Source organism: Amblyomma americanum, chromosome 6 (genome assembly GCF_052857255.1).
Source record: "Amblyomma americanum isolate KBUSLIRL-KWMA chromosome 6, ASM5285725v1, whole genome shotgun sequence".
NCBI lineage: Eukaryota > Metazoa > Arthropoda > Arachnida > Ixodida > Ixodidae > Amblyomma > Amblyomma americanum.
In genome coordinates, this window is record NC_135502.1 from 110859133 (window position 1) to 110961985 (window position 102853).

The 102853-nt window shown below is 44.8% G+C and overlaps 2 protein-coding genes across 2 annotated transcripts; both read right to left on the minus strand.

Moving 5' to 3' along the window:
- Positions 1-626: 626 nt before the first annotated feature.
- On the minus strand, positions 627-44174 carry LOC144093991 (uncharacterized). The gene is made up of 15 exons (XM_077627810.1): positions 44036-44174; positions 41310-41395; positions 39671-39880; positions 37063-37353; positions 32393-32559; positions 30042-30194; positions 25562-25694; positions 16336-16493; positions 14873-14980; positions 10620-10700; positions 10223-10373; positions 8021-8133; positions 6756-6938; positions 4187-4340; positions 627-853 (listed from the first exon to the last, which is right to left on the minus strand). Exons 1-15 carry the CDS (start codon positions 44047-44049, stop codon positions 717-719), a joined length of 2139 nt encoding a protein of 712 aa, XP_077483936.1. The 5' UTR covers positions 44050-44174; the 3' UTR covers positions 627-716.
- An 8898-nt stretch (positions 44175-53072) lies between these two features.
- LOC144095448 (uncharacterized) lies at positions 53073-63457 on the minus strand. The gene is made up of 6 exons (XM_077629185.1): positions 63276-63457; positions 55869-55934; positions 55742-55771; positions 55611-55628; positions 53823-53854; positions 53073-53280 (listed from the first exon to the last, which is right to left on the minus strand). The coding sequence occupies exons 1-6, from the start codon at positions 63455-63457 to the stop codon at positions 53090-53092; spliced, it is 519 nt and encodes a 172-aa protein (XP_077485311.1). The 3' UTR covers positions 53073-53089.
- Positions 63458-102853: the final 39396 nt, after the last annotated feature.

Genomic DNA, 102853 nt, shown 5'->3' on the forward strand with positions numbered 1-102853 from the left:
ACTTTCGCCGCCGAGGTTTAACAAACTTGCGTCATTTCTCGCGCCATTCGAAAATCGCGCGCCTGGGGAAAGCGAACAGCTGCGTCAATCAGATAGCGTCACACTGTGGCGCAAGCGCTATGTGACAGTCTGGCTTCAGATTTTTTTTATACCTGGACGCTATTAGAAGTTTAGCAACAGGTAAGATTAAAGAGTTCTCGTTAACTGCAGATCAGCGAGCTAAGTTTTGCCTGATGGTGGTGATGGCGGTGGTGATGAAGTTTATGGAATGATGATGATTGTTATCAACCTGGCTGTGTTGTGATCCATGGTCAAAGCAGAGATCGAGCTAACGTCTACAGAAAACGTGTCTCATGCAAGATCTTCTACGCAGCCTTACCGAGAACGAGAGATAAGCTTTAATGAGAAAAAGCATGGATGTGCCGAAGGAATCAGGCCTGCTGTTCAACACTGCGGGGAGGAATGGAAACAGCAGAAAAAGACAGCAGTAAACATGGGTGATGGTGATGACAAGGTAATGGCAATGCCAAAAGCATTGGCTTTTGATGCGGGAGCTGGACACTACCCCGTTTACTTGTCTTTACTTGTCCGGAGGCTCGCAAAGCGAGCGGAAAGATCCGGCCACGACTTTGTTTTTTTCTTTTATTCGATGATGACTTAAGATGCTCGAGGCGCGCTGAGATTTCGTGATGCTTCCCTGCTGATCCCCGAGTTGACTACTGGAGCTCGATGGGGCGTTCTTCGTTTTCGATGAGACGGTCCGACCCTCTCCTGGTGAGATAAAACCGCATCGCGAACACTCCGCAGACGATGCCGGCGAGTGTGAAGACCAGCGCAATGGCGGCAAACACTCCTGCGTTGTGGGAGACATAGATATGAGCGAGAGTTGCGCAATCACCACTGCGAAATTTGTTGGCGTAAAAGCGGGAATATCCAGGAAACGATATAAGTGAATCCCTGCGGGAGACAGGCATGAAGTTCCGAAAAATCATCGCTGACGCTCGGAACTTGCATACAAGCTGAAGTAGCTCTTTTTCCACCTCTAATTTCAATATTAGGAGTGGGCGCCCGAGCCACTGCGTCCCGAAAAGCAGCTGATGAGTTCCACTTTGAGAAAATGCTTCAGTCTATCTTTATTTGTTTGTTTCTTTGTGTTTTCTTCACGAATCCACCAACACCGCGGCAGAGTACAAGGACGGTGCACGTTGCAAGAAGAGCGTTACAATACGCACCAGAAGGTTAATGACACTGTGGACATAGTTCACAAGGGAAGCAAAGATGGCAGTAGTAAGTATTAAGATTAGAGGCTGCCATCTCAAGTCACGTGCTGGTGGATGAAACAAACATCAATGCACACACGAGCCAAATCGTTATGACAAGGAAGATAGAAAAAGTAAGTATCTTAGTCTTTGTACTTAAAGCTCCACAGACAGAGAAGTGTGTTGATGGGATTAACATAGCCAGTGCATCTATAGGATAAAAAGCAGCTTGCAGCCTCAAGCTTGCACATGATGGCAGTCTACTGAAAAACAGCTAGTATTATTTCAGTACAATCAATGTAGCCGTGCAACACCTCATAAATGATAGAAAGATCCCGTTTTTCTCTGCGGATGGCAGAACAGTGAACCGTAATCAAAGAAATTTCCTCTGCTCATGTGTGAGTCATAAACAATACGAACGTTTATGCTGACCACGCTTTATTTCCTGTGACGTTGCAGCCGAAATAGAACTTGAAATTGCTGAACAAATTCTACGTGCGGTCTTACCAGAGTGCGAAACAAGTGCACTATGCAGCCACCTTAAGTGGTGTTTTATTAGGGTTGCAGACGGACACAATCACTGTTGCTTTGGGGTGCGGCTTAACTCACCACGAACTCATCAAAGCTGCTGGCCTAGTGTTGTATGAATTTTTTTTAGGCAAATAACGTTCGTGTTATAAATACATTCTCTGTTTTGCAGTTGTCAGGCATTGAAGTGCAGGCTACTGTGATGGCAGCCAACCATGAGTATTTTCCTCAAGGCGTTTCAAACGTGAGGACTTTGATGAGTTGGCTGCTCGCTCCATTTGTGCCTTCTCACTTCACCTCGTGACGTCTGCTGCAGGAATTCTTTAGTAGATTCCCTTTAGCTTTGGTGCAAGTACACTGCGCGCCAATCTTGTGTGAGGGCTGCAGAAGGGCGCGCTGCGCAGCGAAAGGAGGAGAGTTCCCGCTGCTGTAAGGCCTTAAAGACAGTCCCTGCATAGAAGTTTGTTTATTGGGTTTAACGTCCCAAAGCGACTCGGGCTATGAGGGACGCCGTAGGGAAGGGCTCCGGAAATTTCGACCACCTGGGGTTCCTTAACGTGCACTGACATCGCACAGCACACGGGCCTCTAGAATTTCGCCTCCATCGAAATTCGACTGCCGCGGCCGGGATCGAACCCGCGTCTTCCGGGCCAGCAGCCGAGCGCCATAACCACTCAGCCACCGCGGCCGCCCTCTGCATAGAAGTTTAACTGCGTAAACTTGCACGCACGAGCACCTACGATCATCAGGCGACTGTAGTAGGGTACAACTTAAGAAAATAGGAGTTGGTAACCCTGGCCCATAGTTCGCGGTGTCATATATCCCTCCGCTGACTAATCACAACAGTAAAGGGAATCAGGTTTTTAATGTTTCAATATATCAAACAAGCAGGAGGCATCGAAATTGTTGAGCTTATAATTTAATTTCACGGTTCGCTCCTTTTTTATGTAGCTAGAGAAGCTTTAACAACGAACAATTTTTTTTTTCTGTCGCGGGCTAATTCTGTGCGGCGGTCCTGTATCTGGTCGGAGCTTAACTGCAATATTAAGTTGTTACCGCCTATAGTTGGTCTAATTTCTCTTCTTACGGTTTGCGACAAACGGCTAGAGCGCTTAACTCAATACTGGCGCACAAAACATCAGGAGCAAAAAAAAAAAAAATGCTGTGCCGTTGTCGGAATGTATGCATAAGTTTTCACATGGTTGGAATGAGCTTACTTTGTGTTCGACAAAAACACGACAAAGCTCAGAAAAATAAATAGGCGGCATCGGGCTTTCCATCTTATTTCTTCTTTCTCTATTAATTGCGCCCGATTGTTGGTGGAATAGAATGCGGCAAAATTTGATTGCCCGCAAACAAATGGCTACATCTTCGGCTCGTGCGCAAGCATGTGCTTTAACTTCTGTCCACAGCCGTTAATGAGCCACTCATCCAAGACTGATATGAAATCATGAAGTTCAGGGGAGCAACCGACAACTGCAATGTGAAGGTTAATTGCTGCTTAAGTACAGATTACAGGTTTACAGCGTTTTTCTATGCACGACAGAGCACTCGAACTAATTTCCTGAAATAATTCGCTCTCTTTCAGTAAACTCATTTTAATCAGCAATTGAGTCCACATGATGTTACGTATGGAGTTGCATCGTATGCACTGCATTATGTTTCAAATTATTTTTTCGCATTTTTATGGCAAAGCATGTACTATATTTCTTACCATTTTAGTTTTAGTTGCGTGCTTGCAGCCTGCTGTAACATTTCGTATTATGCTTACTATTTTCCCCCACTCTTGCAATAGCCACACTAGAGCCTGCAGTATCAATAAATAAATAAATAAATAAATAAATAAATAAATAAATAAATAAATAAATAAATAAATAAATAAATATATAAATAAATAAATAAATAAATAAATAAATAAATAAATAAATACGCTAGGTATCCTAAGGCTGCATTTTGATCTGCAACATTGAATTGAGATTTTTTTAGAAAAGGCATTCTACGAAACAGATTAACACAGTGCAACGGAACGAGGACAAGATAGAATAAACACTAAACACAGCACGGGCGCTGACTACCAACTCTTTATTACGTCATGAAAAACCAGCATAACTTATACCATTTTCCTGGACCACGTGATACACCGTCAGCCAGTGGACACTGCGGACATTGCGGGCATTGTGTTAATCTGTTTTGTAGAAAGTATGAGTTTACTAGCCCACACCTGAATCTTCTTAGAAAAGGCAACGAGACAGAAAGCACAGTAAACAAAGAAAGGGAAGCTAACCATCAGAGCTTTCGAGTCTTTCTACATTTTCAGTGGAAAAAAAAGCACCGATTACAAGCAGGGGATGAGAGGCAGATAGCCTCGACATGTGACTTGTTATGAATTAAAAGCATACCAGGGCTGTAACCGGTGGCTTCAGCGGGAGCCGCGTTTTCCCTGCTTCTGACAATGTCATCCATGGCCTTCTGAGGCTGGTAGTAAAGCGTGTTCGGTGTCTTCGAGAACCGCACCTCAGCGAACGAGCCCTCCAGCGCTTTGAAGGACTGCACCTGCAAGAAAGAAAACAGCTCTGCCTCAGCGCATGAAAATTGTAGTATAAACTAACGAAGATGGTTTGATGGGCTAGTTGCAGTGGCATGAAGTGAATGAAGATGTAGAAAACAGGAAAGACGAGCCCTTCTTTCCGTGTGCTAATTGATTCTGAGTTTTCGATTCATAACGCCCTATTCATATCGCAGTCGCCAGACCAAGAACGAGAGTAGCGCTTATTGCATTCGAAAATCGTACGCTGTCAGCCAACCTGATGAGTATCTTAACACTGGTAAGAATTGTGACCATAGAAACCTGTATTTATGGACTCGCCAGTTACAATAGGAAGGAAATGATGAAATTTGCAATACTGCAAGTTTAGGCTACCACAACGTGCCAAAGCGTTGGACGAGAACCGGCTTATAGCAAACCCCCTCCGACGGCACTCTTGCCAGCGCCCTCGGCGGAGGAATGGGACAAGCTCTTGGCCAGTTCAAGGAAAACAACGCAGGCGGCCCTCATCACGCGAGCTCAAGAGGTCGCCCCCGACTGGAGGCCGCCCTGGACTCACCCCAGCCCCAACTAATCCCTTCCCTTTTGTGGCAATAGAGTTGTAACCACCACCACCCAAAGCATTGGAACAGTTCTGTGCGCCTAATTTGCCTAATTACCCCAACCGACCGAGTTTTTCTAAATTGCGACATTGTGCGTGCTGGCATAAAGTTTCGTTTACAAATACAGGTACACACCGGACTCTCGAAGGAAGCCGGTAACGTGCGGTGGTGCTCTTATACTAACAAATGGTACTCCGGCAGGTTAAGCGTCGCCCAAGTTTTTGTCCTTGTTTTGTCATGCTAAGCCGGCCTGTTATAAATGACCACAATAAGTAGTTGTCCACTTGCTCAACTTTGCCATTCTCGCTTGAAACAACCTTTTTGAAAATGATACACTTAACCGCTCCGCACGCTGTTGAAGAAAAAGCCCTCAAGATGCTATGAGAGCTAAAGCAGCATGTACTCACACCCAGCAATTCTGGACAAAAGCATTTTTGAGCGGGAGACCGTTTAAGAACACAATTTTTTTCATAGAATGTACGATTTCACTATAACAATCAATATACCCGCAGATCACCCGACGGCAGTCTTTAATTTCGTTTTCTATTAACGTTTTTGCTGCCGTCCAAAGCGTTCCCCATTGGTCATCTATGGCAGTCTTAACTGTTCGATGGGATTGATGGAAACGCTTTAAAATAAAGATTTTGCTACCTTTCAGAAGAATGGACCTTCAATATTTTCATAAGAGTATCTTACGATTTTCCAATTTTCAAAATTTTTGTCCGAGAAAGTTGGACTTGCCAAGTTTTCGCGTCTAAGCTGAGCACTGAATACAATAACATTTCGCAGCTCAGAAAATAAAAACAATGCAAATAAACACAAGCAATTTGGAGCTCGCCAGCTGTCTAGTGCTGCTGAGAGCAGGCGACGCCAGCGATACTGCCGAGCAGAACCGAGCTCTGAGCTCTACTAGAGCTTGCATGCTGGGTTTCGCTGGACAGGGAAGTGAACAAAAATGTCCTGAATGGTGAGCTCGTCCTGACGCGCGATCTGCTCAATCACTTGTGGGCCCATTCAGACAAGGAAGAAGTGAGAGCCCGTCCGTGTGCATCATAGTCTATTTTGATTAATTAAAAGAATTGAGTAAAAGTGGCAAACAACTCTTTGATCAAACCAGTTGCGAAACCCCGCCTGTGTACCGACTAGCCCCAGACACATGTCCAACATTCTTGTACAAAAATTTTTAATATTGTGAAATTGTACGGTTCTTCTATTGAAATATTCAAGACAATGGTCCATTCTTGTCACATGTAGCAAAATATTTCTCTTGCAGTGTTTTCATAGCATCGAGCAGTTAAAACTGCCATAGAAGAGCAATGCGGAACGCCCTTGACGATAGCAAAAAAAATTCAAGCCTGCCGACGAGAGATATCCGCATATATTAACTGTTAAAGTGAAATCTTACAATATATGAAAAAATTGCATTCATAAACAATTTCCTGTTCAGCAATGCTTTTGTCCAGATTTGTTGGGTATGGGTTAGCAGATGGTGACGCCGCTATGAGCTGGACTGTCAGCTATATACTGCTGGCGTCTTGAAACTCCGGTTCCTCTGCTACTTTCGATTTTTGACCAACAGTTAGGAGTTGCGCCGCATGTGGCGTGACAGTGTGCTAACCTCCGAGTTCCGGCTATATCCAGCCACTGAGCATCAGTACATAGGACATGCGGGGAGTTCCAACTCGTATTGTAAAATGCTTTATTTATTAATCCTCTCTACAGCACTGTTCAATTTTTTTAATACTGATCACAATCATAAGATCGGCAAAGCGCCTCTGGTTGTTTATATGCTTGGTTCTAACGATAACAGACTCCACTTACTTCTGCATGGCCGCCTTCGCTTTCAAGTACGAGGGTAAAAGCGAAGCTTCCTTTCTTGACCCTGTCTTGGATTTTTTGAACGGCTTCATCGATAGTGACGATTCGTTCTTGCTGCAGCTCAGTCAACGGGGCCAGAATCTCGAAGAAAACTGCTAGCTCATTTTTCTTCCGGTCAGCCTTCATCTGTCGGCGAAAGAGAGTATTTACAATGGAGTAACCGAACAGCTGGCACAGCATGCAACCTCGCCTATGCTGGGACGTTTTGTCAAACATTGTTCCCATTTTATTCATTATTTTTTATTGCGGGTAAGCAATGCTCCTCTTCAACTTTAGTGGTGTTAAGGACTGGTAGTATATAATGTACAACTGCATAAATAAATGAAAATATTTATCCATATAAGCGTCTTCAGTTCATATGATTAAGTGAAGGGCTCACCGGCCACTGCCTCCTTTGGCTTGAAGAACGTTTTGTAATCACTGGTTCAATGCTCCGTTTTTATTAATTCTGTTCACATAACGTAGTTATTTTCATGATCGCTGAAGCCCACTCAACTATTCCCGAAATGATCTACTGCCGTTAAGTGCCCTGTCTGTCATTATTGTACTTTTAATCTCTTTAATGTCTCTCTATATATTATCGTTCAGTACTTTCTTCATTGCTTTAGACCGCACGCAGGCACTGCCTGTGAGGAGGGTAACAAACAGGAGAAAGAAGCATAGTCAAAGTACAGGGTTCGTTCACTTCCCATTTCTTGAAGATGAATGGTCACACTCTTCAATTCTATTCACGGACACTGCCTTTGAAGAGTATAGAGAGAAAAAAATACGAATCTATTTTTACTGCATTATTCGACATTTACGTCTCGCACTTCGAACCATATTTTGGAAACGTCTCAGAAGATGCCTGCTCACTCTTGCCTAAATCATACTCCTCGAAACCATTACGATCGGCGGAAACGTTGACAAAAACGGCGTTTATAAAAATTTCCTTCTTTCAAGAACAGCAAAGGGCAAGAGAACAGTTTGGAGTTTAAAAATCATTCCAGTTCATTCAGACATTTTTGACGTAGCCTCTGAGGACGTGTTTTTATTTTGTGTGGTTTTTGCTCTTTTGTTCTTGTTCCTAAACGTTTATCTTCTTCTCCTAGGCTTACAATGCACCGGAGTTTAAATTAATCTTAATAACAGCACACTTATAGCCCTTTATAGACAAAAAAGCAAAATATTTTTGTCTGGCTTTGCATTAAGCCAGGGCACATACTTACGCCAATAATCTGGACACGGAGTATGGTGTCAATGTCTCCATAATCTTTTACAGATGCTCGTATAGCATTAGCAAACATTGCCCGGCTTGCGCGAATCGTTTTAGCATCCTTTCCTGAAACAACACGAAACAAAAAGGTGTTTGAAAAGTTTTCTGATTGAGTACTTCCTTGTAGAATTTTCTCCAAATAAATGTGTCACTGAGGAAACCGCGTTGTGGTGCAGTTCTTCCATCATAGAAAACACTGCAGTCGAATACAACTCAATAGAAGAATGCGGCAAATTACCCTCAAAAGAGGCTGTCCAGCCAATGGGATGGACTGATTTTCGTTACGTCGTGGTTAATCCGTGGTTAATCCCCTTTCGCGATAGCGTGACAGGGGACTAGCCATAAATTAACCACGGCGTCATGAATCCATTAGAGTGGATTAACCACGGATTAAGCGAAGAGTCAAGAAAATCGATTGATCTCATTGCCTGAAGTGCCTCCGCTGCGAGGTGTTTGTCGCTTCTTTCTTGAGTTGTATCCGAATGTAGTTGCATGGACAGCTTCAAGCGTCATGTACGCACGTCAGTTAACGGTGAAAATGAAATGAAAGCACAAACTGATTAATATGGGCCAAACAAGGCTGCTAAAGCTGGTCGCATTGTCTGATTAAGCGCCAAGATCTCGCTGCCTGCTGGATTGATGACAAAAGTTACTTACGCCCATCACCACAGTTCTTCAGGAGACTCGATTATAGACCAGCATTGATTTGTGACGTAAGCAAGATGCGGTGACACTGCTCTCACCGGCTGGGGGTAAGTTCTGGGGTCTCGCCCCGTGACCATACGTCAAACTGCGGCATACTGTGCTTCCATGCAATGCTTCACTTAATGACTGAGGTTTGATTTCGGCCACACGGTTCTCTTTGAAGCTTTGAGGAATAAACTAAACTCATAACTGGTTTCTCTCTTTCGCAAATTTCAAATGTGCCGCTAGGGCAAAACTTCGAACGCCGTATTAGGCTACTTCGATACAGATCCATCGCAGCGATGAGTTTCCAGCTATTAATGCAGCTATTATGTTTGATAGCAAACAGCCGCATTAATTCGATTATAGTTGGCCACAAATGTAGCTCTAGCCATTAATTGAGACGGCGCATGAGAGTGAAACACGTCTTGACTTTTCGCCTTATTCTGGCACGGTGGGGAGACATTGAGTGGTTTTGTTTCTTAAGTTTTTTGAGGAAAGGAAATGGCGCGGTATCTGTCCCGCATCCCGGCGGACACCTGAACTGCGCCGTAAGGGAAGGGATAAAGGAGGAAGCGAGAGAAGAAAGGCAGAAAAGTGGGGCCTTAGTGGAGGTCTCCGGAATAATTTCGACCACCTGGGGACATTTAACGTGCACTGATATCGCACAGCACACGGGCGTGATAGCTGCCCTCGGGCATGGGCGATGTCGGGAGCAAGTTGTGGCAGCGATGTTCGAGAGTGCGGGGATAAATGGATAGGAGAAAATGAAATTGGAAATAGTTTTAGCTAAGGGGTGCGTGCAATCGCAGAGCTCGAACGGGTCTGTCTAAGCGATCCATCTTCAAACAAGCCTCGGGCTCGGCTGTCGTCGTCTCTTGTGGAACCGTTCGCGTGCTTCTGGTACAGTACCGAACAAAAAATTACGGATGATACTCAAGGCTATTTACTCTCTTTGAAGGCGAAATCATTACTTTTTAAATTTTATCTTTACTTTCTTTCTAATGACATATCTACTCATTAGCATACAGTCGTAAAAGAACGCACACACTAGGTTGACATTTATCTGCCAAGAAGCAACACTGTTTTGTTGCCTATAGGTTACCTGCACGCCTCGCGATCGCAAGGCTCTTTCTTTCATTGCCCGCACCTTCGGAATCTTTTTTTTTTTCATTGCTGATGCCGTAATTCGGGTTTTTCTGAACCATTTTTCCTCCACGACGAAAACGACGGCGGGTATCGTTGATAATCGCCCATATAAGGCATCCTCCTTAAAATGTAGAACTCCTTTGCTCCTACACCTTTCTGCGGCTGCGATACTCAGCGTAATCTACGAACAAAGCTTTCTGTTCTGAATCAATCGCAGTCAAATTACACTGTTAAAGCTTGTGCAGATGTAGTGCCTAAACGTACTTGCATGCATATAGAAGCCTTCATTAAGGCACATTTAAAGGACTGTTTGATCACGTACCGTCGAACGACACCATGAAAGCCCTGGCTTGGTGGCGTGGAAGGCAACCCGGCGCTTCGTACACGGACAGTGGTGGTTGCTCGGAGGAGAACATGAAGTAGTTCTTCATCGTCACGTGCTGCCTGTACTTCAACGCTCCTTCCTCTGAGGCCTTAGGCAGAGACGGTGAAATGAGACTTGATTCGAGCAACGGGCTAGCAACATCATTTAGAAAAAGTTACTCTATGGCAGAAACAATAATGCGTCTTTTCATGCTAAAGATATTGAATCATTTTGCGGCCCAGTGAAGGTACACTGCAAGATTACTCTAGGAAATTCTTAACTCAGAGTTAGTTCTTGTTTGAAAGTTGTTCTGCAAAACATTAATTGGTATTAAATTGGTTGAAGAGATGTCTACCTGATAAGTGTCCTCGTAAATGCTTTCTTGAACAGGCACAAATTCAAGGACACGTTCACCGAAGCGCTCCGCTTCTGAATCCTGAAAAAAAAAAGTGATGTGAGATAGGACAAAATTATTCATTCAAGTAATAAATATCTACTAGCAACTTGCGTCAAAAATGCAAGAATAAAAACAATTTTCAGCCATTCTGCCTAGACTTAGGTGGGACGATGCGATACATGAGGTCGGTTCTGCTAAATAGTGAGCAAAGTGCACTGTAAGTTTGTCGTACATTCCTGGAGCATTCCTGCGAGGAACCGTAGGCTTCATTTGTATACGCTGTGGGAGCATGATGCAGGACAGTGCTTTCCTCCGACATGTCCAGCTCAGATCCTGATTTTAATTAGTTGATTGCAGTTAGGTAATAAACACTAAATTTTAAAATCCGATGAACCCAAAATATCCACTATAGATGGAATCTTCTTGTATTTTCGTGAAATCGGAATGTCTAAGATTTACGAAATATCAGCTTCTCAGAAACTGTTTCCATGCACTAAGAATTGAAGGAGCAGCAAAGTTCCCCTTGCATTCAAAAGTCACTTCCACCCAACAATCAAAAATAATTGCTGTACTTCCCTTGGAAGCGACAGTCAACAAAAAATCAACTACGGACCAAGGCCAAAGACCCGCCGCGGTGGCTCAGTTGTTAGGGCGCTCGGCTACTGATCCGGAGTTCCCGGATTCGAACCCGACCGCGGAAGCTGCGTTTTTATGGAGGAAAAACGCTAAGGCGCCCGTGTGCTGTGCGATTTCAGTGCACGGTAAAGATCCCCAGGTGGTCGAATTTATTCCGGAGCCCTCCACTACGGCACCTCTTCTCCCTTTCTTCTTTCACTCCCTCCTTTATCCCTTCCCTTACGGCGCGGTTCAGGTGTCCAACGATATATGAGACAGATACTGCGCCATTTCCTTTCCCCAAAAACCAATTATCAAGGACAAAGAAAATTATTTACTGAAGCGTCGATAAGGCACACTCTTTGGATGAAGCTTTTTAAAGATCAGTACAATATCTGGCAGGCGTTCATTAATCTTGGAGCAAGAGGAAAAAGTGGGTCAAAGAAATACTGAAGACAAAGTTTGCCAGTATTGAGAGGGTGCCACCTTCTAATAACAAAGAGACGGCTCTCACTGAAAAGAGGGTTTTCGTAAAACAAATGCGACCAAATCATAATTACAGGTGTCGGCATCACTGGCCAATTTCGTAACTGAAATGCGTGCGTGGACACAAACTTTAATCCCGGATCTCAGAGGCTATGCTGCACCATCATTTACTTCAAAGCATTGACAACCCGTCCTACTCAGTAAGGGCGCGTCACCAGCTTGAATCTACCGGTGGGAAGTTTTTAAGACCACTTTTCTCGGCCTGAAATGGGTCGTCTGCACCGGAAATACGTCAACATACCCAGAAAGAACCAAACCCGCAATTTTTACTGAAAACAAATTTTGGATAAAGAGGCATCAGTGCCTTCTTGCTCTGCAAACTTCTAAGTAGATTTCTTGGGAAAATATTGCGGGCATTATGCAAGGCATTATTAGCTGGACAGTTAGTCCTAAACGAATCGACACGCCACCTCGTAGGCACCAGCTAAGACACTCGATGACTTTCCCCAGTTCAACACTGCGTAGTCTGTTATTTTAAAGCTTAATTCAAGAGGCGCTGAAAATTTCAAGTCATGGGGTCTCCGCTAATATTCTAAGTATGAGTAGACCATAATAAAGCATTCAGCATCACTAGAAAACAACGTTGGAGGACTCCTACGCTGCGCTAATGAGTTGACGCGATAGAGTACGCCGTCTGGTGCGTCGTCCGACGCTGATGCGACTCTTGGATTTTTTTTACAAGATTATTTTTTTAGGACGGCGATATACACCGATACTTAGCATCAGCAAACATTGGCTTTCCATCCTGAGCAGTTTGAAACCTTTTAAGTCCTTTTTAATTTTTCAATTGTTTGAATTAATAATTTATCAATTACACACTCTAATTTTCGTAATTAGCATCGCAAAGCATTGGCTTTTCGTTCTGAGCATATTGATACCTCTGAATCTCAATTTTTTTAACTTTTTAAATTTTTATTTCCTTAATTCATCAATTAATTAGAATGATTTCAATAACTCGTAATTATCTCAATCAATCAATAATCACTTCAGCTGCAAATTAGAATTATAATTTTTTTTCCCGCAGCCCCTGATTACTTTCGACACGCGGTGCGCTACCACGCCGAGGGCTTTTCGACCGAACGGGCTGTATATGCTATCGCGTATTAGGATATCGTTCTTGCGAATTATGGACAAAAAAAGATACACAAAAGGTCTTCGCTCTGCTACAGCCTACTGATGCGCAAATTCAGTGTGGCGACAGGTTACGTAAGGTAACTCGACGCTTTTCAAAACGCTGCATTTCGTGTGAGCATCAGACAAAGTTTCGGTGCCCTCTCTGAATATGGCTCAAGTCTTGATATGGTATCTTTTTGTATGGTATCAGATTCGGCCTCCGGGCCTTGGGGGGGGGGGGGGGGGGGATCACACAGCCCGGGCGTGGTAGTAGCGTTTCGGTGGAGGCAAAACGCAAGACTGCCGTGCGCTATCTCACTAAAAGAACATGAAGTGGTGCAATGTGATTTGGAGTCCTCAAGTACGACGACTCTCTCTTTTCTTCTTGCATTCCCTCCTGCATCGCTCTCTTCGTGGTGCTGCTGAGGTTCCCACCGAGAATTGAGACAGTTACTGAATCTTTCCGTTCACCACGACCAATTTGAGAATTTAAAGTACGAGGGGAGCTTATATTTACTTCGCATTCACCATCATATACATGTCGCTGATATAGTGTATACCCCTCCCACTGTAGTTTAAATTTTTTCCGCGAAACGCATGGGAAGTACGTTTCTTGAACTACTTTTGTAAGTAATTGGTGCCTTCAACACTCAAGCAATAACGACATTTAATCATTTGCTGCAAGACCAGTTCAATAAAGTGTGCTTAGTTGTACAGTGCCACTAAAGATAGTGTCGAAGTATAAGACCTATACAGCATGGCGTTACAGATGACTGGCAAGGAGGAACATCTAGCTATAGGTATCTGGCTTTTGTAGTAGCCGGCGTCTTCGCTTGGGCCCCATATGACAAGTGAGCATGCAAACAAAAGTTGCGCTGGCATGTCGCGAGCATATGGCGAATACCGAACGGTAAGTGCAGGTACCACTGGACACATGTCATAGGATCTGCGCAGCGATGCGCCAATCGGCGCACGTGAAATCGCCAGGATGTACTCGGAAAGCGCGAGGTGGAAGCCAATAACACATTTCTACATTAAAACAAAAATCGAACCTGGACTAGCTCCAATTCAGTGGTAATTTTTTATTTATCTTTCAGGTAACTGATGACCCACCTAAAATACTACTGCTACCTTAAAGTTATAGTCCAATCAAAATTCTGAATTTGTTTCACTTAAGACGGACTTTCAAGGCTTTTCTTGAGTAAGGGGAGTTTCAGTGTGTTTAACTTCATCATTTTCACCTTATCTGAAGTAGCCTGCGAGGTAAATCACCAATCTAAAAAATTCTCCCAGTTATAGATTGGTTTAGTGGTTTATGGGGGTTTAACGTCCCAAAGCGACTCAGAGTACGAGGGACGCCGTAGTGAAGGGCTACGGAAATTTCCACCAACTGGGGTTCTTTAACGTGCACTGCCGTCGCACAGTACGCGGGCCTCTAGAATTTAGCCTCCATCGAAATGCGACCGCAGCGGCCGGGATCAAGCCCGCGTCTTTCGGGCCAGCAGCCGAGCGCCATAAGCACTGAGCCACCGCGGCGGCCCAGTTGAAGAGTATATTTTCATAGATAAGGTCGATTTGTGGCTGGGTGACACTTGCGCTTTTGTCAAGCAACCGCACGGCCATGAAGATGACTGGCCGGTCCCGGCCAGTTGCTAATAAACCTAAAAGAACGCCACTGAGTGTAGAAATATCGACCGATTCTCTGCATTGAACAGAGTGACGACGGTGCCTAAGTTGGCGGTACTTTCAATCAAAGCACATAAGCGTAATTCTGGCGGACCGCGTTTAGATACGACCTAGGTATACCAGCACTTTCCTACCTGTTCGTTGTCTTGACCAGACTTGGAACTTATGGCGTTATTATTATCACTAGGTGGCCTTAGCGATCCCTGCATTGTGGTCAGCCCCTCAGACTAGAGCAAAAAACAGGCACTCACCGTCATAAATGATATCTCGTGTCGCCTCGTTTTCTTCTCCTGCGTACTCTCGTTCGCTTCCTTACTGAGTGCCGTCCAAGTTTCCACTTCTATGCCTCTGATCTTGTACTGTAAAGGGGCAACGGGAAACAGGTCAGCTCTGGCTTGTTCATTGCGGCACAGTCATAAAAACACGTGAACACCCATCTCTCAAGCTTACTGATTATTAAATGCTCATTGAAGTTATTGGCTCATAAAATTCTAGTGAGCTAGAAATTGGAATACGGTGCTGGTTTCTGGAGTCCGGGTATCGAACCACTCATCTCCTATTTGAAACTAGTCCAAAATGGTGCCAGTCGTTTTATACTTTCTACCAACCCTCAGCAGTAGCGCCATGACAATCTGTTTCTCCTTACCTCAGACTTCTCACACCAGATTAGTATATTTGAAGTATCTCTATTTCACGAAACTTGTCACACCCGCCAAAGAAAAGCTGTCAACATGACCGTGGTATCTTTGAGCATGCAACAATGAAACCTCTAAGTTGTAATCCCATGTTGCCACAAATCATTTTTTCATGACTCTTTCATACCTAGCGCTTGCTTCAGGTGGAATAACCTTCCTCGTAGTATCACTGTAATCCCAGACCGTGATTCATTTTGTTAGGTTTTTAATTTTCTTTATAGCTATGACACCCTGAATGCAAATAAACAAACACGATATCAAGTAAACAAAATTATGTAAACAAACCCGCATTCATGTAAACTGTTTGCAGTTTATTTCGTCCTTTAGGGTAAGCAACGAAACCAGTTACTGCGTCTTTCCTTTCTTCATAGCGAATTTTTTTTTTTTGTCTCAGTGGCCGCTTTCGCATCTTGAGCAGCTGTCGCCGTCAGCTGAACAGTGCCACCATTTTATTTCAATTGGACAGCACGCTCGGCGTCCCTGGCCTGTTTTGAAGCCAAAAGCTTCACTACGCTAGGTAAAGCAGTCTTCGGGTAGGCTGCACCACGACCTCGAATGACCTTCAGACCAACCAAGGAAAGCCGTGTATGACCGTGTGGTGCACTTATGGTGTGGCACCCTTGACCCCTGACCATGACCCATGACCTCTAGTTGACCTTTAACCTTGGGTGACCTTTGGGTTGACCTTTGAGCTTAAGAACATCCGATGGAGTGATGTGAAGCCACGTGATGACAGCCGATGGGGCTGCCATTAGACCATGTGATACCCCGTCGCGAGCGTGTAGCGGAGCTGCCATGGACGAGCCTCAGATGCTTAGCAAGCGTCATTGCTTTTCGCTTAATTCCAGGGTTAGCCAAGTTAAGCCACGGACATTTTTTTTCTTATCTTTACGTGCTGGCGTGTTCAGCCGCTTGCGTTTCGAATGCTGGACAGTTGCGGCCCCCACTCCGTATTCTATGTCCTGTTAGCAATTGTTTGTTGGGGCGTAATAAAAACTCAGTGCAGGTCACCGCCTTACCTTTCCGTGAAAGCGATGCTCCTCGCTGAATCCAAACAGTTTTTCTGGCTCCAACATTTCGATCCCTTCGGTGCTGTTGGGTTCCGCAAGAAAGAAGTCATTTGTCAGCTTTCTGACTACGCAGTCTCCGCTTGAAGGATGTGTCACGAACGCAGCCTCTAAACAAGACAAAATAAATAACACTTATTATTAACAGGGATGTCAATGAATAATAGTTAACTTTCGTTCTCTTTTATTCTCGCGCTTCTTGTCGACTTATCGTGTTATACGCGTTGTCGTGTTGCATGTGTCTAAAATAGGTTTTCGCTCAACAAGAGGGCAGCGAAATAGTACGGAGAGAATAGAAACAGTCGCCCGAGATGAGATAACGTCACGGTGGGTCCTTCCCTTTCATTCACCATATCCTCGCGCCCTGCATCAATATTAGGCTCACTCTATGCCATACGACAGAAATGTCACGTAAAAAAAACCTACAAAATGAATATATTTAGACCATTATTATTTCTTGTAAAGCGAGGCCTTAAAGCCAGAACGCTGCCTTTATTTCAAAAGAAACAAAAAAAAACGAAACAAGCGTGTTGCCACATCAGTAAGTGCGAAATTGTAAAAACTACCAAAGCGGACAAGTTCTTTAGGGCAAATCCCCTTGTGAATGTAGGCAAAATAACGTGTCTAATGGCGTGCACAGCAATGTTCTACTTCAAAATCACCTGCAAGTGAAAGGCAAGATCGGTTCCATCGCCATCTGTGATATTTGAAAACAGGCGGTTGGAATGAGAAGCGCAGTTTCGTAGCTATGGATAGTCCTCCCTCTTCTACTCCCCAACGGCACCGTGAGGGCAATGGCGTGCTTGAGATGTCCATTCCCGCCTCCCTCCTTTCCCTCACGGCGTGAATTATGTGTCCACCTAGAAATGAGGCAGTTATTGCGTCTTCATGTTTTCAGAAACCAATTTTCAATTTTTTTTTCAGATGCCCCTACGCTGCAGCTGCATAATCTCTCTCAGAGAGAGAGAGAGGGAAACAACTCTATTTGCCACTTGAGGGTTGGGAGTTGGGCAGGTGGGCCGAGTGTGACCCCCAGGTGTCCGATGGGCACTGAACCTTTCTTGAACGTCCTGCAGACATCCTGAACGTCCACAGGACGTCCAAGAGAGTTTCAATGCCCATTGGGCGGGGGCGATCCACGAGATCCACGACACGAGTGCCAGTTGTGTCTTCTTGTCTGAGCTTGCCTCTCAGCGCTGTAGCCTTTCCGCCCTCAATCCAAATTCATTTTATCTGACTCACGAGGGGCCTGTAGGAATTATGAGCTGGGCTGGATAACGCCTACAAGGCACGGAATACTTCGAAGAGCAGCTCCGCATCATGACCCCACCATCCTATTTCTCATCTGGACTCCATGCCATCAGGGCTTACCAGGGAACGAGGCCGCCAACTCGCCCGCCTGCGCACTGACTAACCGGGCCCCCGACGTCGACCCTACCAATCTGGATCAGGACTCCTATCCTCTGTTAACTTTCAAAGATATATTCGCTTATTACCGGGACTCGCACCGTCAGTACCCAGCTCCTCTCAATGGGCTAGGGAAAGCTGGCGAAAGAATACTTCTTAGACTCTTTACTAACACTCTACTGTGCCCGGCAGTACTCAAACCTTTCTATCCTTCCTTCTCCGGCCTCTGCTCTTTCAGCGGTGAAGTGGCTGACGCATTCCACGTGGTCAGGGCATGCCAGCAAAATCCTTCTCTTCCCCTCATAACCCCTTACCCTCCCCGAGAGGACTGGGAGGCGGCCCTGCTCGGCTGCCTGGACCTCACGGCCCAACAAGCCCTGGTTCAGCGAGCTCGAGAGGCGGTATAGACCAAGGGGTCCCTGAATAAAGGGCTCCACCTAGCATTGTAAGGGGAGCGGCCTACTAGAGGCTGCTTCCCTGTCAACCTCTCTGTAAATATTATGCTTTTAACCACCACCCTTTGCACACAGGTGGTTGAAATCGCTCGGCTGCAGTGCGGAGTAGCTGGGCTCTAACCCAGCCGCGGCTGCCGCGTTTCGACGGAGGCGAAACGCAAAAGGCGCCCGTGGACAATAGAGAGCTTTAGTTTCATGTACGTAGAGGGTTCACGTACGCAAACGTGAGAAGTCTACGAAGCGTGCACGCAGGTGGTTTGAAACCCTTATAGTTACACGTACGCGAAACACGCCGCGCGTTACGCCTAGCGCCATCTACTAAGAAACACAGACACTGGTAGCCAAAATCATCCAAGACAAGTCATTAAGCGAAGCCATTCATAGCGAGACCGTTGCTATGACGACGACCAACGCTACTTCGTCAGGCTTAGCAGCTGAAAAATCGCCCTTCTGTCTGAAAAACAAAAGCTATTTGTCGCTTGAAACCTTATGCGAGGGTAAGAATGGGAAAATCGAAGGCGAATACAGCAGTTTAGAACACCATATCGCCTCGAGGGATTAGCGACGAAGCTGTTATCGCCGTGAAGCGGCGGGCAGGGTGCCGCCATGTTTGTCAACGCTACGTACGCAAGCAACGCAAAGACCGCAATGTAAAAATCCGATTCTCACGTACGTACGTGAGACTCGCTCATACCCTTTGCGTTCTGCGCATGCGCACTGGTCACCCGTAAGAGCTCTACGTACGTGAAGCCTCTACGTACGTGAAACTAAAAGTCTCTAATAATCTATTTTTTTATCACGAACGGATTACTAGCTTCATTATGAGAAAAGCCGGCTGTGTGTGTTAGTTTGTGTGCTCGCAGATGGTACAGAAAATCCTAGCGATAGCAAGAAAAAAATAGATTGACGTCGTCAAACCGCCATAGGACGCACACAACAAGCCGAGCGCAGCCATCTCAGACAATCATATAACATGTAGCTCCCACTGGCATACCTCATTGTGACGATAGCTTTGCCGACTACATTCGTACCAAAATTGTGAGCAGCGGTTTGCAGTACAGCGTTCCGGGTGGTGTCATACGAGTTCTCGTTGCATACAGCTTACATGTGCTAGTGAAGTTGGAGGCTAGCTTGCGACAGGAATTCAAACCGACGACATATGCGCCTTCAATCGTATGCCTTCCCAGGCTCTTTACCTCTTCCTTAAGGCGGTGTTGAGGTGTACAACCAGATCTGAAACAGTTACTGCGCCATTTCCTTTCCTCAAAAACCATTCTTCGTATAAAATTGTGATGCAAACGTTCGTTGTACACCATTGCGGGTGGTGTCACACGATTTCACGTTGCATTCAGTAGCGAAAAAAAAACATAGTTACAATTTTATCGTATCAAGCCAAAATATAGCAGATTTAAAGGGCCTATATGCTACTTCTCTGCGTATTATGACACAGTTATGCCCTCTCCTTCCACCAGGTATCGTTGGAGACGTCACCGCTGGCCTTCAGTTCTTTTTTAATTTTTCTGCTATCATGGGCGCTCTTCATTGCGTTAAATTTCCATCTGTTCTAAACTTTTATTTACTTGCTGTCATTTTCAAGTTAAATATTCTCCAGTTTCATGTATTACCACATGTTTTTATAAGCTGTGTGCGGAGTGCGAGGTTAAAATAACGTCACCAGGTCTGCCCAAATGGTAGTTATCCGCGGACATAATTATGGGATGAAACACCATCAGCTTCCACTCTATTTCAGAGCGGCGCAGTCCGCGTCTTCACGAGTTTCGAAGAGATATAGGCTCAGAGCGGTTTGGTTTTTCGATCTTCACTGTAGACACTCCAGAACGACAAGCCAACTTGTTGAGACAGAAATTGTTCGCGCGAGCCTACAAAAATTTGCGCTTACTGTTGTCGACATTTCTGAAAATTTGGCCCTGTTAGCAGGCTCTGCAGTAACTCAGTGGACTGTGAACGTCACAATGTGCTGAATTAAACGACTGGAGCACCTCTCAAAACCAGCACATTCCTGAAAAGCATTTGGTTTTCAGGATGATGTGGGAAAAGAAATCCCTGATGGATAATTGACGAATACAATAGAGTGTTTTCATACGACGAATCGAGGTTCTTGTCATGTGGGAAGTATGGGATTTATTACATACATCCCCTCAAACGTAATTTTAACGCAAAGACGCCCGTGTGCTTTGCGATGTCAGTGCACGTTAAAGATATCCAGGTGGTCGAAATTATTCCGGAGCCCCCCACTACGGCAGCTCTTTCTTCCTTTCTTCTCTCAGCCCATCCTTTATTCCGTCCCTTACGGCGCGGTTCCGGTGTTAACCGAGATAAGTGAGACAGATACTGCACCATTTCCTTCCCCCAAGAATCAATTTAATTTTATTTAATAGACCTTGCTATCAACTTCTAAAGTAAAACCGCAGACCCGCGAACGTAACAGTGCGGAGCTGATTCTCCACTCCAGAGGATTTTTCAAAAGGTTGTGCTCCCATATGCAGGCACTATGGACATGTGTTTCAACAGAATTCCGACCCGAAGCACTCTTCTAACCTTGTGAAAAATTGCATGAAGAAGAGAACGGTCGATTTTATAGAATAGCCAAGCCACTCTGCTGAAATTATTTCAGTCGAACATCTCTAGATAAGCGTCTCGCCTCTTCCGAGGGACAAAAAAGCCAGCTTCGCCGAGCTAAAAGTGGACCAACTGCTGCAAAAGTGGAGAAACGTAGACTCGTTCACTGACAGTTTCTTAGACTCCCCGCTTCGGCGATGTCAAGCAGTGATCGACGGAAAAGGCTTGCGTGTGAAGTACTGAAACATTAGGTTATCGTGAAAAGGCAGTCTTCAAATCATTTCCTCATTTTGTAACCAAAAAAAAACATATTGTAGCCAATGCCTTCACGCAGCGCAGAAACCAGTTCTTCAAGAAATTTCCTAAGGGAACAAACTGGGGCGTAAAATGATTTTAAAAGTTTAAAATGATTTTAAATGTCTGAAATTTTTCCCCCACCAACCTCGTGTGCAAGTTTCACTGGGATCAAGAAAGTTAAATCCGAAAAAAAAACTGAAATACTGTATCGTTTCGTTCACTACTGTAGCATACTTCTCTCAGGTTGCGGGCAAGTTCGCGACAAGTATTCGAACAGAGTTTTCCGGGTTTTTCCCTCGGACCTTTGTGAATTCAGCGTTTGTGGAATCAGCGTTCGGAGGCGTTCGGAGGTTCGGAGGGTTCTTCGTTTCATTTCTCAGTGCGCAGCCTGGGTCGAGGTCGAACGCTCACGATGACACTCTAATGCTATCGCCTTCACAGCACATCTAAGTGACCTCTGAATTTCTTTAGAGCGAGAGCTCTACTTCTCCGCGTACAACTTCCGATTTCGATATGGATGACACAATGACCTTCAACGCCTCACAAGGTCAAACCGAACTTAACTGCGTTGCGGTACGGCCCAAGATTATGACTACGTGATTATGGCCAAGAACATGACCACTTGATGACCACGTGATCATATGACGATGACCACTAGGCATTTGACCTTGACTTTTGAACTTTACCCTTGACCGTATCATTAGATTTGAGACAGTGGACCACTTGCTTTACAGAGCTTTCACTCGTATAACTGGGTTCAAGCCACGTTGATCCCCAGTCATTTTTTGGTTGAAATTAATCCGCAGATATCCATTAATGTCCCTCTTTCTCCTTGCCTTCTTTCAACTCCTCCTTCGTCCCACCCATCACGGCACGGTTGAGGCGTCACCTGAGAAGTCAGACAGTTACTGCGTCTTCGTTTTCCTCAACACCAAATCTCATTAGCAGAATTGAGCGACCACTTTTCCGAGTGACCTCACAATTAGGGATTTTGAATTGAGGTTTTTTTACTGCATTTGTTTTTGAGGTTGCCAGAACAGCGCCCGTTGCTGCAAGAATTCTGACATTATGGCAGCACGCGACGGAAAGGCCGCGACGCAGTGCTGTACTCCGAAAATCGCGTGTCTAGATGCTATATGTATTATTGTGCAAATAATGTATTTGTGTATGTTACCTCTCCCCCTATCCTTTCTTGCGGTCCCCACACCTCTTTCATTTCATTTCTCCATTGTGCCTGCTATCCTTTACTTCCGCTGCCCCAGCTCAGGTGCCTCCGTAGTGATGGCAGATGCCGGAGCTAGCAAAAATCTTTTCCTTCCTTTTGATTTAATATTTATTTTTTGTTTTAGAAAAAAAAATACTACTAATACTACCGTATGATTCGCTGAGTTGGTGTTTCATGCGAGCAAATCACGCCACGGTGCTGATGCCGATATGGCGTGTGTACGTAGCATTGCGAAGAAAGAAAAACAAAATACGCGCACCTGTGTACTGGGATCAAATGGCCCACTATCACTGACTCGTGCAGACAGAAGACTGTTGAAAAAATAAGGACGTAAAGCTGGGCGAGTTTTTTTTTTCATTATAAAAAAAGCGCGAAAAAACACAAGGGGCGAACTGGTTTCCGTGCACGTACAGAATGTACATACGTAATGTAGGTGTAATCTAATGTATATGTGTACTTTGAATCACCAGTTGAAGTTCAGCGCTCGTGTTGTCATGTTAGTTCCGTCTTCGTGCTTGTCGCTCTGCTTTCACACTTGAATTCAAGAGGTGAGAGGAAGATAGAGCATAAATGCTCCGTAGCCATCATGGCTGTGCCAAAAGCCAGATACCCCGTGTCCCGTGCCTTCCGCTGCCTCGAAAGGGGCGAAAGCTGCCAAAGCCTATTTTTTTAAATCAGGGAAGCATTTAATGGCTACCGTTTCACTTCCCCTTGTCCTAAAATTTGTTTCACTCCATCAGTCCACCCACATCTCGAAAAAAAGAAAAGAAAATGAAATACAAGCGGAAAAGTGCAAGTTTGTTTGGGATCCAACCCCTCCCCCTCTAATTAGGGGCAACCGGTGCCCCTAACTTTTTGGCTTTTTTATTTTAACACGGTATTTGTTTGAACGTGGTTGTGCACAATAACGGGCTATATAGAGCGGTTATTCACAAATCTGCCATTTATTAGCTGCGCTGCACAGACGTGACGAGAAACAAACATGATAAGTGAAGTAACAAACAACAAGCGACACTAAAAACGAACTAAAAGGAAAACAACGGGGCACAGGCCATCAACAATTGGTATCATTCTGGTTGAAAGTCACTTCCCTCAAAAAGTTCACCTGGAGCATGATCTGATCGTAATTTGTATTAGGGGAAACGGCATGTTCAGCGTTCCAGTCCTACATATGCGTTTTAGACAGACTGCGCAGACCAAACAGAAATATCTTAGCGAAGGCTTCGTGATCATGGCGAGTGGTCATGAGATATCGCAGATTATGGAAATTTAAAAAGGAGTATTTCTTCAATGGCCAACGTCGTGACACTGAGGAGCGGACTAATTAAAGCTAACGCTCTAAAGAAAAATTGATAGACGATCAATACGATCCATGCGGGAGGGAGTGCGTTGGCATTGCGACTGCTACTCGGTGACCGGTTTGTGTAGACGAACTGAATTCACGCCCACCAACAACAAAGTATTTCCTCCCTCCATGTCGGACCCGTGTCCATGCTTACGTCACAGCTTTCCTCGCCCACCGCACAGCCGAGATCTCATACGGCCCCCTCTCCTCTCTTTTTTTTTTCTCCGTTGCGAACAAGGGTACACCCCAAGTTTCGGTCTTGTCACCCTCTCCTCTTCAACATAATTCTCTTCTCGCCGGAATGTGCTCTGCGCACTATCCAAACTTTTGCCGGTTGTTGCCCTCTGGATGACCACCAGCAAACTTGGCGATTTGGGCCGCCGCGGTGGCTGAGTGGTTACGGCGATCGGCTGCTGGCCCGAAAGACGCGGGTTCGATGCCGGCCGCGGCGGTCGAATTTCGATGGAGGCGAAATTCTAGAGGCCCGTGTGCTGTGCGACGTCAGTGCACTTTAAAGAACCCCAGGTGGTCGAGATTTCCGGAGCCCTCCACTACGGCGTCTCTCATAGCCTGAGTCGCTTTGGGACGTTAAACCCCGATAAACCATAAGCCTTGGCGATTTGGAGACCAGTCTCCAGGCGGGTGTGGACGCGATGGTGACTCACGGCCGGGCTATCTTGTTGAGCTGCTTCCCGACAAAATCGGATATTTTGCTCCTTCTGCCTCACCCTCTACCTGGTCGGCATACCCATTCCCGTCGTCTGTATACCCATCGCATCCCGACGACTTCCTTATGTTCTAGATAGGGCGGTAGCTGTGTCCTTACTGATCACGTGTTCGTCCCCCATCTGGAGTTTGCCCGACCTGATGCGCTCGTCCATGGCAGAGTGCAGCTCTGAAGCCGTCTAGGGCCGAATTAGCGAATACGGTCCCGTGCTGCCGTCTATGCACAGTGACGTCACAGTCATGGCCAGTAACAGGTGCGGCGTGATCACGGGGAAGCTTCAAAACAGCGGTATTACATTCGTACACGAACGGCACTCCGTACCAAGCGTAAGGGGTCATGGTAACAGCAGTGTACTTCCTTCGCAGAATTACCGAGCCCTGAAAGTAAAAAATTATGGCACTCATAGATCCGGGCTCCACCGCGCTTACAACTGGCGGGTAGCTTCTCCGTGCCTCTCGCAAGCACGCAGCACATGAATACCTTTTCTTAAGCTCATTCTGAGGTTCAAGCAAGATTTCTTCACAAAACGTTAGAGATAACTGCGGCTACCCGCATTGGAGGAATGAGAAAGCATTGACGGTCCCTCGACACTCGTCGCCTCTCTTTGACCCTCATTGAGTCCATTGACGTTTCCTTTTGATTGATTAACTAATTATTTTATGTCAATCAAACTTTTTGTTTGATTAATTGTCGCTCATCAAACACATTTTAAACTTTATTTTCACTTCTTTGCTTATTTTTTCGTTATTTTGACGTCCACGGCTGTTTTCCTGTCCACTCACTATATCAACGTCCACGCTATTTCGACGTTTTTTATATTATTGGCACTAATTAATTAACTAACCATCCTATTGACATCAATCTTTTTGCGTATTCTCCTCACATCGTCCTCTATCGATCACAACAATTCGTTTGATGCTACCTCTTCTGAGAACGCCACAATAACTGCGGACACGTTTTGGTTACACGCTTTGGTGACACGACCCCGTCGACATAGCCTAGAAATGTCTTCGCATCAAGGATCAGCATGACGCTATGGCAAACGCATAAATGCTGATGGCTCGGCACACCCGATCCTGGAAACAAACTTGCAGCTGTCATCCCGCTTGAAGGAAGCATTCGAGAGAAAGAGACGATCATACCTGCTCCAAAGTCGAGGACGATCGACAGCATGGTGTCCAGGCTGCCGGAGTCGCTGATAAGCGGCCAACTTTTTTCTTCTTCGGAGGGTATTATGTCCACCCTGGCTAGGCGCATCATCGCGTCGTACCAGATCTGCGCATCCGTAAATGGCCGAAATGTAAATCTTGGTATCGTTATGAAGAATTCGGAGCGTTCATTCTTAGTATACAGTGGCTCAATTGCATAATAACAGCGTTTCCAGCGCCTAGAGGAGAAAAGAGCTAACGGTTATGCGAAGGAATGCGCTAAAAGCGGAACAAGAAGACAACACACACACGCACGATACATGCGCTTGTGTCGTGTGTGTGTGTGTTGTCTTCTTGTGTCGCTTTTAGCGCATTCCTTCGCATAATGATCAACAAACTGGCCCCGGTAATAGCTTAGCTAACGGTTGCAGCGCGTGGTGGTTTTTGCTATAAAAGTTTTAAAATAATAAATTCTAACGTTGACTTTTCATTGGTCAGCCAACAAATTCTCGGGGTACATGACAATAGGTGCTAAAATAACTAAACGGGCTGGTTCTCTGGTTGGCTTCATTTCACAATATTTAATGCAAGTGAAAAACAACAGCAATAAATTTGTCGGCTTTATGGTTCTGCAAATAAGCTGGCGTCACAAGATTAAGTCCATAAGCACGATTATATGCTTCATTTTCGTCGGTTCTGAGGAGGGCACTCCTTGTACAAAAAAACGACGGATTCGAAGTTTCCTTGGACAATACGTGCTGTTCTAGCTCCCAATGACAACATGAATTACAAAGCTTCAAAACTGATGCAGTCGCCATAATTAATAAGCTTTCGCTAAGGGCACGCGTTGGAAAGTGCCACGTCTGGATCCTGGACTTAACTTTAGATTCTGTTTCTAATGATTTACTGGTTTTGGCAACAAACCAACATGATAAATACCGTGATAAATAAAAAACTGCGATAAATACGTCGGTATGGTTTGTGCACGTGGATAGTATAGGAAGGCAAACATTCGGACATTAAGTATTATCAGGCGCGAAAGTTTACCGGATGCAGATGTGCAGAAAAATAATGGCTACTGGTCCGGAGTTCCCGGGTTCGAACCTGACCGCGGCGGCTGCGTTTTTATGGAGGAAAAACGTTAAGGCGCCCGTGTGCTGTGCGATGTCAGCGCACGTTAAAGATCCCCAGGTGGTCGAAATTACTCCGGAGCCCTCCACTACGGCACCTCCTTCTTCGTTTCTTCTTTCACTCCCTCCCTTATCCTTTCCCTTACGGCGCGGTTCAGGTGCCTAACGATATATGAGACAGATACTGCGCCATTTCCTTTCCCCCCAAAAAAACCAATTATTATTATTCATTTCACATGCTTGGATTGAGATAGTCTTATGTAAATGTTTTGGACTTTAGCACAGTTTTATTGCCCTCACCTTTGCGGCAGTTTTGGTTTTTAAACGGGGATTTGATAATCTTCATATCGCGCATGAAATTAAGGATGGAGCATTTGGAGTAGTAAATAAAAAAGTAGCCTCCTCTGCCCATCTGGTGTGCAATGAAGAGTGTTTTCCACGGAAAATTGCGGAAATGCCCGGGATTTATGAGAACGTTTTCGTCTACCTATACCTGGTTAACCCTGCTCTCAACACGTCGACGTACCATTCAGGGCCAGAATAAATTTTTATTCGAGAACACGCTTCCCGTAAACTTTTGCTGCGTATAGTACCTGACATAGCTCGATAAAAATGCTGCTAGATAAGTGAAATTAGCTAATCTACTTTCTAATTTTTGTTTCGAGCGCGGAAGATTACACTGGGGAATTGAGGGCCGTAAAGATCTAAAGGCAAACGCAGGTTTCAAATTTTTTTTTTTTTAAATCGGCATAACGGCTTGAAATATCGAGCTTGAAAAATACGCTTTTGAAAGCTCGTGGAGTTGGCTTTTCCGCTATTGACATTTATAAAATGGCGTCGCTGTGCGCTCTACATCGTCGCCTATGTCGCGTTACGTCACTCGCGTTACAAAATAAGCAAAAACTGCTCCTATATCAAGCTTTGTTAATGCAAATCACAAATGCGAGCATTATAAATGCGATGTGGAAAGCCAAATTGACGAGATTTCAAAGGAGCATTTTCCACCTTCAAAATTTCAATACAGAATTCTGATTCAGTATAAAATTAAAACTGTGCTCGCCTTCGATGCTGACGGCCTTAAATTTCTCAAATAATTTTGCGACCTAAAGCAAAAAATAATTTATTTATTCGTCCAATTATCGTTTAGACATGAACATAATTTCCGCTTTACAGTATTAATTGGAGATAATGGGGGTGGTCTTCGCCCTGCAGTTAATTTACTTAGGCTGATGATGATAACACTAATACTATGATCTCATCATTGCAATATTATTAAAATATATCTGAAATGGTGTCATTCTTGCTTTCTTCTCGGCTGTACGGGCTTAAGTCTTTTCCTCATTTAGAACCATTCACGCAAACTTTGATAGGGAAAAAAAATGTAACACATTAAGACAGCAGCACTAACGAAAGAGGAAGTAAACGAAAGAGGAAGTAAAGAAAGTCTTGGGAGCAATGCAGAGGGGAAAAGCAACTGGTGAGGATCAGCTAGCAGCAGATCCGTTGAAGGAAGGAGGTGAGATATGTGCTAGAAAAACTATCCGCCCTGTATACGCAATGCCTTATGACCTCGACCGTACCAGAAGCTTAAAAGAACGCAAACAATCTTAACTGATAAGAAAGGAGATGCCGAGGACTTGAAAAATTACAGACTGATCAGCTTACTGTGTGAACGCAATAGTGTGAACGCAACCTTAGAGTTCAATCAACCAAATGATCAGGCAGGCTTTCGTAAAGGATATTCCGGAATAGATCATATTCACACTATCATTCGGGTGATGTAGAAATGCGGAGAATATAACCAAAGCCTAAATATAGCCTTCATTGATTACGAGAAAGCATTTGACTCAGTGGAAACCTCAGCAGTCATACAGGCATTGCGGAATCAGGGAGTAGATGAGCCTTACGTCAAAATACTGGAAGATATATATGGGAACTGCACAGTTATCATAGTCTTCCATAAAGTCAGCAATAAAATTTCAATAACGAATGGCTTCAGGCAAAGAGACACAATCTCGCCAATCCTATTCATCTTCTGTTTATAGGAGGTATTCCGAGGCCTGATTTGGGAACACTTGGGGATAAGAGTTAATAGAAAATACATAAATAATCTGCGATTCGCTGATGACATTACCTAGCTGAGTAACTCAGGAGATGAACTGCAAAGCTTGATCAATGAGTTAGACAGGTAGAGCAACACGGTGGTTCTTAAAATCAACATGCAGAAAACCAAAGTGATGTTCAACATCAACCAAAGGACCAGCAGTTAACAATTGGCAATGAGGTGCTGGAAGTGCTAAAGGAATACGTCTACTTAGGGCAGGTAGTGACAGCTGATCCGGATCATGAGAGGGAAATAACTAGAATGATAAGAATGGGGTGGACAGCATATGGCAGGTTCTCTCAGATCATGAATAGCAGGTTAGCAAAACCCCTCAAGAGAAAAGTGCACAACAGCTGTATCTTACCGGTACTCACCTACGGGGCAGAAACGTAGAGGCTAACAAAAAGGGTTCAGTTTAAGTTAAGGCAACGCAGCGAGCCATGGAAAGAAAAATGATAGGTGTAACGGTAAGAGACCGGAAGCGGCAGAGTGGGTGAGGGAACAAACGCGTGTTAATGACATCCCAGTCGAAATCGAAAAGAAGAAATGGGCTTGGGCAGGACATGTACGGCGAAGTGGAAGATAACCCACTGGTCTTTAAGGGTAACTGAGTGGATTCCAAGAGAAGGCAAGTGTAGCAGGGGGAGGCAGAAGGTTAGGTGGGCGGATGAGATCAGGAAGTTTGCATGCATAGTGTGGTCGCAGCTGGCAAAGGACAGGGTTAATTGGAGAGACATGGGAGAGGCCTTTGCCCTGTAGTGGGCGTAGTCAGGCTGATGATATTGATGATGATGATGGTGATGATGATGATAATGATGACAAGCTCAAAATGAGAGGGGAGGTCTAGGTTTTCTTAGCAGCATGCAAGGGTACCTCTTTGTCACGGGATTTTCACTTTCTCGTTAGGGTATTTCTCACAGGATTGTTAAGTTTTCATGCCTAAAGTCTATCAGGCACAGCCCTCAATCGGGTAATCATTGCTGCGCCTGAAATTTAAAACTAACTTGTGCATGAATTATTTGTAGCGAGAGTAGAGGAAATCTTAGCCGCCTGCCTGTCTCCATCGCTGAGATTCCAGACGAGACACTTCAAAGACTGCTGTATCATCCACCGTTGTTGTTTTCTTGCACTTTTACATTACTGAGCACAGTTTTTTGCCTGGTCTCTCAAGACTTCTTTCTGTGTAATGCCCTTGGGAGGGGAAAGTACTCAGAAAAAAAATATATGATAAATTCCTTACCTCTTTGTACGAAGTGGACGTGAATTCTCCGACGTAGGACCCCGTTTCATCCAGGGTAAATGACAGCTGCTCAACCCGAAAACTGAACGTCTTCGGCGCTTCAGGAACATCTCTGTCGCTCGCTTCGTTTTCGCAATACATTTGCCGCGGTGCCTAAAGAGAGAGCACAGCAAGCTATTACGTTCCAAATCCAAATCCAAATCCCCTTTATTTTCAACCTACAACTTGAGGGTCCCCCAGGGAAAAAGCTGTCACAGACAGCTTGACGGGACCCTGGGGGCCTACAGGCAGCATCGCGCAGTGGACCTCACAGCACAGTCAAAAAGATACATGAACATGAAGCTCGTACCTAGAGCAAATGCAGTGTTTACACTTCTTAATAATTATACATACAGCAGATGTCAAAAATGAATATGAACATGAAGCATATACAGATAGCAAATGCAGTGTTTACACTTCGTGAAGAGTTATAAAGTAACATTTCAATATAATGTATTTCATTTCAATACATTAAAACAAAAAGCCAATACACGCTAGCATATTATGATGCAAGCAAGAGTTAATCGATTAAAAACCAACCAGTTGCCCGTCGCTCGAGTAGTGGTGTCAGTTCTTATTGGTCAGCGCCATTAATTTGGATCGCAGTAATACTCATTGCCTCATCAAAAAAATTTCTTAATTCTTGTCTAAATCTGTTAAGCGGGGCAGTAAAGCCAATGTGGGTTTTCAGTTTATTATACAGGGATGGTATGCGGTAGTCAAGAGTGGACCCGCCATAATTTGTACGTGTACGCGGCACTGGTTTTAGTTCCTTACGTAAGCTGTAAGCATGCAAGGGAGGGTGTGCATTATTTGGAAGGTTATGTTTGTGCATATAGAGAGACAGTTTGTAATCATATAATTTAGTTGCTTTAAGCATACAATCTGTACAATCAGTTAATTCATTACGGCCTGTGTTGCCGCTGTGCCATTAAGCACCAAATACTACTACTACCATCCGTACAATCATTACTTTCGGCATTGATTCATCATGATCTGCCTCAAACCGATTTGACATTGTTGTTAAAGGTAGCACGCATGATGACCACAGTAACCGGAAAAGGACCGCCCGTCACGAATCACACTGGTGCGCAAACACCTTCGCCCCCCCCCCCTCCCGCCCCCTCCCTTACCTACAATGAACGCCTTTTCAAGCAAAAATAACGTGCATTGTTACTCACGTCTTCCAACGCCTTTCACAAAACTGTCCATTTTACTGTCATGCGGGTAACCAAAATATAGTGTCGTCCTCTTTTTAACCACTTACATTGTCCTATTTGTTATAAGAAAATTTTTAGACATGTAAATGCTCATACGTTGAAATCCTGAACTATTCCGACCAGAACATACCACAAGTGATGAATAATACGGAAGACGCCCATATTGACGCTCTTGCACAGAGAGTTAGTTGGAGTAATCAATGCCGAGAAGAACAACTTGACTGGCGACAAGTAGAAAAGTAGGAAAGAAACCACTTTACTGGAGAAAGGATTAGTGAAAAGTGGCCGGACGTATGCGTTCATTGAAAACACCGCTCCCGCGCGGAATATCTGCACAAGATAGTCTAATTTTCGCCACACACGGTTTAGCAGTATAAGATCAGGCGAGTAATGTCTCTAAGGTATCAAGTCATTTCAGCTGGCAGCGTCTTATGGAATAGGGGTACATATACGTGACTTCATTGCCGGACATTTCTAATGAAATGATTATAAAATTCCTTCGAAAACAGGGCCAGTTTATTACAATTGTTTTTATTTCATTCAATTATTTTTCGTAATCTGTCGTTTTCTACTGGTTCCAGTGAATTCGCACACTTGTCATTGTTAGACCGAGCCAATAATAAAGAAGAAACGCACGATATATGGCTTTGTTTCAGCCAGTCACAAACAATAACAAAAAATTGTGTAAATTCGGAACGCCATCTCAGCGTCATACCCATGTCGCTAAATTGATGCGGACATGCTCCACCATTGCAAAGCCTTCACTGTAGGATCAAGGCGTCCGTAGAGCAAACCTTCCTGGCAACGGTACAAAGGGACACTGATGTAGTATGCGCACAATCAGCTGGGTTGCTTGTTCATGGTTTTTGATATATACATATTTATCATATTACACCATTTGCATTACACCATGAGCTATGTAAAAGTTGAAGTTCTAATGAGAGCATAAGCTCGTGCATTCGGTACATTTCCATGTCTTGGTACCTGGCGCCCAAGCATAGTCTACCGATGATGCTGAGTGCATCTAACACTATTTTGAGAACGATGCCCTTCAAAAGATGGAAGTGGGAAAATATTAGGCCAGATGCTTACCTCGAAGTCCTCGTCGGAGAACTCCGGCGTGGAGTCGTACCAGGCGACATTCCTAATTGTGTTCCATGGAACGACGTGTTCCTGGTCCTCAAGGTCGGCGAATGTTCCTTCTTGCTCTATGCGTATGGGGACAGTTACTTCTGCGTTGGGGAACATGAATGACTCGTCTGAAAGGAAATAGTTCAAACATATAAGTCTGTAGTAAAGGAAACTGGGCAGCGAAGCACAGTTCTCCAGCCATCGCGCATTAAAGGGCCTATAAAAAAAGGAGATGTGAATGACCCTGGTAGTTACCGATCCATATCGGTGCTAAACGTTGTAAATGCGGTTTTCGGAAAAGCAGGGCCTGTGCGGTTGAAAAATTATCTAAATGAAAATAATAAAATTGTCTCCGCAACACGGTTCTAGCTCTCACAGGTGAACGTCATCCCCTATAACGCATACATTCAGTCATGTTGCGAAATCGCAGCACTATGACACTGGAAGAAAAGGGTTAGATTTTTTTCACTAGCGACTTAAAGAACAATCAGCAGTGAGTTTGTGCACGCAACTTATCATTTTGGCGCCGAACAGTTCTAATATAAATTTCTAAGGGTCCTGTTTTAGGGCCAGTTTCGGTTTCGCTATACGTCAATGAGCTATTATGAGTTATCTGTACATATAAGACCGTTATATGTGCTATCTATACCCCACGCATTCAAAAAGAGCAATGCTGAATATAGGAGCTATACACAAGAATAAAGTAATGAACCTGTCAGTTTAGCTAGTAACTAGCCTAACACTTAATAGCTTTAAAACAAAATACGTAGTGTTTCGCTCTGCCTATTGGTATGTCGTATCAGGTTCATCATCCCAAAGCGGCTCAGGCTACGAAAGACGCCGTAGTGGAGGGCTCCGGATAATTCCTACCACCAGGGGCCCTTCAAAGCGCGCTAACATCGCACAGCGATGACATCGAAATACGACCGCCGCGGCCGGGGTCCAATCCGCGTTTTTCATGTCAGCAGCCGAGCATCATGACCACTGACCCACCGCGGCGGCTTGACACGCAGTTTAATAACCAATTTAAATGACTGCCTACTGAAAGAACTTGACTCGGTAAGATGTGTTGTATTATATTATAACCTGATTTTCACAACATATATTAATAACGTCTTTTTCAAATTAGCATGATTACGTTATGCCTTATTGATAGAACAGATGCTCGGTCGAGTTGGTATGACATTCTGTTGAAAGTTGAAGGCAAACGCCCGTCCTTGAGCGCCTTCCGTTTCATCGCCGTCGAGTACGCGCTGTTCATCGCAAAATGCATTATTGTGATGGAGAGCACACTTTCATGCGTCTGCTTTTAAAATGATTTACTTTTCCGTACGTCATTGAAATTTCCCGTAGTGTCGTAACTCGTGCGCTTCCACTTTTGACACTCAATTGGATTCAATTATACGCCTCCATAAATGGGCTTTAGGCCTTGCGACGTCTTCTAACATGTACCCGCCAAGCCAACTTTCAAGAAGTTGGTATACTTCTATTTCTCCTTGTGCTTCAATTAAATGTGCCTATTGAAGTCAATAGCATTATCTGCCACTGTTACCCTCTCACGGTCAATCTGTTTACTTTGCCAACTATTAACACTAGGACAGCGAAGCAACCTAATCTTTCATCTCCCTCTAGCGCTAAATCTTTATAGCGAACGCCTGTTACAGTTAAGCGGTGCCAAAGTACGGAATAATATGCCACTTGAAGTCAAAACGTCCGGAAGCTTTGACTGGCCTGTGGAAATAAATATCTTGTCTTGATAATATGTAGTTCCATGCATTGTTCCTAAGTTTCCCTTTCTATCTGACTAACATTATTTTGTGTAATGTCTTGTTATACCCGTGTATTATTCTGCTGCCAAGCGTGTGTGACAATGGGCCTCTTCTAGCTTCGACAGTGAGCCCAATAGATTTTGATGTACTGCTTATATTGTAACTAAAAGGAATAAGAGATGAAATCTGTTCTCATTACGCAAGAAGCCTGGCGAATGCGACCGAAAGTTAAGCTGAGTTGTGTTGGAATAGGAGAAACGTGATTAACGTGACTTGGTCAAATAGATGAAAGTTTTTTTAAATAATTCATTGAATGCACCGAGCTGCTTTCTTAATTTCCAATCTCGCACAGAAAACTAGCTAGCCTAGCTGCAGTCACAGCACTGTAGCGAAAATTTCTTCGTATTTCAGTCAAAATGGTATGCGAATATCAGAACGATATGAGTACAAAGTGCTACAGTGGTGCTCAGTGATCAAATAAATTCATGCAGAGGAGTTTAGTAGAAAATGAAGATCATACGTTTGGTTTAGTTTATGCATAGTTTAGATATGCGTGCTTTAAATCAGCTGATATTTTAGAGCAGTAGTGAGTGCCAGCAATAAAACTAGTCGAGAAATGGAAACCACCACGCACTGTCTTCCGCAATCAGTATTAAATGGGCATGTGCTGCATGCATTAACATAAAAAAAATGAAGAGGGGTTTGAGGGCAGATGTGAGCCGAATATTAAACTAGCTGTGCGAGGAAAACGGTATGGATACAGTTATTAACGCGATTAGTTTCGAAATGGCTTATGATTGATGAGAGTTTAACGTCGCAAAACGACTAACGCTAAGGGGGACGCCGTGGAAGAGGGCTCCGGATAGTTTCAACCACCTGAGGTTCTTTAACGTGCACTGCCATCGCACAATGCACGATCCTCTCGCATTTCGCCTACATCGAATTGCAACCACCGTGGCCGGAACCGAACCTGCGTCTTTCGGTGAGCAGCCGAGCACCGTAACTATTGAGACACCGCGACGGCTTAAATGGTTTGTAGGCCTTGCTCCTGATAAATGCACGTGAGAGAAATTCGCTCGAAGAAAACTTGTTCGCTGCCAGTGCCTGCACATAAAGCCAATGCTGCAGCATCGGTGTAGCCAGGAATCTTTTCATCTAGTCCTCTAATCTTTTTCTGCGGTGTTCCGCTTTGATCGGCTCTTTGTTAATATCGCTGCTAGCTTTATCTTATCTGCGGTACAGCAAGGCAGGAACAAAAGATTTCGCAAGCTGGCGCAGCACTGATTCCCCCTGCAGAGCGCGGTGGGAGGAGTGAGATTGTGGACTTTTGACGGACTGGGGGGTTTTTGCGGTTCCAAGCAACTAAGGTTATGGGGGAGGCTGCAGTGGAGGGCTCCGCATTAATTTCGATCAACTGGGGTTCTTAAACTTGCGATCGCATCGCGCCGCTCTAGGGCGCGCTTGCCTTTCACCTCCTTCGAAATACGGCCGCCGGGACTGGGATCGAACCCACGACTTTGGATCAGTAGCCGAACGCCAAAGCCACTGAGCCATCGCGGCGGGTGGAGGAGTGGGAGTATATATCAAGGATTTTGTACAAAGGCGATTTTTTTTGCACATGCAGATTACAAGCAATAAAAAAATTTGATCGCATAATTATGTGTGCGCTGTTTCATTCGTTGCTTCAATCATTTATTTATTTATTCGGCTGAAAATATTAAGGATTTGACCAGCCCAATATAAACATGCGAAAAACTAACCCAAATTGAAGCTGTTGGCTCTTCAATGACTGTTCAATAACAGTTGGCTTCCTTTCTGTGTGGTGTTCATTAATTATGTAATTAAAATGCGCCAACAATAAAAAGAATATTTTTGATACTAATATTAATAACGCTGAGCACGTCTTAGCCTTGGAATAAAATGGACATGTTTATTTCTTTGCTGGATTCATGATAGGCTTAGGCGCTTGTAAAGCCTATAATACTGGTATCAGTATGAGTAACTAAAAAAGGCACTTTAATGACAAGTTGATTATCTGTCCTGGCCGCATGTTAGAGCTGAAACCATGCCTAGAAACCATCAGCATAAATAAAGCAAACCTGCATTGTGAATTTCGTTAGCGCTTTGAGTTTGTTCCTTAATTTTCCGGCTTTTCTCGCTATTTTTGTATTTGTCCCATTACAGTGTATTTATTGCCCACCTATTCCATGATCATCGGCTTACTGGCTCTGAAAATTTTCTGGCGCACTTTTTTTTTCTCGCGGCAGTTCTTTGCTCTATTCTTGCCGCTGCTACTGTCCCTTTTCTGTATAGGTATCTCATCTGAGCTACCTGCCTTGTTTTTTGTTTTCTTTTGGTGGAATAAATGCGATTGATTGATTGATTGATTGATTGATTATAATGGGTTTAGCGCCCCAAAGCGACTCAGGCTATGAGGGACGCCGTAGTGAAGGGCTCCGAAAATTTCGACCACGTGGGGTTCTTTAACATGCACTGACGTTGCACAGTACACGGGCTTCTAGAATTTCGCCTCCATCGAAATTAGACCGCCGCAGCCGGGATCGAACCCACGTCTTACATAACCACTGAGGCACCGCGGCTGCCATGATTTATTTATTTATTTATTTATTTATTTATTTATTTATTTATTGACTGGCTGACTGACTGACTGACTGACTGACTGACTGACTGACTGACTGACTGACTGACTGACTGACTGACTGACTCACTCACTCACTCACTCACTCACTCACTCACTCACTCACTCACTCACTCACTCACTCACTCACTCACTCACTCACTCACTCACTCACTCACTCACTCACTCACTCATTAATTGAAACAACGAGATGAGATACTCACTAGCTGACCAGTAGTAGCGCATGCGGTAGGTGGCATGTTCGGACTTGTCGTAAGCGCAGCTCTCGAACAGGTTGGCGGGCAAGTGACGAGTCTCCTCGCCCGTGGCCTCCCGCAGGAAGCGGGCGCGGTAGGGTCCGCCGAAGTGCAGTGCCTCCTGCGAGCTGTCCATGCGCGAACGGTGGGGCCGATCGTCGCGGTACTTGAAGCCGAAAGGCAGCTGGGTGCCGTGGAAGTCGGCCATCTCGGTGATCTCGCAGTTCTCCTGGCTCTCGGGGTCAAGCGACGGCTTAGCTGCGCCAATGAGCAGAGACAACGCCACACGCCGCGCTATGACTGCGTTCTTGTTCTACCGACAGCGCTCAGCGCAAACGCGATCGCTGTGCGATGGCATGAGAGTCGACAGTAACTACACAAGAAAACGGTATGTAATGCAATACTGATAGATGATTGTGTGCACGCTAAGTATGGTTGGAGATTTTTCTTTTTTTCAGGTGACAAAAGTCGTGGCATTCCTCATCAGAGGCATTACTGTGTCCACTCATTTGATGTGCTGAATAAAGACCGCTTCTCAATTCTTGATCTTCTCGGTCATGGTCATTGCCTTGGACAATTTTTGATCATTATATATATATAAAATTTGTGCGGGTAGGCGTAATGAACCACAGTTTCATAAATTAAATAAACGTATACATAGCAAGAAACAGAAATTCCCATTGTTTGGTATGTATCAGTCTTGGCTACTGTCCTCTCATGAAGAGAGGCATAAGTTTTAGCTTTTAGCGAACCCACTGTGCAGATATTTTCGGCACAATTAAACCGTAGTAGCGGCAAGCTTAACAGTTACCTTTTGCAGAACTTTAAATAGTTATAAGTAGAGAAGAAGGCTTAATTGCTGCATTAAAACTGCTTGAATATCATTCGCTGACAGCACGTGTGGCTATTATTTCTTCTCTCTCTCTCTCATGAGAAAAGATATTCGCCTAAAATAACTGAACATTAAAGCTGACGCACCCTTTGTTGAAGTTGAACAAAAATTCGTTCCGATTGAGGTGCTTTGACTGAAAGGGGGACCTTTTCTTTTACATAAGTACTGACTCGGTTTTCAATTTGAGTTGTATCTTCCAATTTTACACTAAAACACAATCTCCACCTCCACAAAGAAAGCTGCAACGAAATGATTCTCGTCATTGAAAACTAGATAAAAGAGGATCTCTTCTTTTTTTTTGAGACACATAGCATTTGCAGTGCGTTGATAGTGGCGAAATACTTCCTGTAACGTTCAAAGTAGCGTCCGTGTTGAAGTTGTTATGAATCTTCTGAAGCCTCTTTCAAGTTGAATTCAGCCTTTGAATTTTATTCTCTCCAGCCTCTTGCGCAAATAAGCAGAGACCAGTTTCGAAAGCCCACTCACACTAACGCACTTGCACACATGTATTTTGTCCACATGTTGGACTTTTCTTGCGCATCTCTACTTTAAAAGTGAAGGCAGAATAAGCCTGACTTGCCCAAAGAACTTAGCAGGCTGGCGTAGAGTCCCTTTTTTTTCTTCTCATTCCTCCTACTCAGTTAGCTAGTCAGCTCCAGCTTGGCATTATCAGTTTCGACGTCTCCACGAAAGTTGGCCTCCTTATTAGAACTGTGTTCTTTTACACTGCCATATTGCTTAAGGAGCAACTGATGTTCTTGGTGAATTTAAAATAGGCAGCTATGTGACCGGGCACTTTCGTATTCTCTTCATCCTGCAACCACTGCGCGCTGATGCGCATTTCCTGTAGCTGAGGGTCTTGGAGAACAGTTCGTTTTTAGGCTGATTTGGTCTCTGTTGCGGATACATTGTGTTGCCTTCGTCCGTCTCCATTCCTGCATTTTCTCACAATGCCAGTAAAGTTGAAAAGGCTTTCTAGTTGGCTGTGCATTATGGTGGTGCAAGGCGTGTTGTATTTTCGTGGAAAAAGCGAACACTGAGAACGACACCGACAGACTTGTACGTTGTGTATGATCCTTACTACAGCGGTACGCGCTATGCTACCGCAGTAAAGAAAAGATTGCAAGAGGCGTCAGGTTGATGAATAGTATATTTTGTAGTCTTGGCTATTTCGGTCTGTTTTTTTTTTACCTCTTTCGCTTGTAAGTTCCAGTCAAAAAACGACTGAATCATGCCCAGAATATCAAAAAATCTTTTGTCCTTTTGTCGCAAAGATAGGTTCTTCTGCAGTAGTTTATTATTATTGTCCTATAGTTCTGTCACTTCGGCAAGCGACAGGACAGTACTACACAAAATTTCGTTGTTACAAGAGAAGTATTTGTTGTTACTACAAGTTGAAGCCCAAAAACACAAGAAAAAATCTGTTGCGACGACAAAGTTTTCTGCAGTTTTTTTTAATCAGATCGTTTTTACTTTCAGCATAATTCCCAGTGTTCGCTTCTTTTGAAGCAGTACACCACGCCTTATTCCTCTTCTGGCAGCATGCGCATCTTTTGTGGTTCACATTCCTCTTCCCCTTACCCAGTGCAGAGTATAGCAGGCCTGACATTCATTTTTCCTGTCAACCTCTCTGCCTTTCCCGTCAATAAACCCTCTCTTTCTCTCTGCTTTGTCGTTTCTTACCTCCGGGCCTGTCGGAGCTGTAAGAGGTCACCGTCTCCCTGAAATAGTCGTATATGTTGACAATCTTCTGCCCGCGCAACACAGCCGAGAGCTTGGCGCGCAGGTTCTCGCTGTCGAAATACTCCTCTATCCAGGCGGTCTGGTTGTGCACCAGGTCTATCCACTCGTACTTCATGATGTAGCTCTCTGGTATCACAGGGGGAAGCGGACCTGCAATGAGATATCGGGTGCCATGATTATTATTCGTCAAAGTTTAATACTATATGTTCTTTGCTCGATGGTCTTGGCAGCTTTAGTGAGAAAACTGGTGAGCGAAAGGAAACATTGGTGAAGGATGAATGCGGCCGCAATGGAGGTTTACTGATTTTATTCCTGTATGCTGGCGAAATTGTTGAGGCCAGTGCTCACTGCAGCATAACAATAGGCTGTTCAGGTCAACTAATGCTGTACACTGGCATAGAGTTTCCAGAAAATGGTACAGTAGTTTTAATAGATTTCGTGATTTCTGCTCCTCGTTTCGCTTACAGTCTTTTCGAATAAAGCAACAAATGATGATACCAGTAAAAGAGTGCAACATCATTTGAACACCGCAGAAGTGCCTGCACAGCACAAACTGCAAGAAAATCAGGCTATGAAAAAAAGATAAGAAACAAAAGTTGGCGCGGGCGCTGCGAACATTAGTCGATGTACATACAAACACGTGGTCTCGGACAGCTGTAAGCTAGCGTCGTTCTCAACTCACTTTAGTTCTGTGCACTAATTTTTGTTTAAAGAAATGATAGTGATATATACCAGGTGTTTCAGGGTAGACTTTAGGTAATGTTCAAAAACGGGATTTTTGAGATAGAAATATGGCTTTCACGGCATGGTATTGCCAGCGCTGACGCACACCAGATAAGCCGGGAAATAATCTTAACTATTAAGCTAGTTAACCAATTTCTAATAGTTAACTTTTTAAATATTACAGTTAGGCGCCTGGTTGCAATTACAGATCTGTAGCCAGTCGTTACCAACCGCCATACTAGTTTTTAGAATTTCGAAAACGCTATTACCCTCGCCGCTGTGGCTCTACAAAATTTGGCTATTCCGACTAGCTACGTGCACTGGAGGGGCTTTGCCTGCATGCTCTTCAAATGCGCATCTATTTTTCCACGATATTGCCAGAATTTGTTGGGTAACAGCGCCGAGGATAATCCCGTTTTTGAAATTCTAAATCTGATATGACGGTTACTAACGACCGGCTAAAAATCTCTAATTGTAACCAGGCGTCAAACTCCAATAGTTAAAAAGGTAATTTTTGAAGATCAGTTAACAACCTTACTAATCAAAATGGTTCACCGATTTTCTGGTGTCCGCCAAGCCTGGCAACGTCATGCCGCAAAAGCTATATTTTCAGCTCAAATATCGTATTTTTGAGAATTGCGTAAATTCTTTCCTGTACCAGCCGGCATACTTGCTTCTTTCAACTTTATATTATCAAGACTCGGCTTCGCGCTTGCTAGGGAAATGAGCAGAGTGCAAAAGCATAAAGTGTCTTCCGAGAATATCTTCGCAATACAAAACGTTAGTACCATTATACCACTAGCTTCGTGTAGCCGCAAAACCAGATGCAGAAGCTTCAACGAAGGGCATTGCTCACCGCATGAATAAGTTGGTTCCTCGCACACCGACAAGTCCTTAATAGCCAGAGACGAGCAGACGACGCTGAGCACCGTCGCTGCTTTGCTGTGTAATGAAAGCAAAAGATTCCCACTTCATGTAAGAGTAAAACCTAATCGCATAATACATACAAGTGGCTGGCGGTTGGCCCGATCTCTGCTAGCGACGCAGTTTTGCTGTGACGGGAAAGTTTTATTTTATGAACAATGACCGATGAACAGCTTAGAGGTGAACAAGCAGAACAAAAACACTTTGAATGAGAACAAAAACGAGCACCACTTCATGATTTTTCACTCTCTAACCTAGCGTCTCGAAAGTCGATACCAAGTTCGTGCCATTCAAAGCAGCCTCGACCGGTCACTGTGGGCGACATTAATTTTTCAACTGAAATAAGTTACTATGGCGGTACGGAATGTTCAGGATGTTCTGAAAGTGATGCTGCATTCGCGTTTGCGGGACCAAATAAAATGCAAGTCTGAAATTATAGAAAGTGAGATCCTTCGCCGGAAAAAAAAATGCATTTTAATGTGGTTTTAGAGGAACAGCTGCATATACATCACATGGCTGCAATACGCTCTAATCACCGGCAAGAGTAAAATACTCGTATGCTACTGCCTAATTAACTCAACTACATTATCACGCGTTTCTCGCCAATAAACTGCATTAAAGAGAGACTGGATGTTAACCGCAGCGCAGCGCTGTACAGATCTGCCTATATCAGTCTGCCGTTCACAGGAGCTACATGATGCGGGATGCCTTTAATCCTGTAACATTGGCTTCCCCGCCCCCACCCTCTTTCCAGATTTCACTACGTGTAATTTTATTCTCGTCGACTTTTGTCCAATCCAGGTAATGCAGTGTAAAGGATAATAACCGGTTATGTTATGGCACAATGTCAAAACACCTGGTTGCAAATTATCCATCTACTCTGGTAGAATCAAGCACTTGGATAAGAGATAAGTTGAAAAATTTCTTGCATGAAATTATCTATTCTGGCATTAAAGAGACGGAGTACAAATCTGAGAATTGTCGCAGCACACAAAACCTCAGTCGGTAGAGAAACATAATTTAGTTGAGTTCCGCTCGTAAAGCATAGGGCGTGAAATGTGTTTCCTTAAGGTTGAACAGGTGCTTAACATAAGCTAATGGCGTCTTCGACTGGTCGCTCCCGCGATCCGGTTAGGATCTGGCAGAGTGGGAGCCGCTTTTGCTCTGAGCTCATAGCGAGACTAGTCAAGCCGAATGGTCAGCGAGTTTTTAGAGCGGGAACGCAGGAGGCAGAAGGAGCACGTAACTTCCGGAACCACTACGCGGCACCGCTGCTGGTGTTAACAGTAGCCGCACGTAAGGTCCCTTGATTACCTTTAGGCGCACGTGGTCGCACAGTTTGCATCGCGGTCACCGCTTAGCCTGTATCGATCGCTACCCCGGCTTTCTGTCCCACGGGACGCTCAATTTTCGAACATTGCCTCGTGGATAGCACTCGTGCTCGTCTGAGCTGCTGCTGGAATCGCTGTTGTCACGCGACAGCAACATAGACCGTGTTCCTGGCGTAGTTATCCGGCGCCTCTTGGACATTTTGCCTCACACAGCGCTGCACCCGCAAAACACAACGCAGCAAGGACGCTGCAACTGCGTGACTGCGTCAAAAGCCTACACTTGCTTCTGCCTACGCGTTTCCCCTGGCACCGCTTTCGCGAAATGCCGGAAGTGGATCTGTCATGTGACCTCATCTCGGGGCCGCTGCGTCTTTTTTCTCGGAGCGCGTCAAAGCGCTCTGAGCTGGAGGCGAGCACTCAGAAAGAACCAGCCGAATGTAGCCAGAGCGTCCGATTTCGACCAGCCGAAGGTGCGGTCGCCACTCAGAGCGCTCTAGAGCGATCTAAAGCGACCAGTCGAAGACACCGTAAGTAAAGAATTGAAATAACAAGAAAACTGAAATATGCAAAAACGACATAGTGGCGGTAGAAAGCTAGTGCAAAAAAAAATTAGCTCCAAACGAACGAAATTCTGCGCTTGATTAGAGTGCTGTACAGCCTATGCAATTAAACAAGAGCTACTACGGAGGTGCATGACATTAAACGCGATTATGCCGCCGCGGTGGCTGAGTGGCTATGGCGCTCGGCTGCTGGCCCGAAAGACGCGGGTTCGATCCCGGCCGCGGCGGTCGAATTTCGATGGAGTCGAAATTCTAGAGGACCGTGTACTGTGCGATGTCAGTGCACGTTAAAGAACCCCAGGTGGTCGAAATTCCCGGAGCCATTCACTGCGGCGTCTCTCATAGCATGAGTCGCTTTGGGACGTTAAACCCCCCCTAAACCATTAAACGCGATTATGGGTTCGTTGCTGGCGGCGTATCTTCTTTTTTAATAAAATTATTATGACTCTATAGTACAATGCAAAATAAAGACCCCCCCCCCCCTTTAATTTTCTGCGAAGCAAACACCATTAATATGCTTGCTACGCTAAGAAGAACAAGCATGACTATACGTAGTGCACAATACAAGCGACAAGGTTTTGTCTCACAGAAAAGGGCTAAATGATGCGAGCGCTCGGATATAATAAAATCACGAACGGATGCACCAAAGAAAGAAGTCGAAGACAAAAAAAGAGAGAAAAAAGAGCCTTATTTGTGGTAAGCATATGCTGTAGTTGAGATCGAGAACGACTATTTATCAAGATAAAAAGCGTAAAAGGTTCACTTACAGCCACCTTTCCATGCCTGCGTTTCAATGAAGATTCTCGTTCGTTCACAGCAGCGACATAACAGCCATACGGGGGGCGGTGTCGGCGGTATCAGGCCGGACACTCGGTCCACTATTACACCTCTGTTTTTATCAGCATGCTTTCCTTTCAGCTGTATCTTTCGAGCGAACGTTGCAGATAGGCAGCTAGCTATCGCACCTCCATTGTGTCGGACGGGTATTACAAGGAGATACGCCCTCAGTGACACGGTTACGAACAATTGCATTTTCAGCTTAAATAGCGTGTGTCTGAACTCGGGTCTGTATGCAACTCAGCACCTTGAGTGCTCTCTACAGGTGACAGGTGTGAATCAGTCACAGGGAGAAGGAAACCACATTTCACAAGCTTCAACGCATGACCTCTCTACTAACAAGCATGTTAGTAGAGAAGAGATATTTGCAACAAGGTAGCCATGTGGGCTAGTTGGTGTATTTCATACATAACATCACCAGCGAAAGGACGAGACACCAGGAGAAGAACGCAGGACAACGCTGGACTAACAACTGCATTTTATTCGAGAAACGGCCAACCTAGGTCACGCATGCGTCTTCTGGTGTCCTAAGTTGGCCGTTTCTTGATTAAACTTCAGTTGTTAGACAAGTGTTGTCCTGTGTTCTTCTGCTGCTGCATCGTGCTTTCGCTGGTGAAGTTGTGTCGGAGATAATTGCGTTAAAGTATTTATCTCGTTGTTACCATGTCATGAATAAAAGAACTTGCATCTCAGGCGCAGCTTGTTCAGGGAATGGGTGTCGAGTAACGCTAAAGGACGCGCAGAAATTTAAGGAAGACGTAAACACGGCACTTAAGGCCCTGATGGCGTATATCTTCTTTCTATACATCTGCGTCCCCCAGCGCTGATTTCAGTGTTGCACGTCGTATGGCGGGGTCAGAAGGTCACCAGAGACTCCGGGACTTTTTTTCTTTTTGAGTGTATGTGTGGGGGGCAAGACTTCGAGCTGATTTTGTTAATTATTTATCTAATGCTCATTTACATATTAAATTCTATATTTTTATTAGTTTTTATTTTCCAGTCTTCAAAGGTTGATGCAAACTTCACGTTGTGGTGCGAAACTCCAGCAGTCAGGAAGACAACGAAAAGCCTTCCGAAAGAAACTGTCTAAGGGGCTGACTCGCGACCACTAAGAACTGAATGACTTGGAGGCGGCGATAGCCACAAGCGTGCTCGGCGGTCATCGAACTGAATGCCTGCAGTTCTTGGCCGCGCTCAATTTAAAGCTGGCAAGGAACCTTCGAGATAAAGAACCAAAAGCTACTACTACAATATGGAAAAATGTGGAAGCATTTGCACGCAGCCACGATCAATGAAGATAAGTCTGGTCGCATCTCGCGTTACGAAACAAAAGAATAAAGCCGCGTGCCGGCGGTTTGGAGTGCGTACGAACAAAGGGGGCAGATTCGCGGCAATATGAAACGAAGTGAAATGGGAAGCTTTAAGCTCGAGGAGTGATCAATTGCATTAAAAAAGTTTTTGCATAGTTTGTTTAAATTCTGCGAATCATGAACATGTACAAAGGCCAAACAGTCGACTTCTGTAGGGACATGACTGGTTTAGGTTACTCGTATAGGAAATGCTTTACAACTGGCTACGAAGCCAAGTAGCTCAGACTCATTGTGATTTGCATTAAAAGATTCCTACAACTGATGTGTTTCAATTCTCAGAAATCTGATCCAAGTGCAAACAGTTGGAGATCAGGGGAGGGGGGGGGGGGGCGACCACCCCCCTTGCTCCCTCTGTTCCGGGGACCCTGAAGGTCACCGACCGTTATAGACTTTTGAAGTAGCTTAGATACCACGCCCTTTTTCTTTCGTGTTTAATCAGGAACTAGAAATCTGCAAAATAGAGTGAGTGAAAAGCTTTATTGTCCTAAAGGGATCCTGCCGGTGAAGGCGGAGCTCTCAGTCCAGTCATCCAGTGGCAATTGCCGCATTGCGACCTCTGTCGAGCAACTTGAGCTGTTCTTCAGGCTTCGAGCAGGACAGCGCAGCCTCCCAATGCTCCGGTGTCGGTTTGTTGTTTACCGGCGCTAAATCTGTTTGTTTTTTTTTGACAGGCCTGTGTAACGTGGTACATGTACGCTTTCACTTGGCACAGACGAACGAACATCGCGAGCATAAAAACAATTCAAGATCTTGCTTGGGTTTGACCCATCGGAATAGTGCTTTCATACCAATAATCCATCAACATTAAATGGCTTAGGTTTTTGGTTTGCTCCTGCATGTGCTTTATGCATGTGGTGTCATTTAACAACCATGCGCAAGCTGCCGCATTGAATCTGCATGATAATAGGTTTTTAGGGGTTTATCGTCCATGGAACCGACTCAGGCTATGAGGGACGCCGTAATTAAGGGCTCCTGATAATTTCGGTCACTTGGTGTTCTTTAACGAGCACTGAAATTACAAAGTACACTGGCCTTTAGCATTTCGCCCTCATCGAAATGCGACCGCCGCCGCCGGGATCGAACCTGCGACTTTAGGATCAACAGCCGAGCACCATATATCCATTAAGCCACAGCGGCGGCTGCATGAGAATAGCCCAGGTCATTGCTCTTCTGGCCAACTGTAGCAGGTCTAACAAAACCGAAATGTAGGGTTAAACAAACAACAGGATTTCTAAAAAAAGTTTAGCAAACAGCCTGCACTTATACAGGAAAGTGTGAAGAGAAAAAAAGCAGTATCAGGTGTGAAGAGTGCTTACCAAAATTTTAGAAGTTCAACACACCAGGAGGTTCTCTGCAAACTACTGTTGAACAGGCTGTGCCCAAAAAGAAATGTACAAACTGAAGCAGGGACAGTGCCACCTGTGCATGGTACAATGCTTTATCGAAAAATTTAAGGGGCCCTGCCTGCCAAGGAGCCACTTCCCAGCTTCGTCAGACAGTCAGCACACATATAGAGCTGCACCACTGAGGAGGCTACCTCAGTGCCGGAGCTCTCGTTCATAGTGAAACAAAAGCTTGACAAGTTCATGCAGTAATGCACCCGGATTTTCACGATTCTTTCAGCTCCTTTATTTTTCATCTCATTAACCAACCGCTGACATAAGACAGAACAGTAATCTTGAATAAGCTTTAGCGACTAGGCATGTAAAAGGAAAAATAGGCGATGAAATAGCTCAGGGCAGCCCTGCACAAATAAGCTGAAATCAGATAATTATAATAGCTAATAGACAAAGTATTTTCTCATATTACGCGACAGCGTATACAGCTCGTTCGGTCGAAAACCGTCGGAGTAGTAGTAGTCGACACCGTGTGTCGGAAATAATCGGGCGCTGCGCAAAAAAAATTCATCATACTAACTTGTGGTTCTAGTGATTGATTATTGATTGGTGTGTGACAAGTGATGACAAGTTTAAGAAGTCATTGTAAATAATTGATTGATAAATAAATAAATAAAAATAGAAAAAAGGCGGTTCAGTGATGTCAAAATGCTCAGAATGAAAAACCAATGCTTCATGATGGTAATTAAGAAAATTTACAGCGTGTAATTGGTCAATAATTTAACTGAAACAATTGCAAAAAAAATGAAAAATGCGTTCAAAGGTGTCGAACTACAGAGAATGGGAAGTCTAACACACTATGCTATCGCGTCATACCCTTAAGGCAGAGCGTAAGTGTCCTCTCGAAATTTTTCTTTCGTCACCTGCCACAAACAAGCCAGCAACAATATATTTGTTGAGTTCTTGGCTTGCTTGGTTTATGCATGCAGTCACTAGATATCATGAAACCAATGCAGCTTCCTCTTCATGATTACATGTAAATTTTAAATAAATAAAATACTGCCACAATGCAATCGAGCAGTTTTCAAACATTGTGTTAAAAAATTTTCTGCCTTTCCTGTCTATGTTTAAACAAAGCTGGGGTCTTTCAAGCTACGTCACGCTACCGGCACAAGTGATGACACTCGGTTTTACTAGGGTTCAAATTTCTTCACTTCTTACGCAAATAAAGCGGGTCATAGAGGCCGCTAAATATGTGATATCGACCTGTACCTATTTAACGAAAGCTCAAATACATGCAAACGCACTCATTTAGTGCACCCAACGTTAACTTTGGAGTGCAAAGCACTGACTGCTAGTGCTTTGGGATTAGCAAATCAAAAGAGCGCCACACTTGCCAACGGTTCAATCAGTCGCATAATAGCAGTAGTAAGGTTGATGCTTTCGCCATAAAAGAGTAATGGAAGGTGACTTACTTTTGCGGGAAACAAGGTTCACATTTGCGCTTAGCGCTCTAGTAAAAGATATCGTGGGAATACAGCAAACAGCAGCGATAAACGCCAATGATCGCAAAACAAATCGCACAAAAAAAAACCACTCAGCTCGTTCAGTGTGCGCGCGTAGCAAGCAACCGCTAGCGAGTGCAACATCAAATGGCTCAATGAGGTGCTTAATTTTCAGATCAAAGTAAACATAGCAACACAACAAAAATAGTGTGTAAACTGCATCTGCATTGCGCCAAAATAGATGCACTTTCGAGAGGCTTGCAGGCAAAGCAACCTCTCCACTGCACCCAACTAGTCGAAATCAGGAGCGTAGCCAGGGGGGTGGCTTATGGAGCTTCAGCTTCCCCCCCCCCCCCCCCCCTTAATTTTTCGCACTGTCATTTACCGCTTATCAGAAGAACCAGCGGCGCCGGAAATAATGCTTGATTTTCTTTACATTGTCTTTTTCACGCTCGAAAAGTCGTTTTGGCGCGAACATTGCGAACTCGGGCTGGATTTTGTGCCAACGCCCAAGCACTTGGAGTCGCAAAACACAGGGAGTCACAAAAGGAGTCACAAAACATGGAAGCATTGATGTCAGTTATTGCTGCCACAGTTTTTGCGCCATATAAATATATTCTTTTATGAAAAAAAATACATATTTTACTTGTCTTCACAGTGCGTAGTGTTCAATAATTCGTTTCCAGCATCTAGCACAAAGCTTTAGAGGCGTTTCAATGAAAAGCAGGCTCGTCGCGGCATATCGCGGCGGCCGCGGAGCTTTGCACCGGGTGCTCTGCGGTGCAGGCGGGTGCTCTGCCACAGAGCGGGTGGATTTCAGGTCCGAAACTTCATGGACATAAATTTCTCATAAACATTGTCCTTCAGGCAGCGAAGCAGCAAAAATCAATTCAAGTAAAAAGCTCTGTTCGTTCAAGTCCATAAACGCGTAATTGGGAAAACGTATGAATGTTGATTAGCTTTTAAAATCGCAGAAATGTTTCGCTTTTATTGTAAAAGTTACCATCACAATCAAAGTTATCGTGCGAATACGAAAACTAGGAGGGAATCAATAACCAATTTTTACCGACATTGCTGATTGAAAGCCCGGCCCACGTGGCGTTTCCGAGCACACTCGGATATTGGGCAGTTAAATTTGCCGCATCATCTGTGGCTTTCGTTTGTCCTTTTCTTTCCTTTTTAGCTGTCTTCTTTTACTTCCTTTTTGAGTCAAAGCAATACCCTTCTTTAATTTTCGGTGCAGAATGATTGTTGTCGCTGTGCAGGCAGCTAAAATGCACATTTTCGTATCTTCTGCACTCTTCGTCTATTATTCTACCCATACGATGCTGTCGAGACCGCAGAATGACCCAAATATGTATCACAATTTTTGCGATGATAGTTTTGTTCTTGCATGGATCGTCTGCCTTTCTGTGCGTAAATTTTGCTATCTGTGATTGCGCAACAAGTTTATTTGTCTTTTTTGACGCATTATATACAGCAACGTTTGCTTAGATATGTAGATTTATTAGAGAAATATACGCATATTTAAGAAATTTTGTTGGGAGTTGTGTATACATGCAGTGAAAATTGTTTCCAGCGAGACTTTTTTGCCCTCTATCAAGCTGTATCTTCATATTTGTGATATTCCATTGTATCTTCGCATTTGCAATGTATATTTTGCAGAACTGCATTTTATGTGTGTTTTCTGATGCGACTATAATTTAGGTGCAATTACTCACAATACTCTACCCTAGACAGCTACGCCTGCGAGATACACTGGAACGAAGTACAGCGTCATTGAGATTCTTCCCTGGCCGTTTCATATGTTCAAGTTCTTGAATGACTAATATTTGTTAAAATACTTGTCCACAACTTGTCCATTTCATGGCCTTTCCGTTTTTTTATATAGCGGCGTGCACTGTTTTGCTGGTTTCGAACTGATATAGTTCTAAAGTTCAGGTGATATTTTATTTACTAATTAAATAGACAAAAAACGTGGAAGCATCGATATCAATTATTGCTGCCACAATTTTTGGAACATAGGAATATATTATTTAACGAAAAAATACATATTTTACTTGTCTCGACAGTGCGTAGCGTTCGAGAATTCTTTGCAGCATCTAATGATTTAAGGTTTCTACATCATTAGATGCTGCAAATGAATTCCTGAACGCTACGCACTGTAAAGTTTGATGGCGATCTTAGTGCGTATGAATAAATCCCAAATCGTTACAAATTATTCAGAGCGCTACTCCCAAGAGCGTGTAAGCAGCTCACCAAAAGCGAAGAGGTTGTGTGGCGTAAGATACGAACAGGAGTATTCCCAAACCCCAAGCTTTATAGCAAGTGGCACCCGGAAATTTTCAGCCCCAGGTGCAAGCGTTGCGAAAAGCATGGCGGACATGATCCATGTGGTATGGACGTGTCCTAGCTTTGGAGGACCTGACGGAACGGGCACAACGTGAAGTCACCCGTCTCGCCCTGGCTCAGATTCCGGTCGACGGCTGAGGGGGAGCACATGGCTGGGACCGAGCGGCGCCTCGGATCCCTATGCTAATAAATGTTATTTCTCTCTCTCTCTCTCTGTCTGCAGCATCTAATAATCAATAACATTGGTAATGACAGTGCAGCTATTAGTCAAAATTTGTTCTGCCACATCGGCGAGGGTAACTGCGCATTCGAAATTCTAAGAACTGATATGGATATTACTTACGGTGGGCTACACGTCCCTCGATAATCGAGGAGCCTAACAGTAGTAGTTAAAAAGGTAACTATTCAATATTAGTTAATCAGTCTTCTAGTTAGCACGTATTAGCTGTATTCAGATGTACTACACCGCTAACAATGTTATGCTGAAGAAAGCGCTGTTCTAACTCAAAAAGCCTATTTTAAAAAATTGTGTAAAGTGAAATACCCCGTATGTATCCCCTTGAATGTTGTAAATGCTGCTTTTGAGCATACTCAGCGGGCTTTTATGATCCACTAGCTAGGACGTGTTGCATATGCGTCGGGCTCGCATTGTTCTTTAAGATACTGTAAAAGGCGTTGACGCAACAAGAAAACTCTTGCAGTGTAGCCTGAACTACGGCAGGCGTGCCTTAAGCAGAGAATACTGTCAAATAACCCGGCGTAATAGCACCGATCTGCGTCATTTAAGAAAGATACCTACCGTGATCTTTAAATCGCTAGCGTATAGCCGATATGAAAGCTGAACCATTCAGTTACTCTCCTCGAAACTTTGCAATGGCATTGTGCGTGATTCATCACGGGAAGTAGCAAGACAAAAAAAAACGATGATGAAGATGAAGAAACATGGACGACAAAACAAGCGCTGTAGTTGTTGTTATTGTGTTTGGTATAGTTGGTAGTTCAGCGGTTGTCCTGTCCTCCACATTTCTTTCGCGCTGCCACTTTCCGTGACAAATCTCTCGGGCATGACTTATCGTTCTGGGCAGACATGAAACATAGGCCATTAAATCGTGTCTTCCAAAAAACCTGACATGCCTAGGTTCAAGTAAGTTGACCTCTCCTCTCTTCCTGTCATTGAAATTCCTTTCTCTCTCTCTCTGACGAACAAAAACTAGCGCCACAATTTCGGCCTCCCGGCGATGAAACAATTAACAGGCGCAGCGATTTAAGGCAACCTGCTGTGTTTAGCCATCGGCACTAAAAATTAAAATTAATGTTCTAAAGATGGCACAGGTGTCAATGCGTAGGATTAACACTTTTATTTGTTTTTTGTAGACGTCTTTCCCCAATGTACAGTAAAAGTTATTAAGTACCGTTGATTAATTCAAATCACAGTCGCCTCTTAGGAGATATGACATCAATAAGAAATGCCAAGCAGCCAGGGTCGTTCGTCGTATACATCAATGTTGAAACGTGGTTGATCGTCAACAACGCGGTTTGAGTCTTACAATGCCCCATAGTGGGTGACGTGCCGAAGCATCAGTTTCTTTTTCAAACGTAGATAGAAAGGGAAGCGCAATACGCGTTGCTACGTTTCAGTACTACCTTTTTCAGTCCTGCGTTGCCTTTGCTACCAGGCGCCTACCCCGCCACTATGAGGGGGTAAATAAAGTGACGGACGGCTTGGAATCGGCCGGCTCGGGTTCGCACGTGTCCCGCCAACAGTCGTGGGCGAATTAATCAAATTTACGTGACGTCACGCCCTATAGCATAGAGGATAGCGCACGCGGGCACAACCTTTCCCGCCCTCTCGCGCGTTTCCCTGTTCCACATATAACGATTAGCATTAATAATTTAGTGTTGCTGCAAAGGAGCCCGCGGCTGACCCCGTTACAGGGATGACCGTTCCAAGATTGATTGCAACGTTATTGTTAGGAATGCGTAACGGTAACATACTCAGTAAAGCATTATTGTTAGGCACACCGCTTTGTTTTCCTGTGGCGTACACTGTTTTCGGCGTAAGAAACAACCTGATACTATAGAGCACGCTCTTATGGATTGTTGCAGTGAAGTTTCCTTGCTCTTCATTTAACTAAGCATGCACAGGAAAATTATCGCAGAAGCTCGGCTACGGCTAGATTAAAAAATTCGGTGAGGGCAGTAATTGGTTACAAATATCACGCAGAGGGACGGCGGCTTAGCGCTGACGCTGCCTGCACTGTAACTGCCGCACGGCCTGCCTAGCATGAATCTCGTCCGGGATAGAAGTTCAAGGTTTGCCCCCTTCATTGTTGCTAAGTTAAAAGGATGTAGCTAGAGAGCTGTAGTGGAGTCGAAGTATTCGTTCAGTAATAGTGACAAAGATGGGCCTAGAGCGAGATTTATTGTAGGGCGACGTTGGCTGGCTTTTCATAGGCGTGTTTTAAGCACAAGTGGCTCGTGGACGACTTTTGGGCGACGATGGTCTCTCGGCTGCGCGGTTTTGAAGCCACGTCCGGCGTAGACTGTGGCGGAAAATGACTTGAAGTGCTGCATGAACCTTCGGAAAAAGGCGTCCATTTTGAAGGGGCGGCTGAACAGAAAGAGAAAAAAACATCGTTAAAAGTTTAGTCTGAACAAATTTAAACGTATGCTACAGCATGTTTTAATGACGGGAAATAAGTTGTCAACCTAGTCTGCCGGAAAAGTTATAAAGCGCCCACCATGCCTAAGCTTTGTTAAAGGCTATCTTGAGCATTAAATTATTGCGAAGGAAGCTGACTGAACAACACTACGTTTGTCATGTACAGCAAAACTCGCAAGAAAGAAATCAATGTTTAAGGCTTTAGACGGAGACTTGAATTGACAATGAAGTTAGTGTGGTTACATATACATTATTTTGATACTTTTTAGCGTGTAATTTCCATCGACGCCATTCACAGCAGCTTACTTTAACCTGCCTGAGTTTGACATATATCCACACATTACGCTCTCAATGACTTTTTTATGAAGTGCGTTACATGTAGAATACTAAGATTTTGGTGCTATCAGTCCTTTATAACCTTGAAGTTCATTCATTATTTGAAAGACTTTTACCTATTCGTAAAACTTATAGACATTACAAAGGCAGCTTACCTGGAAGCCAGCATGGTGCTATTTTTTTTTTCCTGTAATGCGAAGTACGATTTGTTGCCATCAGTAAGAATCACATATCCGTAAAGAAAGCAAAGTTGGCAAATTGAATAATTGGCTAAGAAACCTGTTGGAATTAGTACAGTTTGACGAACACTGCCGCAGTACGCCATCAAATCTTCAAATATTGTCCCAACAATATCAAGAAAGAAAAGTTGAAGACGCCTGTAAGAGTCATGTCCAACATTCTCGGCCAAAGTTTTTGAAAATTGAGAAATTGTAAGATACTCTTATGGAAATATTGAAGGTAATGGTCCACTCTTCTGATATGTAGCAAAATCTTTCGTTTAAAGTGTTTCCATTGATCGCATCGAACAGTTAAGATTCGCATAAGTAGCCAATAAAACACTCTTTTGGCAATAACAAAAATGTTAATAGAAAAAAAATTCTAGACTGCCGTTGGGTGATCTGCGGATATATTGGTTGTTAGTGAAATCTTGCATCACATGAAAAAATTGCGTTTATAAACGGTTTCCCGCGCAAAAATGCTTTCGTCCAGAACTGTTGAGTATGCCTCAAAATAATGCAATAGCTTGGCGCTTTCGCTCCCCTTATAACCGAAATAAATATTCGTAAACGGCTCGCAGTTTTCTTCTAACGACAACTACGTACATTCCACTCTGAGGAGTAAGCGCCATAAATCTTTAATTAGGCTTCAGAGCCAGCCTCTAAGCAATCCGCTGAAAAAAAAAAAGTTTTTGCGCTGCTAGGAAGTTCACCAAACAACATAAAGGAGATGGCAAGCACAAACAACGAAGCGCATTTTGAGTTTCGATTTGTGTGCGTACTGGTGCACCAAAGTAACGTAAAGCTACACCAACGTAATGCTGCACCAAACAGCTCCCACACAACCTTTGTTGGACCATATATCTCTAAGCGCCAGTACGCAATGCTGCAGTGCATTGAATCCATGCATTTGAATAAAACAAAAGGGTGCTACTGTAACCTTCGCCTAAGTGCACTAGCAGCATGAAACATGAGAATGCAAGTGGTAGTGCCAGCCTTGGTGTTAACTGGTCTTCTACAATCTCAGATCGAGGTCGAAGACGTTATTCTGCCATGCGGAAAAAGCTATATACGTGGCTTTTGGTTATGCATGTGGCATGCGACAGAAGGATCTCCGGAAAAATTTTTGCATTTTTTTAATAGATGTGTAGCACAAAATATTTTTGAACAATGGAATATTGTAATGTCCTGTTAAAAATATATTGAAGGCAATGGTCCATTTTTCAGTAAAGCGGCAGACTGGGCAAGTTGGTTTTGCATCATAATGAAATGGCAGCGCATAAGCAAACAAAGACAAAGAACGGGACAAGCGCTTGTCCCGTTCTTTCTGTCTGTGTTTGCTTGTGCGCTGCCATTTCATTAGGGTCCATTTTTCGATGCGCAGCAAAATGTTTTTTGTCCATCGCTCGCGTCGAGCAGCTAAGACTTCCATAGAAAGCCAAAGACAGCCATAGAAACCCAATGGGGAACGCTTTTGACGATAGCAAAAATGTTGATAGCAAAAAAAAAAATGCGAGCCCGCTGACAGGAGATCTGCGGATATATTGAATTTTATAGTAAAATGTTACTTTATATGAAAAAAATTGCGTTCATAAACTGTTTTCATTGAAGAATGACTTTGTCCAGAATTGTTGGGTATGGAAACGCTCGGTAAGACGCGCAGTGTAATTACCCTTGTTAGCATCGTGATAATTTTAGGTGTGGCCAAGGACGAAGTTTTCTTACCTTTGCTTGATCCCGCACCTGAAGCAGAGAACATGAATAATCAGATTGTGGAAACTAATAGCAACCGTCACTGGGCAGATAACATTGGCGTTGTGGAGCAAGAAATGATACCAGCTCGCGTCCGATCCTACCTTTTCCAGCCGCCCCTTTCTTGGCGCCAGCTGAAAAAAATCACGGAAGTCTTTAGAGAAACATCTCGAAAGAGAAAAGGTTGGGGGGTTCAGGTGCATTAAGGCATGTTTAAAGAAAACAACTTACCTCCTTTTTTTCCTTGCGTCAAATTTCCGGTTCTCATCATGGTCAGTTCCCCTTCCTTCTTTGTCTCTGCCGACGCACAAAAAAGAATGAGGCAATAAAAACATGCCGCACCCCTTACGTGACACATAATAGCCGTAGCCTCAACTACCTGCATTGCAGGGAAAAGGCCTCAGTGAATTCCTTGCAATTAACCCTGTACTGTGCCAGCTGCGCCAACTTATCGCCGCAAACTCCCTAATTTCACCTTCCCACCGAATCCTGTGACACCCCCTGATACACCGGCCCTAACTTGGAAAACACTCTGTTCCCCTCAAGGGACCATCGGTTATGCTGCCTTCTCGTTACATGCCCTTACCACGCCTATTTCTTTTGTTTTTTGTCGTTCTCGTTTTATGCGTTACGTTTTAGAAGTAAAAAAAAAAACAGCTCGCCTATCTTTCTTGTAATCCATTTAATTTTTATGCTTTGATATTATTAATTTGTGCTCTTTTACTGGCGCTGTTTGTTGTGTTCCTGCCTGTTAACGTTAGCCCTACCATATCCCTTTCCACCGTTTGCTGCACCATTGTCAATTGTATTTCAAGCCTTTTATTCAGCCTTCAAGTTTTAGTCCTGTAGCTGAGTACTAACTAGATACAGTAGCTTGATTTTGTCTCTTATGAAGTAAAGCTAACCTGCTATTCGCGGCCTGGTAGTACTTGCCAAATGCCCTACATCTCATTCTTATTATGCCATCTATTTCGTCTTCGTGGTCCAGATGTGCATCAGGAATTCACAGGCGCGCGATGTTTTGTTGTACTCACGCGCGAAAAGAGAATGAAGAGCAGAATGAAGAGCACAATTAAAAACCGCCATTATCGTTGCTCCAATGCCCCTGTGGATTAGAACTGCGTTTTTGGATGCCTAATGCACGGGTTCCGGTCCGCGTTTTCCCAGTACTTTTTCTTTTCTTTTTGAAGACGGATTAACAGCCCGTAAGTTATTAATCATTTACCGCTGGGAGTGTGTTTCGTTACAGGTTTTATTCTGAGATGCTTTTGAACCAGAATTAAACAATTAAGCCACTCACTCCGAACCACATTTTTTACTCGTCTTTTTTTCCCCTTAACCGACAATTACCTACACGCTGATCATTTACCATTCCCCTGGTGATGTTTGGTTTGGTTCATGGGGGTTTAACGTCCCAAAGCGACTCAGGCTATGGGAGAAGTCGTAGTGAAGGGCTCCGAAAATTTCGACCACCTGGGGTTCTTTAACTTGCACTGACAATGCACAGTACACGGGCCTCTAAAAATTCGCCTCCACCGAAATTCGACCGCCGTGGCCGGGATCGAGCCCGCGTCTTTCGGGCAAGCAGCCGAGTCCCATAACCACTGAGCCACCGCGGCGGCTTCCCTGGTGATGTGCGTTATCAGTAGGTGATCTGATACTTTTCATTTTTTTAGCAGAATTTATCTAGGGTGATGGGAAAAAACATTCGATCTGAAAGTTGTTTAGTAAGAAAGCATAAAATTTTATGCTCTGCAGTATAATTATTCTTCAAAGCATTGCTCCAGAAACTGCCCGGCTTTCCGCCTTTCTTCGAGAGGAATAGGTGATAGCAGCCGCAGGGTCGCGCTATATCCACATTATTGTAACTCGAAAATCAGCACCACTTCTTTTTCTGTGCAATATTTTTGCGCTCTTTGAACGCCATCATCCCGTGCCCCTTAAGACGCTACGAATGAGTGAACAAGCCTGGTCTTCGCATAACGGGCAGTATCATCCTGCAGCTTACGATGTGCAACTTTGCTTCTTTACTTGAGAAGGAACACTTCAAACGACAGTAATGCAGCAAGTTTTCGAAGTCAGGAGGGCTTTACGGTGCGGGTGACGCACTTGAGATCCACCGTATTCTAACTGTGCATCGTATATGACGCCTTATTTGCATGATGCCTATGATGCATATGATGCCTTGCATATGATGCCTTATTTGCAGTACTTAAATGGGCAGCAATTAAAATGGTTGCAATAGCGCAAAACGCTGCGAGCAGTATAAAAGATCCAAACAGCATAACGCTATCAACTTTTTTGCCCAGATTTTTTCTTTGTCCGTAGCCATTTTCACTGTTGGAACTTTAGTTCCGACCGACCCGCCCAAGCTTTTGTTCTTCAGAGTACGTGAGCACAATACAAGCAGGCAAATATGCAAGGTACGGCAGCTGACGCAGGAGAAGATTAATTGGAGATTTATGTTAGACGACTTTTCTGGCAGTTAACTTACGTGCATTGTTGGTACCTAGCCATCATCATCATTTATTATATCCTTACAGACCCCGGGTAGAGAGTTAAATAAGGGGAGGGGTGGTTAGGACATAAAAATTCTACCAAAATAGATTGCCAAACGGAATATATATTCAATCAAAGCCCTCAGAAAGTTATAGTTCAAATGAAGAAGGCGCTGTCAAAAAAATGAAGAGGTAGCAACATTTTATAGTGTGAGATGACGTGTTAGACGTTTTTTGAACCTATTAGGGTCGCGTTCGATGGCAATATGTTCGGGAAGTTGATTCCACTCTCCTTTCGTGGCTGGCAAAAAAAAATATTTGTTAAAGGTGTTACCTGACACATGTAAACGCTGGGTGCTCATCGAATTGAACAAACGGGATGAGTGTTCCTTTAGGATGACTGTTTCGTTTCGGATGTAACGAGTACTACTTCATAGAAACTAAATGCTGATGCTGTGAGTATTGTACCAAGTTTCAACAACAACAGTTCACTTAGTAAAGTCAGAAAAGGCCAACATCAGTAACCAGTAGCTCTAGATATTTTGCCTAGCTTGTAAACGTGTGGGACCGTCGGCCAAGGTCACCTAGCAACAGCATCGTGTTTCGCTGAGATTAACACGTTAACATGGTTGCTAGTTTTTCTGTAGAACTGGTCGCACAGCTTTGAGTTAGCAGCGTTATATAAAAAAAAGGTTCTCTTTCTCCTTTACGTCCAAGATGTGCGCTATGTGACTCGTTAACTGTTTCCTTGGAACACTCACTCCCAGGCAAGCATGAACCAGGCCCACCTCCATCAGATATATTTGGTTATACCAGTTGGGAAACTCCCTTTCCCAAGCAGCACAGCTAGTCGGCCCAGCATTGGAAATGACTCGGGGCAGAAACGTGGAACCTAACGAAAAGGGTTCAGCTTAAGTTAAGGACAACGCAGCGAGTAAAAGCAAAGAAAAATTATGGGTGTAACGTTAAAAGACCGGAAGAGGGCAGAGTGGGTTAGGGAACAAAACACGGTTAATGACATGCTAGTCGAAATCTACAGGAAGAAATGGTCTTGGGCAGGGCATGTAACGCGAAGGCAAGGTAACCGCTCGTCTTTAAAGGTAACGTAGTGAATTCCAAGAGAAGGCAAGCGTAGCAGGGGCCGGCAGAAGGTTATAAGTGGGCGGATGAGATTGGGAAGTTTGCAGGCATAGGGTGGGCGCAGCTGGCAAAGGACCGGTTTAATTCGAGAGACATGGGAGAGGCATTTGCCCTGCAGTTGGTGTGGTCAGGCTGATGATGATGATAATGATGACTCCGGCCCTTAGTAGAGCCGGCCTTTGCCAATAGATTTTCAATATTGAGCCGGTCAGATGTGCTTCTCGGGTTAGGGCCTCATACGTATGACGAATATCTGGCGCTCTGAATAGACAGAAAGTAGAAGCTTACTAGGCTGTCATGCCTCGTACAGGCATCAGACGGCCCACTCAGCGCTGTTCAAAGCCCGAAGAGAGCGGAGAAACAGAATTCTCCAGGTCCCTATCTTTACCTGACTGTGAATCACATAGGAGGCGTGCCATAATTTTTTAACCTCAGCTGTGGGGAGTATTCGAATTTAAAAGTGGAGTTTCAACAACCGAGAAGATTAAGGAGCTCTAGCCTGGATAACATAGAGCACACACTGAACATTCTCGAGAGAATCCATGGACTCCTTGCGAGAATACAATAATACAACTCGATCACCAGCCAAGGGCCTCATTTTGTGAACGTTTCGTCTCATTTTCGCCTCGCTCATTGTGGCGTCAATCTTTACGAAAGCAAAAGGAGGGAAGCCAATTTCTAATCACATTTGCGGACGGTTCGGAGGTGGCGCTGCCACATATCATGTCGTGTCGCCAATAAGCCGTATAACCACCATGCATTTCTTTTCCAGAGACGAAAGTGTCTACGAGAAAGGTCGTCCAACGCGTCGTAGTTCTCCGTCATTTTTCAGCGTCGGCGACAGTCCCGAGACTGCGGCATTGGCGTGGGGCGCATTCATGCCGATAAGTGGAATCAAGGGTACGTTTCTGTCCGGCCAGAAGGAGATGATCTCACACGGTTAGGTCGCCGAAAGCAGCTATCAATGGCAGAGGACAAGGTGAAAGGAAAACGAAATTAGAAGTTACAAATTGCGACTGCAGAACACCGAAAGTGTTCAGTTACGCTATTCTGCAATGCCGGCACCGCTGGTTACGCCACTGACACTAGAAAAAGGTCGCCGAACAGCCATTTCAATAGTGCACTCTATAAGTCGGCGGAATAAGTGCTGGTTTACTGCTCGAGAATATGTTCTCCGCGCTTTTGCAAGGCGTTGCCAAAGAACTGAGACTCTTGATCAAAGCCTGTCGAGAATAGTGACGTGTAAAGCTTGTCATGGACGCTGAAAAATGCCAAGTAGAAATTGTGCAGTGTAAGTCCTATGAGCCGCTAAGTGTCTTAAGTAAGCTGGCTTTTTCTGTTTTCATTGGGCTGAAACAGAAATACGTGTAAGCCGTACCACCACCGCTAGTCGTGATGATGATGATCATGGATTTTTATGACGCAAGGGCATCTATGGCCAAAGAGCGCCATGACACAAGGTATTTGTGTCACCTCTTGTCGTGTTGCACAAGGCAAAGATCGAAGCGCCAATTTCTAAAGCGTATTTCATTGCGTTATGAGTGATTATGATGACGATTTCTTTTAGTGGAGCAAGGGCAGCTTGGCTAAAGTGCGGTTCCCGAGATGGGCTCGAAGAGCCATGTTTAGAAACGCTTCATCCATAGAAACCAAACGCCGTGTCATCGCAAATCTTGTCCACGCTAGGAAGCCTATGGGTACTCCGAGACATAGAACATCGAACACAGCCCCTCCTGTGTCGAAGCGGAAATGTGCTATGAACTATGAGTGCAGCATCGCCACGTGCGACGTCCTTGTTGAATGTGCAAGGCTGTACACTCTGCAGAAGAACCAGTACATGGAGGAAAGAAAGCTAAAAGGCGATGTCCCGTATGTCCTCTAACAGTCCTGAAGTTTAGTCAGAAGTCAGAGCAGGAAACTAAGGTTCACTAGACGGCGAGCGCTAGACTTCACCACAGCTTTTTGACAAATCTAGCTTCGAATCTTCGGTTGTAAACGCGGTAATTCCCTGCGGCCACCACGAAGATGGAGGCGCCAGCTATGTAGATTCGGCACATTTAAACGGCCGCCCTTTGCCTTCATTTCGGGGAGCTTCACAACTTTTGCGAGAACTCTCGGCTCTAGGCCCATGTGAACGTTGTCAGTAGCTGGCGAACTAGCTGGCTTCCACAGGTCTCTACCACGACCTATAGCGTCGACAATGTGTCCGGCAAAGTTTTACCGCCAGAGGTGGGAGATGGAACGGTGTTAACTGTGATCGATTTGCGTAGACTGACCATTCTACTTTGTTTCGCCTCCTGCCTTAATTAGGAAGCACGAGGTCGGCGATCCAATTAATCGTTATAGGAACAACAAGGGCCACGCCTCTCCCGATAACATGGAAACCATGGGCCTACAACATTAAACGGTAGCGTGAAGTGGAAATTTTGATCTGCCGCAATATTAATGACCCTGAAGAAGTTTGATCCAACATCGTCACTGTTGAGCCAGTGAGGACAAGTGGCGGACAAAAAGGTCAACTGACGTGTCACAACGCGGTCGTCGCTACCGGTCTTTTCAGCTGCGCAGAGAAGCTAACAAAATCCAGTAAAAAGTATAGCTCATCACGAGCAATGTAGCCTAAGAGGCGTCCTATGAGGCCAGTTGAACTCAAGTTTGCTAGAACGCGAAAGGACGACACGTACCATCTTTGCCAAAAGTAGCTTGGCTGCGCGGATTGCTCCTCACGGCTTCCGTAAAGATCAAATGTTCTTTAAGGGTAATGGCCTCTCTTCTCATATCACAGTGGTTTAGTGCTTGAGGGGCAACATAACCCACTATACGACTGAGAAACAAACTATGCGGCCTGATTTTTTTTCGGGAAGCATGGCTAGTACCACGAAGACGGTGACAGGACAAGGCAATTAATGCCATTGTCCTTACGTGATGCATTGTTATGCTGCCTCTTACCCGACATGAACAATAAGAAGCCTTCATTAAAAAAGTGCACAGCCCAAGAACTTGCTTCAAAACAGGGTACTGATGCTCCCTAGCACCCATGGCAGTCCTAAACTACGAGGAAATATTTGAAACACTGACAATTCAAATTTGCATTACCCAGAAGCAAACCTGTTGGGCTGTTATTTTTGGCAAAGGTTGTACTTGCTGGAAGTGTCATAGATGCACCACAGCAGCGATGACTGACAAATACACCTGCGCCTCTAACAATTCTAGATTTAAGGGGGGCGAGAAATAGCGAAATGGGAAGGGCCCTTTTCTTTCGAGTGAGAAGTTTGTTATTAGAAACAAAGTTAACCGCTTTTATCCATGACTGCAGTCCAATAACTGCAATGTGCAAATAGGACCGCCCCTACGATAGTTGTCAAGACATCCTCCCCTGCACCCTACTCGGTCCCCCCTTTTCCGCGCATTGTGTCACTTGTCCTGTGTTTTTCTCCCTTTCGTCTTCGTTTTTCGCGCTGTTAATTTTGAGCATGATTCCGCTTTCTAAAAGGTATGCTGCCCAACTTCCGGTTCAGCAGAGCCTTCCGGTTAAATAGGGCAAGTTAAGCAGAGTAACTTCCATTTAAGTACGTCAAGTGGACCAAATGACATGAGAGCGCATTATAACACAATTAAAAGCGTGCGTTCCTATCGGTTCTGTGCCCGAATGGAATAGTGCTTCGCTTTTGAACGCATAAGAAAGCAGCTCAAGCACCATGTCAGAAAATAAAATTTTTCACTTTTTTTTTACACCCAGAATTAACAACACGCAAATTATTCACTCTCTACCCTACGTGTAAGCTGCCTTTTAGGTCAGATTTTAAAGTTCTTCTGAGCCAAAAACACTGTCAAAAAAGCTTCGAGACGGGCTGAGAAGCAAAACCATCTTAGGGCTACTTTGCCCTCAAAGCAACGCAATTATGAGTGTGTGTCCCAACTGCCAGCCGAAAACATCCTGTCCTGCATGTTGAAAACTGCGTTAACAAATCGTTTCGCTTCCCAGGTGGTCCGCACTTACTGGTCTTCTTGCCACCCTTGGTGGTCGTTCTGGTGGAGACGCCCCCTCTCGTCACGCGCCTGGTCAGCTCGGCTGCACGCGCACGTGGTGTCAGTCAAATGTAAGCACTCAGTTAGCAACAATCTCCCTCCGTCTGGCACCTGGCCCAGCCGCAATCGATTTTGTAAAAAAAAAGCCTCCATCGCGCTTTACAAACAGCCAGTCGAAAAATACTGCACAGCCTTTCTCAAAATACAAAATTCCTGTCGTTCTGTCGTCACGACAGATTTTTCTATAGTATTGCGAAGTTGTCTGTTGTGACGGCAGAACTGGCTCTGACGTTACGACAGGAGACTGCTGAATATCACATAAAATCCTTTTGTTACGACAAGAATTTCTGTTGTCAGGTTCCAAAATTCTACAGGAAAATCGATTATGACACCAGAAAATTTTCCGTTCTGTTCTTCGATAGGGGTGCGCCAAATTTATCACATTCTTGATAATTGTTGCAGTGACCGAAAGCATAGGAGCTAAATGAAGGACGCGAATAAGAATAAATAAGAAGTAAATACCGATAGATATGGCGAAGTTCGGAATTCCCATATAGTGCGCAAAAGTGGTGACGTTACTACAGATAATTATTTATTGCGTATAACATAAGTACGTTCAGTAACTCTTACCTTGCATGTTTTCTGAAATGAAAAGAGAAAAAGCAAGCACCAGTATCAGTTCTGCGTTACTGACGTTCGAATTCGATATTTTCATATGTTATATTAAAACTTAAACACACTGCCTGTATGTAAAAAAAAAATTAAAAGATTTTTAGTTTAAGCTCCCGTTGTGCTGCATTGTAATTATTGGACGTATTTTTTCCTTTCGCTGTCATTGATTTTAGTGTAGCAGTATTTGAATGTTGCGTGGTCATTTTAATGTCTCATATTTGATGCTTTACTGCGCATTAGTTTTTGTTCGGATCATTTGTGCTTTCTCTCTTACATAACTTTCACGTCAAGCACAACCGTGTTAAAAATAAATAAATGACTTGCGTGTTACAAATGTCAGCATGGCTTAAGAAAAACTCAAACGCATCAAACGCCTTTTACTCAGACCTCGAGGATGAGGACTCAAGACAATATACAGTAAAAATTTTCATCACGGCTAATTGTTATGCATCCATGCATCGGTATGACCGCACCTTTGATTACGAAGAAGACAATCGGCGGTATTTGTACCTATCACCCTTGAAGCGCCAACATGCGATGGACCACTCGTACAGGGGTAGGAGTGAACCATCTCCAGATTACAGTGCTGAGTCATGACACTAATCACAATTGAATGCTTGAAAATTGAATGCTTGTCTTACGCTCTCATGGTTGCTAGTGCGCGTTTGTGAAAGTTAAAGGAAACTTGAAACTAAGCGCGCGATATCAACAGGCACTGCATGCCGAGCAGTGTATGAATACAACTGGCGTGCTGCAGTTTAAACGTTTGGGCACAAGTCCAATGCGCTGATTTACATGTGCCAACTAGGGGTACCCACAATAAACGATTCCAATTACTCCACGCACAATAAACAGACCTAGGGTTCCAAAAAAAGCTCAATTCGAGTCATTTCAACAAAGGATGACGAGCATGCTATGCCACTAGGCTCCATTAAGGTGGAAGTGCGTTGCATTCAGAATTAGTTGACGCCTCATGCAATATGGAAGAGAGGCGTGAAAAACAGCAAGGTCAGTGTACCATGTAGTGATATTGTGCGCTACGTTTGGCAAAGAGTGTGAGTGTGCTGCGCCCACACACTTGTTGCAAGACAACTGGGCAATGAAACTGCCAGGACTGATGTGGTAATTAGAAAATCAAAGCACAGATAACAGAAGCAGCTAAAAGCTATACTGCATGCAGAGGAGAACCTGGGTAGTATTCAGTGCTCAGTGTGTGAAAGCAAGTGCGCCTTAGCTGCCCTACGTGCTCCACAAACCGAAGGCTGAGCTGCGTCCTTGCTGCGCGACTCACCGTCATCGTCGTCCGACATGGCGGTCCGTCGCCTTCAGCGCTCGTCCGCGGCCAGCGTGACGGCGTGACGGGGTGCTCGTCGGGGCTGGGCGTGCACCTGGGATTTTCCCCCTCGGATGAGTGATGAGATGGTCACCGCCGCGAACGCGACGCCTCGGCGTTCATGGCCCCGTGGTGACGAGGCGCGCAGCACGAATTTAGCGTCCGGAGCCGGGAATTTGGGCCGCCGACCAGCTGGGCAGAACCGTTCCGAGCCGAGAGCGCGTGCTCCGCCCGATGTCGATGATCCTGACCGGCTTCTCTGAGCATGAGGCGTACTCAAAGGTGCGCTCTGGTCCGACACGCGATGTGAGAGGAAAGCAGAAATGAGGATGCCTTGCAGCTGGAATGCATCTAGCAACAGAACGGTACTGCCCAGCGTATTGGTATGCAGGTATACTGCTGCATCTCAACCAAATAGTGAAGACGAAGACGTTCAATGATAACTGCGATGAAGACGAAGCTCGGGGGCCATATTGCCATATACCTGGGGTATATGTGCCATATACCTGGGGTGAAGAAGAAGAAGATATTGCCCTTGGCATTCACCGCAGTACCTTGGGCAATCCCCTCACGTGGGTATGTTCCATGTTTACTGAGGTAAACAACAACAACACGTGTTTCGAAACGGGTCGGCACCATGACAGTGCCTAGGCCAAGTAAAACGAAAGAGGAAAAAAAAGAAGTTTAAATAAAAAGAACGAGAAAAAAAGGACGGTAGTATCTGCTCCCATTCACACGAGAGGGCAACGTTATCCTCTAACTGCTGCCATAGAGACCACGACGAGGGCAATGCCACTGTTGCGTAAAGCGCAGCATTTCGATTGGTTTCATTTTCAGTCAACGATCTCCCAGGATAACAACAACTGAAGTTAAACATCAGTTGGGGAGGGAACGATGTCGAGAAATCGCCCTCTATACTCCTGTCATTCAGGTGGGGCATTGGGTTAGGTTTCCACAACAGCTGAGTACGCCATTTTTCAAATCCGCCTCCGGCCGGCTCATGTCACTGCTTTTTAGGTGAGTTTTTTAAGAGTCAGTTGAGCTCGAGAGCATCTCTGAATCTAGCCTAAACGCTAACACATACCCAGGAAAATGATAAATTGTGACTGCGGGCGTTCTGTGTACCTTCCTCTTTCGTCCCCGTCATCTGTGCTGCTACCCTTAAAGATAATTAAGTCATCTGCTGCATTAAGACGAGTGAATATTTTATTCCAGCATGGAGAATAGAGCTGCTGTATCATGCGTTCTAAAACTCACTACAAATCCGCTGATCGGAATGAGCGCTCTGTAGATGACTACTGAATCATTCTCAGGCAGGAATAGAGGCGTTCTCTAGGGGTTTTGGCACAGCTATCGTCGTCTCTCCCCCGCACCTCGGGAAAAAGAAAGTTCTGGGAAATTTGACTTTGGGTTTCATTTTCTACACTTGCGCTCTACTGAACTTGTAAAACTACTGCCTTATTATCAATTCATTGAGCTGGAGATAATTTGCATTGTGAGTCGTCAGCTTCTTTTACATCCTTACGTGCAAAGGCGATCTTCTAGAAGGGGCGTCTCAGTTGATGCAACATGGTGACGTCACAGAGGACAGCAACCGCGGCCAGCCTACGTTGGATAGAGCTCGTACTAAAATTTCACGATAAATTCGCTTTTCTTTCTCGATGTAAGCAACTTCGCGTAAGTCTAACAATCTCCATTGTGTTTTCTCCATGCTGCGAAGCAATAAACCAGAAACAACGAATACAAATCGTTGTGTGGCGTTAGAAAACAGCTGGACTGAAGGAGGAGCGGTAGACTGTCGACGCGCGATTTGGAGTAATGTTGAAATCGACGACATCGAAGGTGAATACCTTGTCTGCAGCTGGTGGATAGCAAAAACTGAAAATGAGGAAAGCAAGACCCAGCGACATGCCAACCAGCCATGCTGCATCGCCCGAAACAAGCTAGAAAAAATCGGCGGTAGCTGTTGTTTGGGTTTTAAATAATAAAACTGCGCTCTTTCCTGTTTTTGATGCTCATGAATATTATTATGCACATGCTACATTAAATGAGGGCACATTTTTGATCACATATACAGATGGCAAGTGAGTCACTGAAGTCGCCTTCTTCCGCGGGCCTTAGCCTCGGAGCAATCAACCGTGCCTTGCGCCCTCCATATGTATGTATACGTATGTAGTAAATGCAAGGCATGCAATTAATGTGAGCCCATTATGATAAGAGTAAATTCAAAGATGGTTCTTTGCGTTTCTTCGGAGGGCCACAGGACCTCTCCAAGCGTGAATTCGACGGTGTTGAAGGAGCAGACGATGATTGATGCCAGATGATGAAGACAAAGAGAAAATATATTTACAGGATGTACAAGGGCAAACTGCCTTAAAAGTTGAGTCACACAGTCGGTCAAACTACAGCTTAAAAGAAATTATCTCACACAGAGAAACTCGACAACACCTTACTCATCGACCCGAGGTTAGGGTCTAGGTCTTTAGAATTACATGCTACTGCACGGAGCCTCTAGCTCAACTAGACAAGACTGCTCTCCAAACATTTTACATGCAATCTGAAAGCTTTTGCAAACAAAGAAATTAGGGCGGTCATATATCGAGGCCCGCCCTAAGCTTCGATAACCAATGGAGGTAGCCACAGCCCCTGAAGGTTGGACCGAACTTCGAGCCCGGGGCTTGGCTAAAAAGAAAAATAAACACATACAGAAAACATTCTGAAAACCCTCTCCCCGGGGGGAGTTTTCGGCCTTATCGCTTGATGCTTTCCCTTTCCCTGCCGCACCCGCGGGTCGCCTCTCAAAGGATGAAGCGTTTTTTTTTTTTTTTCCGCTAATTGGCGGGACCACTGATCCACTGGCTCGCAGTAATGTCAGGCGGCGGAGAACCGCGACGCTTCGGTGCCATCGAGAATGCCAAAAAAAAAAGAAAAAAAAGGGGGCCCATCGCGGAATGCGAGGTGGTCCGCATTCTGCCGCAGTGGGAATGCTGCCTAAGACCAAGCGGCCCCACGTGCTCGTTGTGTGCGCTTAACAAAGCCAGGTGTCCTCGGCCGCTACAGCTGTGCTGTCAAGCAGCCAGTGCCTCCTGCGCCTTTGCCACTGCTTGGGGAGGGGGGGGGGGGGGGGGGCACGCGGGTATGGGAGAGCTCGGTGCTTCACTGAGAGCTCTTCACGAATTAAAAAAGTATAGGCGTTGATGAAGCGCGGCCTTACAATACGATTAATTTCTTTAAGTTCTAATTAAATCCTGTCATCCGCCTGTCTGTCCGACTGATTTCAGCTACAGCGAGTGCATTCAGCAATCGGCGTGCAGAAATAACTGGAACAAAATTAAATTCATCTGATCGCAGTATGTCACCCACTTACCCTCTGAGGATAACAAAGCATCATGTCACCTGCCTGCAGTTAGGAAGACAGTCGTGCACAAAACTCTTAGCATTTGAAATGCGCCGTGAGTCATATGTGCTGGGCGACGTTTTTCTTTTTTTCTTAACATATAACACCTCGTATTTACTTAGGCCCTTCTAGTCCAGGCAAATCATGTTTATAGAAATACAGGCTGGGTGGCTACAATGTCATTTCCCAGCGAGCGTTTCAGTGCGCCGTGCAAGCCTGCTGTTAGTATGCTCTCCCTGTTGTTGTTGTTGTTGTTGTCGTCGTCGTCGTCGTCGTCGTCGTCGTCGTCGTCGTTGTTGTTGTTGTTGTTGTTGTTGTTGTTGTTGTTGTTGTTGTTGTTGTTGTTGTTGTTGTTGTTGTTGTTGTTGTTGTCGTCGTCGTCGTCGTCGTCGTCGTCGTCGTCGTCGTCGTCGTCGTCGTCGTCGTCGTCGTTGTTGTCGTTGTTGTTGTTGTTGTCGTCGTCGTCGTCTTCGTTACATGTACCGCTGACGCAGCAAATCTTCTTTCTCGTTAGCTTTCAGAAATACACTGAACGGTGCTAATGTATATGTTTACACCAAAATTCTGGCAACAACGTCGGAATGTGCCGGCGAACCACTCAAGCAGGGGAGCAGACGATGCGGTTCCACGCGCCATCCTTCTTGGAGTAGTTCGCGCTCCCGCCGCAGCGCATAGCGTCGATTTTGTGAATAGGGGTCTGCCTCTGGAGTAAAAGAGCCTCTTGGTGGTGGTGGTAGTGGTTTATTTAAATAACATAAAAGGAAGGTAAAAGATTTTTGCTAGCCCCGGCATCTGCCATCACGTGCGGCGGCACCTGAGCTGGGGCAGCGGAAAGAAAGGATAGCAGGCAGGTGGGAGAAATGAAATAAAAGAGGTGAGGGGACAGAAGAAGGACATGGGGGGGGGGGTAAATAGTACACTACATAAAATAAATATACACTGCATAAAAACATTAAAAGTGAACACTATAAATGCAAAATAAATATACTATATACATTATTACACAAAGAGTCAAAAAGCCTCTTGATGCGAAAGTATCTTCTGTTTGCATTCTCAGCCAAGAGAACGTCATTCAAATGAACCTGGACCATAAGTGAGTGTAATGGCCGGCGACAACGGGTGATGTGGTGGTAACCTGTTCACACCGGAGGTGAGAAAAAGTCCGTGAACCTGCGACATATCTCCCTTGTTCCATTCCGTAAATGCAATGTTTTTCCTTTAAAATGTGTTCTGTCCTCTGTTCTTCTATGTATATATGTTTATTCTTGGCATTTGACTACGCGTTTCTCGCTTCTGCAGCGTTCTTGTCGCAACACGGAGTAGAAATGCGGAGCAAAGGGGTACAGCACCATTCACCGCAGCACGGACTCGTGGCGTCGTCTGTGCTCAGTGTCACGAAGCATCTCACAAGTAATATGCAGCACTGTGGATGCTACAGAGATCTGAGCCTCTCATAATGGCGCGCGCTGCACAAATGTGTTCTCATAAACGTATCACTATGCTAATTGAATTTGGTTTACCAGTCAAGACGATTGTACAGCCATGCTCATTTTCATGCCTTTGTGATAAACGTTAAATATACGGTGGGGTTGTAAATGCCCCCAGAAATCACCGTTTCCTTGCGGCGTTCCGCAGAGGAGAAAAATCAGAGAAGTGTGAGAGGGACTTGCAGCGACCCTTCATTTCCTCTCTGAGCGAACATTTCTCTTGTCCTTGGCATGAGCTGTCAGATGAAGAGAGGCTCAGTCAGCAAAATAAAAAAGCGGACGACCACAGCATGCATGGTATGTGGTACGGGGCGCTGCCCTCACTCTCACCGTGTTTCCATTTATGCCCACAGCGCGCAATGGATGCTTTTGTGGTGCAGAAAAATTTTGTTGCATGCGTGAGCAGTACTCAGCGGGGTTGACTTAGATTTCTTTCAGTACAGCAGAAGAAAAAAGTTGCTCGTTGCTTTGAACGCTTTATTTACTTTTTCATTAAAATATTTATGCTCAAGTTCTGTACGTCTTTATTGGTTTCATCTATTTACTAGCATATTCTGTTAAGAAGCACGGTTGTTATGGTTAAAGGACAACAAATGGCAAAAAGGTCTAGTTTCCTTGTTCTGATGAATTTTTTTTTCACAACTTCCGCCCTGGGCGTGGGGGGGGGGGGGGGAGGGGTATATGATTATATCCTTTCTTTCCAATTCTCTTGCATCATCAACTAACGTCCTCAAACAAAAAAAAATATCGAGTAAGCTCAATCAGCCAATCATTCTTTATTCTAGAAAAGAAGTGAAAGCGTTGTTCTGCGTACTTTGAGTGAAAAGCATTATCAAAAAATTTATATATATATATATATATATATATATATATATATATATATATATATATATATATATATATATATATATATATATATATATATATATATATATATATATATATATATATATATATATATATTGATCGGTGCAGGTAACTTCAGTGTCGGAAGAAACGCGAACAAGGCAGCTGAAACGGGAACAGTAAGACCAGAAGATTTTACTTATGGAAGACTGACTTTCAGTGCATTGTAATATAATACTGACGTCACCATGACCATTGCATGCAAGAGCTAATAGGACCTGCACGTATTTTTTCTCCGGCACCTAATATCTTAGCGTTATTTGTTTGGCGGTAACGTTTTCCGGCTTGCTTTTCGAGTTGTCGCTGATTATACGTGCTGGAAATCTCATTCACCGCCTCCGCTGCCACGTTACCTGCAGCATGCGGTGCTCTGCGACGTCCCTGTCAATCGAACGCTGCTTTCTTACCAGAGTCTAGCATAAATGCTAAGCTGCACAGATAACTCTCGCGCTCTGATTTTAGCTGAAGGGGGGAGGAATGAGGGACGGAGTGAAAGACGAAAGAAAGATAAGTCGTAGTGGAGGTCTCCGGTGAAATTTCAACCACCAGAGGTTTCTTGACGTCCACTCACATAGCACAATACACGGGCGTCTTGCATTTCGCCTCCGCCGAAACGGGGCCTCCACGGCTGGGTCAAACCCGTGTCCACGGGCTTAGCAGACGAGTGGCCTAACCCCTAAGCCGCCGGGGTGGGGACGATAATATCATAACTGGGGCGCCTACTACTCCGCATGCGCGGGCGTACACTTGCTAATGACATTTTCTGATGACAGGCGGCGCAACGAAACACGCCACCGGAAGTGAGCGAGAGCCGCCTGTCGGGATAAGCTCGGGGACAGGCGGCTCCTGGCACGGCCGGTCTCGATGGGGGCGCGCGCGCTGAAAAGCGCGTTCTCGCCTATAGACCGGCCGTGCTCCCGTGACTTGAGGCGGTGCAGTTCTGTTGCCGCACGTCTCATTAGCAGGAGTGTGTGTGTCCCTGCGCAGTATAGTGGGCGCCGCAGGGATGATAAAACCTCCAACGGTGACCTGCACCATAAGTCGTGTTGCGGGAAGGCAAAAGATGCGGTCAAGTTGGAACATCGGGTTCGGTCTGCTGTACAGCAGTCAATCACGATTTGGAGGTTGTCACGTTCCGGTTAAAACGGACCAACAAATCTTCCCTGGCATGGTTTTCACCTAGTGTGCAAGAATATCGACGCCACAAGATTAGGACAGTCATTCGGCTAGCTAAGTTGAGGCATTCGCTGCAGCCGTCTTGCGAAAGTAAGCCGTGTTAAAGCACTTTGATCTCAGCAGTTAGGTCAAGCCAAAAGCGACCCACTTCAAACAGCGCTAGACTACAGCTGCGGGAAGCCGGAGCCTTAAGCATGTGGTGGGTCGAGCAGAGGACGGAAGCTCTCGGGACGTAGTACGCGAACGCACTACGCGACTAGTTGCTCACATCCGTGCTCACACATTTCTCACACCATCAGCCACTCGTTGTAGCCTGCCCCTTAACCCGAACACAATAGTCGTGCCGTCATGCATAGCGCCACCATCGGAGTGGGCAGTTCGCGAACTATAGCTATAGCGCCACTCAACCATCGTGTACTTCGGACAAGCGGCTGTTTTTCTTTTGTTTGTTTCGCTTATGTCAGAAAGAATTAAGTATATTTGCTTCACCGAGGACTCTGGAGTGCGAGGCGGCTTGAAGGCGTCCGTAGACGACTCAAGCCGAACTTGTCATGAAAGCGGTACGGAAAGCATTTTATTCCCATCCCGTTTGCTGGCTGAGCCGTAAACGAGTACAGCAATCAGCTAGCTGGCCAAGGTTGTGTCGGTTTCACTGATTTACTTCCGTAGTGTGACTATTCAAGAAAGGAAGGAGAGGGGGGGGGGGGGGGGGGGCTTGTGGCGCGTCATTAACGCCTTGAACTTAAATTACGCATGTGTTTACAGGTAAGATGCCGATTGTCTGTCTACCGGTATAATGTACAGTTAAGATAAGCTGAAGTTCTCAGTGTTGTTGCGGTCGCCCAGAATGTCCTTTATCCGAGGATGTAGATAGATAATTATTATCCTCCCCTTTGTATCGTGGTTGTGACAAGTGTCGCCTAGCCACTAGTTCTTAGCGTGCTCAATAACTTCGGATTAGCTACCAATTTTCTTCCCATTTCTATACTCTCCTGACCTTCACCAATCCTCTGGTCGTCTGTTACTTGTTTCTACGTTTTGAAAATTGAGCATGTCCTGGCTATTCTGAAACCCTAGTATTTAGAGGACTCCTGCGACGTCATCTTGGAGTGAGCGCTGGAGGGTCTTATGCTGGATAAGGTTATGTTATATTCTTTCCCTTTCTTGTGTATTGATCAAAGGGCACCGCTAAACGGCTTCTGAGCGAGACTGTCTTGAAGGGTGGATGGCTCTGGACTGTCGATAAAGAATGCACTTCGGGGTGACATGTCCGCGACTCTTAGTGAGCACAATGGGTGCATGTGGCGCCTCTAGATACCCTGGCCTCGTGGGAAGGCGACTGCTTCTGGAATTCATGGAGGAGGGTCCCCATGGAAAGCACGATGAATGGAATTTCAAAAGCGATGAGAATAAATCGTAGTGCTACAGTGTTTGAGGAGAGGGTTGCTGAAGTGCCGGTTGCTCCCAGCTTAACTGTAACTAAATTATTTGCTGGTGTCCCTAAAAAAGGTAGGGATATGGCAACAAAAAGGAGTTGTTTTGACAAAATCGCCGACTGTTGTGTTTATTTTATTATATTTTACTGCACTTCGCTGTCTCGAACTGATCTGTCACCCTTTATATAATTCCGGCATTAAAATAATCAATAAATAAAAAGAAATTGAATGACTCGCACAGGTTTCTTTTGAGCAACTTGTAAAGAGCTTTATGACGGCTTCTTTGTTTGCCTGATCTAAATGAACTGTTAAGCTTACTGAAAAAGTGCTTGAGCAGCGTGATTTAGCAACCACGAAACTATAAGTCATCACCGCATATCTACCGGCGTCTACTTTCGCCTCACTATTATCCAGAAGAAAAACGAACTCCGCGGCAAGTTGCATCAGATAAAGAGAAAGGCCTTTTCTATACGTTTCTACAGTCTTCTATAACTCAATAATGGCCCCGATTGGACGAGTTGGTTTTTCTTGCTGAACGTAAAAGTGCAAAAGACAAGGACATCAGCCCCTTACTCCTTCAAGCATGATGTGGGTAGGAACGGCTAAACAAGGAGCTGAAACAGGATACAAACGGCATCCCAAAAAGCCGAATTTCTCATTCCTTGTCTTAGAAGCATATTACAACTCCCCATAGGACTAGAAGGATAACACCTGCGAAGGTATGTTTTGGCAGGGCACTGCATTGCTTGCTTGAACTTGTCGAGTTTATGTACAGGATAGAAGATAGAAGTGAGTGCAGAAGGTGAAGACCCGCCAGACATAACACTTTTTCAAAGAAAAAGAATGGTATCATCACTATTTTTGCAGAAAATCAGATTTTATTCATTAGGAGATTCAGCATAAAGCACACAGCGACGCTCCTTCTAGTCGGATACACAACAAAAAACTTTCCATCGTCAGAACAGATTGATTTTCAGTAATATTTTTGCTCGTGAACACGTCGTAACAGCACAGTTTTGTGCAGCTACTGCATAAAAGCACTACAGACCTACAGCCCTAAAAAAAGTATTACAAATAAAACAGTACGACAGAAAAATGCCACAAATCAAGAGAAAAATCGGTTACTACAAACCGACAGAAATGTTATCTTATTTTTTACCCTTTTTTTCGTTTTTTTCCCATTGCGCTGGCTCGTTGAATATCTGGGAGGCTTCTCTGCCGCGGTGGCTCAGTCGTTACAGGGGTTGACTGTTGAGCACGACGTCGCGGGAGCGAATCCCGGCCCATCCGGCCGGACTTCAATGCATGCCAACGGCCGAAACAGCCCGCTAATACATGTTAACAATGCATGTTAACAGGTAAAACACCCTGTATGTGTTGCCTTACTAGTTTAAGTTAATCAGTAGATGTGCCATTAGAAAGAAAGTTAACAAATTGAAAAATAAATACAACTATAAATATACCAACGAAATAAAAATTTATAAACAATGCTTTATCATTCAAAGCACTTAAGTAGTCTCACGTGCTCGTCGTAAATTTTTTGCTCCATGTATATGACAGCAATAGTCATATTGATATCAACAATTAAAGTAAAGAAAACAAGAGACTAACGCAGAGGCGCACAGAGAATGTTTTTCGCCAGGAGGCAAGACTATTTCCTCCATGTGTAACTGAAGCTGTTCGGGCGAATTAGTTGCTCATACCACCTAAACAGCGCGAAACCAGAAGAGGACATGAAGAGACGCTCGGCAACACGAGCGCTGACTTCCAACTGTTCATTCGTTGCTGGGGCATGATTTATGTACAGAAACGAAAAGCAAGGAAGGAAAAAAAGGGGAAAATTTTCATGATTGCAACAATGTAAAGCTTCCTTTTATGTTGAAATCCAACTATTTACAAACGCGCGGTCTTTTTCGCCACGCTTGCACAGCTGCTTCCCTGCAAATGCGATACTAGCCAAGTCGATGATTTCCCCTAAGTTCTGATTTTAAAGGCCACAAGAAACAAACTATTGCTTGTGATGAAGGTATTGCTTATCGCGTACGGTTGTCTTTTGAAGGAAGAGGAGGAAAAACTTTATTAAAGTGGGAGTTGAGCGAGCTTATGGGCTTGGCCCTGATTCCAGGGCTCCACTGGCTTGAGCTGCCTTGTGGACCTGTTGTATGAGGGCCCGTTGGTCCTCCGGGTTATCGCTGGTCAGCAGCGCCTCCCACCGCTCAAAAGACGTGTTTACCATCTGCAGAGTGTTTGGTGTGGCCCCACATCCCCACGAAATGTGGAAGAGTGTAGGGCGGGTCTCACACCAGGGACAGGTGTCGGAGTATAATGTTGGGTGTATGAGATGTAGTCTATGGAGGCTTGGAAATGTGTTCGTCTGTATCTGCTGCCAAGAGACGGCGTCTGGGGTGTCTAATTTCCTATGAGGGGGAGGGAAGTCTCTCCTTTGAAGACGCTGAAACTCTAGGCGTTCGTTATACCTAGAAGGTAGATGGGTAAAAGCGAGCACTGTTTGTGGCCCCGCTCGGTTGATAATGCCTCGAGCTCGAGCATGTTCCATCTCATTTTCCTCCAGTCCCTCAAGGTATGGGGTCCTGGTGACTTGAATGTCTTGTGAAAACAGCCGCACAAGCAGGTGTTTAAACATCAGACTGAAAGAGCATCATATTAATGATGACAATCAGGGCCATCTCCGATGGAGTTGCCGTCAATGTTTCACTATGTCTAGGCATTGTGCGCCTGTGTTTTAACGCAGTGAAATTATCACCCGCCACAAAGATTACACTGTGAGGGAAATCTTTCAGCCGGCTAATATTTTACGCGCAGGGAGCAGATGAGTAAACGTGGAATCGCTCTTACTATCGAAAAAGAGGACATGTATTTATATTATTGGCTTTCAACACAGAAGCGTGGTTTTTCTCTGAACTTGAATCATCATGTGTTGTTGTTGTTGTTGTTGTTGTTGTTGTTGTTTTTCCTTTCTTGTGGGCATTTCTTGTGCGCAAATAAATCGCGCCTCATGAAGTTGGAACAGTTGGAAGCAATTGCTCATGTTGTTGTCTACTCCTTCTACACTCGTCCTGGCCTCGCGCTATTTAGGTGGCTAGTTATAATGTGAACTAATGCTGAGAGAAAAGAAAAATTTCATAATGTCTCCAGAACGCTACCCTGAAATTGGTATTAACCAAAGGGACATGATGATCCGCAAGAATAGCCATGCTTTAAGCTCAATGTACTATCCTCGTCCAATCCCTGTTCCCCTATCTTTACTGAAACGTCAGTTACGGCCATTTTCCGAAGGTCTAGATATACAGGGCGCATCACCTTAGACTTAACACAATTTTTTAAAATAGGCTTTTTGAGTTATAAGAGCGCTTTTTTTCGGCATAGCGTTTTCAGCGGTGTAGTGCATCAGAATGCAACTAAAGAATAGCTAACTAGTAGGCTGGTCAACCAATACTGAATAATTATTTTTGAACTATTACCGTTAGGCTCTTAATTATTGACAGGCGTGCAGCCTAACGTAAAATAATATCCATATCACCTTTTAGAGCTCTGAAAACTCGGTTACCCTCAGCGCTGTGGCGCAACAAACTTGTATTTCAACGAGTTACGTGCACTGGAGAGGTTGCTTTGCATGCAAGCTTCTCCAAAGTGCATGCATTTTTGCGCGATGTTGCCAGAATTTGTTGGGCCACCGCCCCGATGATAACCGTGTTTTAGAAATTCTAAGAACTGATACGGGTATTAATTACGTTGGGTTACACGCCTCTCAATAATTAAGAGCATAATAGTAATATTTGAAAAGTTAGCTATTCAACATTAGTTAACCAGTCTGTTAGTTATCACGTCTTAGCTGTATTCTGATGTACTACATCGCTGACAGTGCTATGCCGAAAAGCGTTCTTCTTACTCAAAGAGCCTATTTTTAAAAAATGTGTAAAGCCTTAGGTGAGACACCCTGTACACGTTTCCTACCGCAGCTGCTATAATTTGAGGATATATCACATGGACGCGAAATTATGCTAAGAACTTTTAGTAATCGCGGCCCTGTAACTAAGGAGAGGGCGCTCAGGTTAGGTTCTTACTTGCATTCAGTATTCAGGCCATCAAGAGGCTGGTCAATTAAGGAATCAAAGGGTATTTTATTTGTCTTGGATGATACAGTAAGAAAAAGGTTATACTAAAGGAGGTCCCATTGTCAAAGACTGCACTGGTAATCCCTGCTGTTTAGAACTGCCAAAAGTTAGGCGGCTTAAAGTGAAAGCCAAAAGTTCCCCCTACCTGATTTTAGGTCAAATAGTAGAGAGACATATTCGAACGGATATTCCCATTTTTGCAGACAGTGCCTTAAGTTTTCTTCTGTCGGTTTCATGTCCATTCTTGCCACTTTCATTTCATGATGATACCAAGCCTAAAATTATTTTTTATGTAATCAGTGCCCGTATCACTCGTGCGTCGATATTTAATGTGCAATTTACGGAGCACACTCCCGTTGGCGATCTTTGCGAAAATCCATGCTGTTCACAGTTCGATAGCTGGACAGGTGTGAACCAGGTCAGAATTTAAGCAGCCTTGTTGATTCGTTTCGCGTGACAAATTTGTCGTTTCCAGGTTATCGACCCAATTATTCAGTACCTTAGCAAGCACTGATGACGAATCTAAGTATCTATTTATCAGATATATTTCATTCTTTTCATGTGATAGCTACGCAAGACGTTTCTGGCCGAAGACACCACCGCGGTGTTCCCGGTTTCAACCATCTGCATGTTACAAAAACGGGTATATTGCAGAGATCGGGCAGGTTATTTCAGTATTTCACATGTTGTTCAATACTACGCCAGTGCGAGATGTGTACAGCAGAAAAATATCAATGGTGCATATCCGTGCAGAGATGGCATCGAGGTTTGTTCTTTATATCAGGTTTGACCATTTTTATCGTTCCAATATAGCACCTGCGTATTATTATAGAGTCATTCTTTTTCAACCCTACGTGACAAGTGGCCACTTAAAGTGGCATAGTGGTGTGTTATCCTCATTTATTCTATGCGCCCAGTTTATTTGTATGAAAAAGCGTTATTTTCGTACCCCCCCCCCCCCCACCCCTCTGTAGAATTCTGCTTTGAGGGCATGCAAAAATGAAAAACTTCGCACCTCTACAATTTTGTCGGAAATGAAATGCCAAGTGTTCATTCGCTGTTTCCTTGTATTGCGAACAACTTGCCAAACAGGCCTTTTTACATAAGTAGTTGTCAAATTTTACCTATGCTACTGCAAAAATGTACCTGTACAATGAATAACATTGCGAGCACAGTATTCATGAATCTAAACATGCACCCCTCTGTAAGAAGTTGATTTGAACCCTCCTTTCAGGAAGCTACTGATATCGAGCTGAAATTGTGTCTCTTAGCGTAACTAAAAGAGGGGGATACGTTTGGGTGTCCGGTTCTCTTGGGCAGATACTCGCAGCGCAGGCCTCTGAGAATCTGAAGAATAGAACATTGAAAAATGCCAAGTTATTCTTCCGCCATTGTCTCGTAAGCTGTATGTGATAAAAATCTTACCAACGTTACCAAAAGCGACGCGCCAAATTTACACACCATGTCATGTTTAGTTATTTTTGTCTACAAAAACAGGACAGGCATAAAGAGTGGCCACGGCGCAGTGCTTAAAGGTTTTCGAGTTATATTTCGGGCATTAGCTTATAAAACTTCGCACCTCGAAATTATATTGTGAAAGATCTGTCTTTAAACGACCCGTTCACGATACTGTAGATGTATGCACAAATTTCTATACCTGACTTTCGAAAGAAAACTGCTATTTTTTTTTCGTTTTTCACGGATGGAAAGCTACAGCCACCTTCGGAAGTGTTCCGGTGATGAACGTTCAAATCAAAATCGATGATGGTACTGCACCTGGGCTAGTAGCATTTCATATCTTTATTTCGCATGCAATGTACGGCCATTATATCACCCACGAAATCTTTGACGTTCCCTGAAGTCACGCTTTCATTCTAGCAAAGATGCAAGAAGCACTAACCTGAAAAGTTCCAGGTGCGAATTCAGGGTCTTTTTAAAACCACGTGCTTCATCACGTGCGCTTCCATCTCTCTGTTAGTTTCACACACACACACACACACACACACACGCACGCACACACGCGCGCGCACGCACACGCACACGCGCACGCGCACGCACACACACACAGGTGTCAAAAATCAATAAATTTCGCTATTCGTACGGGTGCCTCTCAAGTTTGCGCTTTAAAGGAAATAAAATAGCCACGTTCACTTCGGTCTGTCCCTTACAGCGCGACTAAGTAAAATCCCCCCAGAGAAAAACTACAATCACCCTCAGCGCTTATTCGTTGCCGCCGTCATAGCTACCTCGAAGGTGAATGAGAAATTATCCGCTTCCAGTATTATACCCCACTGGTAGGCAGATGTCTTAAATCAGTAACAGAGACGTACAAAAACATTCATACATCCAAATATGAGAAACGTGCTTGATAATATAATTAATAAAGGAGGTGATGGTTAGACATATCAAAGGAAGCACTGCTCCCCAGAAAAGCTCACCTCAGTGAGTGTAAATTAAGCGCTCATATTAAGCATAGAAAACAAAAATCCCACAGTACCTAGAAATCATGTAGGAAACGCATCTGGTGTTTTGTCCCTTCGAAGGAGAAGCATCCTTTCTGAGACATCAAATGTATTTGCCTCTCCACATCTTCCCAAGAAGTTGCACACAGTTGACAATATTCCTGAAGTTGGCGCGTAACCGCTCAGAGTACTGTCATAAGATATCCAGGGTTTTCTTCTGAGCTTTATTGTAGAACGACGAATAGCAGCATTAAGCCGATTGTATGTCGTCTTGTCATCCTTGCTCGGCATGAGTTGCCGCTCCGCTCTTCGTCTCGCTGCCCAAAGTTTTTTCAACTCAGAACCTGTCAATGGGAAATACGCTGGGAGTTTAATCGTCAGGGTGGGTACATTGCGGCTGTTTTTCATGTCGGCGAAGATGTCGCCGGACAGAAAACATAACTCATGCCTGCACTTATCCGAGTTGGTCACTTGGCTTTCTCTGGCACTTCTCGTCCTTAAAACAGGAATGTCGACAAGATGGGGCAGTGGTCACTGTCAATTCTCTCCGAAAAATCCGTGTTGATCTCATGCCCTTAAATCATGGAGATATAGGGACTCGACTTTGCGAGGTTTGTGAGCGAAAACAGGTTGTGCTTTTATCATTGAGCAAAATCAGAGTTAAGGGTTAGAGCAAGTTCGTAATCTCTATGCTGCGTACGTTGCAAACTTGACGTCCGATAGGGGCAGATGAGCACTGACATCTCTGCATACGAACTAGGGCACTGGGCGGCGCTCACAAAGGCTCGTCAAAAAATATTCATAAGCAAGACTGATGTGGGGGCGTACGCAGACTGAGACCATGGAAATATGTTTACATCGAACCCGGACACTCCCGCCTTCTATAGACTCTGTACACAGGTCTTGAAGAGGAAGTTCAATATGCGGTATATTGCGCCGGACACAAAGGACAGAACATGCATGAGGGAACGAAGCTATGCTTTCAATTACGTGCAAGAGGTATCCTATAGGGTCTGGTTGGCAGGGAGGTCAACTTCGCAAAACCGCAGAATAGGTATTAAACACTCATTGAAAGAGCAGCTGATTTCGGCCAGACGCGGATAAAGGCACACACAATGCCACCACATGACCACATGAGCTCTGGGGTGAAGTTTGAAGATTGCGTATTTTCGAGAATTAATCTGAGGCGAATAGGTCCTGCGCTTAGGAACCTAGGATAGCCGACTCCATCGCTAGGAGTTCAGCTGGGAGACTTCAATATACAAGATGGCATGGCTACCAAATCTGCACGCAGGGCCGCAAACACAGCGCGGATCATGCCAGTGGTGTCCTCTGTCTTGACATATCATTCTGTTTTTAGCGCGTTAGCACTAAGGCTTATTATACTCCAGCCAGAACCCGATTCGTGAAGCCGATTTAAACTTTTACTTTGGGAGTGCCGATGAAAGAGAGGAGGAGGAGGAAGACAGCTGCGGCGCGGAGGAGCCAATCAGAGGCGGGCGCTATACGTGACAGCGGCGCAGCCAATCAGAGAGCACTCGAGCCACAGGTGACGTCACAGGCAGCTGCGCCGCATCTGCCGCGCTAGGCGTAGAGAGGAAGCTCGCCTTGGTTCGCATTCGTAGCAAGGCGTGTTTTCTAGCGCCTGGTTTGTTTTAGAACAGCAGCTCAGCAACGAAGGTTGTGTGTGTGTTTTTGCGGGCTTCCAGAGATGAGGGGTCTTGCGAATTCGTCGGTGTTGATGCCACGGTGATGTCATAAGTATTATTAACCAAGTGCTTCTTTAAATGAGGAACATACAATTATAATCTTGTCTACAGGCTGAACACGAGAACAATATGGTTGCTTTTTCTCGTGCTGTTTTCACGGAGAAATTAACCGCACCTTTTGCTCTGAGTTTGTTTCTGAGAAGGGGGTTAAAAGCATACAATGAATCTAAGGCAGCTTTAATTCAGGTCTTTTCGTCCGATTCTATACGCTTTTGAAAATTCACGCGTCTGACTAGCTTCAGTGACATCAAGGGTATATGGGGTAATAACTAGACGCCTAAACGCAGTCAGAATGAAATTGAAATCTGATGTAACCGTCATATCAATACGCCCCCCCCCCTTTCCTCTTTCCGCGATAACAACGCGCCATACCATTATACAAGGATGTTTTAATAAAACCTGTCATTACATAGAAGGTAGTGCACTAACCTCTTCGCGCTTGAAATATGCCTGTTAGCCGTGTGTGCTCGGCGATTTGTGTTAACAAATAGCTAGCGACCCACATTTACAGAGGTCTTTCTGATCTGGGCAATCCACCAGTATAAATAGTTAGACTCGGTGCCTAATAAGAAATGTGCTGTCAATATCCTGCAGGCGTCCCACTAAAGCGTGGAAATTTCCGGTTCCCATGTACTCTACTAGTCAGCTGCCGCTAGAACACTTGTACAGTGACACTTAGCTGCCTTTCTATCTCGTTAGCGTGCCCACATTCACGCAACAACAGCGCTCCTAAGATATAATTTGACGCCTAAGCTATGTCAGCAACGTGCAAATGCCCCGAAGCCGCACTCGGGCAACGGCGCACACCGCACTCGCTAATTTTTCTTAGACCAGTTCGCCGCGCCGCCGCAGCATAGCGTCGATTTCTTGAAAATCGCTAATAATCAGTCTGTGAGTGCCTCTTGAAGCCCAAGTTGACCTTCTCAGGTCGCCCGGTATAAAGTGGCAAGGTCAAGACTATACACTATTTTGCGTACGCGTATGGGACTTGAGCGCGCACTTCAATATCGCAAATGGGCTTGGATTAAAGAAAAGCTTTAGCTCCTGCACTTACCACGTCAACCTACTCAGTCATTGCACTACTTCCCACATGAATTCAATCACAGTTCCCGTCGACATAGTCTATGCCTGAAAGGCTCGGCCCTTCTTCCTGGTGCACTACGCCCAGCAATGCGGCCGCCCTTCGTGCCCCATATACTGGCGTGGGGGGGTCACCACCACACCGTGCTGAACGGCAGACTCAACCTAAGCACTTGAACCGGGACCCAGACGATGCATGCATAATAAAATTTTCCTTCTTGTTCTCTCTCCCGGAGGCGCGAGCGTATTTGATCAAGAGAATTTTGGTAGTGTAGGCATTTTTCTGCATTGATGAGATCAATTTCGGTGCGACAAGAAGCACATGTCTCCCGCGTCATGTCCCCGCATAAAACACCCGCAGCACTAATCCCTCTGAACGTGCATGTAAAAATCCATTAATATTTACTGCGCCCCTAACAAAAATCAGAACGAACGGAGTAGTTCAAGTAGCTGTCATCTACGCACGCGCTGCAAATCTCAGATAGAATTCCTCGAGTGCGGTTTACGTCCGCACAGTAGTTTGCGAAGGTGTATCTGTATAGAGGACCTTATTTGAAATCGCGGTTGTCTGTAGGCATAATTTGTGGGCCAGGCTTAGCCTTGTTAGAGAAGGTTTGGTTTATGGTTTATGGGGGTTTAACGTCACAAAGCGACTCAGGCTATGAGAGACACCGTAGTGAAGGGCTCCGGAAATTTCAACCACCTGGGGTTCTTTAACATGCACTAACATCGCACAGCACGCGGGCCTCTAGAATTTCGCCTCCATCGAAATTCGGCCGCCGCGGCCGGGATCGACCCCGCGTCTTTCGGGCCAGCAGCCGAGCACCATAACCGCTCAGCCACCGCGGCGCCTGTTAGAGAAGGAACGACCGCAGTGGAAAGTGGGCTTGAAGTATCTCATTTCAAGCGTTTGGCAGGGGTCTTCTATCTCGGAGACCCAACCGCTCTTTTCTGCAAAATGAGGAAAGACAAAGCAATTGAAGGCAAAATAACTTACTTCAGTTGGTTGTCACTTAAATGAAATGAACGCAAAGGGGCAAAATGTCCGGAATGGAACACTTGTACATTCAGCATCTGCCATACCGCCCAATAAACACATCCATATCCATCCATCTCAATAAACGCATCCTATATTTATACATGATGCTGGTCACGAACATCTGCCAAAATCCTCTCCTTTCTACTCGTTAAATGACTGACGACCACCGTTAATATCACGTTATATCGACGTCACTATCTGTGTATATACGTACTTTCATTTGCATAATTCCAACTTTTCTAGTAAGCGAGTCGCGCCGCCGTATGTAAGAACACCGAAAGAACTCTGTAGTATTCATCACCTTGTTTTACGCAGTCATTGCATTTTTTATGAAGCAATGTTTGTGTAATGAGACCTACATGAGCGTACTGGCATTAAAAATGTTATAATGCTAATGTTTTTATAAAATATGAACTAAATAAAACGATTTCTACCAGTGCCCATTGAATATAACATTCACAATCCCGCTATCCTACAACAAAATCTTCATTCCACTGAAATATGAATGCACATAAGCTACATGTAACTAGAAAGAATAAAATGATATCTAAGCATTCATGAAGCAAAAGCAGAAATTTTATCCCAGTTCTATGCAAATCAGATCGAGAAACTTTGTACAAGAGAACTTCGCATGCACGGGGGTGGCACTGTTCTATAATAAAAATGACTCTCAGTCAGTCTTTTGCCCAGTCTATTGAAGATTAATGCACTCACTGAAAGTAACGACATTTCTTCACTACCTACGACAATTCGTCGCTCGGAACATAAGTGTGTTTTCCTGGTGAGAAACATTTCAACCACACCAACATTAGTGCTGAAATCGAAATTAACAAACCAGGACCGAGAGTACCTTTTACAACTACATGTTCGCACAAAGCAAATAGTTCCAACACATCAATAGAACCGGAAAAAGTGCATTCTAGCGTGAATGCCGTTCTCATGTATGTACAGATTTATATGCGACGCATGCAAATGAAACAGCTGCGGTCTGGGCACGTTTTTTTTTTTTTGCAAACCATAAGCGCTAGTATGCGTGCGGTAGTAATAGGAAATATTTGGCGTGGGCTACTCGGTTAGTCGTCGTAGAATCTGAGTTATTCTTGTCGTTTCTATTGTTGTTGTTCGTTTGCTTTGTACTTTTGCACTGCTTTAAGTTTCACGAGGCAATTTGGGTTCAACAAGTACTGGTTCAGCAAACTAAATATTTAATACACACCCTTAGTCCTGTAGGAAGTCAAAATTTTTAGAATGTGAAGTTGACTGTCGTCCTTATCGCACCAAGCCTTTAGAGCACACAGGGGCTCAGTGGTTAGCGCGCTCGGCTACTGAGCCGGAGTTCCTGAGTTCAAACCCGGCCTTGCCGGCCGCGTTTCGACGGAGGCGAAACGCTAAGGCGCCTGTGTGCTGTGCGATTTCAGTGCACGTTAAAGATCCCCAGGTGGTCGAAATTATTCCGGAGCTCTCCACTACGCCACCTCTTTCTTCCTTTCTTCTCTCACTCCCTCCTTTATCCCTTCCCTTACGGCGCGGTTCAGGTGTCCGCCGAGATGTGAGACAGATACTGCGCCATTTCCCTTTCCTCAGAACACAATTTTCATTTTTTTCATGGGGGAGCCGTCCACTTCCTCGCAAATATCTAGATTGCAACCTGCATATTCCCGCCGCGGTGGCTCAGTGGTAAAGGCGCTCGGCTACTGATCCGGAGTTCCCGGGTTCAAACCCGACCGCGGAGGCTGCGCTTCGATGGAGGCAAAACGCAAAGGCATCCGTGTGCTCTGCGATGTCAGTGCACGTTAAAGATCCCCAGGTGGTCGAAATTATTCCGGAGCCCTCCACTTCGATTCGGCACCCCTTTCTTCCTTTCTTCTTTCACTCCCTCCTTTATCCGTTCCCTTACGGTGCGGTTCATATGTGTCCAACGATATATGAGACAGATTCTGCGTCATTTCCTTTCCCGAAAAACCAATTACTATAGTTTATTATTATTAACCCACACATTCGCATTTAACGTATAATTGTGTTGTGGCAGCACGCAACATTGTCACTCGTGAAGAATCCGCACCATACACAGCGGTGGCTGGGTCAAGACAACGTTTATTGCTTTGAAGCGTGTTAATATAGGCGTTGTGCGAAACGGTTAGAGAAGGAGTGTGAGGAGGACAGCGGCGATAACAGTTGCCGTAAGTGTGAGTCACGCCGTAATCTGGCGTGACGTCATTCTGATGTAGCAACTCGGAACAGGCAAAAGCCTCTGCCTGCATAAGTAATTGACATATCAACATAGGTTGGGTCTCAGCGAGTTAGTTTCTTGATAGAAAGACCTGATCGCAGACACGTAAACAAAAAAAAATGGCAAATTCCGCGTGTCACTCATTCGCGCGCGCATCAGCAAACCTTATGTGGCGAGGAAAGTATGGGGAGGAGGGGGGGGGGGGTAAATATATTTTCTGTTAGAGTAACTGAGGACATATTTGAAAGGGTCAGGAAGCACGCAGTGTAACTGTGATAAATAGGACTATCACGACATTTTTCTGTCCATTATCGTCATTGCACACACTCGGCCCAAATCGATAAATTGGTCATTCTTGCAAAGTTGCACGCGAGAGATTGACAGGAACGAAGAGTCCTTTGTAAGCATGGCCTTCGCCTCTTTTCCCGAGGAAGAAAAGACATTTTCAGCGACACCGTCATCATATCGTATGCTCCATCAAAATGAGTGCGAGACAATGACATGTCCATGATGCGTTATTGTGCGCTTTATTCTTCCCATTTTTGTCACCTATACAACCTACTCACAAACAAAAAAATGTCCTCAGTAGTTGATAGCCCAGCAATGTCACCTGTGCTCCTGCACCGTCCGCGTTCAATCGTTCAAGTTGAGCACAACATATGTAGAGAAATGTTGGCGTATATTGAAACAAACTCGATTTTTCGAAACGCAGTGTTCGTTTTCTGCTAGGTGTCATGTCACTGACAGTGTTATCGCCCTTATTCTTGGATCAAGATCTGCCAAGTTCTTTCTGACTGAACAAACCTAGTTCGACACATTTTAGAGCCTAACCGGCGCTTGTCATCGGTCAGCAACTTCAACTTCAGATCTGGGGCCCATCGTTTAGCATATCCGCTTGTACTAACGCCACCATGCTATGGTTGGCGTGTTTATTTTTTTAAGAATCCTTTTCACGCGCTAAAATCTACTTCATATTGCATGCAGGCGATTTTTCCGAAGATGTAGCTGGCCTAAATATTTTTCGACATTACCTGTCTGTCTTTGGCTGCCGCGTACTGGTACCTGAGCGACGCCGGCAGTGGCGTCCGCAAGTCAACTGTAAGCATGCACTGCACGAACACGGAATGTGGTCAACTGAATCGCTGCATGCATTCTAAGAACTGAAACAACATAATATCCGCCACTTGCCAGGTTTCTGCAGTCGATACGAACTTACGGTGACTCTGCCGTAATCGTAAATGTCGACGAACTCCATGCCGAGACAAGAAGCGGAGATTTTGGCTTTCTTCCCATAGGAGTCGAAATACTCTTCAACCCACACGGACTGCTTGGCATAAAAGTTGTGCTATTCATACTTTGCTATGTAGCCATGGCATAAATCAAGGGGCTGAGGCAGTTTTTCTTCTCCATCTGTATGAAAATCATGCGCCATGTGCTCTTCCAGCTTCCAGCTTACTATAGCTTACGGTGCCTGAAAACAGATTCGCTTCGCTTGCTTTCGTGAGCTGCTAAGTGCGAGCATTAGGAATCAAGAAATGTCATAGGCAGCACTTATATTGCCTGAACAGTGGCAAAGGAGAATGATAGCTTTTTTTCTAAGTATAAACATTTTTGTTCATAGAACGTTTGTTCACATAGCAAGAAATATGTATACATAAAATTAAAATATAGTTTAAAGCATGAGATGGGCACAACCTCAAAAAGCAATTGCAATAAAATTTAGGCAAACATGGCTACATAGGATAGTGATCTCACTTCCAGTGGGAGTACGATTGGTGATGTTTTGATATATGGCTCCTGGATCTTTTATGATTGATTCTGTATCAAACAAACCTCGTGGGTGTAAGCTCGACCATCTCAAAGTTATTCACAAAATTCATGCACTTTTGGCGGGCAGGAAAGAGCACTTTCCCAAAATATTTGCTTATGTTCGTTGCTAATTCTCATATGATGCTGCTAAACCACGCTTTTAATTAACATGCGTCTCAATCTTACAATGACAGCTGTTCAGCGCCCGTTCGCGGTATTGGCGTGTTGCTTGTAGTAGGCGTACTAGTCGGAGTAACCGGGGTGCTTTTCCGCGGTAACCACTCGAAGTGAGGTTACCGTGGGAGAAGGAGGGTATCAAGAGAGCGGAAGACTGCGTAACCGGTAGGTGGTTACCACCGGGCCATTCCGGAGGGTGGTTCCTTGAAATAGTGATACATTAACAGCTGTCGCTGAACGTCGCGTTACACAGCAGTAACTGTCCTGCCACTTTGATTTCTTTGCACAGCAACATTGCTTGAACGAGTAGAAAGCGCAGAGTCCGACCTTGAAACTACGAGCGGGCCTTGAAAATAACGGAAACATCTCATTTTTACTTTCACGCATATCTCTGGCTGCAAAGCAGGCACGTTATCCAGATGCGAGAAACGGAAGCGGTACAGAGACAATAAACGCAGGGGCGAAACGCAATAATACGCATTATTGTTATGCAATCATTAGCCATGGGCATGTCAACACCGTTACAGCAATTTTCACCAAATTGATCATGCACTGCATCATCATTTCGTCAATCATTTCGCCAACCAGACAGCACTGGTCACTATCGCCTTATCGCTGCGGTAAGCGCCAGTCATTTTTGTCTTTCTTCGTTTCATCTGCTCTAGTGTGCTTTCAACGCAGTTCTTAGGTATCTCATAATTCTGTTTTATCGTGTTTAGGTTTCTGTGCCTTCAGGGCGTAATAAACGCTTTCCTTAAACAGCATGAGCAACGTTGGAGGGCTGGCATACAAAACACAGACGGAGACACTCGCTGTACTATTTACACTTAAACGGTGACCTGTCTAATAGTCCATTCATTTCCTTTTATGATTTTATTAATTTACTCAATAACTTATTTCTTCTCTCCAGGTTTGCGATGATGCCCTGAGTGCGAAAACTTCTACCTGGGTCTCAAAATTTCGCTGTAATGCTATCCGCTACAAATTGGTCTTCGACTTGGAGACCGTTGGGAACTTGTTTACGAGGCATATATCTATCGGTTCTTAATGCGTCTACTGAATTTGTAGTCGTACGTAAAGTACAATTGCATTAAGTCATCGCCTCTTTGTCTTGCTTTTGTCACCAACACTGATGAAGTTATTGCTCTTATACTAGGTTGAGGTTGAGGTTGTTACAAGCTACTGGTAGGGTTACCCTTGTGGATTCTGCCGGCAATTCCTCTACCACAGCGCCACTTAAATGCTAAATATGGTCCACAAATCAGGCAAATACCTGACACATGACTGAACTACACAGCTCTAAACACACTCACCTACAACAGTCAATAGTCAACTCCTGCTGCCACCATCTGGAGTCCAAATCCGAGTCTTGAATTAACTTTATTACTCTGAGCGAATGTGAAGGCTTGCTCTCCAGTGCATCCCTTTCAGTCAACCGAGAAAGATACAGATGACGAAACGACGGAGGCCTCGAGAGCCGTTGCTCTCGTGAATAGCGGATACATCCAGAGGGTTTACTGAGCAGTTTAGTAGGAAGCATGCGAAATTGCCTCGTCATGCCACCAAGAGAAGCGCTAATGCCCGACACTGAGAGAGAGAAGTTTTTTTTTTTTTCTGGCTCATGCCCGAGCCCTAGTCGCCCTTTAAACAAGCACTATGCAGCGGCGGGGGCAGAGCAGGACCACGTGTCTCCTGGATGTGCCGAATGTGGACGTCTAGAAGCGGCCAGAGGACGGGCTGCAGAGGGGTTGGCGGAGCGGTTCATCGGGCCCGCGTGAGGTTATAGGAGGGAGGCACGAGACGTGAAGAAGGCATGATAGGGGACTTTAGAGGCAAGTGGGCATAGCCAATATGTGTGAATTCTTGAGTGATCCGCACCACACACGAGGCAGGAGGAGTTACCAGGTTTGTGAAGGATTCAGTGGGAATACTGTTCACAGGAAAGGGAGTTTGTCTGTGCCTGTCGAATGAGTGTTGCGTCAGCACGACACAAGAAATGGGAGCGGGAGGGAAGGGTACGTCTTAGGTGCTGCAAGTTGCGAAGGCGTTCGCGACGCCGAGTCCGAGCAGGAGAAAACTTTGATACCTGTGTAGCAACCTTTTCAAAGCGGGTACCGGAAACATTTGTTGTCGGCAGCGTAGGCATGGAAAACGCAACGCGGAAGCTTTTGACACTGTTTACGTGTTTTTTAGAATGGATGGAAACTGCACTCGGCTGGCATCAGGAGAAACGCTATAGGTCACCGTGTAGACGTGCTTTGGCAGCCGAAGGACGCATTTAAGCCTACACAAGCGGCTTAGTTTCAGCCATAAGTTATAAAAACTGCGTCTGCTGCAAGGGAATCTTGTTCAATAAAAAAAGTGCTGTGGTTAGAGATACCCTCGTGTTTCTGCTGCTTGGCGCATCCTCTTCAAAACAAGGACATTCTCCAGTTTGAGATAAGCTAAAGCAAAATCAGCCCTGCGCTGTGAAAAAGTTGTTCTGCAGTAATCGACTTTTCAGGAGTTCCGTGGATGAAAACAAATTGTAAGGGTAATTCACCGCAACTTTAATATCACCACCATTGCCACTGCTTCTAAAAGGAAAAGACGTTATCAGTTTTCGTTGTACCTGTGCTGATGCCAGTGCATGTGCACCCACTGTTAAAAGTCTCTAGACCATAGGGTTCGCTTTTTAGCGCTTAATGGATGCATGATTACAGTCACCCGCCTAGTTGTAATCTTCTGTGAGGCGAGGAGAGCCCTCAGGCTAGCCTCTCAAGGCCCTTCGGTCTTTAAAAATGTCCTGAGTGCTCCACTATGCGGCTCAAAAGCACACCGTGTTGCCAGAAGACTTTTGTCGAAATCTGCATTTCACCCCACCATCCAATCCAATTACAGTTCTCCACTGATATCTTAACCATACCTTTCTTCTATATTTTGCAAACAAAATGTCATGCGAATGTCAAACGAATGTCAAATGTCTGTGAAATGTCAAAACGCATATTACCCAATAATTGGCGTGACTCTCGTATCTTTCCGTAAGCGGGCTAGGTGGCCTTACCGTTTCTCAGTCTGACTGGGCTGCCTCCAGTGTCAACAAATTCCTTCGTAACTGTTACGTAAGAGCCCTCGCAGTCCATGAGGTGTAATGCCGAACAATTCGAACTTCTACAGAAGTCATCATCATCAGCCTTACTACACCCCTGCAGGTCAAACGCCTCTGCCATGTCTCTGCAATTAACCCTGTGCCCTTTGCCTGCAAACTTCTTGATCTCAACCGCCCACCTAACCTTCTGCCGCCCCTGCTACGCTTACTTTCTCTACAGAAGTATGTGGCAATATTCTCCAAAATGCTCCGCAAAAGTATGTAACATTTAGAACATTTTAAATTTTCCAAGCATCATTATGTTCTGAAGCACACAGCAGGACCACGTAATTGCTCCCCTGTATATTTTGACGTACACAACTTACCGAATTTTTTTGTAAATAAATACCACATTTGCTTACTTCTACCAATTCGTATGGCATGTTACCAGTTAATCATGAGAACTTAAAATGTTTACACAGACAGCCTTAAAGAATATTTATTAAAATTCAGTGAAGAAATATACAAAATAACTCGGCACATGCAATGGTTGCTGATGGGAAGAAGTTGCGAACTGCAAAAGGGTTTTTCAAAAGTAATAGAAATCTGGCAGATGCTTAGGCTAGCTGATTAACAAACTCACAACAGGTATTTCACTGTCCTCCATAGATGACGTTGGTGCCGTTACAATAATTGATTTATTAAATGTAGCTCCAAAATTTTAGACATTACTTCTGCTGGAATGCTTAATATGTAAACTGAGAGGGAAGCCTAAGTGTAATGAAATTGATTTTACCGCCATGGACGGACGAATACCTCTGGCGAGCTGTGCAACGCTCGCTGGAGTACGGGATGTAGCAACGCTCCACAAGGAGCGCTTCGTACAACACCAGGCGCCTTATCCTGCGTTGTAAAATAAACAAAAAAATATCACAAGAAATCTATGACCCTGTAGCTTTGGTGTGAGTACTTTATTTTACATGCAGTGTAATGTGGTTCCGCAAAGCATTGCTAGTTATACAAGATGGTTCACCTAAGACTTTCACAATTTTTAAAAATATGCTTTTCGAGCTTCCGGAGCGCTTTTTTTTTTGCATAGCACTGCCAGTGCTGTAGTACATTATAACACAGCTAATATATGCTGGCTAGCAGGATGGTTACCTAATACTGAATAGTTAACTTTTTAACCGTTACTGTTAGGAGACATGTAGCCCGCCATAATTAATAGCTATTGCACTTTTGGGGATTTCAAAAAACGCGGTTACCCTCTTTTTGGCTATTTCGACCAGCTACGTGCAGTGGATACGTTGGTTTGCCTGCACGCTTCTGGAAAGCGCATATATTTTAGCGTGATTGAGCCAGAATTTGTTCAGACACAGCGGCAAGGGTAGCCGCGTTTTCGAAATTCTAAAAGCTTCGTTACCACGGTGACGTCATCTAGGATATTTGGGACCATTGCCAAGCTGGGAACTACCCGTCTGGCAATGGTCCCAAATATCCTAGATGACGTCACCGTGGTAACGAAGCTTTTAGAATTTCGAAAACGCGGCTACCCTTGCCGCTGTGTCTGAACAAATTCTGGCTCAATCACGCTAAAATATATGCGCTTTCCAGAAGCGTGCAGGCAAACCAACGTATCCACTGCACGTAGCTGGTCGAAATAGCCAAAACGAGGGTAACCGCGTTTTTTGAAATCCCAAAAAGTGCAATAGCTATTAATTATGGCGGGCTACACGTCTCCTAACAGTAACGGTTAAAAAGTTAACTATTCAGTATTAGGTAACCATCCTGCTAGCCAGCATATATTAGCTGTGTTATAATGTACTACAGCACTGGCAGTGCTATGCAAAAAAAAAGCGCTCCGGAAGCTCGAAAAGCATATTTTTAAAAATTGTGAAAGTCTTAGGTGAACAATCTTGTATAACTAGCAATGCTTTGCGGAACCACATTACACTGCATGTAAAATAAAGTACTCACACCAAAGCTACAGGGTCATAGATTTCTTGTGATATTTTTTTGTTTATTTTACAACGCAGGATAAGGCGCCTGGTGTTGTACGAAGCGCTCCTTGTGGAGCGTTGCTACATCCCGTACTCCAGCGAGCGTTGCACAGCTCGCCAGAGGTATTCGTCCGTCCATGGCGGTAAAATCAATTTCATTACACTTAGGCTTCCCTCTCAGTTTACATATTAAGCATTCCAGCAGAAGTAATGTCTAAAATTTTGGAGCTACATTTAATAAATCAATTATTGTAACGGCACCAACGTCATCTATGGAGGACAGTGAAATACCTGTTGTGAGTTTGTTAATCAGCTAGCCTAAGCATCTGCCAGATTTCTATTACTTTTGAAAAACACAATCTGGCAATGCCCTGGTTCCCCAGGCGCCAAGGAGAACATAAGAAGTAGAGAAGCCTGGGAACTGATGCTGCGAAGCGAGTCCCTCGCCCACCAGCAGCAAGCCATCCGCCTGGCGGCTAAAGCCGCGAAGAAACACTGTCGCTTCGCCTGTCTTTAGTCGCGGAGACCCCGGCCCCCGTTCTCCAGGCCTGCGTGCCGGGGATGGGGAGTAGGGGGTCTCCTACATCGGTGGAAAATAAAGTTCTTACTCACTCACTCACTCACTGGGACCATTGCCGCTGCGCTGGTCAACGCCGCCACCACGTTTTGTTGCCGATGGGCCATACGATGCTTTCCCATCAATAAATTGCAACCTCGCTAGTGACGCGCTACTTGCAGCTACGTGCCGCCTGGCGGCGTGCTGGCACCGCGTCGCAAGCAAACCTTTGCTAGGCCTAACCTGCTTAGCATCGCCTGCCTATCATAGCTTGCCTCATCATGCTACAAGGACAGTATAAATGAAATCATAGCTCACTGAAATTAAACTACAGTTGGCCTCCGTAACGCGTTCGGCGGTGAAGCGTTGGGACGCACGCCACGCAAGGGCCTCGGCACGATTTAGCTATGTAAGTGGTTTCACCGCATGACAACGCACGTTCATCTTGTCACGCGGTTTTGCAGCACTGCCAGTAGGCGCCCAAGGCCGCGCGCCATTCAATATATATCGAACTATCAGCGAAATAAAAGTTAGATATACTGAGCGACTTTATTTGTATATAGGAATTTCAAGGGGACAATCTGTGCGCTCGTTATATCCAGTAACTTGAAATATCCGGGTTTCACATGTCAAGGCACGACTGTAATATGGGGCAGAAAAGGAAAAGAAAAACATTCTCTACGGCGCTTACGCTGGCTCTACACAGCGTCGACATGCTTTACCGCTTCAACAGATCTGTAAACAGCGCACAGTAAAATACCGCTCCATACGAGTACAAGGCTGCTGGTGATGATACTGGTGAAGAAACAATTCATCGGACATCACCCGTGTGATAATGGGAATTTCAGCGACAGCTGCTGTCGTGCTAAATTATGAAATTCTGGATGCAACTATAGTAAAGTGTTTAGTAACTTTTGGTAGGGATGCGGAATGCCTGGCGAAGAGTGGCAGTTGGGGTGTAACGTAGGGGTAACGCACGGATACGATCACACACGGCCACTGTTCACTGCGCTTGACATGCTTGACGCCCACAACTTCTGTGGCATCAGTTCTTGCCATAACCCCCGATAATGGCGAATCAAGCCTTTTCCTGCCCCTTTCTGTCTCCCTTCCCCACTCACTAGCTTTTCTGCTTATAGGATGTGCTCATAGACGTCACAGTTGCCGCCATTTCGCTGTGCGTGAAGCACGCCGAAAGGCATCTCGCATGGCTAACAGGCTTGCCAACTCTTGCCCCTGCCTGCGCAGCTGAAGCTGCGCGCTGCACCGCAAAATGGCGTCTGGGACGACGCGTGAATGTCCGTTTTACGAGCTTGTGCTGGTCACGCAGGGTGCCGCCAGACTGCGCCTCGTAGCGAAGGCGGGAGAAGCGCCGCGTGGCACCACAGATTGGGCGACGTAATGCGGGGCTCCAAAGGGCTCATAGGCTCCCGTAGGGAGCATATACTGCATATGCAGGAACGCTAGGGGCTAAAGGTGTTCCTGCATAACACTGGGGGCTACAGACTTAGAGCGCCACATCGTGGATAGATAATGAACGAGGCGCACTGCTTCCGTTGGAATGCAGATGATCCATGATGCAGCCGTCTGACAGCTCCGCGTGCGTGATGATGCGTGCGCGAGCCTGAGTGATGTAATAGAATGTGGGCCCTGCCAGAGCCATGACTGGCAAAGGAGGCGTCCGCACTGCTCTCAGGCTTGGAGATGCATATTCTGCGGACCCTTTGGCACCTCCTCTATTTTCTGGACACTACACAGATCCTGTCAGTTTTGTTAGCTGGTGCGATCTCATACTCCATACTTTTTGGCAATGGAAGGAAAAGGCGTCTAGTGCTATTTTCCTTCCTAATGTTGAATAGGGGCACCAAAGCAGGCCTTCGAACTTGAATCCTTAATGCTCGAATAGAATGATAAGCCACTTCAGTTTCGACAGGTCGTCAAAATCACATTAGAATACCTTACATACACCACTGAGACCGGTAAAAAGAGCGAAAAGTATAATGTTGGCGCACGTGGTGTCACTTTCCTGTCTGTGTCCTGATTTGCGCAGCCGTTCATTTCATCACGCACCAATTCGCCCCTCAGGCCGTTATTCTAAAGTATAATGTTCTTCACTGCACCTAATAAATTAAAAAAAATTCTGAAAGTCTCGCACTCGTCTCTCTCCTCTTGCATATTTTATCAACGACGGGCGCGTTTTCTAGAAACAGTATGGTTTACAAATCTCCACCTTCAGAAATAAATATGGTAGGCTAAATAACAAAAGCTTTTTCCTAGTCTTAACAAACGCTGCCTGTGAGGCGTGGACGGATTGCAATTTGCATTGTCTTGCGAACGCCACAATAAGGCAAGTATAATAACGCAGTGTTTTCCTTCAACATCTTCCAGTTCTTCATAACCAGAAAGTGAAAGTTCTACAGGCGTATAGGCTGTTAGACGTCATGTGAAGGAAGGCTTCTGCACTTGCCAGAACATTATCACCTTGTAACGGTGCTTCTTCTGGAATGGCATTGTCTCCAAGCTTCAGCATCGAATCGCATTAACTAGAAAAGAAGACATTTGTTTTTCCGCTCCTCATGCAGTCATAATAAAAATCTGAACTTCAATGCAGCGGTTTTTCATTAATATTTTTGCCACTACGTAACTCAGCCCCCTACAGCACGGAAGAAATTCTAACCTTTTCGTGATCCCTGAGGTTGCAAATGCTACAGTTGCCGCGGGCAGCAGAATAAGTTAAACAAATTGACCTCAGTCAATTATTCCCAAAGAGCGCAAGATATTCCAACTGATGACTAAGACAAATTTAATGGCCCCTTGTACCGCTGCTATATTCATCGAGCGTGTTTAAACGGGCAATCCTAATCGCAATCTTCTATTCGCACGAACTACATCTGACACGTGCTTGACAAAGCGTTCTGCATGAAAATTAAGATAGTCAAATGTCAGAATATGTAAACTTCCTTGCTGCGGCGGGCAAAAGAAAGAAAATTCATTCCTTTAGGCCGGAATTTTTAGAAGATACTAGTTATCACATCCGCTTTTAAAAGACCTATACAAGAGACAGTGTCTGGCGTATGTGGATAGCTGATGAATGTATGCTCCAAGCGTCCCCTTTGAAACCTGGTGATGACAGAGGCCACCAGGTTTAGTAACTATTTCAGGATTTTAATGCGAAAGCATTTCTTGTCTCATGAGTGGCATGTACCGGGCCGGTGTTTAGAGCGTGCCATCAGAGTGTGTCCGCACGAACTGCCAATTCATCCATTAGAAGAGTAATTAGCGGAGTAGTCGAATAAATAATTATGCAACTATCATAAATTTTAAGTCACTAAAAGGATTAACTAATAGTTAAGTAATTAACCAGGCGGGGTGATGGATTAGATTAGTTAGTCAATTCACAAATTATTGGTGAATTTATTTAATTTGTTGTTTGGTTAATTACTGAATTATTTAAATGATCAGTTAATGCAATTATATTAAATTAGTTCACGATGAGGGTAATTAATACAGTGATTAATCAACTCCCAGAATTGCTTAATTAGTTCGGCTTGTAAATGCTCCACACAATCATCAATCATCTGTGATTTATTCGAGTTAATGAATTACTTAATTACTGGATTGGTTATTTGATACATTAATTAAATAATTAGTAATTAGTTCTGATTAGTATACGTTCCAGCAACGGGACCCTCGTGTGATGATGAGGATTGTGCCACCATGGGTTCCGGGCGGACAAAGAAAAAAGTGTGGCCGCGTGCGGGGCGAACCTATGCGCGTGCACGATCGAACGTCGGAGCTCGGCTTCGAGAGAGTCCTGGCCACCGAAAGGCTGGAGTCAGCGCGCATGGTAGCGCGGTGCTGCGCGGGCAGCCAGACCGCGGACCTCGATGCTCGGCTGGTGCAGGCTAGCTGGCCTTGGGGAAACGCCGAGCTCCAAAGAACGTCCCGCCACTCATACACCCATTCCCTAAGCCGAGCTCCGACGTTCGATCGTGCACGCGGCCACACTTTCTCTTTGTCCGCCCGGAACCCATAGTGGAACAATCCACATCATCACAGCCTCCCCCAGTTTCAAGACAGTGGTCTGCAACTATTCTGGAACCACGGGGGAGGGGGGGAATAGAACGGGAGAGTCCCATGGGAGGAAGGATTCACTGCTTGTGTTTGTTCGCAGACACGCGTTCATACGTACACACAAATGACAAAGACGAAGGAACTGTCACTGTCACAAGAACTCCATTTGACACAATAATCTGGGTCAGTCGAACGCGGCTAAGATAATCAGCACCCACGTTATCGGTTCCTTTTATGTAGTCGATAGTGTAAGTGTATTCTTGCAAATATAAAGTCCTCGAATTCATGGAACAAGCCCTGTATTTCTTCAGTCTGTGCCTCAGGAAGACTTGAAGCCAACTTGACGTCCGCAGAGCACGGTACTCGACGCAGACCCACAGAAGGCAATTGTACCGGGCGCTCTCCATCGGGTGCTTCAAGGTCCAATGGGAGGTGGTTAATCACTGCTGCGGCCGATACTTGCTGCGTCACCACAGGCTTGCGCTCTTCGTACGTCTTAAGCATATTTATGTGAAAAACTTCGCTGCTGTGCCCTAGCTCCACAAGGTAATCCACGTCGTTTTAGGGTTCAAGGAAATCGTATGGACCTTTCCACTGCATGAACAGCTTGTTCTCTGGGCAGCAAAATCAGAACCTTGTCGCTTCATACTTAACCTTCTGCAGCAAATCTTCTGGTCATAGTATGTTTTCTGTTATGGCGTGCCTTCTCGAGTTGCTCGTGAGCAAGTTTGCACGTGTCTTCAAGGCGGTTTCTGAGGTCGATGTACGTCGAGAAAGTTTCTCCATCCATGACCTGATTTTTCCAGAGCTCCTTGAGTGCTGTCAGTGGCTCTCTTACGTGACGTCCATAGATCAATTGGAACAGGGAAAACCCAAGGCTTGCCTGTAGAACTCCACGATAGGCGAAGAGTAATAGGGCCAGATACCTACACTAAGGTCGAGGTTTTTCTTGGCACATTCTTTTACGCATAGCTTTAAGAGTTCCATTAAATTTCTCCACCAGGCCATTCGTTATCCCGTGGTAAGGTAGCTGCCGATGCACGTTCTTGGTACCGGAGAGGAGTGAATTTTTATTCTCTTTTAACCTCAGTACGCTATTTAATCAACTAAGGTTAGTGGTGCATTTATTACCAGGGTAACCACGTTAAATAAATGTAGTAAATAGAACGCTGCGCGCGACAAAACGAAAAACCGCAATGAAAGAGTCTGCTTGAAACATATGGTTTCTGAGAGCGAGAGACGCGCATCTTTATCCTAGTTAATCAGCATTTTAATTATCTCTTACTAGAGAAGGAGGAAGAACTAAAAGCTCTCAAATTTGACAGAGATCCTGCCGTCAATTTTAATTTTACATTACAGCAGAGAAACAGCGCTCAGAATTTTTCATTTTGTTACTTCACTTCAACACTACAGAGCAATAAAACAAAATATAGGACCCCCGCGTCAAAGAAAAATTTTAGTATCGATAGCATCAGAAAAGATAACGCCTGCGCATTATCAGCAAACACCTGTGTAATTTCAAAAGTTTGTGTTACATCATACTGTTAAATTTTTGCGAAAAATTTTTAATTGCATAATTTGTGAGGCGATCGAAAAAATGTTGTGTAATAACATGTATTTATTATTCGTTATTATGCTAGGGTTAAGAGCCAATGAGCCGCTTACATCTATTTCAACCAATCAAGACAAATTCTTTAGTTCTCTCTCTCTCTCTTTCTGCTGTTTTTTCATTATAATCGCAACCTATTTTCTTCAGATCGTATGCTTACGAATACAAAACTTTATAATAGAAACATCAGCAACTTCACGTAAGCAGACAGAGCCCGCGAGATACAAAGGAAGCAAAGAAGTTTTCAACCTTCCTTGTTCAAGGCAGCCAGCAGGCAGGTAACCAAGCAACCGTGACAGCGTTGTGTCTTGGTGCAGTGTTTTCTATTTCTTTCTACCAATAAAGGAAAGTTTTACGGGAGTAGCTGTAGAGCTCTGAGAGGTTTTACGGTGCCTGCACGTATCAAAACACACTACAGTATCCACACTTTTGCTTCCCGGTAGCTCTCACGTTTGTAGGCGTCTAGCGTGGCCGTTTCATCGCTTTGTGATCAGCCACTTATGATAGCGCCAAAACGTTAAAAAAACGGCATTGTCGACAGCCTCCCGCTAGGTGGCACTGCTGTTGACACAAGCGTCGACAGTATTCAAGCTTTCGGCTGTTATTCGTAAAGAGCACACCAATCAGCAACACCCTGCAGTCTCGAATGACGCCCATTATGCGTTTCCGTATGCACCTAATATATTCAGTCAACGTGCTTCAACTAGCGGTGCAAATTATGCTGTCTTCGCTTTCTCGGTGCTACAAATTGCAACATGTTTAATGCACTGTTCCGAGATAAAAAAAAAGTAAAGGAATATTGCTGTCAAAAATCTTATGATATGCAATATTCGTCGAAATCATCTGTAAATGAAAATGAGGTAATTTCTTTAGGCGCCAAATTTATTACGTTAAATATTTTTGCACGCATTTTAAGAGATTTATGCACTTGACGCCATCGACCATATCAACAGATAAATAGTATAACTTGCACGTGTCGAGGTCCTTACTGCTATCACCAAACTAATAATTATAACTCCTACCGCGTCTGTGTCGAATTCATTATAAAAATTCCTTTCTCTTTCTAACTAGAATACTGGATTACTCTCCTCCCATAATTCTTTAACCTCCCTTCAGTTAATTTTCAGTTCCTGCCTACTGGCTACACCTTCGCCGTTTTGTAAGCGCTGAAGCACCACATTTATGGTGGTCGCGTAGACTTGCAGTGAGAGGGCCCTATATTGGACAGGAATCTGCTCAATATAACGCTCATACAGGCACAGCAAATGCCACCTGTGACGTCGAATTTTCTCTGAAATCATTTTTTCAAACACTCAACCGAGACGTAAAGCGGCTGGCTCACTTGGAACTGCGGTAGAAATGTTTTTAATATCATCTTTTAATGTCCTATAAAGGTCCAAAGTCAGTTTATCCGGGATTTTTTTTTTCAATTGAAAATTTCAACCACATAGTACCCTCAGATTCGAGGTTATGTGGGGTTTGACTCGGGGAGATAAGTACGTTCTCCCCACTCAATCGCGGCTGACACGGTTCAAAGCCGCCCGGACCCCACCCCGTGATCGCGTAAGCTACCGAGCGCTCGCCGACCACGGCGGGCCTTGCTCTGAGGGAACAAAGGAACGACACACTGGCTGACACAAACAGGCATTTATTGCTACAGCAACAATAACGCCAGCTAGCAACAAGGTACGCTAATGAATCAAGGTCGTCCGACTCACCAGCAAGGTTCCGAGCGAATGTTCGCCCGCGCTAGGGCAAGGGATATATACTCCGAAGGCCGGACGGGACGAGTACGGGTGCCTGTCTCCCCGTCGCTTCCTCGCCCCGCCGGCGAAGAGCGGAGCCGCGAGCGACACGTCCGCTCGCGCCGACGATCCCAGCCGAAGCGCCCCATGCCCCCTCTCCCGCGCGCGGGCTTTGGCAGTCTCCAGCGCAGCGATGCTGGCGCCCTCTCTTGCCAGTTTACATTAATGTAACTGACAATGGAATGCGTTCATCCTCGAGGTGAGACTGCCGCTGCACGGTGCCTCGCGGGAAAGCAAACACAGGGGGCTGCAGGGCAGGTCCCCACAGTTACAATACTATACTGCCGTTTCTTCTGATATGTGCATGTACTGGAGAGCCGCTGATTTCTCCTCCTCCGAGCATTGTCGGGACTGTAAAGTGTAGGTACCTGGGATCCAATTCGCCCCATCTCTTCTCCCCCACTAACATCAACCATTCTTCATGTTGGGTCGTGCTTTTCACCTTTCCTGCTTTAAACGCCCACCCCACTAAACTCCCCTCTTCCCGCCCACCTCATACGTTTCTGCACTTTTCGGCCCAACATTGCAGTTGGTTCCTGACTGCCTGTGATGTTAATACAGTAAAGCCCGTGTATACCGAACTCAGTTCTTTCGAATTCTCGACTGCATCGAAAACACGCATTATCCTCTTGAAAGTCCTGCGTACAGTATGAAAAAGTGTCGTTGTATATCGCACTCAAATTTCGCAAGTCATTTGATATATCGAAAGACGCGCTGCGCCCTTGCAAGGGCCGTTTCTATTAACGATGCTCTTCTACCGCTTTTCGCTCGTGAAGATGGGTCGACTGCGTGGCCATGAGCACCTGTTGACGGCAACCACGTGACAACGTGAACGTGCGGTGTGCTTGACGGTGGCCTTAACTCCCTTCTACTGATTTTCCACGCCACATCGTTGTCTCGCAGAGAAGCCAACCTGAGAAGCTAAAGTCTATCGGCGGGCGCCGCTTGGTATGCTTCGCACGCTTTGCTGCCGAAGGAGCCGCAGAAGCCAACCGTACCTTCATTTTAATTGAATTGTTCAATTGGTTGTGTGTGGTGCTCTATATTTTGAGCTATCGATATATCGAACTACCTAGAGATCCTATTCCAGCTCTTATGTCCTGGTTCTATACTGTAGTACGTAGAGCACTGGTCTTAGAGGCCTGTGCGATCTGCTGCACTGTTTTGTCTTCCCTCTCATATATCGGGCTTTTTCTACTTTCTTCCAGCCTCGAAATGAGCATTTTGGTTCCCTGTCCGAGCAAAGCAGTTAGTCGCACTGGTATTTTCTTTAATGTCCGATGTCATCCCGCAGTGTATGGGCGTTATTGCCTCGGGCTTCCATCCACA

Coding starts and splice junctions, on each gene's coding strand:
- LOC144093991 (XM_077627810.1), bottom strand. Junction 10,374..10,619: donor TTTACGAGGACACTTATCAG/GTAGACATCTCT, acceptor TCTCTGCCTAAG/GCCTCAGAGGAAGGAGCGTT. Junction 854..4,186: donor AGCCACCGGTTACAGCCCTG/GTATGCTTTTAA, acceptor CCCACAACGCAG/GAGTGTTTGCCGCCATTGCG.
- LOC144095448 (XM_077629185.1), bottom strand. CDS start 63,457: ATGGAGGCTTTTTTTTTACAAAATCGATTGCGGCTGGGCCAGGTGCCA. Junction 55,935..63,275: donor CAAGGGTGGCAAGAAGACCA/GTAAGTGCGGAC, acceptor GTGCGTCGGCAG/AGACAAAGAAGGAAGGGGAA. Junction 53,281..53,822: donor AGCACCATGCTGGCTTCCAG/GTAAGCTGCCTT, acceptor CTTTCTGTTCAG/CCGCCCCTTCAAAATGGACG.